Source organism: Mauremys mutica, chromosome 24 (genome assembly GCF_020497125.1).
Source record: "Mauremys mutica isolate MM-2020 ecotype Southern chromosome 24, ASM2049712v1, whole genome shotgun sequence".
NCBI lineage: Eukaryota > Metazoa > Chordata > Testudines > Geoemydidae > Mauremys > Mauremys mutica.
Genome location: NC_059095.1, coordinates 16,858,430 through 16,980,325, shown reverse-complemented (window position 1 = coordinate 16,980,325; position 121,896 = coordinate 16,858,430). Strand labels below are relative to the sequence as shown.

Genomic DNA, 121,896 nt, shown 5'->3' with positions numbered 1-121,896 from the left:
CGGCCCTTCAGTTCCTTCTTGCCGGCTACTCCGACAGAGGGGAAGGAGTGCGGGTTTGGAATGGATATGAGCAACACATCTCGAAGAACAACGGTTACAAAGGTGAGTAACTGTCTTTTCTTCTTTGAGTGCTTGCTCATATCGATTCCAATTAGGTGACTCCCAAGCCTTACCTAGGTGGTGGGGTCGGAGTGAGATGTCGCAGAATGTAGAACTGCTGAGCCAAATGCCGCGTCATCTCTGGATTGTTATACCAATGCATAATGTGACGCAAAGGTGTGGACCGAGGACCAGGTAGCTGCACGACAAACTTCCTGGATGTGTACATGAGCCAGGAAGGCGGCAGATGAACCCTGATCCCTAGTAGAATGTGCGGTGAGGTGGCTCATCGGAACATGAGCCAAGTCATAGCAGGTGCGGATGCACAACGTCACCCAAGATGAAATCCTCTGGGAGGAGACAGGTAGGTCCTTCATTCGATCTGTCATCGCGATGAAGAGTTGAGGTGTTTTACGAAAGGGCTTTGTTCGCTCTATATAAAATGCGAGAGCCCTCGGACATCTAGGGAGTGCAGTTGCTGCTCTTGGTGAGATGAGTGCGGCTTCGGGAAGAAAACCGGAACGAAGATATCTTGATTGATATGGAAGGCCGACACCACTTTAGGGAGGAAGGCCGGATGTGGTCACAGCTGTACCTTGTCCTTGTGAATCACTGTATATGGGGGGGTCCACCGTGAGAGCCCGAAGTTCGGAGACTTGTCTTGCTGATGTAATGGCTAAGAGGAATGCTGCCTTCCAGGACAGGTACAGCAGCGAGCAGGTTGCTAGCGGCTCGAAGGGAGCAGCCATAAGTTTGGCTAGAACTAGATTGAGGTCCCAGGTAGGGGCGGGGCGGCGTACCTGTGGGTATAAATGTTCCAAGCCCTTGAGGGAACCTCAAAACCATGGTGTGAGAGAAGACCGAGCGGCCGCTCTCCCCTGGGTGGAAGGCAGAGATGGCCGCCAAGTGCACCTTTATTGATGAGATCGCTAGGCCGTGTTGTTTTAGGGACCAGAGGTAGTCCAAGATAGTAAGAACTGGTGCCTCGGTGGGAACAGCGTTACGCTTCTACTTGGCCAGATACGTTAACCTAGTGGAAGATTTCCTACTACCCAGGAGTACTACTTGTACCGAGGCAGAGCAGCGTAACTCAGACTGGCTTAACTATGCAGCAACCATGCCGTAAGGTGAAGAGACTGCAGATCTGGGTGGTGAAGTCTGCCGTGGTCCTGAGTTATGAGATCCGGCCAAAGAGGTAGGGGGATTGGCTTGGTCAGCGAGAGGTCGAGCAACATGGTGTACCAGTGTTCCCTCGGCCATGCTGGAGCGATTATGATCAGGTGGGCTCTGTCTCCGCGGAGCTTGAGCAGGACCCTGTGAACCAGCGGGAATGGTGGAAAGGCATAAAGTAGATGGCTCGTCCATGGTATCAGGAATGCATCTGAGAGGGAGCCCGGGGAGTGACCCTGGAAGGAGCAGAACACATGGCATTTCCTGTTCTCGCGGGAGGCGAAGAGGTCTATGCGGGGAGAACCCCACTTCCAGAAAAAAGAATGGATAACGTCCGGATGAATTGACCACTCGTGAGACAGGAAGGATCTGCTGAGGTGATCCGCCAGAGTGTTCTGAACCCCTGGGAGAAAAGACGCTACCAGGTCGATCGAGTGGGCTATGCAAAAGTCCCAGAGTTGGATGGCTTCCTGACAAAGGGGGGAGGAACATGCGCCGCCCTGCTTGTTTATGTAAAACATGGCCGTTGTGTTGTCTGTGAACACTGAGACACAACGGCCCTGTATATGTTCTTGAAACGCCTGGCACGCGACGCGGACTGCCCTCAGCTCCCGCACATTGATGTGCAAGGTCAGTTCTTGAGCTGACCAAAGGCCTTGAGTGCAGAGATCCTCGAGGTGGGCTCCACAACCCAGAGATGACGTGTCCGTGGTCAGGGCCATTGAAGGTTGAGGCGGGTGGAAAGGCATCCCTGCGCAGACCAGGGGGGCGACAGCCACCAGGTCAGGGAGTCTATGATGCTCGGGGGGATCGTGAGGATCATGTCTATGCTGTCTCTGCCCGGGTGGTATACCGAGTTGAGCCAAGTTTGAAGGGGACGGAGGCGTAGTCTGGCGTGTTTGGTCACGAACGTGCAGGCCGCCATGTGACCTAGGAGGCTGAGACAAGTGCGAGCCGAAGCTGTCGGGAAGTTTTGCAGGCTTTGGATAATTGATACCATCACCTGAAACTGGGGCTGTAGTAAGCAGGCTCTGGCTAGAGTGGAGTCCAGGATGGCCCCAATGAAGTCTATTCTCTGAGTGGGAACCAGAGTGGATTTTTCTATATTGATCATCAGGCCTAGTCATCTGAATAGGCCGTTGACGATGCCAACATGACTGGTGACTTGCGTCTCGGAGGTCTCTCGAATGAGCCAATCGTCAAGATACGGGAAGACATGTACTCGACGACGACGGAGGGATGCGGCGACTACAGCCATGCATTTTGTGAATACTCGTGAGGCCACAGAAAGGCCAAACGGAAGGACCGTAAATTGAAAATGTTGATGGTTGACCACAAAACGGAGATATAGTCTGTGTGGTGGGTAAATGGCGATGTGAAAATACGCATCCCTCATATCGAGGGCGGCATACCAGTCTCCGGGATCCAAGGACGGGATGATGGTCCCCAGGGATACCATGCGGAACGTCAACTTTATCATGAATGTGTTGAGTCCTCGCAGGTCTAGGATAGGTCTCAGACCTCACTTTGCTTTGGGGATTAGGAAATAGCGGGAATAAAACCCCTTGCCCCTCGAGTCTTTCGGTACCTCCTCTATAGCTCCCATGGTTAGGAGCGTCCGTACCTCTTCCAAGAGGAATTGCTCGTGAGAGGGGTCCCTGAAGAGGGACAAGGATGGGGGGTGGGAGGCGAAATAAATTGGAGGTGGTATCCCAGTTCTACCGTGCGTAGGACCCAAACATCTGATGTTAGTTGGGCCCACGCAGGGAGGAAATGGGAGAGGCGGTTGTAAAAAGGCGGAAAAGGATCCTGGGAAAGAACTGGTACGCTGTCCTCGGGCATCCCATCAAAAGTTCGGTTTGGGTCCCGCGGGTGGTTTGGGGGGGCCCTGATTTTGACCCCCTTGGGGCCCAGACTGCCTTCTGCAATTCCCCCGGCCGCGTCTTCTGCTGAAGTCCTGTCATGGCCTAGGCGGGGGGTAAGCGCGGTGAGGCTGAGGATGGAAGGACCTGCGCTGAGTCACCGGGGTGTGCATTCCCAGCGAGCGCGTGATTACCCTGTTGTCCTTTAGGCTTTGCAGCCTAGGGTCAGTCTTTTCAGAAAATAGGCCTTGGCCGTCAAAGGGCTAGTCTTGTATAGCCTGCTGTAACTCAGGTGGGAGGCCTGACACCTGAAGCCATGATATTCTCCTCATGGCCACTCCTGAGCCAGAGTTCTGGCTGCCAAGTCAGCCTCGTCCAGTGAGGCTTGGAGAGAGGTTCTTGCCACCTTCTTTCCTTCCTCCAAGAGGGCTGCAAACTCCTGGCGGGAGTCTTGGGGAAGTAGCTCCGTGAATTTGCCCACCACCATCCAGGTGTTGTAGTTGTATCAGCTAAGTAGGGCTTGCTGGTTTGCCACCCTGAGTTGGAGGCCTCCAACAGAGTATACTTTGCGGCCCAATAAGTCCATGCGCCTAGCCTCCTTGGATTCTGGCAAAGGAGCTTGCTGGCCATGGCGCTCCCTTTTGTTAACCGATTGCACGAGCAGGGAGGAGGGTGCACATACAGATACTCGTAGCCCTTAGAGGGTACCATGTACTTCCGCTCAACTCCCCTGGCCGTGGGTGGAATAGAGGCTGGAGATTGCCAGATGGTATCGGCGTTTGCCTGAACAGTACGAATAAAGGGCAAGGCCACTCTTGTGGGGGTGTCAGCTGATAAAATATCCACCACAGGGTCTTCTATCTCCGGGACCTCCTCCACCTGAAGATTCATATTCTGGGCCACCCGCCTCAGAAGGTCCTGATGGGCCCTCAGGTCAATAGGGGGAGGGCCGGAGGAGGATGTCCCCGCCACCGCTTCATCTGGAGAGGAGGAAGAGGAGAGGCCAGGGACAAGAGGGTCCTGCATAGGCTCTTGTTGTTGGGCGGTGTCAGGTTCAGTGGGACCTGAGAGTCTGTCGGCGGAACGGAAGCTTCATCTATACCCACAGGAGGGGGGCGGCTTACAGTCGCCTCTGGCACCCGATGTTCAGATGGCACGGAGCGTGATGCCTCTGGGGGCGCACCTTGGGCTTGGTGATACGCCCAAGGTGTCCAGAATGACCACTGATGGGGCCCTTGTTCTTGACCTTGGGTCTCCTGGAAGACTCGGCTGGGCACGTCCGAGTCACGGTCCTGTGCATAGGAAGCACTGTCCGCGTGAGATGACACTGAGGTGTGTCTAGACGGCCAAGGAGGAGCTGAGAAACCCTGAGAAGGGGCCACGTCTCTAGACGATCTCTCTCGGGGTGGCACCGGAGAGCGGTACCAGGCGCCATAACGGTACTGTGAATGAGACTGGGACCTGCGACCATATCGGTGCTGGGAGGTCGACCGAGATCTCGAGGCTCGTCGCCTGGAGCGGCTGCGAGAGGCACCATGCCTGGAACGGTGCCGGGAGCTGGATCGGTACAGGGAGTGCCGGGCCTGCGAACGGGACGCTGAGCGGTGCCGCGAGTGCGACTGGTACCGTGATGGAGAGCGGTGCCGGGACTGCGAACGGCATCGGGACCAGGATTGGCGATGGGACCGAGAATGCCGCTGGGACCGAGATCTTGATCGGTGCCTCTCAGCAGTGCCGACAGAGGGTGGCCTCAGGAGGACAGGCTTGCCAATGGACTGAATGACCCGCACTGGCGGTGCTGGGGGTTGAGGCAGTGCAGACTCCATCAGTGCAATTAAATCCCTCGCTGTGGAAAAGGTCTCTGGTGTGGATGGGATAGTGAGCTTGACTACAGCGTGCACCGGGGAGCTTTCAGGCACCGGTCTCGGAGCAGAGGGGCCTTAGTGGTACCGGGGCGATCCGGAGCCGAAAGAGCGCTTTTCCCTGATGTAGATTGTTCAGCGCTCGGTTCCGAGGGCATTGGACTAAGAGCTGCCTCCATCAGGAGCTGTTTGAGGCGAAAGTCCCGCTCTTTCTTTGTCCTCGGCTTAAAGGCCTTACAGATCCGACACTTATCTGAGAGATGGGATTCCCCGAGGCACTTAAGGCAGGAGTCATGGAGATCTCCCGTTGGCATCAGCTTATGGCAGGCTGAGCACGGTTTGAAGCCCGGAGACCCGGGCATGAGCCCCAGTACCGGGTGGGGGGAAGGGGCTAATCCCCGATCCCCTCGCAACTATATACACTAACGATATTATAGAAAACGACTAAAACTAACTACAACTATAAAGATTATAACTATATACACAACTATTAGTAAGGAACTACGAGTAGGCTAGGGAAGTGGAGATCAGCTAAGCCGCGCTCCACTGTTCCAACGACCGACACGGGCGGTAAGAAGGAACTGAAGGGCCGTTGGGCGGCAGGGGTATATATTCACCGCCATAGCGGCACCACTCCGGGGGGCGACCCAGCCAACCCACTGAGTGTTGCTAGGGTAAAAATCTTCCGACGAACATGCACGTGGTGCGCGCACACCTAATTGGAATCGATATGAGCAAGCACTCGAAGAACTATTGAACTATCTACAACTATCTATAGAGAAAACACGAGGAAAGCTAGGGAGGTGGAGATCAGCTATGCTGCGCTCCACACTTCCAACGACCGTCACGGGAGGTAAGAAGGAACTGAGGGGGCGATGGGCCGGCAGGGGTATATATCTGGCGCTATAGTGGCGCCACTCCAGGGGGCGCCTCAGCCGACCCACCGAGTGTTGCTAGGGTAAAAATCTTCCGACGAACGTGTACACGGCAAGCACACACCTAATTGGAATCGATATGAGCAAGCACTCAAAGAAGAACTAGACTAATTCAGATAGAATTGTTTACTATAAATAAGTGCTGGTGAGAAAAGCTGGGCTGATAGCCTTGGAGACTTCAGAGTACCAGCTGAGGTCCTCCAAAGGGCCCACACTGCCAGTAAAGAATAGTAACATTATTCAGTAGAGAGAGCAGCTGAATAATGTTACACTAGAAGTGTAAACCAATGCCTAAAACCAGCTGGCTCAGGTGATCTCAATCACTGGCTGGAAATCTAACTCAGGTTGGTAGTGACCAACCGCTGCATTAGAACTAGGCCTGTCAATTAATTGCAGTTAACTCAAGCGATTAACTCAAAACAAATTAATTTGATTTTTAAAAAAATCACAATTAATCGCAGTTTTAATTGCATGTTAAACAATAACAGAATACCAATTTAAATTTATTATAAATATTTTTCATGTTTAGCTACATTTTCAAATATATTGATTTCAATTACAACACAGAATACAAAGTGTACAGTGCTCACTTTGTATTATTTTTTATTATCTTTTTTATAGTGCAAATATATAAGTAATCAAAGGAAATGGTATTTTTCAATTCACCTCATCCCCAGTACTATAGTGCAACTTACAAATGCACTTAAAAACAAAACAATGTAAAACTTTAGAGCCTACAAGTCCACTCAGTCCTACATTTTGTTCAGCCAATCTCTAAAACAAACAAGTTTGTTTACATTTACAGGAGATACTACTGCCTGCTTATTTACAATGTCACTTGAATTTGAGAACAGGTGTTCACATGGCACTTTTCAAAATGGAAAAAACATCCAAAAATATTTAAATAAATGGTATTCTATTATTGTTTAACAGTGCAATTAAAACTGATTATCACACTTTTTTAAAATCACAATTTTTTTAATAGTTTGGACAGCCCTAATTAAAACATGAGCTGGTGGCTTTCGTTCAGTTCCCAATGGGTAGGAATCCATCACCACTAGCTGCCAATGATTTTCCCCTTTTTGGTCATCACAGGAAGCCAACAGAAACAATCCCTCCAGAACACAGTGCAAACACTGCACAAAATCCAGTGGGGTCAGGTTCTCCTGCAGTGAGGGAAAAGAGGTGGAAGTTTGCACTGCTACTATTGGAAGTCAAATGCCAGATTAGAAAAGGACTCAGTTACCCCTGCACCACACCCAAGGGGACAACATATTACACTGATATCATAGAATCTTAGGGTTGGAAGAGACTTCAGGAGGTCATCTAGTCCAATCCCCTGCTCAAAGCAGGACCAACATCAACTAAATCATCCCAGACGAGTCTTTGTCAAGCCGGGCCTTAAAAACCTCAAAGGATGGAGATTCCACCACCTCCCTAGGTAACCCATTCCAGTGCTTCACCATCCTCCTAGTGAAATAGTGTTTCCTAATAGCCAACCTAGACCTCCCCCCACTGCAACTTGAGACCATTGTTCTGTCATCTACCACCACCGAGAACAGTCGAGCTCCATCCTCTTTGGAAACTCACTTCAGGTAGTTGAAGGGCTGCTATCAAATCCCCCCTCACTCTTCTCTTCAGACTAAATAACCCCCGTTCCCTCATCTCTCAGCCTCTCCTTGTCATGTGCTCCTAATCATTTTTGTTGCCCTCTGCTGGACTCGCTCCAATTTGTCCACATCCCTTCTGTAGTGGGGGGACAAAAACTGGATGCAATACTCCAGGTACGGCCTCACCAGTGCCGAATAGAGGGGAATAATCACTTCCTCGATCTGCTGGCAATGTTCCTACTAATACAGCCCAATATGCCATTGGCTCTTCTCTCCTCTGTTTGTCTATGTGGGGATGACACCCAGTTATGACACACGAGGCAGCCTTTGAATGAGGTTCGGTTTGTTTTAAACAAAAGAAGGTAACAGATAAAATTCAAAACATTTATTGGAGTGTGTTGTACAAAAAGGCTTCCAGTCATAAAATGTATATTACAAATCATTGAAAGAGACATTTGGCATGCATATTTCTTAAAACAAAAAATTATGAAATGATAAAGTCTAGATCTTTGTGTAGTTTTCATATCCTCCACACCAACATTTTCTATTTCTCTGTTCTTCAATTAGATTTTTTTTTTCATAATAACTTATTTAAAAACTCAATAAGCCATTATCAAAAAGCTCTTTTACAGCAAATTTCCCAAGGAAATGTCAGTCAAGGCGAGCAGTGGCCTATACCTGGAGCTACCAAAAGGCTGTGTTAAAAAATTACAATTCAAGTCAAAAGGCATCACTGTTACGAAAATAGAGTTCAAACAAGACAGTATCATTCTGTCCAAATGTAAAGCCTCTTGGCTTAAACTTTGTTTAAAATAGCTTATTGCTTGCAATATTAGTGTAACAATCTGGGTATCTGAAAAACACCAGAATGTCTGTCCGACCCAGCAGACTACATCATGTAGACTACATCAAATCTACATTAACTCATGACTACAAATTCTTGGAAATTCAATAAAAGACATTTTTCTTTTACTAACCCCAAAGTCAATACAGTGCATTATGCTTCTTTGAACTAATTCTCTCAAAAGTAAGCACCTTTTTTTCCCTCTAGACGTTAGCATTTCAAGAAAGGCATTATGTTTACAAATAATAATTGCATGTAAATATGGGCTTATATAAAAATCACCTTTAAATTATTTTAAAGCTAAGCATATTTAAGGGCAAACAGAAATTCTGTTTCCCAGGCCATTTTAAGTTTCAAACAGTAAAAAAAAGCTAACACAATTTGTCTCCACATTCAGCTAATGCAATGCTTTGAAATGCAATCACCAACCATCCTTCCACTCACTGGTCCCTAATAAGGCTGTGTTTCCTTCCAAGTCAGGGGTTTGTAATTGGGCCCAACAGTGATGGTAAAAGCCAGTATCCAGTATGGACATGCCCGCTCTTTAGAGTTTAGCCTTTCAAAACTAGATGTAGAAAGAATTATAATAAAATGGCTTAAGACTGAAAGTGAGATAAGTGGCTACAAGGCATGCATTATATTGTTAAAAACCTGCCACTTGTACTATCCTTCTCCTATTAACACTGGGAAGGGGAGAATATGAAAGGAAGGATTCACCTTTCAGATGGGATGAGGGTAATCTCTAGGAGCCACTTTCTGACCCCTACAGGATGTCTGACTGGTTTCAGGTTAAGGATCTTTACACATGGGATGTTTGAAAAGAAGTATCTTAAGTGTATAAAGAACATTAAACCCCTCTGGGCACATGCTGTGGGTTCTGCATGCCCTGTTGCTCAACAAAAAAACATGTATACTGAGTGCATTTCCCTTCACAGTACACTTTGGTTCACATTGTAATGTAACCAACAGCAATTACATTCAACAGAGTCAAACTAAGCTACCCTTTACATTTCAGGCTGTGGGAAGCTGACTCCATCCCACCCCCCCCACCCCGCTTCCTGAGACTATATTTTGGTTCCTACTATGAATGCACACTATATGCTGGCAAACCCCCAGCCATTGGCATAGCAACACTGATGAAAGACCTACAAATCATTGCTAACTCCTTCTTTTATGCTTTCAGGGACAAATCCAGAGTCCTGTACCAGCCCAAGTAGCCAGACTGGGTATTAGGCATGTGCAGGGGTGGGCAAACTTTTTGGCATGAGGGCCACATCAGTGTTCTGAAAATGTATGGAGGGCCAGGTAGGAAAGGCTGTGCCTCCCCAAACAGCCTGGTTCTGGTCCTGGCCCCCTCCCACTTCCTGCCCCCCTCAGAACACCCGACCCATCCAAACCCCCCTGCTCCTTGTCCCCTGACCCTAACCGCCCCCCCCCCGGGACCCTACCCCCTATCCAACCCTCCCTGTCCCCTGACTGCCCCAACCCCTATCCATGCCCCCGCCCCAACAGGTTCCCCGGGTCTCCCACGTCTATCCAACCACCCCCTGCTCCCTGACTGTCCCCCTGGGGCCCCCTGCCCCTTATCCAACGCCCCCAATCCCCGCCCCCTTATCATGCCACTCAGAGCACCAGGACAGGCAGCCACGCTGCCCGGTCGGAGCCAGCAACACCGTTGCGTAGTCTAGAGCACCGTGGCAGGACGGCGGCTCTTGCAGCCATGCTGCCCGGCAGGAGCTCGCAGCCCCGCCACCCAGAGCGCTGGTGGCATGAAGAGCTGAGGCTGTGGGGCAGGGGGCGACAGCAGGGGAGGAGCTGGGGGTTAGCCTCCCCGGCCAAGAGCTCAAGGGCTGGGCAGGACGGTCCCGCCTGCTGTAGTTTGCCCACCTCTGCTCTATGGCCATGCCATGCAGGAGGGTGCTGGATTTGCTCCCCTCTCACACCCCAAGTACCTTCACAATATGCAAACCTGGAAGAGGGAGCATTTATAGCATGCTTTTCACATAGCTCTTTGTTGCTGTTCCCTTTGCTATTAGTGAATAAAGGCTTGCCTACATGGGGAAATTGATCAGCTATAGTTATTCCAGTGTAACTTCCTTAGGTCAGAATAAAATGACTTGAATTCCAGAATAGAATGTCCACACCAATGAGTTATATTGGTATAGCTAGAGCAAAATAATTATTTTGTGCTAACTAGACTGATCAGTTCTCCTCACAGGACAACTCTGCCTTCTTCAGGAAACCTGCATTTGTAATATTTAGTCTATTGCCATGGAAATTCTGATGATCTTCCACATACAACATGAATGGCTCACCTGCAGGATCTAATAGAAAAAGATGGCTAGGTAGGGAGAAGCTACACTTGGTCTGAACACAAAGCTTTAATTAACTATTGGGATTGCCAAAAACAAGAAAAAAAAAAGAAAAGAAAAATAAATAAATAAAAAAATTTAACAGTGCTGCTTTAGATCTGGTACAGCAGAAAATGCTTCCAGTTTGGAGTGCCTACTTTAATCTAATGAAAGAGTCAGGCTGAATGCTCAGGAAGTCAAACATAAATGGGAAAGACACATTAATGCAAACAAGAAGCGGAATACAGTAGTTTTACTGTGTATTGCACTTTACAGTCAAGAATTGCTTCTTACATTTTAAGTAGCCTTCTGAAAAATGCAGTGGTAACAATCACCAAAGCAAAGATGCTTTTAGGAGGTTAGTCTTAGTCTATTGAGCTTCTTATACTGTCCCACCTCACCACCGTCTCTAAGCACCTATGTTACATAAACATGGCATGGCAGGAGGAAGAAGCAATTTACATGCAGAAATCACTGTTGCAGCCTTTTTTGCCTTTCTTAATGGTGTACGCTCGTGTGTCAGTTTCAGGCAGGAGTATTACAGTTAAAAAGGCTGTAAAACATCAAGTTCTTCAACCTTGCATGTGCAGAACTCATAGGAAGTTAATCTGTACCAGCACTGGCATTTGAACAAGCTTCTAGGAAGTTTCATAGGAAACTCCTCCACATTTAGGGCCCAATTCTGTAGACACTTACTAGGGGATGTTGTGCTCACCATCTTGGCCAGTCCCACTGACTTCGATGAGCTAGTTAAAGGTAAAAGGCACTACAGCCAGTAGGAAGGGTCTGCCAGCATTATACCCTAGAGCAAGACACAGACTCATATTCAGTACGTGTTGCATAAACTATGGCTCAGGTCACATGAGGTCTTTTCTGATACAAGCTGCCCTTCTAGCCCAGACTTTACAAGGAAATTCACTAAATAAAGCCAACTGAGTCGGCTTGAATGAATGAACTACATATTATTCTATATAGTTTAAAATATTAAAGGAATAAGTCTACTACAAAACAGAATGAGCACTCTGAATACTGTCCAACATTAAAAAATATATAGAGAGAGATCTTTAAAAAAACCTATCTTCTATATAAAGTAAATCATGAAAACAGAGTTGGAAAGGGAAACAGAGTCCAGTGATTAGAAGATATATTGCAAAAACAGTTTCACCCTGATTGCATTCATTTGCATAACAATAATTTAGAAAAGGTAATTGGTAGTGGTATGGCTGAGAAACACAATTTCAGCTATATATATTTTACAGCAATAGGTATGATTTACTACATATTCAACCACCTACTCAAGCAGAGTGGGAATATAAGAAAAATGACCAAATACAAGGACAAAGAGAAACATTATTCCAAAAATCCATTTCTTTTTACTGATTTTTCCACAATGAACTGTTGATAATGGACTAAAATAGAATTCTAAATACTTTACTAGCATTTAATTGTGATAATTAAATCACCTTACTGAGGTGAACATTTTGTGAACACCTGCAGAAAATTAGCACCTCTGACATTTTTTAAGTGAGAGGAGAAAGTTCATAACCTTTTTAAAAATCACTTTCCCACCCTGCTTGCATTGTAGGAAAGCCAGCCATTAAAGCCACTAACCTGGCCTTCTAAGTTATATCTGTCAGTCTAAATACTGTTCAGAGAACATAATGTCCAAAAGCCACCGAAAACATCCAAACCTTCTAGCTTGTGTGATGAATCTAAACTACTTGAATAACAAGACCAGAGTTCAAGAGTGCAGGTTGTACAAGAGTTCTATGCTGGTATCAAATGGTATCCAAATTATCAACTATTGGGAAAAAATGTTTGCTTACATTGCAGTCAATATATTCTTTGGAGCAGTCAATTATACTTCATAGTGTATAAAGGTGCACTATCACAAGAATCCTAATGCTTCTGGTAGTCAAAAGTTACCTCTGGTAAAAACACAAGAGAGGAAACCTGAACTTAAGGAGACATTACTAGATACAATAACTTTTTTTTAGTAATATCTTACTTCTAATATGTATTGTACTTACATTATTTGTGTTTACTTAGAGCATTTCAGTCAGGCTGGACAACCTGCTGCGGCAAACAATGCAAGAAACTGCTTACACCCAAACCAAAACCTTCTCACTTTTTAAAGACATTTTGCAAATGCTTTGTTGCCTTAACTATCTGACAATGTCCCTTTACATACAATAGAACTATTAATAAACTGAACGTAGCAGTGATAAAAAAAATCAACATTTACGATTGCTTTTTAAAACCCCATCATAGCCAAAAATAAAGTATTTTAACATCTAAAATCTGAATTATTGAACCAAAAGTTCTGTTTAATGCCAAATACTTTACAACCATTCATATCATCATATCTGTTGTCCATCACAATTTCACCCTTGCATCCACTATTTATTAGGGTCTCAATCGTGACTGAAAGTCCCAATAAATAAAACTGTGAAAAATTTCAGCTCTGATCCCTCATTACATTCAGACTATACCTGCCCAAGAGTAACTGGGACCCATCATTCTCCACCAGTGTTAGTAATGACGGAGCGATAACGCGGACAGGGTTCAGATGTTGTCTGATCCTACTTGGAATAGGTACTCTTGCTACCTCTGTCTACACTGCAGCTTCTATCATTGCTTCCACTAGTGGAGCAGCATCTGTGGTAAATTCTGGGTTATAATTTTCCTAATGTATACAAGACTCAGTATATCAAAAGGATATTACCATTTTCTTAAATGGCTCCAGTACTGTGGGAAGCACTCATGTTGGGTTCTCCAAAAGCCCTGTACAGGCTCACACTGCCTTAAATCTGTTATTTAAAAACCAGTTTGAGGTTAAAGAATGACATATTTACTAAGACTGTCAAGCGATTAAAAAAATTAGTTGTGATTAATCACGTGATTAAAAATAATTAGTTGTGATTAATGGCACTTTTAAACAATAATAGAATACCATTTATTTAAATATTTTTTATGTTGTCCACATTTTCAAATATATTGATTTCAATTACAACACAGAATACAGAGTGTACAGTGCTCACTTTATATTTATTTTCGATTAAAAATATTTGCACTGAAAAAAACAAAAGAAATAGTATTTTTCAATTCACCTAATACAAGTACTGTAGTGCAATCTCTTTATCATGAAAGTTGAACTTACAAATGTAGAATTATGTACAAAAAAAACTCAATTCAAAATTAAAACAATGTAAAACTTTAGAGTCCACCCAGTCTTACTTCAGCCAATCCCTCAGAGAAACGAGTTTGGTTACAATTTGCAGAAGAAAATGCTGCCCACATCTTGTTTACAATGTCACCTGAAAGTGAGAACTGGTATTCACATGACACTGTTGTAAGCCAGTGTGGCAAGATATTTACGTGCCAGATGCACTAAAGTTTCATATGTCCTTTCATGCTTCAACCACCATTTCAGAGGACAAGCGTCCATGCTGATGACGGGTTCTGCTCGATAATGATCCAAAGCAGAGCAGACCGACGCATGTTCATTTTCATCATCTGAGTCAAATGCCACCAGCAGAAGGTTAATTTTCTTTTTTGATGGTTCAGGTTCCATGGTTTCCACATCGGAGTATTGCTCTTTTAAAATTTCTGAAAGCATGCTCCACACTTCGTCCCTCTCAGATTTTGGATGGCACTTCAGATTCTTAAACCTTGGGTCGAGTGCTGTAACTATTTTTATAAATCTCACATTGGTACCTTCTTTGCATTTTGTCAAATTTGCTGTGAAAGTGTTCTTAAAACGAACATGTGCTGAGTCATCATTCAAGACTGCCATAACATGAAATATATGGCAGAATGCGAGTAAAACAGGAGACATACAATTTTCCCCCAAGGAGTTCAGTCGCAAATTTAATTAATGCATTATTTTTTTAATGAGCATCATCAACATGGAAGCATGTCCTCTGGAATGGTGGTCGAAGCATGAAGGGGCATACAAATGTTTAGGATATCTGGCACGTAAATACCTTGCAACGCCCGCTACAAAATGCCATGCAAATGTCTGTTCTCACTTTCAGGTGACATTGCAAATAAGAAGCAGGCAGCAGTATCTCATGCAAATGTAAACAAACTTGTTTCTCATAGCAATTGGCTGAACAAGAAGTAGGACTGAGTGGACTTGTAGGCTCTAAAGTTTTACATTGTTTTGTTTTTGAGTGCAGTTATATAACAAAACAAATCTGCATTTGTAAGTATGAGGTGAATTGAAAAATACTATTTCTTTTGTTCATCGTTTTTACAGTGCAAATATTTGTAATCAACAATAATATAAAGTGAGCACTGTACATTTTGTATTCTGTGTTGTTATAGAAATCAATGTATTTGAAAATGTATGAAAAGCATCCAAAAATATTTCATAAATTCCAATTGGTATTCTTTTGTTTAACAGTGTGATTAATCGCGATTAATTTTTTTGAGTTGATCGCATGAGTTAACTGCGATTAATCAACAGCCCTAATATTTACCCTACTCTCAAGGAGTCCAGTCCCATTTTAGCTTAAAATTCATTCTACTGCAGGTTTATATACAAGACAAAAGTTTTAATGGTGGGGAAATAATCCAATATTCCAATAGTAGGCGGGGGGGGAGGATAAAGAAATCTATTTAAAAATCCTGGCAGTTTTGCTTGATTAATTTTTTTTCTATAAAAATGTAACAAGGAGTAAACTTTTAAAGAAATCAGATGATACATATAAAAATAGTTTTCAGTGGCTCTGGAGGAAAAAAATCGCAAAAATAAAAGGAAAGAAAGGAAAAAAAGTAGCAAATAATAATGTTTTTTCACATCACTGAACATCCTCTAGACGTTGTCCTGGGATCCCCCTGGAGGAACAAAGAAATTAGTTAGTGCAGAGTAGAATGACAGCAGGCCACAAGTACCTCATGTCGTCTTGACTAGTACAAAAGATAACTCAAGTTAGCTAACATGACTTGAAACACAATTTGGCACCTAGTGCAGACAGTTTAACACCTTTACAAACTTGTTAGCTGGTCCTGTTGTAATCTAGTCTCAGGTATCATACTGGGTTAAAAAGCATCTTTCTCCTAATCCAGATAAACCCCCAGTCGGTGCTATCACTAAACATTTTGGGAGTATGGCAAGAAGCAGTGTTGGCAGAGTTCCCTGCTATTATTCCACACTGGCAGAGAGGAGGGAAGAAGTGTGATATTGAGTCATCTTTAGAACTGTATTATCCTTCCTCTAAATGCAGTCTGTAATAATGCACAAACACACACCAATGAAGCTCGACCAGATATGTGGCACAGAGCTGTATGCTGGCACCATGCTTCTATGGATAGAAAACACACAACACTGTGTATTTGTTTTCAGATTCTTCCACTCTCTGAATTCAATTTCCTTGAAACCAAAAATATCCAGAAGTTGATTTTAAAATTGCATTGGCCTAGCCTGTTGAGTTCATTGTGAAAGAGGCTACTAATGGCCACTGATCAAATCTGAATATATGGCAACAGTTTACAGTAGTTTGAAAGTGCCCTCTAGTATAACAAGCACAAAGTTTTTCTTCTGTCAGCTCCATTAGCTACTGGCCATTCATTCTCCCATACTCATTCTAAAGCACTGGAATTTACATAAAAGGTGATTGTAACAAGGTCAGCCAGGTTTATTTATTGTGTAACATTTGTATCCTGCAGGAAAACACACCAGCAAAGCCCAGGTGCCATAGTGGGAACAGGATTGTCCATTTCCCTGTAATTAACTGCCATATTTTTCAGAATATCTTCTGTCTCTTTAGAGCAAGGATGCTACAGACATTAGTGCTAGCCCTGCTAGTAGGGAAGGCAGCACAGGCTCATGGGAATCACTGATCACACAATTTCCCCACTCTTATTTCATACAGCTGTTGATGAGCAGCAATAGGAATCTACAGGGCAATAAAGATTTTTCTTTGTTCTATGGAGTTTCCACTATCACCAACCTTCACGGCCTTTCTCAGAAACACTCCTGCTGTTGCAAATCCATTAGCACCAGGATTATGTCTTAAAGTCTATGGCACCCTGACCTGTCAGCAGTCACTGCCTCCAGTGCATCTTGTGGGGCCCAAAAGGGCCTGAAGTTAAGAGCTCAGGAGCAGGGATTGCAGAATGCTCTCTTTGGCACATCCTTTACAGGAACCTATTCCAAAAGCTGGGATCAGAAGCTTGCAAAAGCTGTTGGAAGATGCACCATTCCATGCTTGAATCTAACCCAATTCACCAGGCACAAGTGAGGAGAAGTGGGAGGATAGCCTGAATTTAAACAAATGGTTATCATATTACCTGCTGGTGAAAGAGATCCTCTTCTCCAAACTCTGCTTCATCCTCCTCCTCATTCTCCCGCACCACAACTGATTTTGTGATGCTTCTTACTGCAACTTCCTAGACAAGGGGACAGACAAAGGTGTTCACTTTGCCATCAGCTCTTCTCCTCTCACCCAAACTTTGGGGAATTCCAAGCAGTTGGCCACATATTTGAACGATCATCCCTGGTTTGGGGTTTTTATGAAGCCAAATCCTAGCCAATAAGGTTCTGCAAACTAAAGGCCCTCCCTTATTTCTGCCCATCTCTAACTGTAGTGATGTAATTTTTGTTTTCAATCATCCTTATCTTTAGCTATTTTCTCTTATTCCTAGAAGTTTGAGAGGAAGCAGATAAGATGCCTTTCTACCTCTCATGTGGGGTTTATTCATTTTTAAAAAACTACTAATGGGCTTAACTGGGAACTGTGTCATAAAAGACTGTGGAATGTGCTAAGATCTGATCTATTTCTCTTAACTATTACAGAGCTAAACTGAAACCTCTGTCTAATTTCCACTCATATTCTATGTCAGTTGCATGTACCAATTATTTGGAATTGTTGTCTTCACTAAGCTACAAGGATTATTTTAAAACTCAGGAAGTTTCTTTTCTTCCTAATTTATTGTAGCAAAGATTAATAATAAGACGCTGTTGGTCCTCACAGCAGTTGCGCATTGGAATTGTATGTAGGGGGTACATCTGAATTTCTGGGAAAATCTTCCTAGATACAGACATTTCCAAGTGGAGGGACTGACAAATATCAGGTTGTGGGGAGAGGTTATTTTATTTTTGAGGATCCTTCAGCTACTAATTGAATAAATGTGTCCAATCTGAATACTGGGCTAGTTCTCTTCCCTGTTTATATCTATGACCTTTTAGCCTACCTCTGTGTCCTGTGCTGCTGTTCCTGCAATACCTTCATAGAACTGTCAGCAAGAAAAGCATGAAAACTGATACAATGCTGGTCAGTTTTACTTTGCTACTGGGCACCTGAAGCAATGCATGTTTACCAACAGCAGCCAAAGCATGATCCTCCTTTGCAAGATTCTGCTGCAGGGACAGTTTTCAAAAACAGTTGTGGGAGGATGCAGGACAACAAAGAATACGCAGGAAACTGTGCCCAGTGGAAACTCCTGATATGGTTGCAGCACTGAAGAAATCTCTATTTTTTTGCATTATTATTGTTTACATAGCACCCTAAAATATGCTAAGTATCATCATTTGGAATAATGAGCAATGCATTTGCATTCTCTACTCGAAATGTATATTCAAATCCTCTACTCTCCAGGACAGTTCACTAAAAAGATCAACTAAAGTGATCAGTATGTTGAACAGCATGTTTCCTAAAACCACATTTGAGCTCATAGATGTTTATCCCTTAAACCTTACAGACTAATGAAAACACTACTTTTTTTAAAAGAAGAGCGTTAAGGATAGTGTGAAACTGCAATTTTGTCAAAAATGCATAGACAGGTTTGGGAGGTAATGCAGCCCACATCATTTTCCAGAAGACAAAGCTTACCTCTCCATCAGAGTTCACCAGATATGTGCGGATGTCTCCTCCAGTGCCCCAGCTGCTCTGATTCTTCCACACAAGGACAGAAGGGGGGCTATGAGTCACACCTGCATCTGCAGCCCAGATCTAAGAAAGAGAAATTCTATATGCAGATGTTTGTACCCTTTTTCTTTATATATATATATATATATATATATATATATATATGTAAAAAACCCTATATTTTTACTTTTCTCATTACTCTTTTCTTGCCACCCCACTTGCTCCTCATTTCCCAATGACAGTGAAATAGATTAAACTAGAGTGAAACTATTTGCAGGAAAATGTTTTTTCCCCTACAAAACGTTAAGAAGCTGCAAGTTAATAGCAACCACAGTTACAGAGAAGAGAAAATAAATGGAGTTTAATATTTCAGTTGTCATTTCTTTTCTGCATATAGCAATTAATCCTCCTGGACTCCGTGCAGTTACTATCATGGTAGAGCCCAGAGACAAAATAGAGCTGCATACTCATCCCGTTAACCTCTTAAAAGGCTATAAGTTCCCACTTGCTATGCCAAATATTTAAGCAATAATACAAGGAAAGCTGCTCCTTTCCTATGGAGGGACTTTTAATGCAGATTGCAGACAAAATATCTAATTTAGTCATGATTTATTTGGTGAACACAAAAATGCATATAAAATGCTAGATAACAGGCCTAGCCCAACAGTTCTTAATCCACTAAGATAGTTCTGGAGAAATTCAACTCCCATATCGTATTCTTTAGGAGCATGATCTTACTCCAAACAAAGGTGAGCTCAATGGGAGCAGGGGCAAGCCCTATATCAAGCCCAGTTAAACACTCGCTCACATTCACACCAGATGCCACAGCAACAACAAAAGTGCCTCCTCAGTGACTTACTGTAACAGTTTGCCCAGCCCTGAGGACATACTTTGGAGTAAATTTATAAGCAATTTCTTCCGCATCTCCAATTTGTCTCTTCAGTCTCCAGTTACCCAGAGACTGGTCCTAATGGAAAGATATAAAAGTTTATTTAGGAATAGATCTCTATAGCCAGACAAATGGCATCTCTAATGCCTGTGTATTTATTAAAATGCTAAGGATACAGTCACTAGCTTTTCCCACGGTTTGTTATTGGGTCACATGCACTGTAGCTTCTGGGAGTATTTTTTTTTTAACCCAATGAATAGTTTAGATTCAAGCTCCTTATTTAAGGGCCAATCCTGCAAATACACAAGTAACTGTACTCACCCACTAATCCCATTAGAGTCAATGAGACTACTCAAATGAGTAAACTTACCTAGAGGTATGTTTAAAGGATCAGGCTACTAAATGGTAAGCTTCCTGGAACACAAACTATCCCCTTCTGTGTCCTGTATAGCACTGACCACAATATTGGTGCTGAAACAATACTATCAGCATTTAAGTACCACTTTGTCACTTCTGAAGGAGCGGTGCCCAAGGGAGACTGTCCATCATCTCTCATACCGGGGCACAGTATGTTTGGGTTACAAAAGGCCATGTCATATCTGCATGCTAGCTCACTGCGGCCTTTCTAAAGGTTCTACTGACACTCACCTTCTCAGAGTTGTTCTTAAGTTGAACATATTTTCCCTCCAGGTCTATCTCTTCTATGCTGATGCCTCCTGTGGCTGAGGCTTGCTGGGACATTTGGAAACTACTGCTGCTACCGCTGGTGCTACCACTACTACTCCCAGTGCCAATTCCACTTGTACCACTGCCTGAAAGCTCCTCTGCTTCAACCCGTTTTCTCTTGCCCCGAGAAGAGCGAACAACCGAAGTGCTGGTGCTACTGCTGCTGGAGGTAGCCTTGGAGACTGTAACACGGGAGGACGGGCTTGGAGACAGCTTCAATCTTAATGCAATCAAACAGACATTTTAACCAGATGAAGAAGGCTGCAGTTAGATTCTCAGGAGTGGTCCAGGGGATTATTTGAAAGAATTAATATACACAATAACATGCCACAGTACACCAATACCCTAGGCTTTTACATGAACTGCTTTAAGGCATGATGACAGAAGCAGGAGAAACACAGAGCCCTGCAACCTTTGGCAGGTAAGTACAAAAGGAGCTGAATGTCAAGCACATGTTAATACACACTATTTCATAAACATTTGACTAGATGGGTGTTCAGATGAGAACAGCTGCAACTCCCTCATTTTATGAACATTATGTATATAGTGGCCTCAGGTTCCAAGAGGCCAGCGTGGCCCTCGATTAGGCAAAGTTTGGGCACTGGTGTTCAAATGGGACAAAATAATGTCAGAGCTGGGAAAAATTCCCACCTGTGCAGAGTGTGAAGCATGTGAAACCTATACCTACCTCTTTTCCTCACTCTCCAGAAGTTTTCGGTAGGCACTGATCTCCATGTCCAGTGCTAATTTGACATCAAGCAGTTCCTGGTATTCTGCAAGCTGCTGCTGCATCTGGTCCCTCATTTCCATCATTTCCCTTTCCTTGGCATCTAGCATCTTCCTGAACTTGTCCTGCTCACCAGCCATCATGTCCTCCAGTTCCCGAATGCGATCTTCTGCGACACTAGCCTATGGACACAGTAAAACAAGAAGTCAACCTAGCATGTGTGTGGAGACAGAGGAGGATACATGATTTCCCTCTGACAGGTATTGCAAAAGGGGAAACAAAACTAGACAGCTAGACTCAGGAATTCAATTACAGCCATGCATTTCCAGAGGCAGAACAGACATATGGGTCACCATCTAGTCCATCCCACAGGGAAAAGGCAGTGTATTATTCACTCTATAGCTTTAAATGGCAAAAGCAAGAGGGCTTTAGGGAACTCTTGGCAGGGTGTGCTCCTGCAACTTAGACATTCACTAGGCCCCTTGTCTACTGAAATCCAGACTAGTTAATCTTTTGGGAATGCTCCAAAGCCCCTTTCATCCCCTGAAATGTAGGAAAAAAGTTGAGTTTTGAGATGGAATATATGCCACAGGGGTTACTGTATCAGGAACAGTTTAATAATTAGTGTAAAATGGCATACAGGTCACATTGTCTGATATGTAACTTTAGAATAAAATTTTCATTGCAAATACTCACAATTACAAGTTTAAAATTCACCTTCCATTAAAATGTGTGTAAAATGTACTGTTTTCTACAAACATACCTGCTAGTCAACTCATTCTCCAGAGCATTCATGGAGTGTGAACAAAGGGAAAGGAATTCACGTTTTATTTGACCAACCATTCACACAGTTTTAGATGTACAGAAATGTAGTCCCTTCACCTGTTTTTGCAAGCCAGAAAGCTGGTAGCTGAGAGACTCTATCCTCATGCGAGCTTCCTTCAGCTCCTCTCGGGCAGCACTGGCAGCTTTGTCATTTTGGTCAGAGGACAGTTTGGCATTCTCCAACTGGAAGAGAGTTTGGCACAGGATACTCACATTAGACTAGGCTTCACAGGCTTAGGGTTGCACTAACTAAACCTGCTTGTGCTACTAGAACAGAAAGTCCATCATCATCTCCATTACACACACTCAATTTTAATATGACTGAAAAACTGGCTAAGAAATATAGGTAGGCACAGCGTCTGTGTCAGTAACAGTCTCTACTTCGAGTGACTGCACATGTCTATTCCACTGTAGGTGACTCACAAGCAGTTTGAACTGGAGATGGTTTCAGTGTTTACTTTAATAAGGAACAGACGATTATTCATCCAAATCTGGCACTGTCTCTGGATTGCCGAGAGGCAGCAAAGTGAGAGGCAAATGTATGGAATGATGACCAGGGTGCTTTCTTACAAATGTCCAAGATGGGTATATGAGCCAGAAATACCGCAGAAGCTGCCTGAGACCTCGCTGAATGGGCCAACACTCTACTCCGCGGCATCACATTATCAAACTGATAGCATAACTGAATATAACTGGATATCCAAGAAGAGATTCTCTGAGTGGACACTGGACAGCCTTTCATTCTGTCTGTAATTGTGATGAACAGTTGTATTGAAGACCTAAATGATTTGTCTGATCCAGGTAAAAAGCCAAAGCTCTTCTAACGTCTAGAGTGAGAAGCTTTTCCTTGTCTTTATGCATATGAGGCTTTGGAAAGAAGATCAGTCATCAGATTGCTTGATTAACGTGAAAGCTGGAAACTGCTTTAGAAAGAAACTTCGGGTGAGGACAAAGGCAAACTGTTACTACAGAAGACCATATAGGGAGGCGCTGACACACTAGAACTTACAATTTCCCCACTTTTCTGGTCAATGTATCAGCAGCCAAAAAAGCGCCACTTTAATTGAAAGGTGTAGCAGTGAACAGGTTGCCAGAAACCCAAAGGGGGAACCCATCAGCTTTGCTGAAATTAGATTCAAGTTCCATGGGGGACGGGCAGTGTCAGGATACTGTATCTGTGGATATAATTTTTTTTTTTTGGTGCAGAATTCCCTCAGGAGTAAATTATATTCCTAGAGAATTGTCATTCTAAAAGTTAGTAAAGCCTCCTGGAGATTCAGCCTCCAGTGTCTCTCTGGGGTGCAGGAGCCATGTTAATTTCCTCCCTCTAGTTCAGGCTAAGACAATCCCTGCTGGTTTCCCTGATAGCTTTGTGGCTAATATGTAAACTGAGGTAAACCTAAATTTCTTTGTCTAAGACAGGCCTGTTTATCACTTTTACTAGACTAGGATGTCTTTGTTTAAAATATGTTTTAATAATATTATACAAAGGGAATTAATAATTTCACATATAAATTCAAACACATCTTTTAAGTTGATGACAGCATACCAGTGCCTGGGATCCAGAGAAGGAATAATGGAAGCTAGGGTGACCTTCTGGAATTTTATTTTCTTCAGGAACTTGTTGAGTTCTTTCAGATCTAAAATAGACCTTAGACATCCTTTTGCTTTTGGGATTAGAAAGTAGCAGGAATAAAACCTCTTTCCTGTGAGTAACACGGGAACTTCATCTATGGCTCCCACAAGACAGAGATTGGACCTCCTGTAATACAACATCTTCATGACAGAGATCCCTGGACAAGGGCAAGGAACAGGAGTAGGAGGGGGGATGGAAACAAACTCAAGGGTACATCCCAATTCCACTATGCTGAAAACCCACCAATCTGTGGTGATGCCAGACCAAGATTTTAGGAAGTTGGATAGGCGATTAACAAATGGGAGATGTGAAAAGATGGCACTCTGGGGAATGGCAGTCTGTCCTTGACCAATGCGTCAAAATGTTTGTTTGGAGGACCCAGCTTGCCTAGATGAATTGGCACTGCAGAGGCAGAAAGAGGTGGTAGACGTCTCTTGTAACTTCTGCTCTTCTTCCTAGACAAGTCCTTGGTACAGGTCATGAAATTTGGATAGTGGGAGTGCTATGGGTGAAAGGAGTTTCTTTTTGTTGCCAGCATATAAATACCCAGAGACTTAAGGGTCGCTTTTGAGTCCTTGTGACTATGCAGTCTCGTCAGTCTTTCCAGAAAAGAGTGAAGGACCCTCAAAAAGGATCTTGAATGGTCTACTGGCACCACCCCCTATTCTAAGTACCCGTTTGGAGGTCTGGAATAGTCTGGTGAACCTGGGGGGGGGGGGGGAGAGACAGGGACAGCCCAAAATGATTGCAGCCATGAACACCACCACCTAATGAGGCCATGTCTCAAGCTGCAGAGTCAGTTGGGTCTAGACCAGCCTGCAAAGACGTTCTGGCAACTAATTTCCCCTCATCCACCATCACAGTAAATCCCTGTTTCAGGTCATCTAGAAGCCTGTCCTTACATTTTACAATTTTACCCCGTGAGATAATATTGTAATGACCCAGCAGAGCCTCCTGGTTTGCAATTCAAAGCTATGAACTTCCTGTGGAATAAAGCTTCCTTCCAAATTAGTCCAATTTCTTTACTTTTTTGCTTTTCAGTAATAATGTCTGGTGACCCTGTCTCCTCTTTTTCATTGGCTACGGAGACTACCAGGGAGTCCAGAGGGATGATTACAGAAGTGTCTGGGTCGCCAAAAACTGTTACCGAAATATCAGGTTTGCTTAGCTGAGAGGCAACAACAGCCTGACAGGGATAAGGAAAAATGCTTTATTTTGCAGAAGAAAGGAGAGCTCTGTAGTACATACAGAAAACTCTACTGCACACAAGTTTCACAAGCTTTTTATACACTTTTAAACAAAGACCATGCCGTGTTAACACTTCATTGGTGGGTGTCAAGCCCCGTAACACCACTATCTGTTCAAGAAAGACTGGCTTGAAGCGGAATCTTTTTCTGTCTCTGCCAGCAAAAGAAAAATTAGTTACAAAGTTTAAGGTACTGTGTACCTGAGGCCTTGTGGAGGCTTCTGCCTCCACCTACTGGCCGTTTGCAAAACTATGAAGGGGGGGGGGGGGCTATAGCTTTCACAGTGCCATGTGACCCAGGAGACATAAGCAAGTGCGAGCCGAAGTTGTCGGGAAGTTCCGTAGCCCTTGTATAATTGTTACCATCGCCTGAAACTGAGGCTGAGGTAAGCAGGCTCTGGCAAGACTGGAGTCCAGGATGGCCCCAATGAATTCTATTCTCTGTGTGGGAATCAGAGTGGATTTTCTATATTGATCATCAGGCCTAGACGCAGGAATAGGTCTTTGATGATGCCCACATGACTGGTAACTTGGGCCTCGGAGGTCCCTCGAATGAGCCAATCGTCTAGATACGGAAAAACGTGTATCCGACGGCGGCGGAGGGAGGCGGCGACTACAGCCATGCACTTTGAATACTCTTGGGGCTGTAGAGAGGCCAAACGGAAGGACCATAAACTGGAAATGATGACGGTTGGCCACAAACCGGAGGTACCTTCTGTGTGGAGGATAAATGGCGACGTGAAAATACGCGCCCTTCATATCGAGGGCGGCCTACCAGTTTCTGGGATCCAAGGATGGGATGACGGTCCCCATGGATCCATGCAGAACTTCAGCTTTATCATGAACGTGTTGAGTTCCCACAGGTCTAGGATAGGTCTGAGACCTCCCTTCGCCTTGGGGATTAGGAAATAGTTGGAGCAGAACCCCTTGCCCCTTTCGTCCTTTGGTACCTCCTTTATAGCTCCGATGGTGAGGAGCGTCCGCACCTCTTGCAAGAGGAATTGCTCGTGAGAGGGGTCCCTAAAGCGGGACTAGGATGGAGGGTGGGAGGTGGGGGACGAAATAAACTGGAGGCGGTACCCAAGTTCCACCGTGCGTAGGACCCAATGATCTGAGGTTAGATGGGACCACGCAGGGAGGAAAAAGGAGAGGCGGTTGTAAAAGGGAGGGAACGGATCCTGGGTAATAACTGGTGCACCGTCCTCGGGCGTGCCTTCAAAAGTTAGGCTTTGGCCCCATTGGTGGTTTAGAGGGACCCTGATTTTGGCCCCCTTGGGGTCCTGATGGATGCCTACGACCGCCTCGGCCACGCCTGCTGGCAAACTTCTGTCTTTGTCTAGGCGCAGGGTAAGGGCGGTGAGGCTGGGGACAGAAAGGTTGGCGCTGAGTCACCGGCATATGCATGCCGAGAGAGCGCATAGTGACCCTGCTGTCCTTTAGGCTTTGCAGCCTAGGGTCAGTTTTTTCGGAGAACAGGCCTTTGCCATCAAAGGGCAAGTCCTGTATAGTATGCTGCAGCTCTGGGGGAAGGCCCGACACCTGGAGCCATGAAATGCGCCTCATGGCAACACCCGAGGCCAGAGTCCTGGCAGCGGAGTCAGCTGCATCCAACGAGGCCTGGAGGGAAGTTCTTGCCACTTTCTTCCCTTCTTCCAGGAGGGCAGCAAACTCTTGACGGGAGTCCTGAGGAACCAACTCCGTAAATTTGCCCACCGCCACCCTGGTGTTGTAATTGTAGCAGCTAAGCAGGGCTTGCTGGTTTGCTAAGCGGAGTTGCAGGGCCCCTGCCGAGTACACCTTAAGGCCCAGTAAGTCCATTCGCCTAGCCTCCTTCGATTTAGGGGCTGGTGCCTGCTGGCCATGGCGTTCCCTCTCACTGACGAACTGGACGACAAGGGAGCAGGGGGGCGGATGTACATATAGGTACTCGTACCCCCTGGAGGGTACCATGTACTTGCGTTCGACTCCTCTGCCCGCGGGCGGGATAGTGGCTGGAGACTGCCAGATGGTATCCGCATTGGCTTGGATCGTCCAAATGAACGGTAGGGCCACTCTAGTGGGGGCGTCAGCTGACAGAATGTCTATGACCGGATCCTCTATCTCCGAGGCTTTCTCCACTTGGAGGTTCATATTGAGTGCCACCCATCTCAGGAGGTCCTGATGGGCCCTCAAGTCGACTGGAGGAGGGCCCAAGGAGGATGTTCCTGCCACCGCCTCATCTGGGGAGGAGGAAGAAGGAAGGCCGGGGACAAGCGGGTCCTGCGTGGGCTCGTGCTCCTGGACGACCTCCTGTTCCGGTGGGATCTGGGAGTCCAGTGGCTGAACCGGGGCTTCCTCCGTACCGGTCGGAGGGGGACGGCTAACTGTCACCTCTGGCACCCAGTGCTCTGATGGAACAGAGCGAGATGGGATCATTGGTACGCCCAAGGTGTCCAGAATGACCACTGATGGGAGCCAGAGTCCTGGGCCTGGGGCTCCTGGAAGACTCCGGTGGGCACATCCAAATCACGGTCCTGCGCGTATGAACTGCCCGCGTGGGACGACACTGATGCATGTCTGGATGGCCATGGAGGAGCTGAAAAGCCCTGGGCAGAGTCTCCCTCTCTAGCTGACGTCACTCGATGCGGCACCGGGGTCAGTACCGGAAGGCATACTGGTACCGGGAGCGAGAATGGGACCTGCGACCGGAGCGGTGCCGGGAGGTCGACCGAGATCTTGAGGTTCGATGTCGGGAATGGCTATGGGAGTCACGGTGCCTGGAGCGGTGCCGGGAGCTGGAGCGGTGCCGAGTGTACCGGGCCGGCGAACGGGACGCTGACCGGTGCCGTGAGTATGACCGGTACCGAAATGGAGAATGGTGCAGGGACTGCAAGCGGCATCGGGACCTGGATCGGCGACGGGACCGAGAACGTCTGCGGGACCGCAATCATGAACGGTGCCGCTCTGCGGTGCCAACGGAGGGTGGTCTGATCAAGGCAGGCTTGCCGATCGACTGTATAACCCGCACCGGCGGTGCCGGGGGTTGAGGCAGCGCAGATGCTGTCATTGCAATCAACTCCCTCGCCATGGAAAATGTCTCCGGCATGGAGGGAATAGTGAGCTCAACCACGGCTCGCACCGGGGAGCTTTTAGGCACCGGACTCGACGGCTCTTGCGTGGCCGGAATTGATGGTGCCGATATTGTCGGTGCCATGGCAGGTATCGGTGCCGGGAGGTCTGACTTAGTATAGCACTCGGGCTGCGGAGCAGGCTGCTCGGACGCAGCAGAAGTCTTGTGCCTCTTCGCCCTCGGGGAGAGGGATCGGTGCTGAGCGGATGTCGGTGCCAGCGACGGCTGGTGCCAAGAGGCCTTGGCGGTACCGGCGCGATCCGGTGCCGAGGGAGCGCTTCTTGAAGACTGTCCAGCGCTCGGTGCCGAGGGTGGAGGACTAAGAGCTGCCTCCATCTGGAGCTGCTTGAGACGAAAGTCCCGCTCCTTTTTTTGTTCTCGGCTTAAAGGCCTTACAAATGCGGCACTTATCTGTTAGGTGAGATTCCCCGAGGCACTTAAGACAGGAGTCGTGGGGATCTCTTGTCAGCATCAGCTTGTGGCAGGCCGAGCACGGTTTGAAACCCGGTGAACCGGGCATAGGCCCTGGCACCGAGTGCGGGGAAGGAGATAATCCCCGAACCCCTCTGAACTATATACACTAACTATACTACAAACGAATAAAGTTAACTACAACTATATAAATCTGAACTATATACACAAGAATTAACGAGAGAACTATGAGTAGCTAGGGAAGTGGAGGTCAGCGACCGACATGTTCCAACGACCGACATGGGCGGTAAGAAGAAACTGAGGGGCGGATGGGTCGGCAGGGGTATATATGAGGTGCCATAGCGGCGCCACTCCAGGGGGCGCCCAGCCGACCGACCGAGTGTTGCTAGGGTAAAAATCTTCCGACGAATGTGCACACGGCGCGCGCACACCTAATTGGAATCGATATGAGCAAGCACTCGAAGAAGAACCTCGGAATCCAATGACAAGTCCTCATCCTCCCACCAGGAGAGAGCTGTCACCATCAGTACTGGGGAGACAGGTTCAGAGCCTGGAGTTGGAGGTACTGCAAGATCATGGCTGGTTTTCCCCTACTTGCTACTGATCTGAGATGCACATTAAAGGGTGGGCCTGAAGGTACCATATGGGGCATCAGAGGAACAGTCGACATTGATACTTTAGACGCCGGAGCTGGATGAGAATCCTGAACAGCCAGGAAAATCAGTACTGACAGGCTGAATAACTCCCAAGCTGCACATAAGCCTTGGGCACTGTGACAGAATGCTGGGCAACAACAGCTGAGCCAGCACTCTGGTCACTGCAGCTGCAATTAAACACCGCAGAACAGACCTGGTTAAGAAGAGTTGTGCCTAACTGGTGAGGGGAGGAGACCTGGAAGGCTAATTAAGCCATTAGGCCAAGGCTCTGCTCTTCCCTGCTTGCCTCAGGAGCTGAGGGCTTCCTAAGATGATAGGAGTACGGCTATATATTGTACTAGGGTGGTGGGAACTGACGTAAATAAACTGCACTGGGTGTTTTACTAGCATAAAGGTCTCTGAACGGTTTGTGGACTTGAGCAGAGGTAGGAGTGAGTGGGCCCTGCCACAGGCACCAGGAAGTCCTACAATACTGATATCTAAACTGAGGTCCATCTAGTCCAGTGAACATGCATCAGTGCCAGATGCTTCAAAGGAAGGAGTAAAAGCCCTGCAGCTGGTAGATAATCCACTCCCCTCATTAGGTCTCATGGTGATCTCTAGCAGTTCAGAGGTTGGTTGTAGCCCTGACACATGAGATTTATTAACCCTTCAAAAAATTTTGTCAGCATTAACTGTAACACTGGATATTTGTTATCCTTACAAATGTCCAATCGCTTTCTGAATCTTGCTAAATTCTTTGTCTCAATGACTTCCTGAGGCAGTGAGTTTCACAGTCTAAGATGTGCTGTGTGAAAAAGTTTTTTTTTAAGTCTTTAATGAATTTATCACCCCTTCTAATTTCATTGAAACTCTCCTTGTTCTTGTGTTATGACACAGGGAGAACAGAAACTCCTGATATACCTTCTCAGACCAGTTATTTTATATACTTTTATCAAGCCTCTCCCCACCCCAGGCAAACAATATGTTTTTTTATTCTCTCTTCATGTGAAAGTTTTTCCAGCTCTCTAATCGTTTTCAATGTCCTTGTCTGAACCCCCTTTAATTCCATAATATCCTTTTTGTGATGGGGTGACAGTACAGATTTTTATAATGCTATTATAATCTATTCTCTATCTCTTTTCCTATACATCCAAACATTCTGTTAGCTTTTTTGACCGCAGCTGACTATCAAGCAAGTCTTCATGGAGCTGTCTACAATGATGCCCAGGTTGCATTGCTGAGTTGATACATGCACTGTTGCTGTAGTCATGTTGGTCCCAAGATATTAGAGAGAAAAATTGGGTGAGGTAATATCTTTTATTAGACCAACTTCTGTTGGTGAGAGTGACAAGTTTTCAAGCTTACACAGAGCTCTTCTTCGGGTATGGGAGTTGATACAGTTAATTAGAATCCTGTAAGGTATAGGAATAGTTTACCTTTTTCCCTTCAATGTGCATTACTTTAATTTATCAATATTGAACTTCATCTGCCATCCAGACAACCTTAACCTGGCCCTCTGTTTGATACCATTGTTCTCATGGGATTAATTTTTATTTCCCACCGTCTGTGGTTTTGAATTTCATGTTAATTCACTTTCACCATTTACAACAGATGTGTTCATTGGTTTATAATAATAGTACACCTCTACCCCGATATAATGCTGTCCTCGGGAGCCAAAAAATCTTACCGCGTTATAGGTGAAACCATGTTATATTGAACTTGCTTTGATCCACCGGAGTGCGCAGCCCCGCCCCTCCGGAGCACTGCTTTACAACGTTATATCCGAATTCGTGTTATATCGGGTCGCGTTATATCAAGGTAGAGATGTACTGTGAACTATACTATATTACTCAGGGGCAGGGTTTCTAATAGATAAGAGCATTTTTAATACATTAATTTGGTAGGTGTTCTATATGAGCACCTGGGTCTGATGCCATCAGCCTTTGGGAAATTTCAGCTAGTACAGAACTCTGTGACACCTCAGCAACACTGGCTTCTGCAAGAACATCAAATCTGTCATCCACTCCCTATACTAACTTCCCACAGAACACTGAATCAAGTTCAAGGTCCCAGTCCTTCTCTTCAAGGTGCTCAACAGCCTGGGCCCAGGGTATCTGAAAGACTATCTAAAGCTCTGGGATGAAGACTGTGGTCCACACATAGTGAGACTCCCTACAAGAAGGATAAAGATTGTTTGTGCAGGAGACAGAGCTTTCTCGGAGGCCAGACCAAGAATGCAGAATTAATTCCCCCAGGAACTAAGAACCATCATAAACCTCCCCATCTTCCACTTCAAGGGCAAGGCGCATTACTGTGACCTTGCCTCCTCTTAGAGAAACCCAGAGAAACAAGTGTACTTAGATACGTTTTTCAAAAAATATTCAAGATGGAACTAGACAAATTGCACAGGTCCCGTTACAAAGAAAATCCTGGTGTTACCTTAACTATGGGGCCACTCAGAGTGCTTCCATAGTAGCATGAACGCTCCCTGAGATAGGGATAGAGTTTTCCCTTTGATTGTGAGGCAGCCAGTAGAACACTAAGATACCGGTAATATCTACCTTGGCCTGATAGGTCTGTTCCAGCTCCATTTTGTACAGTTTGACCTGTTCATCATGTTGATTGCGCAGATCCTGCAGGGCCTGGGCCATTTTGGATTCATACTCCTGCTGGTGACTGCTGTCTATCTCAACTAAACGGTGCTCATGCCGTTTCCTTGTCTCTCTTACTTCCTACATAAACAAAAATGCAGGCAAAGGCCCAAGTTAGGGTAAACAACATGATCAATTTCTTTTATACCACAATTAATTATTTTGATGTTATTTAGCTGCCAGGGTATTGAAAGCATATCACAAAGTCCAACACAGTTAAAAACACGAACTTTAGATCTGTTAAGGTGAGCTAAATGTTTTAACAGATACAAAGTTATCTGGTCCCTTTCTACAGGAGCTAATTTATAAATATGTTCAAATATTAATTGTCTTCATTTAAAAAACATAAAGAGATTCTAAAATAAGGGGTTATTCTGTGCTGCATTAACCAAATAAGAAAGAGCAGGATCAAATATCAGTTTTAACAGCAGAACAAGTGCAGCACAAAACCCTCTCCCCATAACACATACACATTAAACCCACTGGTAGATGACACTCTCTTTAGAGATTCATATATTACTCTGGTAAAAGTGGGTACACTGTGAACCAGTTACAGGAGGTGAAAATAATGAATTCATATGGGTGTGCACTTAAGAGTTCAATCTGGATGAGCCCTATTTATTTAAGGCTTTGAATTAACAGTAAAAAACCTACATGTATCTTCCTTCCCTGAAGTATAATAGGACCTAAAATGTGATCCTCTTGAATTTTGTTTTCACTCAAACATTCTCTCTCTTTCCAGAGAACTGTGGGCTCTTGATGCCCTAAATCAGGGGTAGGCAACCTATGGCACGCATGCCGAAAGCAGCATGTGAGCTGATTTTCAGTGGGACTCACACTGCCCGGATCCTGGCCACCAGTCCGGGGGACTCTGCATTTTAATTTAATTTTAAATGAAGCATCTTAAACATTTTAAAAACCTTATTTACTTTACATACAACAACAGTTTAGTTATATATTATAGACTTAGAGAAAGAGACCTTCTAAAAACGTTAAAATGTATTACTGGCACGCGAAACCTTAAATTAGAGTGAATAAATGAAGACTCGGCACACCGCTTCTGAAAGGTTGCCGACCCCTGCCCTAAATTAACCTTTCAACATGTTTGCATGCATAAGCAACATACACAGAATGCTAACAGGAATTCAGAATGACTTTACAAATTGTCTTACAGGAATATCCTACATCTGCAAACAGAAGAGAGACTCTCAAATGACGAAAAAATGTCTTTCCATTCACTGTGATGTGCCTTAATCTGATATAGAGAGAATGCCATCTTGTGGTGTATTTATATGCCAAGATAACTAGAAGTGCAGAGCCAGGTAGTTCTGGGTGCTTACCCCAGCTCTGCCACTGATTTAATGTGTGACTTTATGCAAGTCATTTAATAGCTTTGTGCCTCAGTTTCTCTATTTATAAAATGGAGATGATGATCATTTCCTTAACTCACAAGATTAGTCAATGTTTGCAGAGCACTTTGAGCAAAGGCTACATAAACTCTGTTTTAAGATTAAGCTGTCAGATTGAGCATACCTCCTCAAATATGTTCTTCCGGAAATCCAGGTCCTCTTGTAAGCTCTGGCAGCGATTCTCCAAGTCCACCCGCATCAATGTCTCCTTTTCCAATTGCTTCTTAGCCACAGCATGACCATCTTCTGCCTAGTGAGAAATTCAGAATCCAAATTTTAAAACTGCATTTAAGTTCAACTTGCAACCTTGTTCTCCATTTATGAAATTCTACACAGTGCCCTTAATTTAATTGCCTGTTCCCAAGTGTTCCCAACTATTTGTCCATTCCCAAGTTAACGAGTTTCCCAAAAGAATACCAGTGACTACATTTAAAACAACTTTCATATGCTGTTATCACCTACTACAATTCATATTTATCTCAGTACTGTCTGATAACATAACTGGGAATTGTTAGCTCCCTACACTTTATACGTGGAATAGATTATTCTTTAAATATTTTCCACTGGGACAGCCAGGGTATTACTTCTGCATGTCCTTGATGATGTAAAAGGATGGTGCTGAAGCAGTGCTGAAATGCCAGGCTTTACTCAAGACAATGTTAGGCTGCCCTTGCTCATGAACAAACATTTGTAGGTTTCATAAACCAGTTGAGAAAAACAGGCATCTGCATACCGGAGTTGTTCTATGGAGCAAGAGCCACACACATACAAATTTAACCTCTATACTTCACAAAGCAATCTCTAAGTAGATATATTAGCATGGTTGTACAACACATTACAACAATAAACTAATGTAACAAATTCAACAGGATAGAGTCTTTCTTTGTATGTAAGTAAACTCTAAAATGTTCATTTACATACCTTAGCAAGCTGGGCCCGCAGGTCAGCAACCTCTGCTTCCAAACTGCGCTTCTCATTAAGAGCAGTACTGAGTTCTGCTTCACTTCTATGGAACAGGGCTTCAAGATCCTTAATGCGACTTTGAGCCACAGACAAATCTGCATCTTTCTTTTTGTAGCTAAAAAAATAATAGATATGTGTGTCTTATTTCCACAAGCTGGCTGCTAGTTTTATTTCTTTCAAAAGGTTTTGTTACACTGAGATTCCATATCCCAAACTGACCTTTAGCAATTATTACCCATTATGTACCACTAGGTGGCCCCAGACTACTATTTTAAATTATTAAAAATAACAAACCGCTCTAAAAAACCTTTTTTTCCATTGAGCTGTTGCAAATCTGTTGATTACTTAAGAGAAACTTTAGCAACTTTAGCCACTTGTGGGGGTGAAAGTTACATTAAACTGTCTCCCCAACAGATCGTGATAAAGTCAGCATAATATACACACACAGCACAATGTCCAGTGCTGAATAAAAATTCCATTAATCAATTAACTTAAAAGTTGGATAGCACATTTCATCCCCAGGAGCCTTACAAACCTTGGACCTGACCCTTAGAGTAGGAGAACACCTGTAACTCCCACTGAAGTTAATGTGTGTTGCAGGTGTTCAGTGCTTCTAAGGATCAGGGCCATTCCACATAATGTGCTAATTCCCAAACCAAAAAATCATTTCACCCACCACTGAAATGCAGTCACATCTTGGAGGCAAAGTAGCAATCATTTAACAGTACCCAGTACAATACACCACAAATGATGACAGATCATTTTTCCCAATGCAGATAGCCAGGAACACTTCATAGAATCATAGAATTCAAGATCAGAAGGGACCATTATGATAATCTAGTCTGACCTCCTGCAAGATGCAGGCCACATAAGCCGATCCACCCACTAATTCTCTCCCTTGACTCTGCTGTTGAATGCTCCAAATCATGATTTAAAGACTTCAAGAAGCAGATAATCCACCAGCAAGCGACCCCTGCCCCATGTTTCGGAGGAAGGCGAAAAACCTCCAGGGCCACTGCCAATCTACCCTGGAGGAAAATTCCTTCCCGACCCCAAATATGGCGATCAGCTGAACCCCGAGCATGTGGGCAAGACTCTCCAGCCAGACCCTCTGGAAAAGGCTAACAATATCCCAACATTGACCCTTTGTACTAATTACCAGTGTGGCACATTATTGACCTATTGACTAAACCCGTTATCCTATCATACCATCCCCTCCATAAACTTATCCAGCTTAATCTTAAAGTCATGGAGGTCCTTCGCCCCCACTGTTTCCCTCGGTAGGCTGTTCCAGAATTGCACTCCTCTGATGGTTAGAAACCTTCGTCTAATTTCAAGCCTAAATTTCCTGACTGACAATTTATATCCGTTTGTCCTCGTGTCCACATTAGCACTGAGCTGAAATAATTCCTCTCCTTCCCTGGTATTTATCCCTCTGATATATTTAAAGAGTGCAATCATATCTCCTCTTATCCTTCTTTTGGTTAAGGAAAACAAACCGAGCTCCTCAAGTCTCCTTTCATACGACAGGCTTTCCATTCCTCGGATTATTCTAGTGGCCCTTCTTTGTACCCGTTCCAGTTTGAATTCATCCTTCTTAAACATGGGAGACCAAAACTGCACACAATACTCCAAATGAGGTCTCACCAACGCCTTATATAACGGGACTAGCACCTCCTTATCTCTACTAGAAATACCTCGCCTAATGCATCCCAAGACCGCATTAGCTTTTTTAATGGCCACATCACATTGCCTACTCATAGTCATCCTGCGATCAACCAGGACTCCTAGGTCCTTCTCCTCCTCCATTACTTCCAACTGGTGCGTCCCCAGCTTATAACTAAAATTCTTGTTAGTCATCCCTAAATGCATAACCTTACACTTCTCATTATTGAATTTCATCCTGTTACTAATACTCCAGTTTACAAGGTCATCCAAATCTCCCTGGAGGATATCCTGATCCTTTTCCGAATTGGCAATACCTCCCAACTTGGTGTCATCTGCAAACTTTATCAGCGCACTCCTACTTTTGGTTCCGAGGTCAGCGATAAATAGATTAAATAAAATCGGACCCAAAACCGAACCTTGAGGAACTCCACTGGTAACCCCCCTCCAACCCGCCAGATCACCCTTCAATACGACCCTCTGCAGTCTCCCCTTTAACCAGCTCCTTATCCACCTCTGGATTTTCATTTCGATCCCCATCTTTTCCAATTTAACCAGTAATTCCTCATGCGGTACCATATCAAACGCCTTACTGAAATCAAGATATATTAGATCCACCGCATTTCCCTTGTCTAAAAAATCTGTTACATTCTCAAAAAAGGAGATCAGGTTGGTTTGGCACGATCTACCTTTCGTAAAACCATGCTGTAATTTGTCCCAGTTGCCATCGGCCTCAAGGTCCGTAACCACTCTCTCCTTTAAAATTTTTCCATGACTTTGCATACTACAGATGTTAAACTAACAGGCCTGTAGTTACCCGGGTCACTTTTTTTCCCCTTCTTGAATATAGGAACTATATTAGCTAATCTCCAGTCAAACGGTACAACCCCCGAGTTTAGAGATTTATTAAAAATCATCGCTAATGGGCTTGCAATTTCACTCGCCAATTCCCTTAATATTCTAGGATGAAGATTATCCGGGCCCCCTGATTTACTTCCGTTAAGCTGTTCAAGTTTGGCTTCTACCTCAGATACCGTAATGTCTACCCCCATATCTTCATTCCCATCAGTCCCTCTACCACTATTCCTTAGCCCTTCATTAGCCTCATTAAAGACCGAGGCAAAATATTCATTTAGATATTGTGCCATGCCAAGATTATCCCTAATCTCCACTCCGTTTAAAGTTTTAAGCGGTCCCACTTCTTCCTTCTTGGTTTTCTTCCTATTTATATGGCTAAAAAACCTTTTGCTATTGGTTTTAATCCCCTTCGCTAGGTCCATCTCCACCCGGCTCTTTGCCTTTCTCACTGCTTCCCTACACCCTCTGACCTCCATAAGGTAGGTTTCTTTGCTGATCCCTCCCATTTTCCACTCCTTGTACGCTTTCTGTTTTTTCTTAATCACCCCTCTGAGACGCTTGCTCATCCAGCTCGGTCTAAAACTGCTACCTACGAACTGTTTTCCCTTTCTCGGGATACAGGCCTCTGACAGCTCCTGCAACTTCAACCTGAAGTAACCCCAGGCGTCTTCCGCCTTTAGATCCCTAAATATGTTAGTCCAATCCACTTCCCTACATAGTTGCCTCAATTTAGTAAAGTTAGCTCTTTTGAAATTGTAAACCTTAGTCTCAGATGCAATTTTGTTTATCCTTCCATTTATTTTGAAACAAATTAGCTCATGATCACTCGAGCCAAGGTTGTCCCCTACAACTATTTCCTCAACAAGGTCCTCGTTACTCACCAAAATCAGATCTAAAATGGTATCCCCCCTCGTCGATTCAGCAACTACTTGATGAAGGAATTCATCAGCTATCACATCTAGGAAAAGCTGAGCCCTATTATTATTACTAGCATTTGTTTCCCAATCTATATCCGGGAAGTTAAAGTCTCCCATGATCATACAGTTCCTATTAGTATTTACCTCCTTAAAAACATTAAAGAGCTCTCTATCCATATCCAGGCTAGATCCCGGTGGTCTATAGCACACCCCAATCACTATCCCAGGGGACACTCTAGTAGTTTTCTTCCCCAATGTCACCATTGCCCAAACAGACTCCGTATTATCCGTATTGATAGTTGGCAATGTGCATTTGTAGACTGATAGAAGAACAGGCTTTCCTACTGAAAAGGTCAAGCTTCTTAGAGAGAGTCCTTGTCCCTTGGTGTCATCTTAGGAAATCCTGGTTGTTCAGATTTTTCTTGCAAGAGATCCTGGCACTTGATGTGAGTAGAAATACTCAAAGCTCTTAGGAAGGAACTGGTATCATCTATCAGCTCTTTTAGATGTAGACAATATCAGAGGCTAGGGTCTGCCACAGGTCCTTAGCTGGCTCCAATAATTCCTTGTTGATCAGCATGGCAAGGGGGGAGGGAGTGGTTTGAGCATTGGCCTGCTAAACCCAGGGTTGCAAGTTCATGGCCTTGAGGGGGCCATTTAGGGAACTGGGGTAAAAATCTGTCTGGGGATTGGTCCTGCTTTGAGCAGGGGGTTGGACTAGATGATCTCCTGAGGTCCCTTCCAACCCTAATCTTCTATGATTTCCAGGCATAGTATGGTGCAGAATATCAAATAATTTTAGGCTTCTCTTGAACCACCTCCCACATAAAGGGTCTCAGCTATATATTTCACAAGGTTGTGGAAGATTCTGAGATTATCTGGTGGGTGGCATGGATGGATTAACAGTGTCAACAGGAGAGGAGAATCCTAGAGCTGGAATCAATTGCTCATTCACCTCTGCACACTGATCTTCCTCATTCCACCTCTAGTCTCTAGATTCGGTGATTGCACTCGCTGACTTAGATAACTAACCTGCCATAAGGTGGAGGCAATCTAACCAGTTGGGGGGAGCAGGAAGAAGGAGCGGGGAGGAGGCAGAGGATAGTGGCTTGCAGACATATGGCTGCATAACCCATGTCCAGCACAGCCAAGACTGGTAAGCATATGCATACTGGACTGAACAACACAAAGGAGGATACAGAGGGCATGTTTCCAACGAGACTAATGTGTTTTTCTAATTATAGAGTGGTCTTGTGGCGTCCCTCCCAGGATCCCGGTATAATGCCCAGGAAGAGGAATGGGAATGAGTAGGAGATGAATCCCAATGGAGAAGATGAACGAGAATACATCTCTTTTAGTGGCACAACTACCCTTTCCAGTTTGCTATGGCACTCCAGCATAAGAAACAGATGTTACCAACCTCTCCCATGCAAAATGTGGCACTGTGATTTCAGTGACCAAAAACCTAATCATCATTGCTGATGTTTGTACAAGCCAACAAGAGCGAATGAGGTACAAGGCCCATATATATATATACTGCTGAACAGGCCATTGATGCCAAGGTGGTCCAACACCAATGTGATGAACACACACACACACACACACACAGTGTCAAGAAAGGCAGCACTGAAAAGTCAGCAAGAAGTTGTTAAACAAGTTTATCCTAAACAAAGAAAGAGGTGGTTATTTATCTGTAACTGGAGGTTGTTCAAGATGGGTGGTTCCTCTTTGCATTCCAAATGTGTGCGTGGATATGCGCCACGTGCCAGAAGATTTTCTTAACAGTGTCTGTTGACCCACGTGTGTCATTAATCCCCTCATGCTCCCAGACAAGGTTAAAATAAGCCGTGTTTATCAACACCTCTCCAGTGACCCTGATACTACTGAGTTGTCCAGTCTGCAGTAGAGGGGTGGAAGGCAGGTTTTGGAATACAGGTAAGTAACCTCCTCTTCTTCTTTGAGTGACGGTCCCTAAATGTATTCCAAATATGGGGGAGTAGTGAGCATGGAGTTGGGTGCAAGGATTAAGTGGAAGTGCAGTATCTGTAGCATGGCATGGCCACCGCCGCTCTTGAGTGATGGCATGAATGTGTGAATGGAATGCCACATTAATCCACCTCTGGTGGCAAGCTTTTGTAGGGCCCTGGGCCAAACAAGTGGTGTCCTCTCCCACCCCTTCTGCCTGCAGTCCCCCATGTCACCCCCACACTCCTGCCAGGGGAATGGGGTTGGGGCATGGGGGCTTGCCCTGTTCCCCATGGGCAGGCAGAGTGGGGCAAGCCCCCAAGCCCCAACCCCACTCTGTAGCAGGAGTGCTGGGTAGGCGGACGGAGCAGGGCAAGTGCTACCAGCTGGACCTATACAAAACTGAGAGGAAAGTCCAACGTTTTGAGCCTAAGGTGGTAATCAAGGATGATCAGTATGGATATTGCACTCAGTTGGTGGTGATGGCAGTGAGCTCATGAGGTGAAACGTTTCCATTTAGCCCAATAGCAGGTCCTTCAGGATGTCCTCCGGCTTTGAGTACTGAGTAGGATAATCTAGGGGCCAGATCAGATGAGAAACATTCACATAAAAAAGAATTGTACACATCAGAAAAGGGCAAACAGTGACAATTTTTTAAAGTGCTTGTATATAAATGCTAGAAGTCTAAATAATAAGATGGGTGAACTAGAGTGTCTCGTGATAAAGGAGGATATTGATATAATAGGCATCACAAAAACCTAGTGGACTGAGGACAACCACTGGGACACAATCATTCCGGGGTACAAAATATATCGGAAGGACAGAACAGGTCCTGGGGGGAGGGGAGTGGCAATATATGTGAAAGAAAATGCAGAATCAAATGAAGTAAAAATCTTAAGAGAATCCACATGTTCCATAGAATGTCTGTGGATAGTTATTTCATGCTCTAATAATATAACATTAGGGATCTATCAACAAAAATGATTAGAGGGCTGGAGCACATGACTTCTGAGGAGAGGCTGAGGGAACTGGGATTGTTTAGTCTGCAGAAGAGAAGAATGAGGGGGGATTTGATAGCTGCTTTCAACTACCTGAAAGGGGGTTCCAAAGAGGATGGATCTAGACTGTTCTCAGTGGTAGCAGATGACAGAACAAGGAGCAATGGTCTCAAGTTGCAGTGGGGGAGATTTAGGTGGGATATTAGGAAAAACTTTTTCACTAGGAGGGTGGTGAAGCACTGGAATGGGTTACCTAGGGTGGTGGTGGAATCTCCTTCCTTAGAGGATTTTAAGGACAGGCTTGACAAAGCCCTGGCTGGGATGATTTAGTTGGGGATTGGTCCTGCTTTGAGCAGGGGGTTGGACTAGATGACCTCCTGAGGTCCTTTCCAACCCTGATATTCTATGATTCTATGAAATCCATGCTGGCTGCTAGTGATTACCACTTCATCCTCCAGGTATTTGTAAATTGAATGTTTTATACATTGTTCTAGTAGCGTCTCAGGTATCAAAGTCAAGCTGATCATCTATAGTTCAGCCTCTTTTCCCCCTTTTTAAAAATGGGCACTATGTTAGCCCTTCTCCAGTCTTCTGGGACCTCTCCTGTCACCCATGAGTTTGTAAATATTATTGCCAGTGGCTCCGAGATTTCTTCAGCTAATTCCTTCAGTACCCTCAGGTGAATAGCATCCAGCACCATGACTTGAATTCATTCAAGTTGGTCAGAAGATCTCTGATGTGTTCTTTCCTTATCCTGATCTGTATCCCTTCCCCTTCACTAGTCATCTGGTCACATGTTATTTTTTGTGAGAAGACAAGAAAAGTAGGTACTGAGCAGCCCTGCCTTTCTATCATCTTCCATTACCAGCTCACTTGCTCAATTGAGCAGCGGACCCACACCATCCTTGATCTTTCCTTTTTGTCTGACATATTTGAAACAACACTTCTTATTGCCTCTAACATTCCTTGCCAGCTGTAACTCATTCTTTGCCTTGGCTTTCCTGATTTTGTCCCTAAACACTTGCCCATGTATACTTCATTGGTGACATGCCCCTCCTTCCATTTCCTGCATGTATCCCTTTTGGTTTTTAGATAGCTAAAAAGTTCCTTGTGGCTGTTATCTTTCTTCAGTGTCAGAAATAGCTTGACACAGAAGAGCCTCTAGTATTACACCTTTTAAGAACTGCCAGCCCCTTTCGACTCCTTTTCTTCAATTGGTCTTTCCATGGGACCTTGACTACTACTTCTCTAAGCCGGTTGAATTCTGCCTTTCTGAAGTCCAGTGTCGTCCTTTTGCTGTTCTCATGTCCTCCTTTCTATACGATCTTGAATGCTATCAGATCATGATCACTTCCTCCCAAGTTCCCGACCATCTTCATGTTCACAAGTAATTCATCCCGGTTGGTCAAAAACAGATCCAAAATGGACAATACGCAAGCTATTCCCTCAACATTCTGAATCAGAAAGCTGTCTCCTACACGCTAAGAATTTGCAGGACGTATTATGTTTTGCTGCAAGTCTTCCAACAGCTATCAGGGAAGTTAAAATCCCTCATTAATACTAGTTCATGTGTGTTAGCTAATTTGGTTACCTGCAAACAGAGTATGTCACTCTCTTAGCTAAAAGACTAAGACCACAAAGAAACAGGGTTCTGACTCAGGCAATGTGGTGGTAAGAGGGAACTGGAGAGGCGTCAACGCACATAGTCTATTATAACCTCGGCTGGGAGCACAAAGGGGACACACGATGCATGTGTGGGTCAACAGACACTGCTAAGAAAACCTTCTGGCTCTGGCGCATACACACCAGAATACATATAAGCACCATCACCTGAAGAATGTGTGTTTACCTCAATTTACATATAAGTAGTAAACAGGGACATCAGAACAGCAAGAAGGGGAAAACTGGTTTCTTAAAGACAAAGGACAAGCTAACACCTCGAGTCCAGTGTCATCAAAGGTGATTGGCAATCACTGGTCAAGTGGCCATTCTTTGGCAACAAAGGGGGGCAGGAATAGATCGATCTGCATTTTAGCAAGGAACAATATGAAACCTCTTTCACCACAAGACTCCAAATCTCTATCCTCACAGTCAGAAGGAACTTTACCTAAGAGTCACCCTCAGAAAAATGCATTACAAAGGTTAACTGGAATATAAAAGCGAAGAGCAAAACCACCCCACGTTATCTTTCTCTCTCTCCCTCTTGTTCACCTAAGAGGAAGGAACCAGGATCCTGACGTGAAAATTTGGTTAGCAATGTTGTAAGGTTTGTTAAGTTTTAGCCATCAGAAAACATTTCATCTTTATTTCTCTTGTACCCAGTTCTGACTTTATACAATATATTTATACTCAAAATCTCTCTTGTAGTTAAACTTTTTATTTTTTAATCAAAACTAATCCAGTGCTGTGTTTAAACTGAGCTGTTAACACCATTTAAAGTAGCAAGCTGTTGGGATATTGACCTCTTACAGGGGTGATGAACCTATAATACACCTCTACCTCGATATAACACGACCTGATATAACACGAATTCGGATATAATGCAGTAAAGAAGTGCTCCAGGGGGGTGGGGCTGCGCACTCTGATGGATCAAAGCAAGTTCGATATAATGCGGTTTCACCTATAACGCGGTAAGATTTTTTGGCTCCCGAGGATAGCATTAGATCGAGGTAGAGATGTTTCTGAGCTGTCCAGGAGAGGGTTGGGCAATGCAGATCACACATTTTGGAGAAAACTCAGGACTAAGAATGTGTTGGGGTCACCCAACAACCAAGGCTGCTGGAAGTCAGAGTGTGGCTGATGTGTTGCTGACAGTCCACTGGGGTCAGAGTTGCTGGACCAGAACATCAGCTAGACACAGGACACTCAGGATGTAACTGTTTGGCTGTTTGTGAGCAACCCATGTTGGGAGCTACAAGAGCAAGGCATTGTGAGGCAGCCAAGGTTACAGTGCAGGTGGTGATACAACCCCTCACTGATCTGGACTGCACCCCAAACTGTGACAATTGCATTTCACGCTCACCATCTTCCATGATCCAGCCACCAAGGTACTTGAACTGGTCAGTCCACTTTAGTCTCATTCCATTAATCTCCATGTCCAATTTCTCTGTGGTACTTCTACTGACTCTCATGCTCAGTCCTAGTCATGCTCATTTATATATATAAGCACAATCATAAAATTATAAATGCCAGTTTAATTCTTGAGAGACTTAAAGAACTGTTCACTAAATTACTAAAGCAAACTTACAGCACTGTGGATTTTACCACAGCTCTTAACACACTTTGTTTTCATCTTCTGGGAACTTGGTTATGTTCTGGAAGAGAAACCAGCAGTGGACAGCTAAGGAAATGTGTAAAATCAATTCACTGGTTTCCGTGTCTGAAAAGAGATGTGCAACTCTGCCCTGCATTGCACTTGTCTACATTAAGGAATTACGTACAACTGTAGGTACACACCTGTGTGCCACACAAGAAGTTTCTTAGAAACAGAGGATTTGTCAACAGTCAGAAACTTAGCCCTAATAGCAACACTGTAGAAACTCCTTATACCTAGACCCCTTGCAGCAGCACACACTGGGGCTGGAATTAACTTACACCTGCATAAGCCCCACTGTGTGTCAGTGCAGCATGTCTATATAAGGAGCTGCATCATAGTGCGTAACTACAGCAATGTAGCTAACCTAGAGCAAAATTTCTGAATGTAGACAAAACCTCTGTTTCCAATAAATTTCTCCATGTTTGGTACAGAGATATCTAGGTTCAGGAATAGAAGTTCTTTCACTTTAAAGAAGTCACAAACATCTCTGGCTTAATTTATCCATCTATACAATGGGGAGGATTCACACTCACATTTGCACAAGACTTTGAGATGGAAAGTGCTATGTAAATGATAAGTAGCATCCTTATGCAAAATTCTACTACCCACATATTCAGCACAATTGATTTTTTGACCGACAGTCAAAAAAACAAAGGATGTTTTACCATTTATTACTCATTCATTATTCATTTCATTTCATTATTTGGTCAAGAGTGGAAGAGCAGCTTTTATGTCTCGAATGGTAAACTTCCATGACAATTTTGTCAGGCTATTCTAGCTTGAGTACATAAATATGTACACAAGAGCCAAGTGCACCTTAGCTTTGGTCAGCACAAAGCCTTGTTTTTCAACATATTGAATAGAGCAGGTCTAATGCAATTAGTTTGGTTACATACTAACATAGCACCGCAGCTTTTGCGTGGTTTATTTATTTTTCTTCATTAAAATGTGATGTTATGAATTATGAGCTGTGCTCTGGCAGCTCTTATGTTGCCTGTTACTTGGGATAATGATGAAGAAACGATAAACAAACCTTATGCAGTTAAATGCATTAGGAGTACCAACAACAGATTTGTATAAAATGTGCAATATGTCTTCAAAATATCACCAGATGGATGTGGCTTGGCAGCACTTCAACTCACTGTTGCTATTCATAGCTGGTTGTAGTGATACTGATCATGATACTGTAATTACAAAATTCAGAGATGCCACTCTAAACAGCAGGGGCCAGAGTTTTAAAGGCACCTAAAATGCAGATAGGTGCTTAATGGGATTTTCCAAAGCACATAGGCACCTAACTGCTTTAAATCAATGGGAATTAGGAATCTAGACACTTTTGAAAATACCACTAGGGACCTAACTGCATCTTTAGCTGCCTAAACACATTTTAAAATATGGCCCCGACCCTCTGACGATAGGACATATGCACACATCTGTTTTACATACACTTCAAGTAACATGCCACTAAAGTTTACTAATTCTAAATGACATGAAGCTCATATTTCTGCCCCTAAGGAAAGAGAAGCCTCCAAGACCCACTTCAATGCAAGTCTAAAGGAAACTATTGATTTTGTTTCCGTAACAGATCCATGCTGTGTGTCTCATCCATTCTTATGATGGATTCTCTACATTTCTTGCCACTTTATGCATTTTTTTTTTTTAGAACATAATGGTGATACAGGGTCAGACCAATGGTCCATCTAGCCCAGTATCCTGTCTTATGACAATAGCCAATGCCAGATGCCCCAGAGGGAATGAACAGAACAGGTAATCATCAAGTGATCCATCCCCTATTGCCCATTCCCAGCTTCTGGCAAACAGAAGCTAGGGACAACATCCCTGCCCATCGTGGCTAATAGCCATTGATGGACCTATCCTCCATTAATTTATCTAGATCTTTTTTGAACCCTGTTATAGTCTTGGTGTTCACAACAGCCTCTGGCAAAGAGTTCCACAGATTGACTGTGCGTTGTGTAAAGAAATATTTTTTTGTTTTAAACCTGCTGCCTACTAATTTCATTTGGTGACCCCTAGTTCTTGTTATGAGTAAATAACACTTATTTACTTTCTCTATACCACTCATGATTTTTCTTCATGGCCTCGGTACCAGAATGGCCAGGAACCGCCGGAGCGCTCTGCACCGAAGAGGTCTGTGGAGCGGCTGGTGTCGGCACCGCTGGGCTAAGTGCCGACTCCATCAGGAGCTGCTTCAAACGAAAGTCCCGCTCCTTCTTTGTCCTTGGCTTAAAGGATTTGCAAATGCAGCACTTATCGGTGAGATGAGACTCTCCTAAGCACCGCAGGCAGGAGTCGTGAGGGTCTCCAATCGGCATGGGCCGCTGGCAGGCAGAGCACAGCTTAAATCCCGGTGCCTTGGGCATAAGCCCGCACCGGGGAGGGAAAAAGAAGGGCTAGGCCCCTCGATTTCCCCTAACTAACTATACACTAATTACAACAAACTATTTAAACTAATCTAACTATTTAAGAACTATATACAACGAGTATGAGATAGAAAGCAGTGAAAAGCTAGGGCTGTGGAGGTCAACTAAGCACTCCACTGTTCCAACGACCGTCATGGGCGGTAAGAAGGAACTGAGGAGCAGACGGGTCGGCTGGGGTATATCTCTAGCGCTACAGCGGCGCCACTCCAGGGGGCGCCCAGCCGACCCACCGAGTGTTGCTAGGGTAAAAATCTTCCGATGAGCCGTGCACGCGGCGCACGCACATCTAACTGGAATGCATAGGAGCAATCACTCGAAGAAGAACACTTATTTACTTTCTCTATACCACTCATGATTTTATAGACCTCTATTCACATCCTCCCTTAGTCGTCCCTTTTCCAAGCTGAAAATTCCCAATCTTATTAATTTCTCCTCATACGGAAGCCGTTCCATACCCCTAAGCATTTTTGTTGCCCTTTTTTGAACCTTTTCCAATTCCAATTTATCTTTTTTGAAATGGGGAAACCACATCTGCACACAGTATTCAAGATATGGGCATACCATGGATTTATATAGAAGCAATATGGTATTTTCTGTCTTAATGATTCCCAACATTTTGTTAGCTTTTTTGTGACTGCCACTGCATATTGAGTGGATGTTTTCAGAGAACGATCCAAAATGACACCAAGATCTCTTTGAGTGATAACAGCTAATTTAGACCCATCATTTTACATCTATAGTTGGGATAATGTTTTCCAATGTACATTACTTTGCCTTTATCAACACTGAATTTCATCTGCCATTGTGTTGCCCACTCATCCAGTTTTGTGAGATCCCTTTGTAGCTCTTTACAATCTGCTCTGGACTATCTTGAGTAGTTTTGTATCATCTGCAAATTTTGCCACCTCACTGTTTACCATTTTTTCCAGATCATTTATGAATATGTTGAATAGTACTGGTCCCAGTACAGACCCCTGGGGACTGAACATTTATTCCTACCTTTTGTTTCCTATCTTTTAACCAAATACTTATCCATAAGAGGACCTTCCCTCTTATACCAGGACAGCTTACTTTGCTTAAGAGCCTTTGGTGAGGGACCTTGTCACAGGCGTTCTGCAAATCTAAGTACACTATATCCACGGGATCCCCCTTGTCCATATGCTTGTTGACCCCCCTCAACAAATTCTAGTATACTGGTGAGGCATGATTTTCCCTTTACAAAAACCATGTAGACTCTTCTCCAACAAATTATGTTCATCTTAGGGCAGTCAAGTGATTAAAAAAATTAATTGTGATTAATTGCATGAATAATCATGTTAAACAGAATATCATTTATTTAAATATTTTTGGATGTTTTCTACATTTTCAAATATATTGATTTAAATTACAACACAGAACACGCAGTCTACAGTGCTCACTATTTTTATTACAAATATTTGCACTGTAAAAAACAAAAACAGTATTTTTCAAATCACCCAATACAAGTACTGTAATTCAATCTCTATCATGAAAGATGAACTTACAAATGTAGAATTACATACAAAAAATAACTGCATTCAAAAATAAAACAAAATGTAAAACCTTAGAGCCTACAAGTCCACTCACTCCTACTTCTTGTTCAGCCAATCACTCAGACAAACAAGTCTGGTTACAATTTGCAGGAGATAATGCTTCCCACTTCTTGTTTACAGTGTCGAGAACATGCATTTGCATGACACTGTTGTAAGCCAGCGTGGCAAGATATTTATGTGCCAGATGCGCTAAAGATTCGTATGTCCCTTTATGCTTCAACCACCATTTCAGAGAACATGCATCCATGCTGACGACAGGTTCTGCTTGGTACCAATCCAAAGCAGAGCAAACCGACATGTTCATTTTCATCATCTGAGTCTGATGCCACCAGCAGAAGGTTGATTTTCTTTTTTGGTGGCTCGGGTTCTGTAGTTTCCACATTGGATTATTGCTCTTTTAAGACTTCTGAAAGCAAGCATCAGTGCTGTAGCTATTTTTAGAAATCTCACATTGGTACACCTCTACCCCGATATAACGCTGTCCTCGGGAGCCAAAAAAAATCTTACCACATTATAGGTGAAACTGTGTTATACTGAACTTGCTTTGATCCACCGGAGCACGCAGCCCCGTCCCCCCAGAACGCTGCTTTACCGTGTTATATCTGAATCTGTGTTATATCAGGTTGCGTTATATCGGGGTAGAGGTGTACTTTCTTTGCATTTTATCAAATCTGCTGTGAAACTGTTCTTAAAATGAACATGTGCAGGGTCATCATCCAAGACTGCTATAACATGAAATATATGGCAGAATGCAGGTAAAATAGAACAGGAGACATACAATTCTCCCCCAAGGAGTTCAGTCAGAAATTTAATTAATGCATTTTTTTTTAAATGAGCATCAACAGCATGGAAAAATGTCCTCTGGAATGGCGGCCGAAGCATGATGGGGAATATGAATGTGTAGTGCAGGGGTAGGCAACCTATGGCACACGTGCCGAAGGCGGCACGCGAGCTGATTTTCAGTGGCACTCTCACTGCCCTGGTCCTGGCCACTGGTCCGGGGCCTCTGCATTTTAATTTAATTTTAAATGAAGCTTCTTAAACATTTTTTAAAACCTTAATTACTTTACATCCAACAATAGTTTAGTTATATATTATAGACTTAGAGAAAGAGACCTTCTAAAAACGTTAAAATGTACTACTGGCACGCAAAACCTTAAATTAGAGTGACTAAATGAAGGCTCGGCACACCACTTTTGAAAGGTTGCTGACCCCTGGTGTAGTGTATCTGGCGCATACAGTAACTCCTCAATTAGTCTTCCCACTTAAAGTTGTTTTGTTATTAAGTCGCTGTTTATTAGAGAACATGCTCGTTTAAAGTTGTGCAATGTTCTAACGCCCTCTACCTCCCCCCCTCCAGCAGGCCCCGCAGATCAGCGTGTCCCGCCCGCTGCAATCAGCTGTTTTGCAGCATGCAAGGAGGCTGGAAGGGAGGTGGGGAGGAATGATGACCCAGTGTGCTCAGGGGAGGGGGCAGAAAGAGGCGGTGTAGGGCCTTGAGTGAAGGGGTGGAGTGGGAGCAGAGCCAGGGGATGAGCACACCCCAGCAGTTTGAAATGTGGCACCTGTGGCCCCAGAAGCCTATGGCTGTCTCCAGCTCTGCAGTGATATAGAGGTCCAGTGCCTCTGTGTTGTGCATCCTGAGCATGCCATGCAACCTGGCAGATTAGTTCCCTTCAGAGACGACAGGTCTCCCCAGAACCCCGAGGGATAAGGGGGTGTTCAGTGACTAACTGGAGCAGGCATTTGTGTGATCTGCTGCTCAAATGGCCAGAGACATCCCATTGGGTACTTGGGAAGGATGCAGCACAGTGTTCCTTTCTATGTGCTGCGGCTTGCCTGCTCTGCCTGGCTCCCATGTTGAGCCCAAACTGGCAGAGCTTATACAGGGAGAACTCTGCAGGCCTATGAGTGGGGGTGTTGTTGGCCCACTCCCTCACCAGAGGATATTCACTTGCCTAGTCACAACTATGAGTCAAACTCCACATAATGTCTTTTGTCTGGTGAAAAAAGTTTCCCCTGGAACCTAGCCCCCTCATTTACATTAATTCTTATGGGGAAATTGGATTTGCTTAACATTGTTTCACTTAAAGTCACGTTTTTCAGGAACGTGAACTAGAATGTTAATTGAGGAGTTACTGTAAATACTTTGCAACACCAGCTACAAAAGTGCCATGTGAATGCCTGTTCTAACTTTCAGGTGACATTGTAAATAAGAAGCAGGTAGCATTATCTCCTGAAAATGTAAACAAACTTGTTTCAGCGATTGCCTGACCAAGAAATGGGACTTAGAAGACTTATAGGCTCTAACATTTTGCATTGTTTTGTTTTTGAGTGCAGTTAGGGAACAAACAAACAAAATCCACATTTGTAAATTACACTTTCAGGACAAAGACATTGCACTATAGTACCTGTATGAGGTGAACTGAAAAGTACTATTTCTTTTATCGTTTTTTACAGTGCAAATATTTGTAATAAAAAATAAATATAAAGTGAGCACTATACACTTGGTACTGTGTTGGAACTGAAATCAATTTATTTGAAAACAGAAAAACATCCACAAATATTTAATAAATTTCAATTGGTATTCTATTGTTTAACAGTGCAAGTAATCAAGATTAATTTAATTGCAATTAATTTTTTTAGTTAATTGCTTGAGTTAACTGCAATTAATTGACAGTCCTAATTCATCTCTGTATCTAACAATTCTGTTCTTTACTATAGTTTCAAACAGTTTGTCCGGTACTGAAGTCAGGCTTACTGGTATGTAATTGCCTGGATCATCTCTGGAGCCCTTTTTAAAAATTGGCATCACGTTAGTTATCCTCCAGTCATTTTTCAGCCACTAATATAATTAAGAACATAATAGATATTAAAGATGGGAAAGACCATGCTAAACTAACTCTAAGCCATGCTAATGCAGGATTGTTCATTGCAATGCATCTGTCAGTTCTTTCTCTAGGATAATTTTAAATGTTTCAAGCAATGGTGCTTCCACCCATTCCCTCAAACCTATTCTAGTCTTCTAGATCTCATCACTATCAGTTTTTCCCATTACTCACTTTCATTTTACCCTTATCCATTATTTTACCATATATAATTTTACATCTTAAATTTACACTGTAAATATTTGAAGATAACGCTCCCTCGCACTTTAGCTGTAGCCCAGTCAAGTCTTACAGTACACCTGGATTTAATTCTTTTCATTCTTTCTTCACATGATAATCCCTCCAGCCCAGGTACTTGTTGCTCCTCTCTTAAACCTCTCACCTTTCTGATAAGATGCTCAAAAATGAATAAGATATTCCAGATGCAGTTTCAGCATCATATCCCTTCTCTTGTGATGTGTTCCCTTGGTGTATGCACCCCAAAATCATAACGGCTTTCTGACTGCCAGACTGCATTGCAAACTCTTATTAGACTGCCTGTCCACTGTCACTTTCTTCATTCCTGTTTCCAAGGCCCTTCCCTCCCCCTCTAGTTTGGAGGCCATTTCCCCATATATCTATCTATAGTTGCATTCTTCCAAGCTGAAGCTCATGCAAATTCCTGTAACCGTATCTAACCTCACTACATTCATTTATTTTATCTTTGTCCTCACTAAGTTTTCATTTCTACTAATTTATTATCTACAACTGTCTGATATGCAGTGTTTTCTCCTCCTCCTCACCACTGATCGCTATGGTATCCCACTATGGGGAGTCCACTATGTGATATTTTACCTCAGGCCCAGTCTACACAGAGCTATTAACTGAATCAGTTCCTAAATCCATTTAGTTAAATTGGGATAAACACACTGTGTGAATACTATCAGTTTAAGATTGCCTTATCAATATAAACTGATATTAGGCACTACACAGCACTGCACCTGTTTACAAGCACTTCATTTTGGAAGGTTTACTTTACAGCCATAACGGATAAAAGCTTAATTTTATTAAGTTAAAGATTACATTCTCCAGAAGCTAACAGTCAAGCCCCCTGCTAATCAGGAAATATTTCCTAATAACTATCAGCGACTGGATTGTCAATCCCTGCCCCTTCTCTCAGTACAAAGTGCTTCATATGAGATATCAGTTACTCTCACTGTAAAACTGCATTACAGAAACTCCTTCCTTCAATAGTGACCCATAACAGAGAGGCCTTTTCCCCAGGTCTCGTTCCCTTCTGAGATCAGAAAGGTCTGTTTCTTACTGTAACTTGTATAGAATCTAGCATTTGCTCAATGAGTAGTGCCTACATTTATGATTTATATATACAGTGGCTGATGCGAGAAAACAAACTGATGTATATTTGTTAGCATTTGCAAAAGTGAAAGGAAATTAAGTTTCTTTTTCCTACCTTCTGGGGTAAGTCTGTTTGGGGTGGGAGAGGAAAGGATGGACAAACACAAAGCCAATCCCTACCAGTATGGATATTGGAAGGATCTCTATATTTAATAATCAACTCCTACTAGATGTTATCTTTAATTTGTGAAGCATGAATGAGACAAAACACTTGTGCTAGCGGAGCAGACTAGTGCACTGGCCTGTATCACAATTTTCAGGTGTAGGTAAGGTTTTAAAATAACCTATACGTTCACATGCAGACTAGCTCACTAATCAAGCTTGCCCTCACCTACACACACACTTCCATGCATATACAGGTTTGTGGGGGAAGCTTCACAATTAAAAGTGAGTTGTGCATGAAAGCAGGAGCTGGAAACCTAGCATGAAAGAGAGAGCAGGTCCACCTGAGGCTTACTCCCTGTAAGGCTAGTATGCTCCAGGGCCTGGGAGGCTGTCAAACAGTTCTGCTCAGAGCATGGAACAGAAAAGCAGGAGGCAGACAGTCATATAGGAGCAGATGCCAAACCTGCAGGATTCTGCTGATGACCATCCTTTTTATTATCTGGAGCCCTGGCTCAGAAAAACAGGAATCTCTGTAAGATTCTACCTTGTACTACCGTAGAACACATAAGCCCTAAGCCCTTGGATGGGTCTTAGACTACCCCTTACACCAAGGAGCATAGGGCCAAATTTTCAAAGGTATTCTGTTGCCTAAAGGTGCAGACAGATGCCTAGCTGAATCTTCAAAAGCACTGAAGTAGGCCTACACTATTTCAATGCTTTTGAAAATTCCACCAGGCACCTATCTGCACTTTTAGACACCAAAATACCTTTGAAAATCTGGCCCAGAGTCTCCTTTTGTCTCTGTTTTCTCTGTGATTATTTTTCTATAAATTTTTGCCCAATTTATTCAGAAGGATGCAGCCAGATTGCGTGCATCTCCTTCCCAACTAACTTGCACCAGAAGTTAATTTTATCCAGGTCTAAAAATGAGTTTCGCCTCTCTCCCCAGCAGCAGAACAGCACAAAGAAAAACCCCGCTCCAGGGGCATCAGGCTCCATTCAGCCTTAACTGTGTGGGAAGGGGCATCTGAGCTCAAAGAAAAAATAAAATCCTCACTTGATCTACCCAGAGACTTAGCCAGCAGAAGCAAAGAGAAGCATCTGCATGAGGGATTACCAGACACGGATGGCCCTCTGGGCCCCAATGGTGGGTGGGGGTTTGTGTGTGTGTCTCCAAAGTAAAAACTTTACACAGACACCCAGTGCTAACTGTTCCAACCCCTTCCTTCTAGTCTCTGACGTCTATCCTTCACCCACACCCCTGCCTCCAACACCTCTCCTTTGGCTGTTGGAAATTTTGTGAATAGGTTTTCATGTGGAGGGGATAAAACAACAGAAGTCACAGAATGAACAAAATAGTCATAGGCTAACACATTGTTCCCTCTACTTTATGTCTCATCCCCTCCCTCTATTCAGACTTTAAACTCTTTGGGGCAGGAGCTGTCTCTTATCCTGTTTGCTCACAGTGCCCAATCAAACAAGGCCCCAATCTGGGCTGGGTGCTGTAGTTATCTTACTAGAAAAACTATACCATGAAAGGCTATGAGGAAGTCAAGTCATCAGGCATTCCTCCCTGCCTAAATTACAGCCAGGCTGCATGACCACACCCTCCATTTGCAGCAAGGGACCCTAATCACTTCCTGTGTGCCAACACCAGAGGCTGGAAAAATGCTAAGGACAGAGGGGAGGATAGTATGTATTTATTGTTGTGTGTCTATTAAGGTAGGGGTTTCTTTAAAATAATTTAATAGGAAAAATCCTCCTCCTGTTTCAATTTTAAAGAAACTATTTACTACGATAAGGTTAATTCCCTATTTGCAGTGTTATAACTACCACTAAGACCATCTGAAAATATATACATCAAATACACCAGTTATAGTGATAGTTTTTGTAAGGCACACACATGTACTCTACAAAGCTTATTTTTCATGACTACTATAAAAGGTGCTTCTATTGATCATTCCAAATTCCTTCTCCAATGCAGAAAAGGCACAGCTGGTTTGCCTGATGGTCATGAAGGCTTTAGATACTTATCCAGTGTCCAATTGTTCATAAGAAAAAATCTGAAGTTAGCAGATAAATACTGGCTTAGTTTCCCAGCATTTCTGTAAGTACCACATAACTTTCATTTACCGGGGACTGATTCCCTCTTCCTCGATACTCTCATTTTTTTGACTTTGTCAAGATTTCTGTAGTACTTGTTTAGAAGCAAACAGAATTAAGTAGATGCCATACTCTCATTATGAAGGCAGATGGTAGCAACCTCACAGGTATGACAGCATAGTAAAATGGGCTGAAAATGAGGTATAAAGTCCTCTTGTGCTTCTGAAAGTAGGTGGTCAGTATTAAGTTTCAGACTGTGTTAGTTTTCCTATCCTTTCTTTTTTCTGTATAGTCTGCCTAATTTCTTCATTCATTTTTAATAGGCAGCCCTACATACTGGGACTCCAGATGAAAATTACCTTGGAGTCCATTTTTTCATGATTGAACGATCTCTGAAGAAACATTGTCTAGCTATACAACTTTGGTGGTGCAATGAGTAGCTTTTAAAAAAGGGTGTTGGATTTAGGATATTAGCCATTATTCATATAAGAGGATACACTGTTTTCAAACCTGACTGGATTGCAGGGGGAGGGGGAAGACATGGCACATAAAACCTTCATCAGGCGGTAAAGTTTTCTGGCTGATTACATCCTTCAATGTACAGTTGCTGTAAGATAATCTTTGATTAAGATTTATCTGGCAAATTAGTGGAGATAAATTGCTATAGGCCACTGAGTCAGCAATTTAAATTTACAGGATGAAACTTACTCGCTTCCTTTGCTTAAAATGTTCACTTTGGTAGAAAAATTATACTACGTCCTCTAAGTCTCTGGTATCCCATGCATTTCCTGAATGCTTTATTTCATTTTGGTGAAGTTATACAAGAGGTCAGACTTGATGATCACAATGGACCCTTTGGGCTTTGGAATCTATTAATCTGATGGGGTAGAGGCTAAAGGTGTTTCACTTTGAAAAAAGTGTGTTCTTAACTCACGTTAACTAGGATTTTAACTCAAGTTAGCTAACACACGTGAAAGCTACAGACTGCGTGTGTTAGCAGACCGAGTTAAAGACTAGAGGGAAGCCTACGGTTACCCTGGATTGACGGGCTAATTCACGTGAAAACTAAACTGACTTGTCTTCACTAAGATTTTACCTCATGTTAGCTAACTCGAGTTTAACTCCCCTCTTTTACCTAGTGAAAACAAAGCCATACGGTGGGATCTGCTAAAACATTTAACTGACTTAGGGGCACAATATGCACTGACTTTCAATGGCTCTTGTGCTCTCAAGTCTCAAACACTTTTTAAATGCCCACCTTAAAGCACTAAGATGGAAATACTTACTTCTGCCCTTCTATTTCCGCCAGTTCCACCTTTGCATGCATGCACACGTCTGATTTGCACACCATTATCAGGGAAGTGGGGGAATAAAACGTCCCCAGATTAAGCCCGTTTAGCAACAATATTAAATACCAGACTCAACATGGTCCCTCAAACTTCTCATCACAAACAAACCATACATTGCATCAATTGTTGACAATGGGTTTTTCATAATTCAGTTGCCTTAGGTAGAAAGGCAGGTTCCACCATGAAACCTGCAGCTGAAATAGGATAATGGATTGCCACTCAGTACAGCTACTTTTTAAAGTCTCCAGCATATAACCAGTTACTTGACTCAAGCGGGAGGACATCAAATTTGTAGCATGGCCAAAAGTTATAAAATCAGATTAAAAGCCTTTTTAGCAGTGATGTATTCTCTCTCTCTCTCACACACACACTTTTTTTTTTTTTTAAACAAAAACATACACAGATGAACTAAGTAAGGGACTCAGACTAAGACTGTCAAATTTCACCCTGATAAGTCTCCTTCTTTTAGGGAAACTATAAAAGTGTGACTATTTATACAACTGCCACATGTGTAAATTAGCCTTCCCACAATGGTAACATATGCAGAGGAATCAAATTTTAGCAATTATTTAACATCAATAACGTTGAACTAGCAGCAGAGTTTCAGATCAAACAGACAGATTTATTTGGAAAACCTATCCCTTTTGGCATCAACACCAGCAGTGATCCAGTCAGTGCAAAGTGAACTGTAAAGTATTTCAAATGTTCCATATCATTTTGCAGAAGTTAAAACAGAAAAATATGCTAAACCAGAGGTAGGCAACCTATGGCACGTGTGCCGAAGGCAGCACGTCAGCTGATTTTCAGCACTCACTACCCGGGTCCTGGCCACTGGTCCGGGGGGCTCTGCATTTTAATTTAATTTTAGATGAAGCGTCTTAAACATTTTAAAAACCTTATTTACTTTAAATACAATAGTTTAATTATATATTATAGACTTATAGAAAGAGACCTTCTAAAAAACGTTAAAATGTATTACTGGCACGCAAAACCTTAAATTAGAGTGAATAAATGAAGACTCAGCACACCACTTCTCAAAGGTTGCTGACCCCTGTGCTAAACATTTGGTATGTACTCACAATATGTGGTTTTAAATCACCCACTTAGAACAGGGGGGGTGAGATAGCTCAGTGGTTTGAGCATTGGCCTGCTAAACCCAGAGTTGTGAGTTCAATCCTTGAGGGGGCCTTTAGGGAACTGGGATAAAAATCTGGGGATTGGTCCTGCTTTGAACAGGGGGTTGGACTAGATGACCTCCTGAGTTCCCTTCCAACCCTTATTTTCTATGAGTGTGCTTGCCCATTGTCATAAACAGATAGTTAAGGGTTAAGGTCTCTTTTACCTGTAAAGGGTTAACAAGCTCAGTAACCTGATGAACACCTGACCAGAGGACCAATCAAAGGGCAAGATAATTTCAAATCTCTGTGGAGGGAAGTCTTTGTCTGTGTTCTTTGTTTGGGTTGCCGTTCTCTCTTTGGATCTAAGAGAGGCCAGATATATCTCCAAGTTTTCCTGAAGTATTTCCTACTATCCAGTATAGTGAGTATTAGAAAGACGGATTAGTCTTATAATTAATTTCTGCATTTGCAATTGTGTGTTTGCTGGAAAAATATCTTTATTTCTGTTTGCTGTTACTTTGATTATTCTGGGGGGGGGGGAAGTCTCTCCAGTTTTATAAGTTAGCCCCTGTAATTTTTTCCATCCTGGTGTTAGAGTAATTTCTTTTAATAAAATCCTTTTCTTTTTAGAACTTGATTGATTTCTTCCCTTGTTTGGATTTTCAGGGGAAGGGAAGGGGGATAGGGAATCTCTCTTGGTTTGATTCAAGGTACCTTTCCCAACGACTAGGGGAGGGGGAGGAAGGAGGGGGAATGGTTTAATTCCCTTTGTGTTGTGATTCAAGGAGTTTGGATCTGTGTTCCCAGGGAAAGTTTGGGGGAACAGTGAGTGTGCGAGACACTAAAAACCTGGCTGGTGGCAGCTTTACCAGATCTAAAGTAGGATTTTAGTTTAGAGGAGTCCATGCAGGTCCCCATCTTGTGGACGCTAAAGTTCAAAGTGGGGAATAAACCTATGACATGGTAGGCAGCGGTTGGGATTTTTTAGGAACCAAAAGCCAGATTTTTTTTCCCTCCTTTGAGATGCTGGGGAAACAGTGAAGGAGAGATACCCCGAAGGCAAACAGACAAAGGTTTTTTAACAAGCTTTGTTAGAAAGAGATTCCCACTGAGAGAGCATTAGCAATTGCTAGAAACAGGACAAGCCAGGTTTTTTTTTTGGTCTTTTCTCTGCCAGCGAACAACCAGCACCACATTTGCAAATGAAAAGTTCGTTTTCTTTTTATTCAGTCGGGAGTAGAAAGGGGTAGGAACTTGTAATCCAAGCAACTGAACCAAGCAAAACAGTTAAGTCACTGACTGCAGAGGGGTGTGGCCAGCACCGAAAGCACAGAAACATGAGTACCAGTGAAACCGTTGAGAAACTCGAACTGGCTAGAATGCAAGCAGCAGAAAAAGACAAAGAACATCAAAGACAGATGGAACTAATGAAAGCAGAAATGGCCAGGGAAGAGGCTAACCACAGGAGACAAATGGAGTTAAAAGAGAAAGAACTGGAAATACAGAAACAGGCTCTGGAATTAGAGAAGGCTAAGCAGAATGTTCCAGCCAACCCCAACAACCCTTCTCCAGGCACTGTTCCCCATCCCAGGAAATTTCCCACCTACATGGCAGGTGATGACACTGAGGCCTTCTTGGAAAATTTCGAAAGGACCTGCCATGGGTACAGCATCCCTGAAGACCAGTACATGATAGAGCTGAGGCCACAGCTCAGTGGACCCTTAGCAGAAGTGGCAGCTGAAATGCCTAAGGAAAACATGAACAATCAAACTGTTTCAAACAAAGGCCAGAATCAGGATGGGGCTAACACCTGAACATGCCCGTCGGTGGTTAGGAGCCCTAAAGTGGAAACCAGATGTGTCATTCCCCAGACACGCCTACTACATTAGAAAGAATTGGGATGCATGGATGTCAGGACTAAAGATTCACTCTCTAGAAGACCTGGCCCACCTGATGCAAATGGAACAGTTCTTAGATGGTGTTCCTGAGCAAATAGAACGGTACATCCTAGATAGAGAGCCCAAAGATGTAACAGAGGCAGGGGAGATTGGAGGCAGATGGGTGGACTTAGCAGAAAAGAAAAAAACTACTATCAAGGAGAGTGAATATAACAAGGGGCAAGCTGACAATAAACCCTACCACCGGGGGCCACCCAAGACCCCTGCTACAACCCAAGGAAAGCCTCAGACTACCTACAGTCCCACCTCACCAGTCTCCAGCAACCCACCTCGGCCCAGTGACCCGTCAGCTGGGCAATGTTTTAAATGTAATGAACTGGGGCATATAAAGGCCAACTGCCCCAAGAACCCCAATCGAGTACAGTCCATTACACCATCATCACGCCAAGAATCCCCAGGCCCAGATATCTCTCAAATACCCCCGGCGCGCAGGGAAACCTTGAGAGTGGGCGGGAAGAAGATTACCGCGTGGAGACACACCGGGGCACATGTGTCAGTTATTCACCAGTCCTTAGTGGATCCCAAATTCATCAACCCAGAGGTCAAAATCACAATTTCTCCATTCATATCAAAATCTGTAACCTTACCTACAGCTGAATTGCCTGTCCAGTACAAGGGCTGGTCAGGAAAGTGGACTTTTGCTGTCTATGACAATTATTCCATCCCCATGCTACTGGGGGAGAACTTGGCCAACCATGTGAAGCTGGCCAAGAGGGGGGGGGGGAGTGGTCACCCGCAGCCAGGCCAAACAAACTTCCACTCCCATCCCTGTTCCTGAGCCGTCCACCAGGGCCCCGTCTGTGTTACCAGAGACCCAGACAGAGGTGGTGGAACCGGATCCCATGCCAATGACTACAACAGCCATAGTGCATCCAGTCCCAGAACCGGAACTGGAAGAGCAACCAGCAGCAGAACCATCGCTAGCACTGACGCCAGCGCTTGCAAACCTGTCTCCAACCCCATCGCCAGAGGGCGCCAGCGGGCCTGAACTGGCAGAAGCAGCAGACAACCCTACCCAAGAGGCTCAGCCAGAGCCTGAAATATCACCTAGTGCACCAGCGGAGAGCGGTTCACAGGCAACGGAAACAACCTCATCACCTACATCGCTTCCAGAGGGACCAAGCCCAAGTCCAGAGTCTAAGGAGGAACTAGTGTCTCCAGCCTCAAGGGAACAGCTCCAGACTGAGCAGGAAGCCGATGACAGCCTTAAGGAAGCTTGGGCGGCGGCACGGAGCAACCCACCACCTCTCGGCTCTTCTAACCGATCCCGGTTTGTTGTAGAACAAGGACTTTTATATAAGGAGATTCTTTCTGGTGGACACCAAGAAGGCTGGCATCCTCAAAAACAGTTGGTAGTTCCAACTAAGTACCGGGAAAAGCTCTTAAGCTTGGCCCATGATCATCCCAGTGGTCATTCTGGGGTGAACAGAACCAAGGACAGGTTGGGGAAGTCCTTCCACTGGGAGGGGATGGGCAAGGACGTTGCCAATTATGTCCGGTCTTGTGAGGTATGCCAAAAGGTAGGAAAGCCCCAAGACCAGGTCAAGGCCCCTCTCCAGCCACTCCCCATAACTGAGGTCCCATTTCAGCGAGTAGCTGTGGATATTATGGGTCCTTTCCCAAAGAAGACCCCCAGAGGAAAGCAGTACATACTGACTTTCGTGGACTTTGCTACCAGATGGCCGGAAGCAGTGGCTCTAAGCAACACCAGGGCTAGAACTGTGTGCCAGGCCTTAACTGACATTTTTGCCAGGGTAGGTTGGCCCTCCGACATTCTTACAGATTCTGGAACAAATTTCCTGTCAGGGGCCATGAAAGACCTGTGGGAAACTCATGGGGTGAATCACTTGGTTGCCACCCCGTACCACCACCAAACCAATGGCCTGGTGGAAAGGTTTAATGGAACTTTGGGGGCCATGATCCGTAAATTCGTAAATGAACACTCCAATAATTGGGATCTAGTGTTGCAGCAGTTGCTGTTTGCCTACAGGGCTGTACCACATCCCAGTTTAGGGTTCTCACCATTTGAGCTTGTGTATGGCCACGAGGTTAAGGGGCCATTACAGTTGGTGAAGCAGCAATGGGAGGGGTTTACACCTTCTCCAGGAACTCACATTCTGGACTTTGTAAGCAACCTACAAAGCACCCTCCGACATTCTTTAGCCCTGGCTAAAGAAAACCTAAAGGATGCTCAAGCAGAGCAAAAGGCCTGGTATGATAGACATACCAGAGAGCGTTCCTTCAAAGTAGGAGACCAGGTTATGGTCTTGAAGGCGCAACAGGCCCATAAGATGGAAGCGTCATGGAAAGGACCATTCACGGTCCAGGAGCGCCTGGGAGTTGTTAACTACCTCATAGCATTTCCTAATTCTTCCTTAAAGCCTAAGGTGTACCACGTTAACTCTCTAAAGCCATTTTATTCCAGAAAATTACAGGTTTGTCAGTTTACAGCCCAGGGAGGAGATGACGTTAAGTGGCCTAAAGGTGTCTACTACGAAGGAAAAAAGTGATGGTGGTGTGGAAGAGGTGAACCTCTCCACAACCCTGGAATGTCTACAGCAGCAACAGATCAAAGTAGCTGATGAACTCTCTCATAAAAGTTTCCCAGAATCAAATGCTTAAAAAGTGTTCTTAAAATGTGAAAAATCTTGTTGTTTACATACTTAGTAGTATATGTAATGGTGCATGGGTTTTATTAATCTGTTTATTTTAAAGTTCTAGAAAGAAATCACCGCCAGTGTGGTTCCCCCACTGTCTGCAATTTGGGGGGGGTGTCATAAACAGATAGTTAAGGGTTAAGGTCTCTTTTACCTGTAAAGGGTTAACAAGCTCAGTAACCTGATGAACACCTGACCAATCAAAGAGCAAGATAATTTCAAATCTCTGTGGAAGGAAGTCTTTGTCTGTGTTCTTTGTTTGGGTTGCCGTTCTCTCTTTGGATCTAAGAGAGGCCAGACATATCTCCAAGTTCTCCTGAAGTATTTCCTACTATCCAGTATAGTGAGTATTAGAAAGGCAGATTAGTCTTATAATTAATTTCTGCATTTGCACTTGTGTGTTTGCTGGAAAAATATCTTTATTTCTGTTTGCTGTTACTTTGATTATTCTGAGGAAGGAGGGGGGGGAAGTCTCTCCAGTTTTATAAGTTAGACCCTGTAATTTTTTCCATCCTGGTGTTAGAGATAGAGTAATTTCTTTCTTTTAATAAAATCCTTTTCTTTTTAGAACTTGATTGATTTCTTCCCTTGTTTGGAGGGACAGAAGAATGCATTATAGCCATGTTTAACCCAAGTAGATACCTAGGCTAAAAAACTCACTAACATGGTTAGATGACTAGTGTACAGAGGGAAAAACCAAACCATGTTATAACAGTTCAGGTACCACCATGTAAAGAGTTCTGAAATATAAGTTAAGTGAAAAACTTCATCGCTGAAATTTCAAGCCCTACTAAAGAAGCTGATCTCCTTGCTGGTGAAGTATTTTCATTTAAGTGAGATCACTGTTTACATTAATTTAAACATACTAATCTTGCTGATGGCAGAATGCTCAAATTGTCTATTCAGGATCTTGCACTAGAAGTGTTTCAACATACCCCATATTGAGTACAGAGCATTCTTTGGCCAGGGATGATGGATGGAAGACAAGAGGTACTGTTTTACATTGTTGATGCCCTGTCTTTTGGATAAAAGATGAAGCCCAGGATATTTCTGCCCAACTGTTTTAATGACTGCAGAGAAGGAAGATAAAGATTGTCTGAAAAAGGGATAACTCAGTCATCCTTAATTTATCTTGTAGTCCTTACATATTGCAAATCAAGCAGGATCAGAGGAGAAAGGGGAAGACATTCAGGAACACTTCTCAAAATATGGGGCAAAATGAGTTCTGTTTCTTTAAGTTTGAAGAACTAAACATCATACACCTCATAATGCAAAAAAGTTTATTTTCTTACTTCATAGAAAACTTCCTCCCAAGATTGTCACCTCCTTTACTTAAACAGGATTCAACAGCAGAAAGATTGCTATTAGTATGTTTGCATCCAGACGCAAAGTTAGATACACTAATATTAACTGTAATACTCAAAAGACAACTAATTGTATCAATTTAATTAGAAGCCAGTAAGTGATCTTTTAGTGGAAGACATCACTTTCTAATTTAACTATACTGAAATGCCAGAAAGACGCCCAATGGGTCACAACACAGGTATACTATGGGATTCTGGGTCAACAGCAATCCTAGGACTCTGATGGGGCTGATAAAGACTGGAATCCTCCTGCAAACCAATTTAAAGGTAGCATGGCCCCAGGCATAGACACTGTGCTGAGAGTAAGACAACTTGGGTGAACTTGGCACAAGTCACTTCTCCTCTAACTCTGTTTTCCTGATAGTAAAATGGAGATGAGGCCAACCTAGCTTTTGGATGCAATTTGAGACGTACAAAGAGTGCCAAGTGTTGTCACTACAAAAGGAGTCACAGAGAGTGACACCTGTTAGGTAGTGATTTATGTGATTATTAGAAATTTAAGAGACCCAATGTTAGTGCATAACTGACCATAAACTTGAGCTTTGTGTTAGACTTAACAATCAGAACTGTTTCTGTACAAACAGCTTTCCCGTAATAAAGAGATGCATTTTTATTCAAATATTCTTTGGTGCTGACTCACTCGTCACCTTGGTCAAAAAGCTTTACACTTCTGTGTCTCAGTTTGCTCACCTGTAAAATGATGTACATAACTCTCAAGATGCTTTATTGCTTAGAAAGTGATTTGAAAGGGTCTGGAAAACAGTGCCAAGTATTAAAACACAAAACTGATACAACCCAGTTGTAAATTCTAAATTCAAATTAACAAGAATTACCACATATTAACCAAATTCTATTAAGTAAAGTTATACTGCAAACAAGAGTTATTTGCACCAGTTTATAAGGAAGCAGGCTTAAGTCTTCAAGAGTAGCTAGTAATATTGTGTGTGCAACTTGAAACTGCCAAGGGTTTTGATTTTCAATGATCAGATATGCAGCACTTGTGAACATCAGGCCCCCTTTCAGGTACCTCAAGCTGGGAACCCCATATTCAAAATCAGTAGTTGGCTTTGAAAGTGCAGGCCAGTGTTATGAGAACACCTTATCTGTAGTAGTTCTCAGAAAGCAAAAGTTTTAACCAACCTTCACTCCTGAAATAAGGACACCCTTTTATAGATAAGGCCAGAAGGGACCACTGATTATATAGGCTAGCCTCCTGTGTAATACAGGCCACAGAACTTCCCTGAATCAATTCCCCTTGATGATCCAGCCCTCACTTTTGCCCCTTCTTTATTAATCCTTTGGAAAGACACCAGCTGAAAAACAGCTTAAATAAAAAGGGATCTTACTGTTTTCCTGCAATTCAATATCCTCAGGGCAACAGGAGACCCAGAATTTTTAAGGTGGGGAACACTGGTTTAAGGGTGCCATATCAACATTTATGGATTAGTTTCACAACCTATGTCTGTCCTTTACCACTTCAGAAACTAGAAAATAGCAAGAGCTGGAAATGGATAAGCCAGAGAGATGAAGAGCAACATTACCTCCAAAAACAGGGATCTATTGCAAAATATGGAGAAAGTACGCTTACTCATGAGAGAAATTCATGTAGGCATTCCTATTTCTAGCAGATAATTCACAGAAAATGAATAAAAATACAAAATCCCTCTGGATTCTGTATTGCTTGAGGCCAGAACTTGTGTGTGTAAAAAGCAGTGCCTATAAGAGGCATTATTTGTAACTCTAAAGAAGTGTAGGATCTCATAGCATAGAAACAGATCTTGTAATAAAGTGGAAGAGTTTAACTCCAAATAAGCGGTAAGCAACTATAGCAGACCTCCAAGAAGCCACACAATCTTTACATTTCCTTCTGAATTGTCTTTTAAAAAAATTCAATGTGGTTTAGTTTGGACACAACAGGTTCTCAGACAGATCCAGCTGCAGGATCGAGGCCTGAATTTACAACAGGCTGTACCAACCCTATTTTTCATTACACTCCAGTTGTTTACAATATTATTTTCTTCCTCATTGACTAGTTTCCTCTGTTAGTTTCAACCTTACTTTGGAGTAAAAATAAAACAGTTGGAATAAGACTGACATTCAGTTTGAACAGAAGCCACCACATATGGTTACACATTTATTCTACAAGTGTGGAGAAAGGATGACAAATACAAATTTTCAGATTAAATTGTGTATGTGAGAGATCCATTCACATGTACAAATCCAATGTCTCATTTGCTTAAGGAGCTAGCTATTCAGACCACACAGGGTTTTTTTTAAAAACACTTTTAGATGTTATAACTTGCATAACAGCATTCAAAGAAATCTCGTTAGTTGAATGGAACAGAAACATCTCCCCATTTCAAGTCAGACCTGCCTCTTCACTAGGAAATAGTAGCCTTCACAAAATGATTAAGTTTTGCTCAATTAAATACCATTTTTAAAAAGCCAGTTCTATTTGATTCACAACTAAATAAAAAATTCTGACACTGGATTTAAACAATTCTGTAAATGTACCTGGGATCAGTTACTATATGAAAGGTTATCCCTGGTACATTTACAGAAATGTTGGCTATGTACATGCTCTGGGGTCTGAACACTAGCGAAAAGGCTTTGATTCTTCATTCTATACTATTCAGCTTCTGGAATATAAATGAGAGTTACAGGATTCATAATTTCCTCAGTTATAGCTATGTTTCACACCAAAATTTACAAAGACTGATTTTACTTGTCATACTGACACACACTATTGTGTAATGTGAAACATTCTGCCACATGCATTCATTAACTGCTCAATGAGGAACAAGACAAGCATATGCAGGACTTGAAGTCTGCCAGGCACCTATCATCTAGAGATTTATATCCCAGCCTCCCTCCTTTTCCTGACAGCTGCTAGTGGGCAAGTACCAGGGGCTTTCTCCTGGACCCTTTTGGTGGATGTTCTCCTCCCCACTTGAAAATCTTCCATATCTATTTTGAGGCAGAAGTAGAGGACTGAAACCCACGAGGAAGGCACACATAGGCATGCGCATGGGGCATGCCGGGTGTGCCCAGGCACACCCTAATGCAGGGGTGGGAAAATGGCCCCACTCTCCTGGCACGGCAAGCCGCAGGGTCCACGCTCCCGGAGAGCAGCAAGCCAACGGCCCCTCCCCCGCAGCCATGGAGCAGCACCCGCAGCGCTCTGGGGGCCAGAGCTCCGCGGGGCGGCAGACACGCTCCCCACTCATCCAGAGCCATGCCACCACACGTGCAGCATTCTGAGGGGCGGGGCTGCATGCTTCCGTGGGGCAGTGTTTGGCTCTGCGCAGAGCAGAACATGCTACTTGGAGCCTCATGGTAAGGAGTCTGGGGCAGTCAGGGGACAGGGAGCAGGGTGGGTTGGATAGGGGGTGGGAGGGTCTCTGGAGGGGGCAGTCAGGGAGCAGGGGGGGTTGGATGGGGCATGGTAGTCTTGGGGTCTGTCAGGGGGTGGGGGGGTGGATAGGGGTCAGGACAGTCAGGGGACAGGTAGGGGGTAAGGTCCTAGGGGGCAGTCAGAGGACAAGGAGCAGGGAGGCTTAGATGTGGGTGGGGTCCTGGGGGGGCAGTTAGGGGCAGGGGTCCCAGGAGGGGGTAGTTGGGAACAAGGAGCGGGGGGGGGGGTTGGTGGTTCTGAGAGGGGCAGTTGGGGCAGGAAGTAGGAGGGAGTGGATGGGGCAGGGCGAGACTAGGGCATGGCTCCCTGGGTGCACACCCTAATGATATGTGCTGCACACGCCTATGAAGGCACAGGAGAAACCACCCCCAATCGCACAGTACAAGTCCTGCTCCTATGCAACCAGCTGTTTAGAAGGGAAGAGAGCTGGGATTTATCAAGCTGCTGTTTCTGGACACATTTTAGGGTCTCTTTCCCATAGTCTAGTAGGTAGCTGAAAATTGTAAAGTTCAGCCCCCTCTAGCTGCTTAAAGAGCATGAATTCCTGCCTTCCCCCGCACACACCTGCAGCAGTCAGATCTGTTTGAAAGAAGGGACTATGAAGCAGGATCTGCTAGTCTACTCCTCCAGCAGTTTGTTTTGGGGTCATTGTCCTACATAACTCCAGTATCTTCCTTTGCTGCTCATTGCTTTACCAAGCAGCATCTTAATTAACTTGTAAAAGCAGCAGAGTGTCTTGTGGCACCTTATAGACTAACAGACGTTTGGGAGCATGAGCTTTCGTGGGTGAATACCCACTTCGTCGGATTAACTTGATATTCTCAGTTTTACTGCTGCCCACATGGTACTGAATACAAGCACTGAACCTGGTAAGTCTTGTATTCTACTGCTTGTTGGAGCAGGAACAGACCTTAGATTCCACAGAAGCACGACAGCTGATGTAGACACCCAATACCTCAGTAGACAAGGTCTTGTTTTCATCTCGGAGAAAGGTTTTTCAAGCCCTGGGTGTACTAAACCAAATCCAGCTCCCCACTTCACGCCCCACACTCCTATTAAACTTCAGAAATAAAACATATCTGGACACAAAGACAAAAAACAATTAGTAACCTTTTTGTAACCATTGTTCTTCAAAATGTGTTGCACATATCCATTCCAGTATAGGTGTGTGAGTGCCCCGAGCACAGTTGACAGACATTTCTCTTAGTGGTATCTGTTGGGTTGGCTCTAGCGCCCTCTGGTGTCATGTGCTCACAGCACCAGTATAAAGGGGCCTCGCCAACCTTACCCTCCCTCACTTTCTTCTGATCGACCGCCTCCAAAGAGGGGACGGAAGGTGCATTTTGGAACAGACGTGAAACACATCATGAAGAACAGTTACAGAAAGGTTAGTAACTGTTTTTCTTTGAGTGCTTGCACATGTCCCTTCCAATGTAGGTGACTTACAAGCAGCTACCTCAGAGGTGGGTTCAGAGATCAAGGGCAAACTGACCGCAATACAGCCCAACCAAAATAATCTCTGGCCTGTTGTGTAATGGCGTATAGCATGGTGAACATATGAACCGACAAACAGGTTGTCACCCTGCAGATGTCCTGAATTGGAACCTGTGCTAAAAAAAAAGCTGTGGAAGAAGCTTGAGACATTGTAGAGCCACTAGGTTAGCCAGGGTGAGGTGTTCGGATGTAACATGCCTTGATACATGAAGTGATCCACAATGAGTTTCTCTGTGGTGAAATGGTGAGACCTTTCATTCTTTCTGCATCGCTAGGAACAACTGAGTGGCTCTATAGAATGGTTTGGTCCTTTGTATGTAGAAGACCAGGGCATTGAAGTCGTAACACCCCAGCAGGGTCTGCTGGTTTGCTATATGAAGTTGCAAGCCCCCTGAAGAGTAAGCCTTGCACCCAAGGAGGTCCAGCTTCTTAGGGTCCTTTGCCTGGGGCAGAGAGCTTGGCCCTCAGTGGCAGTCTTGTGCATTGGCCACTGCAACCACCAATGAACCCAGAGGAAAAGAGGTAAAGAGGAACTTACACCCCTTGGCCAGAACAAAGTATTTACAAGCCGAGTGTTTTGCTGTTGATGGAAGGGAGGCAGGGGTTTGCCATAGCCCCTTAATAGGGAACACAATGGCATTGTGTAGAAGCAAAGCAACTCTGGACAGGACCACTGACCATAGAATATCCATGAGGCCATGTCACCTCCTTAACCACCTCTGCTTGGACCCCCAGGTTTGAGGCTACCCATTTCAGTAGGTCTTGGTATGCCTTGTGGTCATCTAGAGGTGGGGAGACCCAGATGCCGCTGTGGCTTCATCCAGAGAGTATGAAGAGGAAGTAAACCCAGATGGGGAGCCTGAATCGGTGTCCACAGGAGCCTCAGGGGCTTCCTCTTGGGGTCTGGTACCATGGTCGGTACCGGAGTCTGGTTCCAGGGTGTCTCTACACGGTACTAGGGATACTGTAGCCTCCAAGACGACCGAATAAGATCACCTTGAAGGGGTACCTTGCGGTGGACGAAACCCCCACGGGTTCCAAAAAGGCAACTGGCATGGTGGTTGGGCCCCATAGGTATGGTGGCAAGGCACCCAGAGGTCCTGATGAACTCAGTGCCGTGATGGACTGGGAACAGCCCAGGGAGCAGCAAGGTCGGTCACTTTGGTTGAGGGGGGGAATACTAATCTTCCTCCAAGAGGACGAAGAGGTGCATTGCAAAGATCACAGCGGTGCCGTGCCAGTGGGTGCTGGAGAAGGCTGCCTGGGGGACTTTGAGGCTGTCAACGAGGATTTCCTCTTGGACAGCTGATGCACTGACTGTCTAGGTCAGGGGGCCCCAATGTCCTGGCCGGCGGTGAAGCACCCGCCGAATTTCTGCAGCGTTTCGGCGGCGACGCCTCTTGATGATGTCACTTGTCGGCAGCCACAGTCCTTCGTCTGGCACCTGCCAGACGAAAAGGTTGGGGGACCACTGGTCTGAGTACTGGCATCGATTCCCTGCTGTTTGGGGGTACTGACGGTGCCAAGCCCTGATTGTCCGGGGAGCCTGGTACCAGCAGGATCAAAAGATCCCTGGCAGCCGCAAATGCTTCAGGGATCAACGGGACCACAAATTGGCCAGTACAGTGGTCTTGAGTGGGCATCGTAGGATGCTGTAGAACCAGGGCTGTGGGCACCTAGTGACGTGGTACCGAGGATGAAGAGCAGCCCAGCATGGGTCTCGCTCGCCCCATCTTTGTCCTTTGGCACCGGAAACCAGCTCTTCTCCTGGTGCTTCTTAGGCACTGGCGAAGACGATCAGTGCCGAGGGACCTGTGTTGATGGAGGAGCACTCTGCACTGAGGCTGAAGCTACGGGTCTGAGGCCAGTCTGAAGGCTGCCTCCATAAGGAGGACCTTCAAATGAGAAGCATGGTTATTCTAGCTCCAGGGCTTGAATTCTTCATAAATTTGGCAGCAGTCCTTCCTACGAGTTTCCCCTAAACATCTGAGACAGCTCGGGTGAGGATTGTTCAAAGGCATAGACTTGCTGCATGAAGGCAAGTCTCAGCACCGGGACAAAGGACAACTCTGCGGATGGAGGCGTCCAAACTATGTAAACCTACCTTAACTACTAAAAACTATGAGAACTATTTACATCAAAGATTAGAAAACCATTAAGGAAGGAAATCGCCAGCAACCATCACGGGCTGTAAGAAGGAACTGAAGGAGAGCAAGGTCGGCAGAGCCCCTTATACCGGTGCTATGAGCATGCAACTCCAGAGCACGTTAGAGCCAATCCAACGGATACCACTGAGGGAAAAATTTCCAGCAACTGGACTCGGTGTGCACACACACTTACATTGAAATGGATATGTGCAAGCACTCAAAGAAAGTGGTCAGATTTTAATGCCAGGAGAGGCAATGATGATCATCTGGTCAGAATTCTGCACAAAGCAGGACAGAGTTTCACCATGTGATTCCTGCATCAAGCCTGTAACTTCTTGTAAAGCTATAGCACACTTTAGAAAGCCATCCATCAATCCCAATCTCAGACTCAGACTTTAGATGATCATAATGGTCCCTTCTGACCTTAGTCTAAAATGTGCTAATGTTACCCATTATTCTGAATGGGAGTAAAAAAAAAAAAATCACACTGAAGTTCAGTTTCCTTACTTCTTATTGACCTCATCAAGTTCTGCTCTTAGCTTTCCTATTTCAATCTGCAGTTTTGCCCTCTCTCTTGCCGTCTCATCCAGAACTCTTCGGGCATCAGCCAGTTCAGATTCATAGAGGGTCTTGACTCCACTCACCTAAGATAAGGAAAGAAATAGATAGTGATTATCCTGAAGACTGAATTTCAAAGAGAAAGTAAAAAATTTAACAGAGTCCTGTGGCACCTGAAAGACTAACAGATGTATTGGAGCATAAGCTTTCATGGGTGAATACCCACTTCGTCAGTCGCATGTGAATACCAAAAACTGTGGTTGGCTGCAGGTGGGACCCAAGATATTATGCCTGCACTAACAGACCCTGTGATCATCGATCACAAACTGCCACATCGCGTCCTCGAATTACTAAACGAGTGGGAGAAGCCGGCTCCCAGGGCAATATACCCAATCCTCTGCAACTAGAGAGATGCAGAATTCTCCCAGTGGAAAGACTTACCGTGCCAAGGCAGTGGAGTCAGCCACTTCAGAAACAATCCCATCAATGAAATCTCTATTTAGTGACTAATGGGTTTCTTGATTCTTGTTTTAAGACGAGAAAGATACACCATGCTACTCTGAACAGAAAGCAGGGATCTACTGTTTAGAAGTGATCCATTCTTTTAATTAAGGATTTATTTAAAGAACAAAAATAGAGAAACGAACACCCACAGGTTTACAGCACCCAAGTCTAAGAACCAAACTGCAGTGGATTAAGCCCTAGGATCAGATACTAGCTAGTCTCATTTACTCAGAATATTACCGCTTTATAGGGTTACTTGAGGTAATATCATCCCTTAGATATAAACCACAATTGATTTTGGATTGGGGAAATTAAGATTTGGTATTTTAACCCAGTTTCACATCTTTAAATTTAGAATCCAACAATTAGTCTGGCCAACAGTTTCTTATTTCCAGTAATACCTACAAAGATGTGCTTCCACTCCTGCTTTTCCTACTATGTAGTAGTAGTTTTTCCCCTGAAATCCTAGAAAATGTAAGCCACTGCCACGCTGCCTCCAGCCACCCATCCAGTCCCTTTTTCTGCCTAATAGCCTTCTCTCCTTATGCTTTTGTTTTTAAGTTGCCAAGCTTTTTCTACATTTAGGACACAATGAGACTATATAGCAGGTACAAGATTTTAGGTCCAACCAGGATCACTGCAGATGATTATGAATGATTATGGGAACACTCTTCAGAAGTATGAAGGAGATTAACAACAGTGGAAAGATCCTGGGGGAAGGAGGGGGCAGAGAAGAGGACCAAGAAGATAGTGGTGAAAAGGAAGAGAAACTTGATGACAAAGCAGGAGAGACAGATAAAGAAAAATAAAGTGTGCTGCACTATCTCCAGAAAAGCCAATTTAGATCAGAAAGTGGCAGCAGCAGTAAGAATGATCTCAAATACCTAATCTAAAGAAAAAATGAGGACAACTACGATGCTCATCCTGTTAAATTTCTGAAGTGAGCCTTGTTGTTTCTGCCAAGCAAAACTTGAGAAATTACTTCACACAAGAGTCTTTTTTAGTTTACTTGCTGCATATGCATTCTTACTCATTTCCTTTAACTCACTGCCTAGTATTTGAACGTCTAGTCACCAGAAGTTTAGTTTACACAGCTGATAACCATGGAGGTTGTATGTAGCACATAGGAGCTTAACTCAGTATGGAAATACCAAAATTTAGGAAGTTCTCCTCAGAGATTCAGTATGGCTATGCTATTGCTCCTGCACACAGCACTTGCCAATGACACCAATAGAAACGTAGCAGTTTTCACATCCAGAGGACCTTTCATTCTGGGTGACCCATCAGTGCCATACATAAGGGTACACTGGAATCTCACACTATTTGGATGCAACTTCCCATAAGGTTTAATTTCATTTTCACAAGGAAAATCTCTAACATGTACTTGTCAATTGAAAACGAACAAATTAGACTTAGGAAATTGGAATTTCAAATCTTTCCCAGGCTATATCAGGGATAAATTCTTCTGTGCCACACCCAGTGTGTTCTTCCATCGAACTCACCCATTGCTCAACAACATGGGACAGGGATGGTGTCCCTAGCCTCTGTCTGCCAGAAGCTGGGAATGTGTGACAGAGGATGGATCACTTGGTGATTACCTGTTCTGTTCATTCCCTCTGGGGCACTTGGCATTGGCCACTGTCAGAAGACAGGATACTGGGCTAGATGGACCTTTGGTCTGACCCAGTATGGCCGTTATGTTCTTATCATGGGGACAGCACACAGTATACCACGAGAAAATTTGATCCTTAGACAGTTCCATGAGCCAGAAAAAGGAGCAACCCGCAAAGCAGAAGATGCATGCAGAGCTAGAGACCACTGTTCAGCAGGCTTTAAGATTCCACAAGTTTTGAAGGTTTTCAGAAGCTCCTAGGGTCTTCTGTTCCTCCAGTACAATATGACTGAGTGGAGTTCTTGCCGAGCAAAGGCTTCTGCTCCATCCCCATTCAGCATTCCAGGAGTCTTAGGCCTGGTCTACACAAAAGTAGTAACATTATAACTACATCAGCTGGGGTCATGATTTTTGCCAGCATAGCTATACTGAAATATGCCCTAGTGTGGATACAGATGTATTGGTATAGTCGTGCTTATACTTGGACAAGCACAGTTATACCAATACAACTGCATCTACACTAAACTGGTTTTGCTGGTAAACTATGTTAGAAAAACCCTCCTAGAGCAGACAAGGCCTTATATAAACGGGAGAGTGGCTTTGGATCCTATGTGCCTCAGACAGCCTGCAGTAATGGGATGAGGGACAGATGTGAACTCCAATACACTGTTACACCCTGCTCATTTTTTTCAGCAAATTATGTCAACTAGTGAGGATCTGGAGATTATGTAGGGTTGGAGAGACTCATTTCTGGCATTGTTACAGCTCTGCTACCCTAGCAGCTGCACAGAGGCTCCATCTATACTAGGGGGTTGTTGTGGGTGGTTTTTATTTGATTTTTTTCAAGTTTCCCACTCTTGCTAAAACCAGTAGAGATAAACTGATATTCACATTATACACAGGCCAATGGCTGTTGGCAATGTTTACCACCATGTTATGCAACCCTGTTCAGAGAGAGCAGTGCTGACAGACTGTGTCAGAAGAGGCAGTCTATAGTAGGACTCCTCATCCTAGTTTAGAGATGGAGTTACTGGGTACATGAGGCCACTTTGTGCTACTATAGAACAGTTGCTAAGTGAGTGAACTGAATTTCATTCTTAGATCTCAGATTGAATAGTGTGCGCTCTTTAATAATGTGCCTAAGACCTAGGATAGACCCTTAAGAAATCCAAATACACCTATTATTCACCATTGGTTCAGTAATGATTCACTGCATACTCAACTATACTTCTCCCCAGCAACTCCATCTTCCTTAGGTAGTCTCACATCCAAGTATTGAATGTGCCTAACTGCTTAGTCTACAAAACTTGATAAGATCAAAAGTCTGTGCATTTGAAACTCAAAAACAAACACTAAACCAAGGTGCATGGCTTGGGGACAAAATTCCTGTCTATGTATTTTAGTATTTGGCTCCACATTATATTCTAAGAGAAAAGAAGATAATCCCATTTCCTATTTTTCTGTGCATTATACTATCTACGTGTATTGTAAGTGGTTCAGGGTGTAATGGGCACCAAGTAACATATCCTTATGAAGCATTCATGCCAAGGCACAACAGAAGTACAATAAAACAAAGCAGCAGCAATTCAGAAAGGAGAACAGCAGTCAGAGCTTTATCATATCTGTTTAGAGATAAATTTCTCCCACACACTTTCAGGTTCATTTTAACTATTTAGGAAGGACAGAATGGGTATGAGAAGATGTGGCATTCTATATCAGAGATTCCATTAACTATTTTAAAAGTTAATTAATTCAGAAACAGGATTTGGAAGTCTTCTGGATCAATGTTCTAACTGATGAAGCAAGAGGTGGGGCACCAATGTTACAGACAATGACAAGACATTCTTCAAGCACCTTTCTATCATGTATAGGAAGAAAAACTGCATTATCTTGGAATACACTTTGGGCAAACAGATCACAGTCTCATTAAGATGTTTTTTGGTTTTTTTGGGGGGGGGGGTGTTTTTGTTTAAAAAGTTATTTAAAGGGGTCAAATTCTCAAAGCTAAATAACAGAGAAGTTTATTGTAAAAAAGTTTTTATTCACTTTGTTTAAAGTTATATTATTCAGCAAAATTTTTGATGACCAAAAAAAACCTACAGTTCTTCTGTTGCAAGAGAGGCTACTTTGGTTAGAAAGCCATCTTGGTTAAGTGGGCACATTAAGTAACACCACAAAAATGAGAAATCAAATGGAAAAGAAGTGACAGATGATAGTTGGAAGATGTAGGCAATTGATTAGAGAAAGAAATGGTAACCATACTGGGAGGACATATTGATAAGGACAATAAGGAGGAACTTAAAAAAAAACCACACATCAGGAACAAAAGAGCATTAAAATTCTATTGTCACCTGAAAAGACTGCCAGATTTCCAAACTATAAAAGGCTACACAGCTAAAGGGAAAGGAGTACAGAAAAATTGTTTTAAAAGCATTAAATCTGGGTTTTAAATGCTTTAACTATGTGTGCACACACACATGCGCAACAGCAGAGTCAGAATAAGAGAAAGCCAGTGGCAGATTTACAGAACTCTGGACTACAGTTAACCGTTCAGTGTTGTAACAGTAAGCAAGGGTTTTGGTAAGATCTCATTCCTTGGTGGACCTGAGACCCCACTTATCAGCACAAAAGATGCAAGTGTATTGGTAGGAAGACTGAGTTTTCAACTGCCAATCCAATTAACCCATGTTGTCTGGGCAGACAAAAATGAAACTATTTCTGCCCCAAAATTAAGGAATTCACTTCTATTTTTACTTCAATGTCCCCCACCCTTGCCACATCCATGGTGTGCATCTTTTTGCCACATACCACTATGTTCAGCTGCATCACAACACTGTACCCAGAGGTGAAACAAAGGCCGTCCACTCAGCTTAGACTCCACCTCCTGCTACATGATAGGAGAGAAGGTCTAAAGCTACTCCCTTGCCCCAGCTCTACAGTGCCCAGGCTGAACGGAATAATGCCTCCCCCTGCAGACTCAATGGATTCTTCTATTTTGGGAAATGAGAAATATACGGGCCACTGAAAAATTGTGCTTTTCATGCAGTCATGGAGTGAATATAATGCCCTGATTGATGTCCTGCAGCCAAATACTGACTTCAAGTAGAAGCCATCATCTCTCCTGTCACAGACTTGTTCCTTGGACAACATCAGACACAATTAGGGCAGCAGATTTCTTGTGATTTTAAAAAGTCACAAGTCAAAACGCAATGATGGTAAACTTAGTAAAAATCACAGGTTTAGTGACTTCTGTGATATTTGGTTAAAAAAATACCCTAAAAAATGAGGGGGCATCCACAGCAGCAGCACCCTCCACCCCAGCAGCAGTATCCCTAATCCCGGCCCAATGCAGAGGGAAGGTGTAACTGGAGAGCAAGCCTGCACCACATTCATGGGTGGCTCCTCTGAACCACAAGGCTGGACCCCAGATTTGAAAAGGAGCCCATCCTTCACTCACACCAGTCATGGTCACCGGCAGCTCCTGTCCCCCTCAGGGCTGAAGTGGCTTTCTATTTCCCCCATCATAAAGTCTATGACTCGAAGGTCAGAAGGGACCATTATGATCATCTGGTCTGACCTCCTGCACAATGCAGGCCACAGAATCTCATCCACCTGTAATAAACCCATAACCTGATCTGAGCTACTGAAGTCCTCAAATCATGGTTTAAAGACTTCAAAGTGCAGAGAATCCTCCAGCAAGTGACCCGTGCCCCATGCTGCAGAGGAAGGAGAAAATCCCCCAGGGCCTCTGCCAATCTGCCCTGGAGGAAAATTCCTTCCCGACCCCAAATATGGCGATCAGTTAAACCCTGAGCATGTGGGCAAGAGTCACCAGCCAGACACCCAGAAAAGAATTCTCTGTAGTAACTCAGATCCCACCACATCTAACATCCCATCACAGACCACTGGGCATATTTACCGCTAATAGTCAAAGATCAATTAATTACCAAAATTAGGCTATCCCATCATACCATCCCCTCCATAAACTTATCAAGCTCAGTCTTGAAGCCGGATATGTCTTTTGCCCCCACTACTCCCCTTGGAAGGCTGTTCCAGAACTTCGCTCCCCTGATAGTTAGACACATTCCTCTAATTCCAAGTCTAAACTTCCTAATGTCCAGTTTATATCCATTTGTTCTTATGTCCACATTGGTACTGAGCTTAAATAATTCTTCTCCCTCCCTGATATTTATCTCTCTGATATATTTATAGAGAGCAATCATATCTCCCCTCAGCCTTCTTTTGGTTAGGCTAAAGAAGCCGAGCTCTTTGAGTCTCCTTGCATAAGACAGGTTTTCCATTCCTCGGATCATCCTAGTAGCCCTTCTCTGTACCTGTTCTAGTTTGGATTAATCTTTCTTAAACATGGGAAACCAGAACTGAACACAGTATTCCAGATGAGGTCTCACCAGTGCCTTGTATAATGGTACTAATACCTCCTTATCTCTACAGGAAATACCTCGCCTGATGCATCCCAAGACCGCATTAGCTTTTTTCACGGACATATTACATTGGCGGCTCATAGTCATCCTGTGATCAACCAATACTCCGAGGTCCTTCTCCTCCATTACTTCCAGCTGATGCACCCCAAGCTTATAACAAAGATTCTTATTAATCCCTAAATGCATGACCTTGCACTTTTCACTATTAAATTTCATCCTATTACTATTACTCTAGTTTACAAGGTCATCCAGATCTTCCTGTAGAATATCCCAGTCCTTCTCTGTATTGGCAATATCTCCCAGCTTTGTGTCATCTGCAAATTTTATTAGCGCATTCCCACTTTTTGTGCCCAGGTCAGTAATAAAAAGATTAAATACGATTGGTCCCAAAACCAGTCCCTCAGGAACTCCACTAGTAACCTCCCTCCAGCCTGACAGTTCACCTTTCAGTATGACCCCTTGTAGTCTCTCCTTTAAACCAGTTTCTCATCCACCTTTCAATTTTCATACTGATCCTCATCTTTTCCAATTTAACTAATAATTCCCGATGTGGAACCACATCAAATGCCTTATTGAAATCAAGGTAAATTAGATCCACTGCATTTCCTTTGTCAAAAAAAATCTGTTACCTTCTCAAAGAAGGAGATCAGGTTGGTTTGGCACAATCTACCTTTTGTAAAACCATGTTGTATCTTGTCCCAATTACCACTGACCTCAATGTCCTTAACTACTTTCTCCTTCAAAATTTTTTCCAAGACCTTGCATACTACAGATGTCAAACTAACAGGCCTATAGTTACTCGGATCACTTTTTCCCTTTCATAAAAATAGGAACTATGTTAGCAATTCTCCAGTCATATGGTACAACCCGAGTTTACAGATTCATTAGCAAGAATTTTTAATGGACTTGCAACTTCATGTGCCAGTTCCTTTAATATTCTTGGAAGAAGATTATCTGGGCCCCCCAATTTAGTCCCATTAAACTGTTAGAGTTTGGCTTCTACCTCAGATGTGGTAATATCTACCTCCAAATCCTCATTCCCATTTGTCATCCTGACATTATCCCTAAACTCTAAGACTAAGGCAAAGTATTTTTTAGATATTGGGCCATGCCTAGATTATCCTTAACCGCCACTCCATCCCCATTTTTCTTTGTTTTCTTATTTATATGGCTATAGAATCTTTTACTATTGTTTTTAATTCCCTTTGCAAGGTTCAACTCTACATAGCTTTTGGCCTCTCACTTTATCCCTACATGTTCTGACCTCAGTAAGGTAGCCTTCCTTACTGATCCCTCCCATCGGGGCGGGGGGAAGATAGCTCAGTGGTTTGATCATTGGCCTGCTAAACCCAGGGTTGTGAGTTCAATCCTTAAGGGGGACATTTAGGGATCTGGGGCAAAAATTGGGGATTGGTCCTGCTTTGAGCAGAGGGTTGGACTAGATGACCTCCTGAGGTCCCTTCCAACCCTGATATTCTATTTGATTCCACTCTTTATAGGCTGCTTTTTCTTGATCACCTCTCTGAGATGCTTGCTCATCCAGCTTGGTCTACAACTCTTGCCTAAGAATTTTTTCCCCCTTTCCTGGGATGCAGGCTTCTGATAGTTTCTGCAACTTTGATGAAGTAATTCCAAGCCTCCTCCGCCTTTAGAGCCCCAAGTTCTTCAGTCCAATCCACTTCCTTAACTAAATTTTTTTTATTAAAGTTAGTCCTTTTGAAATCAAAAACCCTGGTTACAGATCTATTTTTGTTTATCCTTCCATTTAGTTTGAACTAAGTTAGCTCATGATCCCGCGAACCACGGTTGTCCCCTACAACTATTTCTTCTATGAGGTCTTCACTACTCACCAAAACCAAATCTAAAATAGCATCCCCTCTTGTTGGTTCAGCAACTACCTGGTGAAGGAATCCATCAGCTATCACATTCAGGAAAATCTGAACCCTATTATTACTACTAGCACTTGTCCTCCAGTCTATATCTGGGAAGTTAAAGTCTCCCATAATCACACAATTCCCATTAGTATTTACTTCATTAGAAACATTAGAGTGAGATCTCTATCCTTTTCCAAATCAGATCCCGGTGGTCCATAGCACACCCCAAGCATTATGCCAGAGGAGGCTCTAGTAGCTTTCTTCCCCAATGTGATTTTTGCCCATCATTTATTTCTTTACAGTCTACCTCATCGATATACAATGCTACTCCACCACCTTTGCCTTTATTTCTGTCTCTCCTAAACAGCACATACCCTTTAATACCTGTACTCCAGTCATGACTACTATTCCACCATCTTTCTGTTATCCCCATAATATCTGGTTACACTTCCTGCACCAGTAGCTCTAGTTCCTCCATTTTGTTACCTAGGCTCCTCACATTGGTGTACAAACATCTTAATTTTTGCTGTTTGGCTTCACTCATATTCTTTACCCGATTAGGAACAGAAATTCTACGAGTATCACCTATTAGACTGATATCTACAGTACCCTTCCTCCATATGTCCATTCTCCTACCCACGGCTGAATCCTTTCTTACTTCGTTTTCTTCCCTTTCAATGTTAAAATCCGGCAAGGAGATTACCTAGACATCTCCCAACCAGCTCCCCCAAATTCCTAGTTTAAAGCTCTCTTAATCAGTTGTGCCAGCCTCCATCCTAGAAGTCTATTTCCCTCCCTACTCAGGTGAAGTCCATCCCGAGAGAACAGTCCTCTGTCCCTGAATGCCTCCCAGTGGCCATACATCCCAAAGCCCTCTTTATAGCACCACTGCCTAAGCCATATGTTGATAATGACAGAACAAGGAGTAATGGTCTCAAGTTGCAGTGGGGGAGGGTTATGCTTATCATAGAATCACAGAGGTCATCTAGTCCAACCCCCTGCTCAAAGCAGGGCCAATCCCCAACTAAATCATCCCAGCCAGGGCTTTGTCAAGCCTGACCTTAAAAACCTCTAAGGAAGGAGATTTCACCACCTCCCTAGGTAACCTGTTTGAGTGCTTCACCACCCTCCTACTCCTAATATCCAACCTAAACCTCCCCCACTGCAACTTGAGACCATTACTCCTTGTTCTGTCATCTGCCCATGCTTGAATAAGAATATAGCAGTAGGAATATACTACTGACCACCTGACCAGAATGGTGATTGTGAAATGCCCCAGGAAATTCAAGTGGCTATAAAAATAGAAAACTCAATTGAAATCCCCCCATTATCACTATCCCCATATTGACTGGGTACATGTCACATCAGGATGGGATGCAGAGACAAAATTTCTAGGCACTATAAATTACTGTTAATTGGAGAAGCTAGTCCTGGAACCCACAAGGGGAGAGGCAATTCTTTATTTAGTCCTAAGTGGTGCACAGAATCCTAGTCCAATGGGTGAATGTAACCAAACCACTCTGTGTGTGTGGGAAAATTACCAAAAAAGCCCACCCCAGTAGCGTTTAACTTCAGAAAGGGGAACTACACAAAAATGAGGAAGCTAGTTAAAAGGAACAGTCATGAAAATGCCTGCAAGCTGCATGGAAACTTCTTACTGCCACCATAAGAGAGAGTCAAATTAAACATATGTCCCAAATTTAAAAATATAGCAAGAGGATCCAAAAGGTGCCACCATGACTAATCAAAGTAAAAACAGCTATGACAGCCTCCTGGGCAGAGATGGGGGAAGGGGCAAAGCAATGGCCCTCCCTGCAGCAATCAGGGGCTCTGGTGGGAGCAGGCTTCAGTGCCCCCCCACCCCCGCTTCAGCCTTGGGGCTCTGGCTGTGGGTTCTGGGCTCCAGCCCCCTGGACTGGTGGAACTCTGGGTTTCAGCCATCTGTGTGCCCGCCCACCCCCTGCTGTGGGGCTCCCGCTCTGGGCTTCAGGGGGGCCGGCCTCACTGGATGCCATGGTCAAGAGGCAAGGAGTGGAGTGAGCCTGGGGTGTGAGGCTGCAGAAGGAAGCTTGGGGCAACGGTGGGAGTGGGGAGCCTGAGGGACAAGGGGAGGCAGCACGGACCAAAGGTGGTGGGCTGGGGGGAGGCAGCAGGGGCCAAGGGCATCAAAATACAACTTTACATTATTTTGATTGAGTCTACCAAAACAATGATTTGGACATGTATATGTGCATATTTATTTGCTTTTCTTAAAGTTAATCAAGTGTATTAGGAACATTTGTCAGAGCAGCCACCTGCAAGAATTGTGAGAACCCCATCTCATGCATATGACAGGCCACAGAACCTCATACACCTATTACTGTAATAGACCCCAACCTCTGGCTGAGTTACTGAAGTTCTCAAATCATGGTTTAAGGACATCAAGTTACAGTGAATCCACAATTTACACTAGCTTAAATGTGCAAGTGACCTGTGTCCCATGTTGTAGAGGATGGCAGAGACTCTGCGATTTTTTTTGCCTATCTGACCTAGGGGAAAATTCCTTCCCAACCCCAAATATGGTGATCAGTTAGATCCCGAGCATGTAAGGAAAATAGAAAAGAGCATAAACTCTGGCAAGTAAAGTGTAAAAGTATAATTAGCTAGGCCAAAAGAGAATTTGAAGAGCAGCTAGCAAAAGACTCAAACCTACAGCAAAAAATTTAAGTACATCTGAAGCAGGAAGCCTACCAAACAATCAGTGGGGCCACTTGACAATCAAGGTGCTAAAGGAGCAATGAAGGAAGACAAGGCTGTTGGGAAGAATCTAAAAGAATTCTTTGCATTGGTCTTCACTGCAGAGAGAGTGTCTCACACCTGAGCCATTATTTGTAGTTGTAAAATCTGAGGAACTGTACCAGGCTGAGGTGTCAATACAGGAGACTTTGGAACAAATTGGTAAAACAAACAGTAATAAGTCACCAGGACCAGATGGTATTCACCCAAGAGTTCTGAAGGAACTGAAATAGGTTACATACCACACTTAGGGTATGTCTACGCTACGGGATTCCTCCAATTTTACAGAAATCAATTTTTGGAAACAGATTGTATAAAGTCGAGTGTGTGCAGTCATACTAAGCACATTAATTCGGCGGTATGCATCCATAGTACCAAGGCTAGCGTCGACTTCTGGAGCGTTGCACTGTGGGTAGCTATCCCATAGTTCCCGCAGTCTCCCCCTGCCCATTGGAATTCTGGGTTGAGATCCCAATGCCTGATGGGGCAAAAAAAACATTGTCGTCAGGCCCCCTCCCCCTCTGAAATCAATGGCAGACAACTGTTTCGTGCCTTTTTTCCTGGGTTACCTGTGCAGATACCATACCATGGCAAGCATGGAGCCCACTCAGCAGCAGCCATGAACATTAGCACTTCATGCATGATTGTGCAGTTTATGCTGAACCAGAACCTGCAAAACCAGGCAAGGAGGAGGCAGCAGTGCGGTGACGAGTGATGAGGACATGGACACAGAATTCTCTCAAACCGCGGGCCCCCGGGGCTTTGGAGATCATGGTGTTAATGGGGCAGGTTCATGCTGTGGAACGCTGATTCTGGGCCTGGGAAACAAGCACAGACTGATGGGATCGCATAGTGTTGCAGGTGTGGGACAATTCTCAGTGGCTGCAAAACTTTCCTATGTGTAGGGCCACTTTCATGGAACTTTGTGACTCACTTTTCCCTGCGCAGAAGCGCAAAGACACCAATATGAGAGCAACCCTCACACTTGAGAAGCGAGTGGCGATAGCCCTGTGGAAGCTTGCAACACCAGACAGCTACCAGTCAGTTGGGAATCAATTTGGACTGGGCAGACCTACTGTGGGGACTGCTGTGATGCAAGTAGCCAAAGCAATCACTGAGCTGCTGCTACCAAAGGTGGTGACTCTGGGACATGTGCAGGTCATATTGGATGGCTTTGCTGCAATGGGGTTCCCTAACTGTGGTGGGGCGATAGATGGAACCCATATCCCTATCTTGGCACTGGAGCACCAGGGCAGCCAGTACATAAACCGCAAGGGAAACTTTTCCATGGTGCTGCAAGCACTGGTGGATCAAAAGGGATGTTTCACCAACATCAACGTGGGATGGCCAGGAAGGGTTCATGACGCTCGCGTCTTCAGGAACACTAATCTGTTTAAACGGCTGCAGCAAGGGATTTACTTCCCAGACCAGAAAATAACTGTTGGGGATGTTGAAATGCCTATAGTTATCCTCGGGGACCCAGCCTACCCCTTAATGCCATCCATGGCTCAAGAAGCCGTACACAGGCAGCCTTGACAGTAGTCAGGAGCTGTTCAACTACAGGCTGAGCAAGTGGAGAATGGTGGTAGAATGTGCATTTGGACGTTTAAAGGGTCGCTGGCGCACTTTACTGACTTGCTCAGACCTCAACCAAACCAATGTTCCCATTATTGTTGCTGCTTGCTGTGTGCTCCACAATCTCTGAGAGAGTAAGGGGGAGACATTTATGGCGGAGTGGGAGGTTGAGGCAAATCGCCTGGCTGCTGATTACACGCAGCCAGATACCAGGGCAGTTAGAAGAGCACACCAGGAAGCACTGCGCATCAGAGAAGCTTTGAAAATCAGTTTCATGACTGGCCAGGCTATGGTGTGAGAGTTCTGTTTGTTTCTCCTTGATGAAAACCTGCCCCCTTGATTGACTCATTCCCTGTAGGCCACCCACCCTCCCCCTTTGATCACAGCTTGCTTTCAAAGGAAATAGTCACTATCATTTAAAAACCATGTATTCTTTATTAATTACAAAAAATAGGGAGAGAACTGACAAGGTAGCCTGGGTGGGGTGTGGGAGGAGGGAAGGAAGGAAAAGGCCACTTCAAAACTTGTTGAATGACAGCCTTTTGCTTGGGCTGTCCACTGGGGTGGAGTGGCAGGGTGCATGGAGCCTGCCCCCCCCCCCGCCACGTTCTTGGGCATCTGGGTGAGGAGGCTATGGAACACGGGGAGGAGGGAAAGCGGTTCTACAGGGGCTGCAGCGGCACTCTGTGATCCTGCTGCCATTCCTGAAGCTCCAACAGACACCAGAGCATGTCCGTTTGATCCCGCAGTAGCTGCAGGATTGCATCCTGCCTCCTCTGATCTTCCTGCCACCATCTCTCCTCGTGTTTGTGCCTTCTGTCCTTGCGTTCGTTGATGCTTTCCTGTACTGTGATACTGTGTCCTTCCACTCATTCAAATGAGCTCTTTCACGGCAGGTCAATTGCATGATTTCAGAGAACATTTAATCTCGCGTGTGTGGTTTTTTTTTTTTGCCACCTTATCTGAGATAAGCCTCCCTCCTCCGTCCCAAAGGCTGAAAAATTTGCAGCTGCGGGAGGGGAAAAAACGGGGAGAAGTATTTTAAAAGATACACACACTGTTCTGTAAAATGTATTCTTTCACGGTGAACAACACTATTCACATTACATAGCACATGTGATTTCGGTATAAGGTCGCATTTTGCATCTTAATATTGAGTGCCTGCGGCTTTGGTGTTAGAGATCACAGACGCAGGGCTGGGCAACAGAATTCAGCTAGTATGCGACCATGGTAAGCCATTGTCTTTCAGCTTCTGCTACCTCCAGAAAAACAGTGCCCGCCTTTCCCATACCAAGCAAAGCCCGTTGAGTTCTGTGGTTTTCAGGTTAATGTGTAGCAGCAGAAACCAAACTAACCCTCCCCCAATCCAGTTCTCTGGAATGATCACTTTACCCTTCCCCCCACCGTAAGGCGGGTATCAGGGAAGATCCCTGCTAGCCAATCGCAAACAGCTCAGCGCCAATACCCCACCCCCTCACTTGGCTAACTGCAGGGAAGGATTTCTTTTCAGCCACAGGTAAACAGCCCCGTAGGGACGGCCACCTCTGTCCCCTTAACTAAAATTCCCGTATTTCAACCAGGTTACCATGAATGATATCGCTCTCCTGAGGATAACACAGCGAGATAAAGAACGGATGTTGCTTGAATGCCAGCAAACACCAGGACCATACGCTGCAATGCTTTGTAATGCAATGATACCAGATTACCATGCCATATTAGTAGCAAGTAAAGTGTCCTACCATGGAGGACGGAATAAGGCTGCTCTGCTCAGAAACCTTCTGCAAAGGCTTTTGGAGTACCTCCAGGAGAGTTTCATGGAGATGTCTCTGGAGGATTTCCGCTCCATCCCCAAAAATGTTAACAGACTTTTCCAGTAGCTGTACTGGCCACGAATGCATCCCAAGTCCTCAGGGCAAATTAATCATTTAAGAAGTTTGCTTTTAAACCATGTGTAATATTTGCAAAGGTACACTCACCAGAGGTCCCTTCCATGGCTTCATGGTCTGGGATACTGCCTTGGGAGGGTTGGGAGGCTACTTCAGTCAGGCTGAGAAAAAAATCCTGGCTGTTGAGAACAGTGTGCTGTGTGCTCTCCGTAAGCTCATACTCCTCCTCATCATCTTCCCTGTCCGCAAAATCCTCAGGCATGGCTGAGAGTACCCCCTCCTCGGAATCCACAGTCAGGGCTGGGGTAGTGGTGGCGGCCCCCTCTAGAATTGCATGCAGTGTAGAAGCAGCATGTCTGCGGCTCTGCACCAGACTGTCCGTTTGGTTTTCTGGTAAGCTTGCCTGAGCTCCTTAACTTTCATGCGGCACTGCAGTGAGTCCCTGTTGTGTCCTCTCTCCATCATGCCCTTGGAGTCTTTTTCAAATGTTTTGGCATTCCATTTTTTGGAACGTAGTTCTGCTAGCACAGAATCCTCTCCCCATACAGTGATCAGATCAAGTATCTCCCGTACAGTCCATGCTGGAGCACTTTTTCGATTCTTGGACTGCATGGTCACCTGTGCTGATCAGCTGTCCATGCTGGGCAAACAGGAAATGAAATTCAAAAGTTCCCGGGGCTTTTCCTGTCTACCTGGCGAGTGCATCCGAGTTCAGATTGTTGTCCAGAGCGGTCACAATGGTGCACTGTGGGATAGCTCCCAGAGGCCAATACTGTCAAATTGCGTCCACACTAACCCTAATTCGAACCGGCAATGTCTATTTCAGTGCTACTCCCCTCGTTGAGGAGGAGTACAGAAATCAATTTTAAGAGCCCTTTATGTCGAAGTAAATGGCTTCGTTGTGTGGACGGATGCAGGCTTAATTCGAGCTAAACGCGTAGTGTAGACCAGGCCTTAGTAGTTATCCAATCACTTCAGTCAACTTTTGTACCAGAAGACTGGAGCATAGCTAATGTGACACCAGTTTTTTAAAAAGGCTCCAGAGGTGATCCTGGCAATTACAGGCTGGTAAGCCAAACTTTATTACCAGGCAAATTAGTAGAAACTATGGTAAAGAACAGACACATAGCTTAATACAATTTATTGGAGAAATGTCAACATGGCTTTTGTAAAGGTAAATCAGACCTCACCAATCTATGGTAATTCTTTGGGGGGGTCAACAAGCATGTAGACAAGGGGGATCCAGTGGATAAAGTATACTTGGACTTTCAGAAAGCCTTTGACAAGTTCCCTCACCAAAGGATCTTAAGGAAAGTAAGCAGTCATGGTAAAAAAGGGAAGGTCCTCTGATGGATCAGCAATTAGTTAAGACAGGAAACAAAGGCTAGTAATAAATGGTCAGTTTTCCGAATGGAGAGAGGTTTAATATAATAATTGATCTGGAAAAGAGCAAAATTTGAAGTGGCAAAATTTGCCGATGATACAAAACTACTCAAGATAGTGAAGATCAAAGCAGACTGCAAAGCGTTACAAAGGGATCTCTCAAAACTGGATGCATGGGCAAGAAAATGGCAGATAAAATTCAGTGTTGATAAATGCAAAGTAATGCACATTTAAAAGCATACATACAAAATGATGGGGTCTAAATTAGCTGTTACCGCTCAAGAAAGAGATCTTGAAGTTCTTGTGGATAGTTCTCTGAAAACATCTGCTCAGTGTGTGGTCAAAAAAGCTAAAGAATCCTAGGAACCATTAGGAAAGCAATAGATAATAAGACAAAATATCATATTGCCGCTATATAAATCCAAGGGATCCCCACACCTTGAATACTGCATGCGATTCTCTTTGCCCCATCTCAAAAAAGATATACAGTATAACCTCAGAATTATACCTTGGGAATGGAGGTGGTCCATAGCTCTGAAATTTTCATAATACTGAACAAAACACAGCTCTGGCTCCAGGAGTTCGCACTCTCGGCCAGGTTCCAGAGGCAGCTAGGCAGCTTCCTTGCAGGCAGCTTCTTTCCTGGGCAAGCTTGTTTCCCTCCCAGCTGGGAGGGGTGGTGGTAGTGAAAACAGTATGTCACCCTCCTAGTGGGGTGTGTGAGAAAACAGCACCCACGGCTTACAGGAAAGCAGCACATACTCCAATGCTGCTCCTGCTCTGGTTGCCTTGGGCTGGCAGTGGGGGCTCACAGCTTTGTCTGCAAATCTCAGCAACCTCCTAACTGTAAGTGGGTACCCTCCGTGTGGAGATGGGGGTAGGGGTGGGGACAGGCAGCCCAGATGTCCTATCTTTAAGATGCAATACAGGCACAGTACAGTGTTTTTCATCTCCGCTCCTGCCTGATTGGTTACTTCTGGTTTCACATTGTGTCCGGTTGACCGATCAGTCCGTAACTCTTGTGTTCGTATATTTGAGGTTCTATTAGAATTGGAAAAGGTACAAAGAAGGGCAACAAAGATGACTAAGGGTATAGAACAACTTCCATATGAGGAGAGATTGAAAAGACGGACTGGTCAACTTGGAAAAGAGATGACTAATGGGGGATATGATAGAGATCTATGAAATCATGAATGTTGTGGAGAAAATGAATAGGGAAGTGTTATTTACTCCTTCCCATAACAAGAACCAGGGATCACCCAGTGAAATTAACCAGGGATCACCCAATAAAGTTTAAAACAAAGGGAAGTTCTACTTCATACAAAACACATTCAACCCGTGGAACTCGTCAGTGAATGTTTTGAAGTCCACAACCACCTAAATCAAAAAGAATTAGGTAAGTTTGTGGAGGATAGGTCCATCAATGGCTGCTAGCCAAGATGGTTAGAGCCCTACACGCTAGGTGTCCCTAGCCTGTGACTGCCAGAAGTTGGGAGTGGACAACGGGGGATGATCACTTGATAATTTGCCTGTTCTGTTCATTCCCTCTGAAGCACCTAGCATTGGCCACTGTCAGAAGACAGCGTATTGGGCTAGATTAGAGGTGGGCAAACTATGGCTGCCCGTGGGACCGTCCTGCCTGGCCCTTGAGCTCCTGGCCAGGGAGGCCAGCCCCTGCTCCCTCCCCCACTATCCCGCCTCTCCCGCAGCCACGCTGCTGCTGTGCAGGCAGCACTCTGGGTGGTGGGGTTCCACGCTCCTGCCGAGCGGAGCGGCAGCGTGTCTGGCTCCAGCTGGGTGGCACGGCTGCCAGACATGCTGTTCTGTAAGGTAAGGGGGCCGGAGGGTTGGATAAGGGGCGGGGAGGTCCCGGGGGGAAGTCAGGGGACAGGGCGCAGGTGGTGGTTGGATAGGGTGGAGGTTCTGGGGGTGAGGAGATGGGGAAGGGGGGGATTAGATAAGCGTGGGAGCCCTGGGACTGTGGATAGGGGTCAGGGGACTGGGAGCAGGGGGGTTGGAGTCCCAGGGGTGGTTAGGGCCAGGGAGTCCTAGGAGGGGGCGGTTGGATGGTCAGGAGTTCTGAGGGGAGCAGTCAGGTGGTGGGAGGGCGGGCAGAGGTCAGGCTGTTTGGGGAGGCACAGCCTTCCCTACCCAGCCCTCCATACAGTTTTGAAACCCCAATGTGGCCCTTGAGCCAAAAAGTTTGCCCATCCCTGGGCTAGATGGACCATTGGTCTGATCGAGAATTGCTGTTATGTCCCAAACAAGCAAATTTTTAAGTGATCCAACAAGCTGCCCTTCCATTTTCAACTTGCCATGCAGACTTTGGACCACATTGAACCACACCCAAACAAACCATGGAAGATGCAGCTACTTGATGCACAAGTGAAAAATCAGACTCCTCTTCATGGAACTGTGGTGAGAACATTGAAACCATTGAACACATCATAATGCAGATTCGGAGATTAACTGAATAATGTCCATTGTGTTATAGAGGAGGCCTTGGAATGGCTTATGATCTATAGAATGTTGCTCTGCAGATGCCATATGTGAGAGAGGGACTGTTAACTTGTGTCTGTGTGCAGTCACTGGAAGTGCACGATGTCCTTGTTCCCTATACCTAAAATGTGTGTTCCTCCTCACTTGACCTTCAAAGTTAATAAAAACTGACTTCTGATAACACATTTAAGCTATAAATTACCAATCCTGGTGAATGAGACAAGCTTTCAAGCCACACACAGCTCATCTTCAGGTCTGGAAAAGGTACTCCCAGCCTCACAGTAATCTGTCCCACTTTGCATTTTGTTTAACATAAGTAGTTAGCGCACATTGTTCCACTTTGAATGGTCAATTACAATTATATATGTATATAGTCTCACCTGCTTTGTCTCTCTAATATCCTGGGACTGACACAGCTACAATTACACTGTATACAGTCCTGTTGAAAACTTCCTGGTGTAATACATGGTTGTACACAGACTATATAAAGACCTTACTCAAATTTTGGAGTATATCTGTGCTTTGTTCCTTCTTTGTGTGGTGTCTAGAAAATGAACACGAACACCTTAATATCAGTATTCTGCTTGCTTTGTCCCTGAGTTCTGTGGCCTCTCAACTGTCAGTGAATATGAAGACAGGGTAATTAACCTAATTTGAAACTGGTTAAATAGGCATTTGTTTGAGACTACAGCTCTTGTTGAAATAAGTCTTAACTAAAATAATGTAGCTACCATGAACCCCAAGCACAAGACTCTTCAGGAGAATGTGAAATAAAACTATTCATTCTATGGCTACAAGTTTGTCATAACAGGGGGAAAAACTCTGAGCATAATTTTCCTGCTTTGTCTGTAACACTCTTGTATCTGTGACTCACCCGCAATGGTGGCTCCTGTCCCATGGGGTTGGGCCTGGCTCCCTACTCTGGATGTTGCAGCTTAGGTTTGACTCTCCTGCCCCGTCTCATGAGTTTTGGGGAAGACTAGGAGAACCAGGCAGAGGAACAGACAGGCTAGTGAAGGGAATGTGTGGTGTTTGGCAGAGTTGTGGTGCTCGTTGGGTGTGTTTTTTTTTGATGGTGGTGGTTTGGTTTGTGTTTCCCAGACTAGCAGGACTTAAGTGAGAAGGCTATGTCAGATACAGAGGCAGCAGTAGTAGTGACCCAAGCAGTGGAAGACACATTGAAAATGACTGTCTGTAGAAGCTCCGGTATGTACATGATCCTGGAGAGGGTACCTGAAAAGTTTAGTCTGCATGAAGTGTTGCCTGATGGAGCTGATGGAAGAAAAGATCCGAGGAGTGGGAACTCTGGTTGAGTTTAGAAGGGAGTTCGAACAGATGGAGACATGAGGAGGCTGAAGGGAAAAGTGCAGACTTGCAGATGGAAGCAGGACCAAGGAACTCTGAGGAGAGACTGCTAGGTGAGGAAAGTGGACAGTGGAAGCATGTGACTAAGAGAACCAGGCAGAGGAAAAGACGGGCTAGTGAAGGAGAAATAGAGCTCAGGAACAGGTTTGTGGAGTTGGAAAATGAAGAAGGGGTACAGCAGGTGGTCACCGAAGGTGGGAGGGCAAGGAAGAAGAAGAGCAGCTAGTCCTGTAGGAAGAGGGGAAGAGTCAAGGGAGATAACACCGAATATGAGCCCCAGGAGCATACAGGATGGATTGTGGAGGATTGCAAAGGACAATAGAAATCAAGATGACTTGCAGCCAGAGGGAACAGGGGATAGACTGGAGAATCACACTATCACCAGGAAAAGACAGGTCTATGTGATTGGGGACTTCTTACTGAGCAGAATAGACATGCCTATAACCAGAGCTGATCCAGAGAACAGAAGAGTGTACTGTCTGCCGGGTGCTAAGATAAGGGATGTGGACCTGAGTCTGAAGAGGATCCTAATGGGAGCGGGAAAGAATCCACTGGTTGTCCTTCATGTAGGAGCAAATGATACATTCCAGCGAGAATCTAGCCATATCAAGGGAGACTATACCAGGCTGGGGAAGACACTTTAGGAAGAGGCAGAATCCCACTGAAGACCACCTGAGCCTTGATTTCCTTGAGAAGGCAACAAAGGTGTGACAAGATTATTCATTAATGATCTGGAGAATGGCGTGGACTGCACTCTCAGCAAGTTTGCAGATGACACAACTGGGAGGAGTGGTAGATACGATGGAGGGACCTAGACAAATTAGAGGATTGGGCCAAAAGAAATCTGATGAGGTTCAACAAGGACAAGTGCAGAGTCCTGCACTCAGGACGGAAGAATCCCATGCACTGCTACAGACTAGGGACAGAGTGGCTAGGCAGCAGTTCTGCAGAAAAGGACCTAGGGGTTACAGTGGACGAGAAGATACGAGTTGACAGAGTGCCCTTGTTGGCAAGAAGGCTAATGGCATTTTGGGCTGTATAAGTAGGAGCATTGTCAGCAGATCGAGGGACGTGATCATTCCCCTCTATTCGACATTGGTGAGGCCTCATCTGGAGTACTGTGTTCAGTTTTGGGCCCCACACTACAAGAAGGATGTGGAAAAATTGGAAAGAGTCCAGCAGAGGGCAACAAAAATGATTAGGGGGCTGGAGCACATGACTTCTGAGGAGAGGCTAAGGGAACTGGGATTGTTTAGTCTGCAGAAGAGAAGAATGAGGGGGGATTTGATAGCTGCTTTCAACCAGCTGAAAGGAGGTTCCAAAGAGGATGGATCTATACAGTTTGATTTTTACTTTGACTCTGCTTTCACAACCTACTCTATCATTCCTATATATTTTTTGTATCCTGGAATTACTTGTGTCAGTAGATGATGTCCACACAGTTTCCCATTCCCTGGCTGGTTCCAGAGACATGAAGTTGTCACATGTGGTCCATAACGGTTTTTGTGATTTCTGGCATTGCTGAGGTATGTTATCCATAACCTGCCAGATGGAGAGGCCTGGGTGGTCTCCACCACCATTACATTCTCATGCTATGGCTGTATCTCGAAAGATAGCTGAAGTTTCAATGTTTGCTAATACAGAACGCCATAATAGAAGTGTTGATTTTAAAAAGTTCCCATGATGATTCATGTCTGATTCAGCTGCCTTTACACAAGTTGGGTATGGCAGCTTCTTGTCCACACCAATGCACAGTACTCTGCAACTAAATATACCATGGCCAAGGCCAGGGTTTGTAGCACTGGGCCTGTTGATTCCCAGCTGGTATCAGTTAACTTTTGAATCATGTTGATGCAAGTCTTCACTTTAGAAGCTTCTTTCTTGAGGTGGCTGTCATCCACAGTGGGCCCAATACAGTTCAGAATCATACATGCCATCACTTTGTGCTCAAGAGGGAGATTAGCCTACAACTAGAAGAGTGATCTGCAGGTTTTCTAGGCTTTAGCAGTGCAATGATTGTAGCTTCTAATCACACCAGGGATTTCACCAGTCTGCAGGATGTTGGTGAAAATCTTCTTCATACATTTCCATACCAGCAGACCCAGATTATATAGGAATTCAGAACAGACATCTTTTCCTGCTGCTTTTCCCAATTTTGCGGCTACAATGGCTGCATCTATCTCCTCACCTGTGAGTGGTCCTTTGGGACACTGGAATACATGTGAACATCACCTACCCATGTTGATGCTGGACTTGTGTGTGATACTGTTTGTCCACTAGCTGTTTTCACATCCACAAAAGTTTAGCAGCAATGGCATTGATTTTCACCTGCAGCATGGTGGCATGTGTGGTATTTGCAGCCCCCAGCTGTCTCAGCAGGTTCCAAGCGTGTCTGCTCCAGAGTGTGAAGTTTAGACCTTCTACACATTCAAGACAGCAATGTGGGTTCTATGCATGTACAGTAGCAAGTGAAATAACTATCTTTGTCTAAACATTGTTTAATCTGTATGCCACCCAAAGTTACCAAAATCCATCCTTCCAATTACACATCCAAACTATATTATACCAACAAGCTAAACTTGTGACTATTATAACGATAAAGACTGATACTCAACTCCTTTAAACAGTCATTTATCTATTACTCCTGGGGGAATTCTGTGCTGTATGTGTGCATAATTAGTGAGCCACACATTTTAATTTTTCTGCAAAGAAAAAAGCTTCTGCTGAAATGTTGCTGCAGTTCTGCTTTTTGCCCACCAGAGGGCGCTGTGGTGAAAGACCACAGCAGCAGGTCCCAGACAGATAGGGAAAAGAAAGAGCCTGCCATCTTCGCAGCGCCTGTCGGGGCAGGTCAGGAGACAGGGGTTATGGGGAGACAGACAGCATGGGGCTGCTCGTGGGGGAGGACAGACTGGGGCAGGGGCTGAATGGAAGTGGAGGCATAGGGCTGGGGGGGAGGGAGGTGCAAGGCCACATGGTGATGGGGGACATGATGATAGAAAGCTGGCTAGATTGTAGTGATCAATGGCTTGATGTCTAATTGGCAGCTGGTATCAAGCAGAGTGCCCCAGGGGTCAGTTTTGTTCAACATCTTCATTAGTGAGTCCTGTGGCACCTTATAGACTAACAGACATTTTGGAGCATGAGCTTTCGTGGATGAATACCCACTTCGTCGGATGCCACATCCGACAAAGTGGGTATTCACCCACAAAAGCTCATGCTCCAAAACGTCTGTTAGTCTATAAGGTGCCACAGGACTCTGCTGCTTTTACAGATGCAGACTAACACAGCTACCCCTCTGATACTTGATCTTCATTAATGATCCGGATGATGGGTCGGATTGCACCCTCAGCAAGCTTGCAGATGACACTAAGCTGGGGGGAGAAGTAGATAGGCTGGAGGGTAGGGATAGGGTCCAGAGTGACCTAGACAAATTGGAGGATTGGGCCAAAACAAATCTGATAAGGTACAACAAAGACAAGTGCAGAGTCCTGCACTTAGGAAGGAAGAATCCCATGCACCACTATAGGCTGGGGACCAACTAGCTAAGCAGCAGTTCTGCAGAAAAAGACCCAGGGATTACAGTGGACGAGAAGCAGGATATGAGTCACCAGTGTACCCTTGTTGTCAAGAAGGCCAACGGCATAGTGGGCTGCATTAGTAGGAGCACTGCCAGCAGATCAAGGGAAGTGATTATTCCCCTCTATTCGGCACTGGTGAGGCCACATCTGGAGTACTGCATCCAGTTTTGGGCTCCCCACTACTGAAAGGATATGGACAAATTGGAGAAAGTCCAGCGGAGGGCAGTGAAAATGATTAGGGTGCTAGGGCACATGACTTACGAGGAGAGACTGAGGGAACTGGGCTTATTTAGTCTGCAGAAGAGAAGAGTGAGGAGGGATTTGATAGCAGCCTTCAACTACCGGAAGGGGAGTTCCAAAGAGGATTGAGCTCAGCTGTTCTCAGTGGTGGCTGATGACAGAACAAGGAGCAATGGTCTCAAGATGCAGTAGGGGAGGTCTAGGCTAGATATTAGGAAACACTATTTCATTGGGAGGGTGGTGAAGCACTGGAATGGGTTCCCTAAGGGAGATGGTGGCATCTCCATCCTTAGAGGTTTTTAAGGCCTGTCTTGACAGAGCCCTGTCTGGGATGATTTAGTTGGTGTTGGTCCTGCTCTGAACAGGGGATTGGACTAGATGACCTCCTGAGATCTCTTCCAATCCTAATCTTCTATGATAGAGTGCAGAGCTACATAGGGACAGAGGGTGGCTGAGTGTGGGCACAGAGACACATGGGGACAGGGGTGCAGGGCCACCTGGGGATGGGAAGATGGGGTGTATGAGTGGGGGTGGAGGGACATGTGGACAAGGAGTGCAAGGACACATGCAGTGCAGGAACACACAGAAACAAGGCCATATGTGCCTGACTGAATGGGAGAGGCTATGGGTAAGCCAGGGTCTGCATGGGGGAAGCTCCCTAACAATCCCTTCCCACGCCCCCCAAAATACCTGTTCCATACTTTTCCCACCCATACCCAACAACCCTCCAAGTTCACACCCAGGCGCTTTCCCAGAAATTTACCGGTACTTCCCTCTCCCTCATTACCCCTGACTCCCCCAAGCCTTTGCACTGCTTCTGAGGGATGTGGGAAATATAGTTCTGTATTGTAGATTAAATAAATTACTCAGAGTTCTGTAGTAATATGCCTAGTAAGGAATCTATTTGTCAAAAAACATTTCCTGAATCTTTTTTGTTCTCTCTATTGTTACCCACATACTTGCTGACAGGTATTTTGAAATAAAATGACCAAAACTAATTGAAACTGGTGAGATTATATTGTGTTATTCTAACAAATAAAATATGCAGAATTTTTAAGGTTTTTTTGCAGATTTTTAATTTTTTGGCGCATAATTCCCCCGGCTTAATTAAGCTCAAGAATTTTGTTTACCCTACATAGAATTTCTAACACTAAACTGTTAAGTACTACCTGCCAGGCAAACAATATTTTCCTGTAGTTCCAAATAGCACATGAAGACACACTGATGTGAAATGAAGCACAGTGAAGGCCACCTTGGAAGTTAATTACAGCAAAAGAGCATGTCTGTAGCTAGAGGACAGATTTCTTAGTGGGATGACCTAAACGCACAAAAACAGGAGTAACGGACTTTATTAGCAAGCCTGGCAGCATTAGTTGATATGTTTCAGAGGAGTAGCCATGGTAGTCTGCATCCAAAAAAACAATGAGGAGTTCGGTGGCACCTTAAACACTAACAGAGAAATCAGTTGGTCTTTAAGATGCCACCAGACTCCTTGTTATTAGTTGACAAGATCACCCAATAGTACATAAGAACAAGTGACACAGAATTGATAGGAGACAGGGGCGGCTCCAGGCCCCAGCACGCCAAGCGCGTGCTTGGGGCGGCATGCCGTGGGGGGCGCTCTGCCAGTCGCCGGGAGGGCAGCGGGCGGCTCCGGTGGACCTCCCGCAGGCGTGCCTGCGGGAGGGTCCACCGGAGCCGCGGGACCAGCAGACCCTCCGCAGGCAAGTCTGTGGGAGGTCCACCGGAGCCACGGGACCGGCAACCAGCACCATGCTTGGGACAGCGAAATGGCTAGAGCCACCCCGATAGGAGACTATGATAAAGCTGAACAAAGCCAGCCATTTCAGATATACATCTAACCTACATTACTGGGTATTAAAAATATAAACATCTTTCTTAAAAGTGTTAATGCTACAACACTGTAATAAGTAGTTACGCACTACAGAGTACTTTGCAATTATCCACCGATCTAACTAGGTTCTTATAGTCACAACCATTACCACTGTATCTGAGCACCTCCCATAAGTAGTTTTAGAGACACTTCTGTTATCAAAAATCTTCCTTATGGAGATCACAAATATGACCATCGCATAACTAGAGCACAAATCTCTATTACTACAATTTAGATTCAGAAAGTTCATTCCTGCTTGCTGCTTGATCAACCCCACCAAACAAATGCAACATGTAACACTAGGGTAACAGTCACCACACAGACCTGCCCTAGCCTCCCCGCCACAGCCTCCCCCACACGCCTCGCTAGGCGTGACCCCCACAGGCCCCCTCGCCACAGCCTCCCCCCCACGCCTCGCTAGGCGTGACCCCCACAGGCCCCCTCGCCACAGCCTCCCCCCCACGCCTCGCTAGGCGTGACCCCCACAGGCCCCCTCGCCACAGCCTCCCCCCCACGCCTCGCTAGGCGTGACCCCCACAGGAGGGACGGACTCTAACCCCCACTCTGCAAGCGGCGCCCAGAACGGGCGCAACCCCCCTCTCGGAGCAGTCTTTCGAGACCACCCCCAGCGGGGGGGACCGACCAGAGACCCCCGGCACCGCAAGGCTCAGGCAGCCAGCCGGTCGCGAGCCCCCGCCCCTCACTCAGGTAAGCCCCCGCCAGCCGGGCTCCAAGGAGGGCGGGCGGGTCCCGGCGGCCCCCGCGCCCCGCTCCCCACGCTACCTCCCGGGTGGTGACCTCCTCCTTCTCGGAAATCTTCAGCAGTAACCGGTCGTTCTCCAGCTCCAGCGCCCGCACCCGATCGATGTAGACGGCAAGGCGGTCATTGAGCTGCCGCAGCTCCTCCTTCTCTTGCAGCCGGGAGATGCGGGCGGGGGAGAGCGGGGTCCCGCCAGCGGCGGCGCGGCTCGGGGTGCCCGACATGGCGCTCGCTTCGCGGGACGAGCAAGCCGCGCGCTCATTCAATCCTGCCACACTGAGGGAGGGAACGGCAAGATGGCGGAGGAAACCGCCTCCCCGCTGCGCGGTGCCACCTGGGAAATGAAGTCTCCGCGCCAAGATGGCGGCCGGCGGCTGTGCTCTGGGAGCGGCCGAGGGAGGCGGGGAATCAAAGATGGCGGGAACCCCTACCGAGGAGCATGCTGGGGATTGTAGTCTCACTCTGGCCTCCATTTTGTGGCCCCATGCCAAGAAACCTGCATCCGACTCCGCGCCGTGTCTGTGTAAGCCCTTATTTCCTGTGTGTACGGCTGAGCTGAGAGGTGCCCTGGCCCTGTGCTAGGGGCGGGGTCTCCACACACCCCCCCAGGCCCTGACCTTACCGGAACTGGCAGAGGTGAAGTTTGGAGTGTCCTTTTAACTGACTAGCAGTGAAAAGCCCCTTCATGAGGCAGGCTGACCCCTTTGAGCCATGTTAGCAACCTAGGCTCCCCCAGGAGTCTCCCTTAGGCTACAACAGGGCCACTAGCTGGCCTCAAGCATGACAGCTGGCTTTTCAACTGTAGCTGCCACAACTGAAAACCACTCTCCTTGTGCTGCTCACGGCTTTGCTAGGCTAGCCTCAGAGAACAGAGGTGGGGTTGGACGGAGTTAACTAACTCTAACAAGCTGGAAACGTCTAGGGAGGCATGTGCTGTAATGCGACCAGTTTGGCATGTGTTAAATTACACACACTTGCAAACACCTTAGATAACACCTGACATCACACCATCAAATCCCAGCCTAGACAATGCCTATAACAGGATTATGGGTACCCTTTATCAGTAGGAGAAGGGGGAACTCTTCCCAACAGAGTCTTGTAGCTAGAGAGTAGGGTTGCCAGGTGTCTGGTTTTCGACCAGAACACCCGGTTGAAAAGGGACCCCAGTGGCTCTGGTCAGCATAGCTGACTGGGCTGCTAAAAGTCCGATTGGCCGCAGAGTCAGCGGGGCAGTCAGGCTCTGTTCCCAGCTCTGCGCAGCTTCTGGGAAGCAGCTGGCGAGGCCCTCCAGCTCCTAAGCCGGCTCTGCAGCTCCCATTGACCAGGAACCTGGGGCAGCACCTGTGGGTAGGGCAGCATGCGGAGCTCCCTGGCCGCCCCTCCACCTAGGAGCCGATGGGACATGCCATCCGCTTCCCGGGAGCCGTGCAGACTTCCTCCATCCCCGGGAAATGCCAAGGTCAGCACTGCCTGGAGCCTGAACCCGAAACCCCCCTCCTGGAGCCTGCACCCCACACCTCCTTCTGCACCCCAAACCTCTCAGCCCCAGACTCGTCCCAGAGTCCCCAGCCGGAGCCCTCACCCATTCCTGCCCCCCTGAGCCCAGAGCCCCCTCCCTCACTCCAAACCCCTAGGCCCCACCCCTCAGCCCCCTCCTACATCCCAAACCCCTCATCCCAGAGCCCTTCCCAGAGACCACACCCTAGCTGTAACCCACACCCCCTCCCACACCCCAAACCCCTTTCCCAGCCCGGTGAAAATGAGCAAGTGATTGAGGATGGGGGAGAGCGAAGGAGGGAGCGGGGATGGTGTGGGTTATGGGGGCCTTGGAGAAGGGGTGGGGAAGGGGCAGGGCCTGGGGGAAGGTGCAGGGAAAGGGTGTTTGGTTTTCTGCAATTAGAAAGTTGGCAACCCTACTAGAGAGAGACTCATCAGGAAGCGAGAAGCAGCAAGGGCCAGATTTCCCAGTGTATTTAGTTGCCTAAAGATGCTGATAAACACCTAATGGGGTTTTCAAGAGTACCTCAGCAGGTTAGGTACCTAATTTCAATTGATGTCTATGGGAGTTAGGTGCCTAACCTGCTTAGTCTGGTCTACACCAGGAAATTTGGTCGGTATAACTATGTCACTCAGGGGTGTCAAAAATCCACAGTGCACACAGTGCTAGGTTAGCGGAAGAATTCTTTTGGGGGAGGTAGATTCACTGAAGCATTGCTGCAGTGTGTTAAGTGTAGATAAGCCCTTAGGCTAGAGTTACTATATGTCTGGGTTTTCCCTGACATTTCCTCTTTTTTGATCCTCTGTCTGGGTGTATTTTTCAAATTAAAGGAAATGTCTGGGATTTTTGTGGAGAAGATGTTGCAGCTCAGAAAGAGCTGTCTCCATGTCCGGATTGGTCCCTCCACTGCAGCCATAGCTGCCAGATCCTGCCTACCAAGGCCTGGAGAAGGGGAGAGGCAGGGAGGTGTTGATGAATGGATAGCGCTGCATCCCGGACCTGCACCAGCCGCCCTACCATCGTGACAGGGAGCAACACTGCCCCCCATCTTGAGATTGAGATTGCAGGTTCCCCTTCCAGCACCCCCAGCTACCTCTACACACACAGTCCTCCAGCCCCCATCAAATACCCCCTCCAGCGTCCGCCAAATACCCCCGCAAGCACCCCTCAAATATCCCCTCCCAGTACACATACCCCTCCAGCACCCCCCAAATACCCCACACAGTACACACACACCCTTCCAGTGCCATATCCTATCCAGCACTCCCCAACTGTGCCCCCCTTCCAACTCCCCACCCTTTCGGCCGTGTCCTCTTTTTGGGAACCTGAAAGATGGTAACCCTGTTGCCGGCACAGAATGCCCGAGGACAGCAACAGCGGTTCGTTGCCCGGTGTGCTTTGCTCCAATAAACACACCAAGGTAGAGAAGCAGACAAAGTTTATTTGAGATCTCAAAGCGGTGCCAGGAGACAGACTTGTCTCAGATCAAGCACCCCGCTACAAGCAGCTTTTCTCTTTTTTATACATAACTTTAACTAAGCCTCTTCTATCCTCCCACCACACCCCTCTCTCCCCACCTTTCATTCCCATGCAGCAAATACACTTTGCAATAGCAATTACATTAAGCAGTTAAGTCATACTTGGCAAAAACCAATCTAGCTCGTTAGTAACTCTTCTGTGAACTGTTATCTTGTCTTACTTTCTTTGATCTGTTATTTTGCCCCTTAGCCAGGAGCAAGCAGGCCTCATTATAGCAGGCCTCATTATTACCTTCTGGTACAGGTGTTGCAACTGATAACCATTCTCTGTTGCTGGCCTGTTAGGTCGATTAAAGTTCAAACATGGAAGCGCTTTGGTCAGGCATGCAGTGACTTTAGTTCATTCAGGCCTACTACAGAAAGGCTTCATTGACACTGTGGTTTTCCACCCTCCTGAGTTACCTAGAGTCATGCCTAATGACACCAACAACCCTATCTTAGGCACTTTTGAAAATCCCAATAGGCACCTATCTTAGGCACCTAAATACCTTTGAAAATCTCACCTGAAATCACTGCATAGGAGCCCAAAACTCATTCCAGCAATGATGGAAGTCATGAGCATTAAGACCCAGGTCCATAAAGATTTAGGCACCTAAATCCCAGTTTTAGGCACCACTGCAATCCACAGCACTCCTGCAGCCGAATCCTGTAGGCATCTAAACTCACTGGTGCCTATGTTTTCAAGGTAAAAACATTTCCTAAGTGCCTGTGTTTCTGCCTCTAGGCATATGCACTTCTGCCTTACTGTAGGCGTCCAGATGCCTATCTCCTGTCTAAGGATGATCCATGAACCGGGGGATGCTAGGTGGAGGAGCACCTATCTCACCTGCAGGCCCTGATTCAGCAGGCATGCTTACAGGCTGCTTGCTGGATCAGGCCCCATTAACAAGCTGGCTCGAGGAGGACAAGAGAGAGGTGACAGTGCCCCACTTGTAGCCCACTGTTAGCATGCCCCCCCACCCTTACACACACATGTGAGAGACCCAGGTTCAAGTCCCCCTTCAGCTGAGCTCTTACCACTGGGCTCAAAATTATAAGGTGTGCAGCACCACCAGCTCTGGCCATTTTGTGTGCAATGTGGCAGGCACCTAACAAGAAACAACTTAGGTACTGCAGCTGCCTAACTCTAGGAGAGGGGTTCACATTCATGGATCACAAGCAGAGACTAGTGTCTCGCTGCAGCCCAGATTTAGGCACATATCTCTGTGATAAAGGCATGGCTTTGGAACACCTTTCTTATCAGCATCTCCCATTGGCTAGTTTAGGTGGGTCCCCAGCTAGTTTGCAGGCTTTTGTGAATCGCATTCTTAGGTGCCTAACCTTCCCTATTTATTGCATAGGGATCCTAGGCACCTAGCTCAGGCTTCAGGGACTGCAGTGCTATTCCTGTGATTTTCTAGGTACCTAAAACTTGACACTGCGACTCCTAAGTCCCTTTGTGGATCCAGGCCTAACCCTGTATTTTATTACCTCATTTTAAATAGTTATACTTAACCTAAATGCACAGAAATAAGGTTGCATCTCCTGTATATTCAGCTGCAGTATGATGCTGTAATAAAGTGATACCATGATATTCTCAGGGCTGGTGTACCTGTTGGGTTCCGGGTTCTCAGGGCTGGTGTACCTATTGGGTTCCGGGAAGCCCACCCACTGCTAAAGGATCACCCCCTCAGCCTAAGGGGAGGATCTACAGGACCTCAAAACCCAACTGGTTCGGGGGACAACTAATAAAAGAACAGGGACAGGAGTGCGGTCAGAGGGTCAAAAGAAGGGAGCCTGATGGGGACACCGACCAGAGAACCCCAGACAGCGCCCACTGCCCCTTGAAGGCATCAAGGGAGCCGGTGGATGCTGCCCAGAGGAATTCTGCCCATCCGTGAACGGACAGAGGATTGGAAACAAGCCCCACAGTCACAGGGGTCTCCATTGGCCAACCTCCTCTCCCTGGTTGTGTAGATGGCCGTTTTAGCCAAGGCTAGGAGGAGGTTAACCAGGAGATCTTGTGACTTTGTGGGGCCACGGATAGGGAGTGCATAGAGAAGGAGGTGAGGGGAAAAGTGCAGCCAGAAACGCAACAGTATATTCGCGAGGAGCCAGTATAGGGGCTGCAACCTGGTGCACTCTAAGTAAACCTGCGCCAGGGTCTCCCTCACGCCGCAGAAGGGGCAGGTGTCTGGGACAGGGGTAAACCGCGCCAAATACACGCCCGTGCTCACAGCCCCATGAAGGAGCCGCCAATTTATATCCCCGGTGGCCTCAGGACCAGGGTGGAGTATAGGCTGTCCCACCAGGGCTCCTCACCCTCCAGAGGTGGCAGGAGGTTCCGCCACTTTGTGTCAGGGCGGACACGAGGGTGAGGAAGTGAAGGGTGTGGAGCACGAGTGTGTAGAGATGTTTCCTTGGCGCAGTTTGGAAGCGGACCGGCTGCAGATTGTGCAGCCAGCTTACGGAGAAGGGGTGGGGTGGCCGGTCGGGTCCACGGGGCAGGGGCCCGATGAAGAGGTCCGGAGGGCTCGGGGTAGGGGGTGGGCGGGGCGTGCCCTCGTGCAGGACTTGGTCGAGGTAGGCCCGAGCAGCAGGCGGCAAAGCGGCCTGCACCTCCTGTAGTATGCACCGGGGGGTACAAGGTCTGGACAGCCCCATACGCCGAGCGAGCATCAGGGGATCCAGCCAGTCTTCCAGGTCATAATCCAGGAGGTCTCCGACCCTGGTAGCTTCTGCCAGGACCAACCTCTGGCGCATCGCGGGGGACTCCGCCACCTGCACACGGAGCTGGGGGTTGTGTAGCAGGGGCTCCACGAGGAGATCCGCCCCCTCGGTGGCCGCCACGGACCTGGTCGCAGAGAACAGCTTCCAGGTCCGGAGGAGATCCTGGTAGAAGACTGGCAGCCCAGAGAGGTCTCACGGAAGACCCCTCAAATCGAGATAAAGGAGCTGCCAGTCATATCGGAGCCCTCGGAAGCGGCGCAGGAAGGCGTGCGCCAGGGCTCTCCACGCCGGACTACCCGCACCATAAAGGAGCCTCTGCAGTGCCTGGAGGCGGAAGACGTGGACCTGAGTGCACAGGCACTTCAGGCCCTGCCCTCCCTCCTCCAGAGGCAGGTGGAGCACCCCTGCAGGGACCCAGTGCAGTCCTGGCCAAAAGAACTCCAAAACCACCTTCTGGAGGTCGGCCAGGAAACCCGGGGCCGGGACCAGGGTGTTGAGCCGGTACCAGAGCATGGACAGGACTAGTTGATTGAGCACCAGTGCCCTCCCTTGGAGGGAAAGGCACCGGAGTAGTCCCGTCCATTTCCGGAGCTGCTCCATCACCCTGCCCTGTAAACCGTGCCAGTTCTCCGGCAGAGACAGATGCGTGGCAGACAGGTAAACACCAAGATAGAGCAGCGGACCTGCACTCCACTGGATGGCCTGAAGCGCAGGTGGGAGGGAGCTCGCTTGCCACCCATCCCCGACCACCAGGCCAGAGCTCTAGACCCAGTTGACCCGGGCAGAGGAGGCCGCCGAGTACACGGTTTGGCAAGCCCCCAAGTCGCCCGGGTCCTGGACCACAAGGAGCACATCGTCGGCGTACGCCGACAGGACCAGCCGCAGCTCTGGCTCCCGAAGCACCAACCCTGTCAACCTTCTGCGGAGGAGAAAGAGGAAGGGCTCAATCGCCAAAGCATACAGCTGGCCCAAGAGGGGGCACCCCTGCCGAACTCCCCGCCCGAAGCTGACCGGCTCGGTCAGGGTCCAGTTGAGCCTGACCAGACGCTCTGCAGAAGCGTACAGCACCTGGAGAAAACCCACAAACTGGGACCTGAAGCCTAACGCTCGCAGAGTGCCCAAGAGATACCCATGGTCCACCCTGTCAAACGCCTTCTTCTGATCCAGGGACAGGAGGGCGAACGACAGACCATCCCTGCACCCAAGCTCTAAGAGATCCCAGACCAGATACAGGTTATCAAAGATGCTACGGCCCAGGACGGTGTAGGTCTGGTCTGGGTGGATCACGTCCTCCAGCACGGCCCCCAGCCACAGCGAGATGGCCTTGGCTATGATCTTGTAGTCCGTGCTGAGGAGCGAGACGGGACACCAATTCCGTAAGTCACGGAGGTCCCCCTTCTTCGGCAATAAGGTGAGCACGGCTCGCCTGCACGAGAGAGGGAGGACCCCGCTCTGCAAGGACTCAGCCCAGACGGTGACCAGGTCTCAGGGCTGGTGTATCTATTGGGTTTCCGGGAAACGGGGCGGGCAAAGCCCGCCCCATGCTAACGGAACCCCACCCCCAGCCTAAGGGGAGCTTCCACAGGACCTCAGAAACCCACTAATTGCAGGGGATAACTAATAAAAGGGACAGGAGTGCGGTCAAAGGGTCCTAAGAAGAGAGCCTGACGGGGACACCGAGCAGAGAACCCCGGACAGCGCCCACTGCTCCTCGAAGGCGTCAAGGAAGCCAGCTGACGCCGCCCAGAGGAACTCCGCCCGGAGACATGAACGGACTAAGGATCGGAAACAAGCCCCACAATCACAGGAGTCTCCATTGGCCAACCGCCTCTCCCTGGTCACGTAGATGGCCATTTTTGCCAGGGCGAGGAGGAGGTTGACCAGGAGGTCCCGCGACTTCGTGGGGCCACGGATAGGGAGTGCATGGAGAAGCAGGTGGGGGGAAAAGTGCAGCCAGAAACGCAAGAGGATATTAGTGAGGAGCCGCTATAGGGGCTGCAGCCTGGCGCACTCTACGTAAACGTGTGCCAGGATCTCCCTCACGCCGCAGAAGGGGCAGGTGTCTGGGACAGGGGTAAACCGCGCCAAGTACATGCCCGTGCTCACGGCCCCATGGAGGAGCCGCCAACTGATGTCCCCGACGGGCCTCGGGACCAGGGTGGAGTACAGGATGGCCCACCGGGGCTCCTCACCCTCCAGAGGTGACAAGAGGTCCCGCCACTTGGTGTCGGGGCGGGACACGAGGGTGAGGAAGTGAAGGGTGTGGAGCACGAGCGCGTAGAGATGCTTCCTTGGTGCGGTTTGGAAACGGACCGGCTGCAGATCGTGCAGCCAGCTGGCGGAGATGGGGCGGGGGGGCCGGTCGGGTCCACGGGGCAGGGGCCCGATGAAGAGGTCCGGAGGGCTCGGGGTAGGGGGTGGGCGGGGCGTGCCCTCACGCAGGACCCGGTCGAGGTAGGCCCGAGCAGCGGGCGGCAAAGCGGCCTTCACCTCCTGTAGTACAAGCTGGGGAGTATAAGGTCTGGAGAGCCCCATCTGCCGAGCGAGCGTCAGGGGATCCAGCCAGTCTCCCTGGTCGTAGTCCAGGAGGTCTCCGACCCTGGTGGCTTCCGCCAGGACCAACCTCTGGCGCACCGCGGGGGACTCCGCCACCTGCACACGGAGCTGGGGGTTGTGTAGCAGGGGCTCCGCGAGGAGATCCGCCCCCTCAGTGGCCGCCACGGACCTGGTCGCAGAGAACAGCTTCCAGGTCCGGAGGAGGTCCTGGTAGAAGACCGGCAGCCCAGAGAGGTCTCGCGGAAGGCCCCTCGGGTCGAGATAAAGGAGCTGCCGGTCGTATCGGAGCCCTCGGAAGCGGCGCAGGAAGGCGTGCGCCAGGGCTCTCCACGCCGGACTACCCGCATCATAAAGGAGCCTCTGCAGTGCCTGGAGGCGGAAGACGTGGACCTGAGTGCGCAGGCACTTCAGGCCCTGCCCTCCCTCCTCCAGGGGCAGGTGGAGCACCCCTGCAGGGACCCAGTGCAGTCCTGGCCAAAAGAACTCCAGAACCACCCTCCGGAGGTCGGTCAGGAACAGCAGGGCCGGGACCAGGGTGTTGAGCCGGTACCAGAGCATGGACAGGACCAGTTGATTGAGCACCAGTGCCCTCCCTCGGAGGGAAAGGCACCGGAGGAGTCCTGTCCATTTCCGGAGCCGCTCCGCCACCCTGCCCTGCAAACCTTGCCAGTTCTCCGGCGGAGAGGGATGCGTGGCAGAAAGGTAAACGCCGAGATAGAGCAACGGACCCGCGCTCCACCGGATTGCCTGAAGCGCGGGTGGGAGGGAGCTCGCCTGCCACCCGTCCCCGACCACCAGGCCAGAGCTCTTGATCCCCAGTTGACCCGGGTGGAGGAGGCCGCCGAGTACACAGCCTGGCAGGCCTCCACCCGCACCAAGTCGCCCGGGTCCTGGACCACGAGGAGCACATCGTCGGCGTACGCCGACAGGACCAGCCGCAGCTCCGGCTCCCGAAGCACCAACCCCGTCAACCTCCTGTGGAGGAGACAGAGGAAGGGCTCGATCGCCAGGGGGCACCCCTGCCGCACTCCCCACCCGAAGCTGACCGGCTCGGTCAGGGTCCAGTTGAGCCTGACCAGACACTCTGCAGAAGCGTACAGCACCTGGAGAAAACCCACAAACTGGGACCCGAAGCTGAACGCCTGCAGAGTGCCCAGGAGATACTCGTGGTCCACCCTGTCGAACGCCTTCTCCTGATCCAGGGATAGGAGGGCGAATGACAGACCATCCCTGCACCCGAGCTCCAAGAGATCCCGGACCAGATACAGGTTATCGAAGATGCTACGGCCCAGGACGGTGTAGGTCTGGTCTGGGTGGATCACGTCCTCCAGCACGGCCCCCAGCCACAGCGTGATGGCCTTGGCTACGATCTTGTAGTCCGTGCTGAGGAGCGAGACGGGACGCCAATTCCATAAGTCGCGGAGGTCCCCCTTCTTCGGCAGTAAGGCGAGCACGGCTCGCCTGCACGAGAGAGGGAGGACCCCGCTCTGCAAGGACTCAGCCCAGACGGTGACCAGGTCTCAGGGCTGGTGTAGCGGGGTGGTTACCCACTCCTGCCCTGCGGGGCTTGAAACAGCCCAGGAGAGGGCTGTGGCTGGGGCAAGAAACCTGGGCTGATTGAGGAAAGTAGGCTCAGCTGTGGCCATGCCCCAATCAGGCCCAGCTGGCCCCTATAATAGGCTGTGAGGGAGAAGGGCCTGGCTGCAGTGACCTAAGTAAGACACCTAGGTTGGGAGCTAGGGCTGAGGAAGGGCCAGAGGAGCTGGGAGCTCTGTCCTGGAAAGCCCCAGGCTGCAGGCCTAACTACAGGCCAAATAAGTGCAGGGTTGCAATGGGGCAGCCCATGGGGAGGCAGAGGCAGCAGGTCTGAACCCCTTTGCCTGTGATGAGTGGCTTATACTGCAGTCTGCCCCCATGAATGGGGGCTAGATGGAGACTGGGCAGTAGCCAAGACTGGGTCTCTCCCCTGGGAGGGGGAGACCCAGAACTGTGGGGGTACTGCCAGGGGGCGGTCCTGGGGTCCTGGGAGGGACATGTGGGCCAGTGGTAAGGCAGATCACTGGCCAGCAGAGGGAGCTCTGGAAGCTAATTCCTGAGGATAACCAGCAGGAGGTGCTACCAGGTGAGTCTGCACTCTTACAGCTGGGTAGTTTGATCTTTTCTGAAATTCTAGATGACAATTTAAAACAATGAAAACATGGGAAGTTCAATTAAAGGACATGAATGTATTGTAATCATGCAGTACTAACAAATGTGTTTTCTTATATGGAACATTTCAGTATCTTCAATATAAAAATATTTTTTGGGGGGAAAAGGCAAATTCACTAAAATCCTAAAGAGTTAATTAAATTTAAACTGCACAATCTCAATTAAAGCTATATTGAAATATTACTACCAACACCATAACTGCATTGAAATCTTCAGATCAGGGAGGTAAGATTGCCTCATGGAAAACAAGGAAAGACCTTTTATCTGAAAGGAATATTGCTGTCCATACAGTATGTAATTTTACAGGGAGGTTTCATCTCAATAATTTCCATAAAACTAGGATCATTGTTGCTCAGACTTGGTCCACATGAGGAACTTATGTTGGTATAACTGTCACTCAAGGGTATGGAAAATCCACACCCTTGAGTAACGTAGTTATACCGACCTAACCCCCAGCGTAGACAGCGCTCTGTCAATGGGAGGGCTTCTCCCATCGACATAGCTACGACCTGTCAGGAGATAGAGTACCTACACTGACAAAGGAAGTTCTCCCATTGGTGTAGGTAATGTCTTCACTAAGCACTACAGCAGCACAGCTACACTGTTGCAGTTGCAGTGCTATAAATATAGACAAGCTCTCTGTAATTCATAAACTACTGGTGTTTTATTCCTCACTTGAAGACATACTCAAACTCTTCTCTAAACAACTGTGTTGCATAACAGTTGTGATCATGGGTGAAGAGTAAGGAGCAGAAACAAATCAAACTCCTAAAATACAAGAATCTTGTTTTCGTGTAGTAAAAAACGGGAAGGAAAATAAAGATGCAAATAAGCAGATTTAGCCAAATCAAATGTCTGGTCAATTGTTCTTAACTTGGCAAAACTGAACCACTTTGCTGTGCGTGGAACCATCTGTGCTGGGCTTCTTCTGAAATGGAAACTCTCAATTTTTATATCTGAAGATTCATCAATTGTTACCAAACAGCTGAGCAGCCACCACAGCACAGCACAATTAAGCAATTTTTGCAAATTCAGCCCTGTTTGACCAGGGCTTGAGAGAGGGAGCTGGAGAAGAGAGATCTCATATACAAATAATTGAATACTCAAACACCATACACACTCTGTAAAGCAAATTCATTAAAGATGGTATGGTGCTGCCAGTTCTCATGATTTTATTTCAAGTTTCACTAAGTCATTTATAGGCAGCTCTGGTAGTGAACCTATATAAGGCTGCCTAAAAAGTTCCATTATAAGGCCCTGTTTTCAGTTGCTTATAACTTTGCTAAACTTTAACTATCTGAACAGCAAAGTTCTCACTTCTTAGACTGAGTGGGGTAACAGAGTGGCTCACAGTTCTGGGAACCCCAGCAGGTTATAAAGGTCTAGCCTCTAAGGCTTTGTCTATACTGGCAAGTGAAAGACACAACTTTTGTCGTTCAGAGGTGTTAAAAAACCACACATCCCAAAAGACAAAAGTTTTGTCGACAACAAGCATCAGTGTGAGCAGCGCTTCGTGAGCAGGAGTTGTTCCTGCCAACAACGCTAAAGCCACTCATTGGGGGTGGAAGATTTTTGTCAGCAGGAGAGCACTCTCCTGCCAACAAACAGCGGCTACACTGCACACCTTTTAGTTGTGTAGTGTAGACAAAGCGTAAAACCACTACAACACACTCACCCCTGCCCAACTCGTGAACCAAACCCAAGATTCCTGCATATCAACATTGCTTTGTTGTCCAGCAAATAACTGTGAATCCCCTTGTATCTCACGATACCTGTGTTTTAGTGGCTGGTCCACAAAGAGGATAATAGCCTACTGCTGCTACTAGTTACTCAGTGAGCTCAAGTGATAGAGGTCTGTGCAGTGAATCTAAAATTTCCAACATTGGTGACACCTTGTGTGGGTGTCAATGTGACTGGTGGAATTTTTGGTTTTCTTAATTTGTGCCTTTAAAAACTTCAGAAATTGGACAGCCTTAATACTGGCATTTCCTAACTTTTTTGTGTGCTTGACTGTGCAAGTCTAATGTGTTAGAGTAGTTTTTGCCCAATGTAATATCTGTCTACCCTAGGTACTTATCTGTCCCCCCTCACTATCTATCTGTGCACCTCACAGTCTCAAATGTGTTTATCCTCAACACCCTGTAAAGTAGAGAAGTGCTGTGATTCCCCATTTTAGAGATGGGGAACTGAGGCACAGTGATGCTACGTGACTTACCCAAAGTGACACACACAGTCTGTGGCAGAGCAGGGAATTGCACCCAGGTCTCAGACTAGCACTATAAATTTCTCAAATGTGTCTGCATGTGGCCACAAGGCTCTTTTCTTGTAGCCACAGCCTTTGGGTGGAGGCAAAGCAGCAACCCCTTTCCTGGAGCTGCAAGAAGGGGTTGGGCCCTGCCATCCTCTGGAGCCAGGAACGCTGGAGGAGTAGGCAGCCAGTGAGCTCTCCAGCTTTCCTGGGACGGTGGGGTTCTGGCTTCTGGCGTCAGCCCTGGGGTGGTGGGTTACAGGCAGCAGGTTCTGGTCACGGACTCTGACCATGGGGCTTTAGGCTTCGGGCTTTGGCTGCGCATCAGTGTCCTCGGTCCCCCAGCCGATGGGCTTCAGGTTCACCAGCCCTATCATTGCCCCTGGCCCCCGCTGCCACCCCCAGTCCTTCACCCACCCACACCATCACCCCTGACCCTGACTGCCTGCCTAACCACTGCCCAATCCAAGGCCTAATTTGTCCCCCAGCTCACCAGAGCTGAGTAAGTCTGCTGTGAAAAGTGATATTTTTATGATTAATATAACTTTTCACTGATTCCCAGCCAGCTAACAAGTCTGCTGCTGTGAAGTGATATTAACAAAAATACGAATATCACTTTTCACAGAAGCGCACTTACTAGCTAGCAAGTCTTTAAAAAAAAAAACCACTGCAACCAAAAAACCAAGAGAAACAACAAAAAAGACAATAACATGCAAAGCACCTTATTTGTGTTTCTATTAGGTCATAGAATCATAGGACTTTAGGACTGGAAGAGACCTCAGGAGGTCATCTATTCCAACCTCCTGCTCAAAGCAGGACCAACACCAACTAAATCATCCCAGCCAGGGCTTTGTCAAGCCAGGCCTTAAAAACCTCTAATGATGGAGATTCCACCACCTCCCTAGGGAACCCATTCCAGTGCTTCACCACCCTCCTAGTGAAATAATTTTTCCTAATATCCAACCAAAACCTCCCCTACTGCAACTTGAGACCATTGCTCCTTGTTCTGTCATCTGCCACCACTGAGAACCACCGATCTCCGTCCTCATTGGAAACCCCCTTCAGGTAGTTGAAGGCTACTATCAAATCCCACCCCACCCCGCCACACACACACTCTTCTCTTCTGCAGACTGTATAAGCCCAGCTCCCTCAGCCTCTCCCCATAAGTCATGTGCCCCAGCCCCCTAATCATTTTCGTTGCTCTCTGCTGGACTCTCTCCAATTTGTCAACATCCTTTCTGTAGAGGGGGGCCCAAAACTGGATGCAGTATTCCAGATGTGGCCTCACCAATGTCAAATAGAGGGGAATAATCAGTTCCCTCGATCGGCTGGCAATGCTCCTACTAATGCAGCCCAATATGCAGTTAGCCTTCTTGGCAACAAAGGCACACTGTTGACTCATATCCTGCTTCTCGTCCACTGTAATCCCCAGGTCCTTTTCTGCAGAACTGCTGCTTTAGCCAGTAGGTCCCCAGCCTGTAGCAGTGCCTGGGATTCTTCCATCCTAAGTGCAGGACTCTACACTTGTCCTTGTTGAACCTCATCAGCTTTCTTTTGGCCCGATTCTCCAGTTTGTCAAGGTCACTCTGGACCCTATCCCTACCCTCCAGAGTATCTACCTCTCCTAAGGTGACCAGATGTCCCGATTTTATAGGGACAGTCCTGATTTTGGGGGCTTTTTCTTATATAGGCACCTATTATCTCACACCCTTTGTCCCAATTTTTTTTACACTTCTTATCTGGTCACCCTAACCTCTCCCCTCCAGCTTAGTGTCATCTGTGAACTTGCTGAGGATGCAAGCCATCCCATCATCCAGATCATTAATGAAGATGTTGAACAAAACCGGCCCCAGGATGGACCCCTGGGGCACTCCGCTTGTTACTGCTTCAGGTCCAGTAAAGAACAGGGATAACTGTACATTCTTATTATTGAGTCTGCAAAAACAAAACAAAACAAAAAAAACCCTACATAAATGACTATGGTTTGGACATGTACATGTGCATATTTAGTTGTTTTTCCTAAAGTTTAAGTATTTTAGGAAAAATTGTCGTAGCAGCCACCAGCAAGAGTTCGTGGCCGCACTCTGAGGCCACCAAAAAATGTGTTATGAGCACCCAATACTACATACATTATCTGTATGAACTGACTCTCTATTCGTATCACTAGTTTTCTTTCCTTTGTGTAAGCTGGGGTCTGAATGAGCTCTCCCCTGACATCCACTGATGAACTGGGCGGAAACACCTCAGGAACAGACTATATTTGCATAGAGACGCAGACTCTGCCTACGTGATAAGCAGACAGAGCTGCTTTGCCAAAGTGATAAATTTTGTCTGTTTGGGGTTAAAATTCACTTTAGTCTTGAATGCAGAGGTAATGAAATGTTACCCTTATTGTAGGACTAAAAGGCAGCAGAAATGTATTTAATATGCCCTAACTGAGGGGGTAATCCTAACTTAACTTCAGTCACTAAGCAGGGGGTGCTGATGCCAAATCCAAGTCAAATTCAGAGGGAGTGGGGACACGTATTCCTTCCTGCTGTTGTGGATGCTATTTGACACTCTTTTGATCTAGGGATGGTGTTGCTGTAAAAGACAAGGCCGAGGCTGCAGCCACAGTAGAGATTCCCCACTACCTGGCAAAATCATTAAGAGCTGGGCTAAGTGGTAGTACCTCAGAACCTGGTATTACAGCTAGACGCACCCAGGAGAACCAACGGCCTGGTGTTTAGGATACTCACCTGGGAAGTGGGAGATACAGGTTCTAAATCCAGCAGAGCAGGGATTTGAAAACAAGTCTCTCACGTCACGAGTGAGTGCCTGAATGGCTGGGCTATTCAGTGCCCTGAGATGGACAGACCCAGCCAGCTCCCAGAATTCCTGTTCTGATCACCCCCTTGACCAGCTTTTGTGCTCCAAGCACACCTACCAGACCGGGCTCACAGGCGAGACAGAGATGGCTAGTTTGCAAATCCTGCAAGAGTTTAGGTGACAGCTTGGGGTGGAGCAGCTTGGTAGGGCCAGGACTGAGGCAGTTTTCTGCATGTCAGCTGGCTGAAGCTTAGGCACCTCCAGGGTTAGATGGCAGCTGATGCCCTCAGACTTTACTTGTGGCCTGGGTTCAATGGCCCCTCCCACTTGGTTGATGGGGAGGGCCTTTCGCTTTGGACTGGCTTAGGCCCGCTGTCTCCCAGCAACCACAACAGGTATAGCTAGAGGCAGAGGCAGCAGCAAGTGGCAAGCATTGCCAGAGAACAGTGGTAGTGATGAGCAGCAGCAAGCAGTGGCAGAGACAGCAGTGAGCAGCAGCAAAGGAGGCAGTGATGGTGGCAAGCAGCAGCAGTGTAATTGCTTGACCCCACCCCTAAAGGGACCCACATAAATACACCTCTGGTACTTCGCTGACTTCAGACAACCAGCTGTGGGTGCAGTGGAGCAGAGTGAAAGGAGAGTGACGTATTAAAGGGATGTGTCCATCGGACTTTCACACCATAACGTGGGAAACTAAGGCAAGGGACGCTGCCCAAGATACTGTGGGGCAGGTGATTACTTCTCACATGCATACTTTCGAATCGTAGTTGTGGGGTTTTCCCAAATTAATGCTGGGTTCCCTTTGCCTTTTAATAAAAGTTTTCCTTTGTTATACACAGACTCAGCACTTGCAAGTAGGAAGTATTGCCTCTTAGAGGCAGCCAGGGGTGGTCAGGGCCAGCTTTAGGCAGATTCCCTCGAATTGGGCCCTGCGCCTTAGGCGCCTTTTTAATTTTTTTACTCACCCGGCCGCAGTCTGGGTCTTCGGTGGCAGGGGGTCCTTCAGTGCTGCGGAAGACCTGGAGCGAGTGAAGGACCCCCCTGCCACCGAAGTGCCCCTGAAGACCTGGACCGCCGCCAGGTATTAGAATCGGGCCCCGCAGTTCCTAAAGCCAGCCCTGTGGGGGGGCGGAGGGGGGTTAGTTTTCCGAGACTTATTGGTGGGAGCTGTTTTGTAATGTTAAGAAGAACCCCTAGCTATTGAACCTGGCACCTGTTGCTGCCAACACCACCTGGCAGAAGGGTTAAAATTGCCTTTGAACTCAGAACCCTTCTGTAATGGTGACGTTCCTTTTGCATGTTGCTATATGACCACAAGCACTCTTTTCAGTTTGGTGCTGACTTTTACTGTTCTAACCAAGCCAGTTCAAATGATATGGCCCTGCTGTGTGACTCTTGTCCCTGGATGAAATCATAAGCAGCTCGGTTGGGCTTGGATTTGTTGGAAAGAGGTGGAGCAAAAGGCGGACTACAAATCCCACAGTGCTTTGGGCTCTTCACTCAAGTGGAGGCTTGGCCATACACCATCTGTCAGCCCAGGGCAGAGAGCCACACCAGGGACGGCCCATTGGCTGCTGGAAGCCACTTCCTTCCCCATTGTTTTCAGCTGATCCTTTGGATTTGAAGCACAGTGCAGTTTTTGAATTTTGGCGCCTGTCTGAATCTGCAAACTAACAGCTGCTGGCCCAGCTCCAGAGCCCAGCCACACCCCTCTCGCTGGGGTGAGTCAGTGTCTGTGTGCATGTATTGTTTCAAATCTGCCTCCGCCTTCACCAGTTAAAGCAGTGAACTCTTGTCAGCACCAAGCTGTGCACTTATGATATACTTCTTGTCTCTGCCAGCTTTTAGGGAAAAAAATCCAATCTTGATTTTAAAATGGTCAGGGATGGAGAATCTGCTACGACGCTTGGTAAATTGTTCCAGTGGTTAATTACTCTCTCTCACCATTCAAAGTTTACACCTTATTTCCAGTCTTAATTTGTCTAGCTTCAACTTCCAGCCCTTGGATCGTGTTAGACCTTTCTCTGCTAGAGTGAAGAGCCCATTATCAAATATTTATTCCCCCATAGATACTTATAGATGGCAACCAAGTAACTCCTTAACCTCTCTTCATTAACTAGATTGAGCTCTTTGAAGCTATCACTGTAAGTACGGATATGATTTTGTCATAGTAAAATTAGGCAAAATTCGAGGAGCAGTCATGTTAAAAACATAGAAAATCGGGGTATAGTCAGAGCGAGGCCCAAGCCCAGCCGTGGCAGGGGGGTGAAGCTGAAGAAGTCACAGAGATCTGATAAAGTCACAGAATCTTTGACTCCCGTGACCTAATCATATTCTTAACTATAAGTCATGTTTTCTAATCTTTTAATCCTTCTCATGGCTCTTCTCTGAACCCTCTCTAGTTTATCACCATCCTTCTTGAATTGTGGACGTGAGACCTGGCCACGGTATTCCACCAGCAGTCACGCCACTGCCTCATATAACATTTCTACTCCTAATCGAGATCCTCCCCTTTATGTGTCCCAGGATTGCATTAGCTCTTGTGGCCACAGCGTTGCAGTGGAAGCTCAGATGCCATGTTGGAGGTTAGGGCTTCCCTGAGTCCCTCCTAGACCCACTTCAGGCTGTTTATAATGTCCTCCGCCAGTTTGTAGCATATGAGGGGTTCACCAAACAAACAAAAGAAAGGTCCTTTTCTCCCCCTTTCCCTTATGAGAGAGGGGAATCAGAGTGAAAGAAAAGAAAGGCAAAGGTGGCCTGTCTCTTGGGCAGTCTTTTGGGATTCAGCCCTTTGGGGCTTGGCTTATCAGCTGGTTTGTTGCCTTTAACAAGGGTCTACCTCCAGCCCCTCCTCTTTACAGCTGGTCCATGCAGTTTCAGGGTCATGAGGTTTGCCAGTGTCTCCCTCTTGGCTGATCAGTTTCTGTAGTCAGCAGCCTCTGAGGTGTATTGGTCACTGTCTTCTTCCTGGTTCACCACCCCTTCCTGTGGCAGGTTTTTCCCTTTTAAGCTCTGCTCCCCTCTTCCAGGCAGCACAGGTCTTACAGATGCACCTCGATAGTGCTGAACGAGCCCAGAAGAGCTCATTAGTCTCTTCTCCATCAGAAGTGTGGGTGTGCTCCTTCACACACCATGGGCGGCAGGTATAATAGGTCAGGAGAGGCTGAGCCTCCCCCGGCGGAGCCACCGCCGACTCTGCTGCCAGACGCGTGGGCTGTGGTGGTCCCGCCTCTTCCACTCCCTGCTGCCAACGGGCTTCCGTGGCAAGTTTTTGCTTATGTATTATGTGCCATGCAGGTTCCCGGGTGCCTGAAGAGGCGCTATCTGCTACTCAGCTTCCTAGGTCCCTTGGACTCCCCAGGGAGACTACTGATTAACCCAGTAAGCTGAGTCGCAGATACCACCTCCTCAGCTGCCCAGGAACTTGCATGGCGCATATAAACGCTCAGCGTTCTCCACCTGGCTGCTCCTTTCCGGCACTCTCCACTCCCTTTTTTGGAGGTCCCCACTGCTGCTTGCCAGTTCCTCCTCTCCTCCCCGCTCGGCCCCCTCCCCGCTTGGGCCCCCCCTGCCACCACTCACTGGTCCCTCCTCCCTCCTCTCCCGCCGGTGAGGGGGGCCAAGTGGGGACAGGGGGGAGGAGAGGAGAGACCGCATGTGTCGAGAGGCAGTGGGGGGACTGAGCGGGGAAGGGGGAAGGAGAGGAGGGATGCAGGTGGTGAGAGGCAGCAAGGGGGGCCGAGTGAGGGAGGAGGTGGGGCCGGGGGCAGGGAGGGGCGGAGCCTTGGGCGGAGTGGGCATGAAGTGTTAGCAGGGCCATGGGCAGAAAAGGCGGGATGGGAAGCTAGCCTCCCCCGGGGGAAGCTTCACCCGCCACCCATACACGACCCCCAAACCTTTTTCAAAGTCACTGCTTCCCAGGATAGTCCCCCACCCTGTAAGTATGGCCATGTTCTTTGTTCCTAGATGGATACATTTCCATGTAGCCATATTAAACCATATATTGTTTGCTTGTGCCCAGTTTCCCAAGTGATCAAGATCGCTCTGTCGCAGTGACCTGTCCTCTTCATTATTTACCACCTCCCAATTGTTGTGTCATCTGCAAACTTTATCAATGATGATATTATGGTTTCTTCCAGGTCATTGATAAGAATGTTAACTTGCAAAGGGCCAAGGAATGATCTCTGCAAGACCCCACTGGAAACTCGGCTCCATGATGATTCCCCATTTACAATTACATTTTGAGACCCATCTGTTAGCCAGTTTTTAATCCATTTAAAGCATTCCATGATAATTGTATAGACTCTTATGGTCTTAATTTAGACTCTTAAGATCTGATATTGTCTACATTATCTTACACAGCTCTGTGACAGGGCAGGGTCACACTTCTCTCTCTTCTCAAGCAACAAATCTCTCGGAGACCTTCTTCTGGTCAAATACCTCATGATTTATTTCACCGTATTCTCCCAGCCCTCATACAAATCTGTGCAGTTCTGTATTTACAGTATCATGCATTCCTGAGCTCACTCAGCCAAGAAGAGGGAGACGGACAGTACTTTGCCCCTGAAAGATCTCTCCTGACTCTGAGAAGCTTACCAGTCTCTCGTTTTCCTCCTGAGCACTTCCTTCCTCTGCCTTTCCTACTTCTTGAGTAATGGGTGAATTAGCTTTTTGGGCTCTCGTCAGCCCATCTCGATCAGAGAATCATAGTTTAGGAAGAGACCTCAGGAGGTCATCTAGTCCAATCCCCTGCTCAAAGCAGGACCAACCCCAACTAAAGTATCCCAGCCAGGGCTTTGTAAAGCTGGGCCTTAAAAACCTCTAAGGAAGGAGATTCCACCACCTTCCTAGGTAACCCATTCCAGTGCTTCACCATCCTCCTAGTGAAATAGTTTTTCCTAATATCCAACCTAGACCTCCCCCACTGCAACTTGAGACCATTACTCCTTGTTCTGTCATCTGCCACCACTGAGAACAGCCGAGCTCCATCCTCTTTGGACCCCCCTCCTTCAGATAGTTGAAGGCTGCTATCAAATCCCCCCTCACTCTTTGTGATGAAGTGGGACTGTTTCTTAATGTTTCCTCTGAGTACTGTACTTCCCGCAATACTCCAGGTGTGGCCTCACCAGTGCTGAATAGAGGGGAATTATCACTTCCCTCGATCTGCTGGCAATGCTCCTACTTATATAGCCCAATATGCCGCTGGCCTTCTTGGCAACAAAGGCACACTGGTGACTCATATCCAGCTTCTCGTCCACTGTAATCCCAAGGTCCTTTTCTGCAGAACTGCCACTTAGCCAGTTGGTCCCCAGCCTGTAGCAGTGCACGGGATTCTTCCTTCCTAAGTACAGGACTCTGCACTTGTCCTTGTTGAACCTCATCAGATTTCTTTTGGCCCAATCCTCCAATTTGTCTAGGTCACTCTGGACCCTATCCCTACCCTCCAGAGTATCTACGTCTCCCTCAAGCTTAGTGTCATCTGCAAACTTGCTGAGGGTGCAATGCATCCCATCATCCAGATCATTAATAAAGATGTTGAACAAAACTGGCCCCAGGACCGATCCCCGGGGCAATCCTCTTGATACCGGCTGCCAACTAGACATTGAGCCATTGATCGCTACCCGTTGAACCCGACAATCTCGCCAGCTTTCTATCCATCTTATAATCCATTCATCCAATCTATACTTCTTTAACTTGCTGGCAAGAATACTGTGGGAGACGGTATCAAAAGCTTTGCTAAAGTCAAGGTACATCACGTCCATTGCTTTCCCCATTTCCACAGAGCCAGTTATCTCTTCATAGAAGGCAATCATGTTGGTCAGGCATGACTTGCCTGCCCATCCTGGCTATCGCTGCCCATCCTGGCTAATAGCCATTGATGGACCTATTGTCCATGAACTTATATAGTTCTTTTTTGAACCCTTTTTTCATCTTGGCCTTCACAATATCCTCTGGCAAGGAGTTCCACAGGTTGACTGTGTGTTGTGTGAAGAAATACTTCCTTTTGTTTGTTTTAAACCCGCTGTCTATTAATTTCATTTGATGACCTCTGGTTCTTGTGTTATGAGAAGGAGTAAATAACTTTTCCTTATTTACTTTCTCTACAGTCATCATGATTTTATAGACCTCAATCATATCCCCCTTTAATAGTCTCATTTCCAAGCTGAAAAGTCCCAGTCTTATTAATCTCTCCTTATATGGCAGCCGTGCATATCCCGCATCATTTTGTTGTCCTTTTCTGAACCTTTTCCAATTCCAATCTATCTGTTTTGAGACTGGGTGACCACATCTGCACACAGTATTCAAGATGTGGGTGTACCATGGATTTATCTAGAGGCAATATGATATTTTCTGTCTTATTATTTATCCCTTTCTTAATGATTCCCAACATTCTGTTCACCTTTTTGACTGCCACTGCACACTGAGTGGATGATTTCAGAGAGGTGGGTGCAACAGGGGAGGCCTCCTGATTCATACTGAGAAAGTAGGGCAATCAGGTAGTTATATTAGGTGCCTGTACACAAACGCAAGAAGCCTGGGAAGCAAGCAGGAAGAATTGGAAGTCCTGGCACAGTCAAGGAACTATGATGTGATCGGCATAACAGAGACTTGGTGGGGCAGTTCACATGACTGGAGCACTGTCATGGATGGGTATAAATTGTTCAGGAAGGACAGGCAAGGGAGGAAAGGTGGAGGAGTTGCACTGTATGTAAGAAAGCAGTATGACTGCTCAGAGCTCCAGTATGAAACTGGAGAAAAGCCGTTGAGAGTCTTTGGGTTAAGTTTAGAGGCGAGAGCAACAAGGGTGATGTCATGGTGGACATCTGCTATAGACCACCAGACCAGGAAGATGAGGTAGACGAGGCTTTCTTTGGACAACTAACAGAAGTTTCCAGATCACAGGCCCTAGTTCTCATGGGGGACTTCAATCACCCTGACATCTGCTGGGAGAGGAATACAGCAGTGCACAGACAATCCAGGAAGTTTTTGGAGATTGTTGGGAACAACTTCCTGGTGCAAGTGCTGGAGGAACCAACTAGGGTCCATGCTCCTCTTGACCTGCTGATCACAAACAGGAAAGAATTGGGAGGGGAAGTAGAAGTGGGTGGCAACCTGGGCATCAGTGACCATGAGATAGTTGAGTTCAGGATCCTGACAAAAGGAAGAAAGGAGAGCAGCAGAATATGGACCCTGGAATTGAGAAAAGCAGACTTTGACTCCCTTAGGAAACTGATGGGCAGGATCCCCTGGGAGGCTAATATGAGGGGGAAAGGAGTCCAGGAGAGCTGGCTGTGTTTTAAAGAAGCCTCATTAAGGATGCAGGAACAAACCATCCTGATGTGCAGAAAGGATAGCAAATATGTCAGGCAACCAGCTTGGCTTAACAGAGAAACCTTTGGTGAGCTTAAACAAGAAAAGGAAGCTTACAAGAATTGGAAACTTGGACAGATGACTAGGAAGGAGTATAAAAATATTGCTCGAGCATGCACGGGTATAATCAGGAAGGCCAAAGCACAATTGAAGTTGCAGCTAGCAAGGGAAGTGAAGGGTAACAAGATGGGTTTCTACAGGTATGTTAGCAACAAGAAGAAGGTCAGAAAGTGTAGGCCACTTACTGAATGGCGGAGGCAATCTAGTGACAGATGATGTGGAAAAAGCTGAAGTACTCAATGACTTATTTGCCTCGGTCTTCACAGACCAGGTCAGCTCCCAGACTGCTGCACTGGGCAGCATGCTGTGGGGCGGACGTAAGCAGCCCTCAGTAGTGAAAGTACATTTTAAAGCACTTGGAGGAGAAGACGGTGATCAGGACCAGTCAACATGGATGCACTAAGGGCAAGTCATGCATGACCAACCTGATTGCCTTTTATGAGGAGATAACTGGCTCTGTGGAAATGGGGAAAGCAATGGACGTGATGTACCTTGACTTTAGCAAAGCTTTTGATAGCATCTCCCACAGTATTCTTGCCAGCAAGTTAAAGAAGTATGGGCTGGATGACTGGATTATAAGGTGGATAGAAAGCTGGCTAGATCATCGGGCTCAATGGGTAGTGAACACCGATTCGATGTCTAGCTGGCAGCCGGTATCAAGTGGAGTGCCCCAGGGGTCGGTCATAGGGCCGGTTTTGTTAATCTTCATTAATGATCTGGATGATGGGATGGATTGCAACCTCAGCAAGTTTGCAGATGACACTAAGATGGGGGGATAGGTAGATACACTTGAGGGTAGGGATAGGGTCCAGAGTGACCTAGACTGATTGGAGAATTGGGCCCAAAGAAATCTGACGAGGCTCAACAAGGACAAGTGCAGAGTCCTGTACTTAGGAAGGAAGAATCCCATGCACTGCTACAGGCTGGGGACTGACTGACTAAGCAGCAGTTCTGCAAAAAAAGACCCAGTGATTACAATGGACGAGAAGCAGGATATGAGTCACCAGTGTACCCTTGTTGTCAAGAAGGCCAACGGCATAGTGGGCTGCATTAGTAGGAGCATTGCCAGCAGATCAAGGGAAGTGATTATTCCCCTCTATTCGGCACTGGTGAGGCCACATCTGGAGTATTGCGTGCAGTTTTGGTCCCCCCCCCCTGCACTACAGAAAGGATGTGGACAAACTGGAGAGAGTCCGGGGGGGGGCAACGAAACTGATTAGTGGGCTGGGGCACATGACTTACGAAGAGAGGCTGAGGGAACTGGGGTTATTTAGTCTGGAGAAGAGTGGGGGGTGGGGATTTGATAGCAGCCTTCAACTACCTGAATGGGGGTTCCAAAGAGGATGCAGCTTGGCTGTTCTCAGTGGTGGCAGATGACAGAACAAGGAGCAATGGTCTCAAGTTGCAGTAGGGGAAGTCTAGGTTGGATATTAGGAAGCACTATTTCATTAGGAAGGTGGTGAAGCACTGAAATAGGTTACCTAGGGTGGTGGTGAAATCTTCACCCTTAGAGGTTTTTAAGGCCCGGCTTGACAAAGCCCTGGCTGGGATGTTTTAGTTAGTGTTGGTCATGCTTTGAGCAGGGAATTGGACTAGATGACCTAGCCTCTGTTTGCCAGAGTTTGGGAATGGGCAACAGGGGATGGATCATTTGATGATTACCTGTTCTGTTCATTCATTCTGGGGTACCTGGTGTTGGCCACTGTCAGAAGACAGGAGACTGGGCTAGATGGACCATTAGTCTGGCCCAGTATGGCCATTCTTATGTTTTTATTTTCTTATGCTATATGCAGCCACCCTGCAGCATACAGAATCATGCTGCACACAGCCAGCCAGCAGCGCATAGTACCACAGTGCACAAACCCAGTCAGCAGTGCACAGGACCACACTGCACAAACCCAGCAGTGCACAGGACAACACTGCACAAACCCAGCCAGCAGTGCACAGCACCACACTGCACAAACCCACTGTCACAGACTCACAGATCGTGCCTACTCTTGGCTCTGCGTGGTCCATGGTGGGGAACCCCTTTCAGTGAGACAGCCCTTTTCCTGGGGGTCCACTCTCTCTCAGGGTTAGGCCCCTCCACCTCCTGGAGCTGCACCTCTCTGAGCCTTAGCACACCTGTCTCCTGCCGTGGAACCCCTCAGGGAGTCCACTTGCTCTGGACCCCCGGGGCCTCCACCCCCCGAAGGGACCAATGCAACCCTGTTCTCTAGACCGGAGTGACTCTCAGCCAGCGTAAAACAGGAGGGTTTATTGAGTGTTGAACACAGCACAGGAAACTCTCAGGGCCTCAGGCCTGGCCTCCCTCAGCCCAGCACATCCAAGTCTCCCCTCCATCCAGAGGGGCTCTGCCTGCTCCCCCTC

General features: G+C 46.1%; 1 protein-coding gene across 1 annotated transcript; it reads right to left on the bottom strand.

Moving 5' to 3' along the window:
* Positions 1-15,146: 15,146 nt before the first annotated feature.
* On the bottom strand, positions 15,147-96,834 carry LMNB2 (lamin B2). The gene is made up of 12 exons (XM_044998283.1): positions 96,554-96,834; positions 70,090-70,226; positions 33,817-33,973; positions 33,020-33,145; positions 31,397-31,567; positions 21,832-21,957; positions 20,911-21,131; positions 20,145-20,442; positions 19,467-19,574; positions 18,572-18,691; positions 17,031-17,129; positions 15,147-15,575 (listed from the first exon to the last, which is right to left on the bottom strand). Exons 1-12 carry the CDS (start codon positions 96,752-96,754, stop codon positions 15,534-15,536), a joined length of 1,806 nt encoding a protein of 601 aa, XP_044854218.1. The 5' UTR covers positions 96,755-96,834; the 3' UTR covers positions 15,147-15,533.
* Between the last annotated feature and the right edge of the window lie 25,062 nt (positions 96,835-121,896).

Excerpts from the sequence above, each read along its gene's own strand:
- LMNB2 (XM_044998283.1), bottom strand. The coding sequence starts at position 96,754 with ATGTCGGGCACCCCGAGCCGCGCCGCCGCTGGCGGGACCCCGCTCTCC. Across the intron at positions 33,146-33,816 it reads TGCGGGCCCAGCTTGCTAAG|GCAGAAGATGGTCATGCTGT; the intron begins GTATGTAAATGA and ends ATTTCTCACTAG. Across the intron at positions 31,568-33,019 it reads GGAAGAACATATTTGAGGAG|GAAGTAAGAGAGACAAGGAA; the intron begins GTATGCTCAATC and ends TTGTTTATGTAG.